General features: G+C 44.9%; 2 protein-coding genes across 2 annotated transcripts; one reads left to right on the plus strand and one right to left on the minus strand.

Annotated features, from left to right (window-relative positions):
- The first annotated feature begins 46,761 nt into the window (after positions 1-46,761).
- On the plus strand, positions 46,762-115,880 carry GREB1 (growth regulating estrogen receptor binding 1). Its single transcript, XM_049784551.1, has 32 exons — positions 46,762-47,102; positions 52,849-52,968; positions 54,608-54,784; positions 60,625-60,807; positions 61,102-61,245; positions 63,194-63,322; positions 65,216-65,329; positions 65,776-65,919; positions 68,010-68,195; positions 71,581-71,931; positions 75,382-75,510; positions 76,473-76,598; positions 77,390-77,587; positions 78,493-78,673; positions 79,928-80,123; positions 82,810-82,946; positions 86,378-86,717; positions 88,220-88,335; positions 90,528-90,727; positions 92,216-92,305; positions 94,941-95,551; positions 99,532-99,634; positions 100,337-100,495; positions 102,384-102,526; positions 103,913-104,074; positions 105,764-105,968; positions 106,876-107,050; positions 109,539-109,757; positions 111,650-111,785; positions 113,559-113,759; positions 114,151-114,289; positions 115,557-115,880. Exons 1-32 carry the CDS (start codon positions 46,946-46,948, stop codon positions 115,718-115,720), a joined length of 5,835 nt encoding a protein of 1,944 aa, XP_049640508.1. The 5' UTR covers positions 46,762-46,945; the 3' UTR covers positions 115,721-115,880.
- Positions 115,881-133,567: 17,687 nt separating this feature from the next.
- On the minus strand, positions 133,568-139,589 carry NTSR2 (neurotensin receptor 2). The gene is made up of 4 exons (XM_049784530.1): positions 138,966-139,589; positions 137,436-137,685; positions 134,949-135,039; positions 133,568-134,031 (listed from the first exon to the last, which is right to left on the minus strand). The coding sequence occupies exons 1-4, from the start codon at positions 139,587-139,589 to the stop codon at positions 133,788-133,790; spliced, it is 1,209 nt and encodes a 402-aa protein (XP_049640487.1). The 3' UTR covers positions 133,568-133,787.
- Positions 139,590-144,179: the final 4,590 nt, after the last annotated feature.

Raw genomic sequence — 144,179 nt, forward strand, 5'->3', positions numbered from 1 at the left:
CCAACCAGCCACACCTCACAGGCCCTGCAAGGGGTTAGGCTTGGAGTGAAGGCATTGCTGTTGCCTTTACCCTATTTGGGTAGGCGTACTCCACATCTTGTTATCTTAGGGCTGCCCTCCTTCTCTTACATGGGTAGCTGGTTGACCAAGGGCATATATGATCCTCTCCATGTCTAAACCATTATTTAGAATAAAAGAAAACAAAGGAAAAAACATCCTTTAAAGCCAACAAAAATTATAGAGATTTAGCCACATTGTAGATCTGGTTTGTTTGTTTGGAGGCCACACTTGGCTGTGTTTAGGGCTATTCCTTGCTCTGTGCTCAGGGATCCCTCCTTATGGTATATGGGGGTTCAAATGTGGTGCAGGGGTTAGCTACGTGCAAGGAAATAAACTAATCCTTAGACTAACTCTTTGGCCTGAAGATGTAAACCCCCCATTTGAAAGATATTTGAGTGAAATTTCCCACACTACTTCCACCCCATCCCCTGTATCAAGATCTATACCACCAAAATAATTATTTGCACTTTACTGACCATTGCTTATTGTAATGTCTCCTCACCTCCCTTTTTTTAATTTTTTTTTATTTTTAGGCCACACTCAGCAATTCTCAGGGGTCATTCTCAGCTCTGTGCTTTTGAATTACTCCATATGGGATCCCATATGGGATCCCAGGACTGAACCCAGGTCAGCTATATGCAAGGTAAATACCCTATCTCTCTAACTCCTCCACTACAATGTCCTTTTTTTCTGAATGCAGAGAATTTTTCTCTAGATCATTTAGTTGTCAAAAATTATTATTTCCTCCAGATGCTCCAGTCCTAAATCAACATTTTTTTGGCCTACTCTCTCTGGAATATTTTAAGTAAATACAAAATACAATGAGCCCCAACTGTTTGTTTCCCATCTTAAAGAAGTATCAACATGTGGACAATTTTGTTTGGTCTACACCCCCCTCAGTCACATTTTGTCTTTACTTGCTGGATTATTTTAAAGTAGATTACAGCTTGTTTATGCAAAAATAGTTATGTGTATATCTTTATGATGTCCTTTTCTTGAAGAACACAACCACTATGTCTTTCTTTAGGTACCATAAGATGCCTAAATAAAAAATTAACAGTATTTCCTTGTTATCCCTGATATCTAAATAGTGTTTAATTTCCCCTGTTTTTGTAATTGATGTATTTGTTGGTATCAGGTTCCAAACAAGGTACAGCACATTTTGTTTGCTTTTAAGCTGCATGCAGCAATGCTTAGGGCTTACTTCTGGCTCTGCACTCAGGAATTATTCCTAGTAGTGCTTGGAGGACCATATAAATTGCCAGGGTTTGAGCCAGGGTCAGCCATGTGTAAGGAAAAAACTTACTCATTTTACTATTTACTAGACCCCATAGAATTTTTTTAAACACAATTTTCAGGATTCTTTTGACCTATAACAGGTGTGCATATGTGTGTGTGTGTGTCTGTGTGTTTGTGGTATGTGTATGTGTGTGGTGTGTGGTGTGTGGTGTGGTGTGTGTGTGTGTGTGTGATTTTTATCTCACACCCAGTGGTGCTCAGGGGTCACTCTTGGCTCTGCACTCAGAAATTGCTCCTGGCAGTCTTGGGGTACTATATGGGATGCTGGGAATCGAACCATTGTCTGTCCTGGGTTGGCCTCCTGCAAGGCAAATGCCCTATTGCTGTACTATCTCTCGGCCCCAAGGTTTTTTCTTTTTTCTTTTCTTAAGGTCATATTTTTAGTTGTTGAAAACACTAGGTCATTGATCTTTTGCAATTTTTTATTTCCTGAGTTTTGCTGATTGCATCACTGGCTCTGTGTGGTTTATTATAAACCTTTGTTCCTGTTCAGTATATTGGTGATTTGGTGAGGCATAATCAGATTCAGGGTCAGTGTTTGACCAGAGATGTCCAAACGATGATGTGCCTTGCTGATTGCCTCACACCCTGAGGTTTAACTGTCTGATTATCCCCCTTCAGTCTCTTCGGGCCTGCCAGTGGACTCAGGGATCAATATACTTAGAATTTCTTTCCCATTGGAGTAACCACAATTGATAGCCACTGCCAAGATCCTGACTTTGGGAGGGGCTGTGGAATAATGATGATTGAATTTATCATTGTCTTTTCATTTATTTGCTGGAATTGCTTTGTATAAGGACTTTGATTTGCAGAAAAGGCCAGAACAGTTCTTGACTCTTTCTCCACTAGTTTTTTTTTTAAATTAATATCTTTATTTAAACACCTTGATTATGATTGGGTTTCAGTCATGTAAAGAACACCCCCCTTCACTAGTGCAACATTCCCACCACCAATGTCCCAAATCTTCCTCCTCCCCACCCTACCCCACCCTGCCTGTGCTCTAGACAGGCTTTCTACTTCCTTCATTCATTCACATTGTTATGATAGTTCTCAATGTAGTTATTTCTCTAACTGCACTCATCACTCTTTGAGGTGAGCTGGAACTTCCAGACCTCCACTCTTTTGTCTCTGAAAATTATTGCAAAAATGTCTTTCATTTTTCTTAAAACTCATAGATGAGTGAGACAATTCTGTATCTATCTCTCTCCCTCTGACTTATTTCACTCAGCATAATAGATTCTATGTACATCCATGTATAGGAAAATTTCATGACTTCATCTCTCCTGATGGCCACATAATATTCCATTATGTATATGTACCACAGTTTCTTTAGTCATTCATCTGTTGAAGGGCATCTTGGTTGTTTCCAGAGTCTGACTATTGTAAATAGTGCTGCAATAAATATAGGTGTGAGGAAGGGATTTTTGTATTTTATTTTGTGTTCCTAGGGTATATCCCTAGGAGTGGTATAGCTGAATTGTATGGGAGCTCAATTTCCAGTTTTTGGAGGAATCTCTATATCACTTTCCATAAAGGTTGGACTAGACAGCATTCCCACCAGCAGTTCTCCACTAGTTTTGAGAATGATGACAATTGGTTCATCAGAATCAAGCTGCCACTAAATACTTTTTTTTTTGGGGGGGGGGGTCACACCCGGCAGCACTCAGGGGCTACTCTTGGCTCTACACTCAGAAATCATCCCTGGCAGGCTCAGGGGACCATATGGGATGCTGGGATTCGAACCACAGTCCTTCTGCATGCAAGGCAAATGCCCTATCTCTGTGCTATCTCTCTGGTCCCTAAATCCTTTTTTACAAAAGGATTTTTTATGAAAGCATAGATTTTTAAAATACTGTGCTCAACCTAGTGACATCATTATTCTATTCTGGCATTCAATTTGTCTGCCTTTGGTCAATGGGAACTCCTCAAGTCAATTCACACAGCTGGCTAATGTTTGGGGCTCCTTCCTCTCCAGTTTCAGGGCTACTTGGAGAACAAGTTTTTCCCTGGGGATAACCATGGGGAGTCAGACTAGTGAAAGAACAACAGAAACCAAGACTCCAATCTAGCATGGTTATTTTTATTTATGAGATATTTTTCTTTGTCTCTCATTCTCCAACACCTCTACATACACACATATGTACACCCACCTGATATGGACTGTGAGCTCCTGGCTATAGGGAGCCTTTGATACCAGCATTCGGACACATGGGTAGTAGGGTTTCTCTAAGTGTGAATTTAAGCAAATCTAAAAATATGTAACTAAGAATTTTGAAGGTTATTTTTAATTGAGAGAACAATGATTTATAAGAGTGTAAATGTTTTGTTTTTGTTTTTTTTTTTTTGGTTTTTGGGCCACACCCGGCGGTGCTCAGGGGTTACTCCTGGCTGTCTGCTCAGAAATAGCTCCTGGCAGGCATGAGGGACCATATGGGACACCGGGATTCGAACCAACCACCTTTGGTCCTGGATCGGCTGCTTGCAAGGCAAACACAGCTGTGCTATCTCTCCGGGCCCAAGAGTGTAAATGTTTTTAAGTTTTAGAGATAAAGGTCATTACACCATGCCCCCATCAAAATGCCACTGTTTTTTCCATAGGGCCTTTCCTCCCTATGGCCATCACCTAGTCCCCTTGGCATTTTAGTTCTGTGGCTATAGTCTAAGGCTGTTCCATTTATTTGTATTTTTATGTATGAGTGAGTCCATTTAGTACTTGGTTTTCTCCCTGACTTTACTTACCAGGACACCCTAAGTTCTATCTAGATTGTAACAAAAGGGCAAAGCTTACCATTTATTAAAGTTGAGTAGTATTCCATTGTGTATATGTCCCAAAAACTTTTTTTATCTACTCCTCTATTTGGGGGCAGTTGGGTAGTTTCTAGAGCTTGATTATTGTCAATATAGTTGCAGCAAACATCAGTGAAGAGGTCCCTTTTTGACTCGTTCATTATTTCATTGAGTAACCTTGAAGGAAGACAGAATCCTTCCTAAGGGGCTGCAGTAGAAAATAAAAAATAATAAAGCAGCAACTCTTTATTTTTTCTGTAAAGACAAATGAGTTTATTTAACAAATATTTAAGGAGTGCTTACTATGTACATGCCCTGGAATTTAGTAATGTTCTAAATAGATGTGATTCCTGTGCCAGGATTTTTTAGGCCATTATTGGGCTCAGAATTGTGCATTTTCCCTACAACTTGAGAACAAAATAATTCCTGAGCTTTTAGCATTGAGGACTGATGAGGAACACCCTGGTTTTCTGGTAGGTGTTATGAGCCTGGATTGAATCAGATGAGCAAGGGATTCACTCCAACTGTGAGTGAAAGATAAAAAACAGAGCTGGCACTGGGGAGCTGCACACTGGCTCAGCACCAGGCCTGAAGGGGTCTCAAGGAATGAAATGCCCCTTGCCAACACCTCCGGAGACATTTTATGCAGTGTTGGTGGTTTTACATTTTTACTTAAGTGAATATGATTAAAGATTTATAGACTCAGAGAATCAGGTCAAAATGACCCTCCCTCTGCTGTTGGAGCAGCTTGAGCAAAAGGAATCAGAGTCTGTGGGAAGATGGTTCTGGAATCTTTCTTAACTGCCATCTGCCTGGGAATGGAGGCTTTGATAAAGACAGCATGTCTGTTCTTGAGCTGAAATGAAATGTTTCAGAACAAAAAGCTCAATTGGCTCTGATTGTTTTCCTGTTTGTTATTCATGAATGAGACTATGTAAGTGGTAAGGCATGGCTCCAGCCAGCTCTACAGCATAGTCAAATCTATTCTCTTCATTTTCCTGAGAAAGGAAAACCATCCTTCCATATTGGGCACATGTTAGGGACCCTCCAGTTCACTTCTCCATGAGAAAGGACTTTCAATCTTTAAGGACACTGAAGAATGAAGATCTCAAAGAAGGAAACCTTAAGCAGTTCGGGACCATTGTAATGAATTTGTCCAGGAGCAGCACTCAAGATCTTTGCCACAGATTGGTCTTGCTGAAGTCCTGCTATAGGATACAGTCTTTAGGGATTCTCTTAGTCATGCACTTCCTTTAGAAAGCCTTAGCTGATAAAATATTCTCTCTGTCTCTCTTTCTATATATGTATATATGTGTCTGTCTCTCTGTCTATCATCTATCTATCTATCTATCTATCTATCTATCTATCTATCTATCTATCTATCTATCTATCTATCTATCTATCTATCTATCTGTCTGTCTGTCTGTCTGTCTGTCTGTCTGTCTGTCTGTCTGTCTGTCTGTCTGTCTGTCTATCTATCTATCTATCTATCTATCTATCTATCTATCTATCTATCTATCTATCTCTCCCCTCAATCCCTGGGTGGTAAGCTTCATTCTAATCCACCAGAAACTTAAATTCATAGGAACATTCCAGGTTGGACGTTGTGGTTACTTGAGTGTTCTCAATGCCTCTCGAGAGTTTTCTGTCATACACCATGTGAGTACCCAGTGTTTCTAAAGTGTTTTTGTCTTGCTGAGAATCACATATGGATGGGTCCACCTGTTCCCAGGACTCTGGTAGAACTGGTGTCAGCAACAGTGTTTGGACTTCCATTCAGTCCTGAATAACAGCCAGGTATCAAATTGGATATAGAGACAGTTGAGCTGGACAGTTCAGGCTGCTGCTCTATGGATACCTCTAGATAGAAGATGATGAGGCTCTCACTCATTCTGACAGATTCAGAGCTGAGTCTTTGTGGAAAGGGTGGGAATGGGTGGAGGAAGAGATATTTTTGATTGGAAATCTGACCAGAAGTTCTAGCATTGGATACTTATGACAAAAACAATAGAAAATGCATTAATGTCTCTAAATTCCAGGGACTAGGACATAAGCAATTACCCTCAAGGGCCATATTTTTGCAAAGCATGTTTCCAGATAATTTTCATTCAACTCTTTAAACAATCCTGCTGGGTAGGTATTACCATGTTACTCAGATCGCAAACTCTGAGGTTTTCCCAAATCACTTATTGCATTATTGAACTTGAGATTCACCAGCTAGAAGCTTTGGCTTCAAATCCTACACTATATCCCTTTGTTAAAATCTGCCACCTCCTGGCTTCCATGTTTCTATGATTAGAATTGTTTTGTGTCTTTGGATTAATGTGCCATTTAACTGCTTTGGGAGGCAAAGGGCAGATACACAACAGTGCTGATCAGGAGAGTTTGGTTATTTGCCTCTTTCCCGGTTCAGTTTTCTAAATTGGGACTATTTCTCCCTCCTTTTTGTTAGAATACTTATGATCTATTAATTTAGTAATTTGGCATTTCACCCTACTTGTGAATTTCTCTGAAACAGAGCAGGAGTCCTTCATCTCTATATCCTCAGTGGCACTATACACAGTAGAAACTTCAGAGCTTTCTGTTGAATGTCTCCATTCAACCATCAACCCATCCATCGATTGAACCATCCATCCATCTATCTACCCATCCATTCAAACATTCATCCAACTATTCACCCATCCCACACTTATTTTCCATCTGCTCACCCACTTTTGTCCCCATCTATTCACCACTCCTTCCCAGGCCATCCATTTGCCCATCTGGTCACTCCTGTTTTATCTCTGATGCTTTCTATACATTATGTTGGTCTGTGGCATATATGGGCACAGCAGAGATGGAATTGGATAGAGGCCATAGTCTCAGTCTAGGGACAATGACAAGTAAATATCAGTAGATAAAAAGACCGAATGAAGACTTTATTATCCCCAAGCCTGGGACTCTCCTTGATTTTAAGTGATGCTATTATGAAGGAGGCTGCCTTTCTCTCTCTATCCCTTTTTCCTTGTATCTCAGCCCCGCTGGTTTTCACTGGCACCATCTGGTTCCTCCCTTTGCTGGCAGCCCTTTGAGACTCTCCATGGGAGCCTGTGTCAGGGGGCGCTGACCTGGTGGCTCTTGGTGGCCACATCACCGTCCCCTACTGTGCCTTCTTTCCCTGAGAGAAACTGCTTAAAAGGGCAGAACAGCTGCTCTGTGAGCTGAGTGATCATTCATTAGCCTCTCCTGGGGATCAGGAGGTGAGGGCTCGTTTATCAGAGAGCAGAGGCTAAATCCTCAGGCTCTCTCCAAGATCCAGCCTCGCAGGGGTTTGGGAAGCACTTCAGACTCCTGCAGGGCAGAGTTCACTGGTACTCTGTCCTCTGCCATTGTGATGGAGAGGCCCTTGTGGAGATGCTTAGATACTGGTGCAGTCCTTCAGGAGAGCCTGCTGGGCACACTTCGAAACACAGTCCTGAAGAAAACTCCTGAGAAAGCAGCGTCTGATTCTCAAAATGTCTCAGCACCTTGGTAGCTTGGGCCCTTCACATGGAAAAGTGGAGAAAGTCAACAGTTCTCTTGCAGGGCCTCATGGATGGCAGATGAGCAACTGGAACAAGTTGAGTTGCAGACTCAACTGAGTTGCCGACTTGAATGCTTGTCTCCAAAGACTTCCTCAGTTCACTGCACAAAGCTCTTCCTGGAAACTTCATTTCCATCCAGCCATATCTGGACAACAGTTCTGTCCCCAGGTGATTCCCAAGAGCTGAGCATTTCCCTGTATGCTCTGTGCAGGGCCAGGTAGCATTCTTTTTCCAGCACTGCTTGGCCCTAATATTCTCGTTCGTGGTAGTGCTCCATGTCAGGTCATACTCCTCCCAAAATTCAATTCGGAGGTGACACAAGGGTTTCCAGCCCTGCTGTGCTTTCCTACTGGGCCCAGTGGCTGAAAATCTTTTTTTTTTTTTTCCTTTTCTCACTCAGCTCCCAGCTGAGGAGTAGGCAGATGGTGCCCAGGTCACACCTTCCTATCTGCCAAGGCTGTGGCCCTGGCAGCTGAAGTGTCAGGGCCAAATGGCCAGCTTAACCTTGGGGACTGCCTAGGGGTCAGCTTCACTACTCTTCATGTTACCTAGGAAGTGGCCTTAGCCAGAGGGAAAGAGACAATGTGTGGGATCAACAGACTTGCTAGATCCCTGCTGCCTGTTGGAAGGAAGAACTGGAGTCCCAAGGCTGAAGGGAACCTTGGTCTCCCCTCCTGCAGAGGGAGGACTGTGACGAGACCTGAAGTGGGGAGGTGGTCCCCAGGATCTCCAGACATACTGCACAGAGCTCATTCCAATATCCTGCATCAATTTAAGTTTAGGGTCAACAGGGGATTTCAAAAGTTGGACCTGTTTATTTCCCCAGCTTCCTTTTCTGCTGATGTATCTAGAATGTCTCTGGACTAGGATTTGGATGGACAGAGTGTCCTGGAACCCTTTCTTTGCCTCATACCCATGGCCTGATTGGCATTTCTCCTGCCTTCAGCTGTTGTCCTTCTTTGGGAAGCTGCAGGGCTCATTGTCCCCATAGCTTTGTTCCTTGCAGTCTGTCATCTAGCTGTTCCCTCTAGTCTCACTGTTCTATATTGGCCTCCTTTCCTGCCATGTGGCTTTGCCTGAGGATCATCCCTGTAGCTGGATTTCTTCCAGGGCAGGGCCTAGAGTTCACTTAGGGCTAAGCACAGAACAAAGGTACCAGGTGAATTTGCTGAAGGTACTGAATGGAGAATGTGGTGAAAGAAGAAATGGGTTGCATTGGAAAGTGAGCTGGGGGAACAACATTTTTAGAATGGAAGGATGGCAGCCAGAAAGAGTGTGAGGAAGGTGGGCCAGGACAGGCACACTGAACAGAAGTGAGGACCCAGTCCAGGGCATGGATTTCTGAAGTGAATGTTTCCAGTTGCACCTAAGAATCCACTTCTCCTTCCCATTATGTGCTGAACTATTCGCTGTCCAGTCTCACCACCCAGATATGCTGTTCCTTTCTCTCTCCTCACTCTTGCTCAAGTATTTGGTGACTGTTTCCCCGCCTTGGCTATGGCCTCCCTTCCCTGCTGTGGAGCTTGACTCAGGGCTTTGTATCAGTCCTGTGTCAGTGACACTAATCTACCAACTGCAGAGCTGTTGGGAAACTTACTGCCTGGCCAATGCCCACTGCAGGCCTGTGCTGAGATAAGTTTGGTGGTATATGTGTGGCACCATTCAAGGCCACCATATCTGCCACGATGGGCAGGAGTGATGGGGGCAGATGTCTGGTGTAGGAGATCCTGGCCAAACATCTGAAGGCCCCTATAGAGGACCCCAATAGGTGCAGAGAAATCCAAGGCTTCATTCAGCCTCATTCATATACTCAGTGGATGTCTGCCATGAGGGCAACAACAACCTGTGCTGACTCTAATGCTCTGTGACTTGTCTATGGCTGCGGGGGTCCTAAATAACAACAGTTCGAACAGTTTCTTTTTCTGAGTCACTGCATTGAATTTTCATCCACACATGGGGAAGCATGGTCTCTGAGAATGGGGGGGGGTTCCTCCTAAAACAAAGGTTGGATATGGTGTAAGTCAGGGATGAAGTGTGTGTGTGTGTGTGTGTGTGTGTGTGTGTGTTTGTCTGTCTACGTGTGTATTTTATTTGGGAGTGGGCTCTTCTCTTGTTTTTTCTTTTTTGGTGGTGGGTGGTGGTGGTGGTAGTGGTGTGGTGGTTGTGGTGATGGGGGAGTGGGCTCTTAAATGGTATTTGAGAGGCCTGTCCCCACCCCACCCCACCTGACAATCTTGGCCAGACAAACCAGTGATTCATTCCAAGGACCTAGGATGCAGTGCCAAGGGTTACCTGGGCCACCTCGGGGTATTTGGAGGCCTCCAGGACTGCACTGGTGAGTAAGAGGGACCATGTAATGCTGAGGACTTAACCAGGCTTGGTTGCATGCGAGGCATGTGCCCTTAACCCTGTACTGCCTCTCCACCCTTTGGTCAGGGATCTAGACTGAAGTTCATACCAACCTCATACCCCTCATAACACCTCCCAGTATGGTGGGAGACGGAATTGAGATCTGAGAAAGGTGGGTAGGCCTTGGGATAGACCCTCACATAATGGGATTTATGCCTTTTGAAAAAGAGACCCCTAAAAGAGCCTCCTCCTGCTGCCTGGGAAATCACATGGGAAGAAACAGCCATAGTCTGGAAGGAGGAGAACACTGCTTGGCTGGCCCACTCTGCTCCTGGGTCTGGTTTTTAGGCAAGTGCTCTACCTGCCTATTGTCTATGTGACCTGTTTGTCGCATTGTTTTAGGAGCCTGCACAGAATGGGGCAGACATTGCCTCAGTCTCCTCAGTGACTTAACACAGCATACAGAGTGGTAGCTTTTATCCCAGAAATGGATTTCCTCCTACTCATGGGGTCCCCCAGTCAACCCAGATCAAAATAATAACAGGGCTGGATTCCCTGGAGGTACTGAGAACCTGCCAGTTCCTGCCACTCTGCCTAAGTAACTCCACACTTTACAGCCTGCTCTCCCTGAGGTCAAGGATTCATGGCTGTGTGAGTCCCCCCCCCCCATTTATAAGACACCACTTAGGATCCCCCCATCTCCAGAGTGACCACATTGTGACTGATGACAGCTTCTGTGGCCCTATTTTAAATAAGGCACAGTTGGAGCTTCTTAAGATGTGGGACTTTACTGCAGAAATTTCACCCTACACTGCAGTTGAAAGTCTCTTAGACTGGCCTAGAAGGAGGGGTGTAGGGACAGCCTGAGGAAAAGGGCATAGCACGATAATGGGGGAGCTTCTTTCCAGACATTTACTTGGCTTCCACTTCCCTCAGTTTTACAGGCTTTATGCTCCTCTGCTTCCTTGGCTTAGAAGCTGGGTCCTAGACCAATTGGGGATCTTTGCTGACCAATACTGTTTAGACTCCAGGACCTTTCTCATGTCACCAGCTAATGTCATCCTTAGCATTTTGTACTTGGCCATGGAAAGAGGGTGAGAAGGAAGTAAGCCGATGACCATCCTCAGACAAAAGATGCTTAGCTTTACTCTGCCTGTAGCATGGGCTTCCTTGGTCCTGAGTTAGTAAACTTATAAGCTGTGACCAAAGTCCATTTTATTGGGAGCAGTTTTTAGAGTAACATTGGCACAGTTGGGAGAATTTCCCAGAATGCCTTGCAAGATACACAGCATTCTTTACCATCATAAGTGTGGAGACCCCACAGCCTTGTGTCCCCCGAAGTGGCAGCACCAGCTTGGGGCAAGTCTCTTTCCCTTGGTGCCTACTCCTCGTCCTCCATCAGTCCCCATTCTCTTGCCAGCCCTCCCTATCTGTTCCCCTCACCCCAGCCACCCTGAGGCCTTAGTCTCAGGGCTCAGGTGGTATAGAGGATTTGAGGATCCCATTCCACCTTCAGCTCAGACCTGAAACCTCCTCATGACAGTTCCTCACAGGCATTGAGCTTGGTTTGGGTCCCAGATAATCCTGGGTTCCAGTATTCATTCACTTAGGGGGACCCTGGGTCAGTTTCTGAGCTTTATTCTCCACCTTTTCCCTTTTCTGGTCACTAATATTTTTCTTTTTTGGTTTTTGGGTCAAACTCAGCAGCGCTCAGGAGTTATTCCTGGTTCAACACTCAGAAATCTTGACAGACTCAGGGACCATATGGGATGCCGGGATTCAAACCAATGACCTGCATGAAAGGCAAATGCCTTACCTCCATGCTATCTCTCCGGCCCCTCTGGTCACTAATCTTGATGTGATATATTTCCTCAGCATAAAGGATGAGCAGAGAAAGTAGGAAGTTATGTCCTGAAATTGCTGTGTCAGGAATCTGGTGCCATTATTGCCTGGGCAGGGGTCACTGTGCCCCCCATAACCCCCCAGCATCACTGCCATCACTGGGGCTACATGTGCTTTGGAGCAGGAGGGACTATGAAGGATCATTCTGGGAATTACTGTCCTGCATTGTTGTCACGTCCGCTGGTATGCAAAATTCTGTTTGTTCCTTCTCCCACAAGTGATCCTAATAACAAAGCTCAACGAATAGCAAGTTTTCTCACTTAAGTCAGTGCTGACTTTGTGTTGTGGGTGACTTTTTCAACACGGCTTTATTATATTTGCAAATATCTTCCCACTTGCTTTTTATTTTGGAAATCTAAAGGTCATGGCTCCCCCAAACCCTTGTAAAATAGCTGTTGGAGCCTTTTATTGGGAACTAGAAGGCATTTGGAAAAAGTAAGCTGCTGTAGATGAGAATTCCTAGCCCTTCCTGTGAAGAATTGTTTTTATAACTTGATGAAGGAGTTGGTCCTGGTTTGCATCAATCAACTCTTTTTTTTTTTTTTTTGTGGTTTTTGGGTCACACCTGGCAGCGCTCAGGGGATACTCCTGGCTCTATGCTCAGAAATCGCTCCTAGGTTCGGGGGACCATATGGAATTCCGGGATTTGAACCACCGTCCTTCTGCAGTCAAGGCAAATGCACTACCTCCATGCTATCTCTCCAGCCCCTCAATCAACTCTTGGTTTCCAGTGTCATTTCCTTATGATGAGACTCATCATTTTAGTGGGAGCCCTACCTGGTGGTACTTGGGGTTATTTCCTTCTGGCTCTGTGCTCTGGCAGTGCTCCTGGTAGTGTTCTGAGGACCAACTTGATACGGGGATGGAAACTGGTTCTCTTTCCTGCACATCACTTACTCTAGCACTCACTCCAGCCTTTGAACTGCCTCCCCAGTTCTACATTCAGGATCTTGATTTGCAAGAAAGGAACAAATCGTTCTCACAAATAGCCTCCTCACTTGATCACTCAGTGAAATTGAAGTCAAGTACTTGGTCCTCATTTTTCTTATCCTCTCAAATCTTCAGTTAATACAAATAATAAATGAAGAAAGATTTCCCCCTACCTTCACTTGCCTAAAAGGATTTTCTCACACACTCAGCTTGCTTTATATCTTTGTCTGACCGAGCACCACTGAAAATCCTCTTGTTTGAATGTGCTAATGTAATTCTTATTTCTTCTGTAACATTTGACAACTGGTAGTGAAAGATTTCATACAGTTCAAAGATACTAGGGACTTCACGGGGCTCTGTGAGTTTTCCAGGGTGGCAAGGGGAGTAGTTGGAGTTTCCCCCTGGCCTCTGGGTATTTTTCTAGAGAAATGAGCCCTTCAGGAGCAAAAGAGAAAAGGGCCCAAGGATTCTGATGGAGTGGTCCCTGCATATTTAAGGACTTGCAGTGGTGCTCTTTGATCACCAGCCTTGGGGTGAATGGCAATCAGCAGTCAATGGTGGGTGACACAGCAGTGAAGAGGTGACTCTTTGTACTTGGTTGGCTAATGTCAAGGTCACCATGAGCCTAAAAATCCATCCAGGCAGGAATGAGCATCTCAGGTATTGAAAGCTGAGAACGAGCATTTAAAATCTGTAGTATGGAGCAAACCTGATGCTCTTTGTTGGGATAATGAGATTTTTGACAGCAAGAGTTGCTTTTCTTGCTTTCTGGACTGTTGGTCTGGGTCTTAGACACTGAACTTAGGGTTTCAGAAACAGGGGAGGCCCCACATAAAAAGAGAAGGCCCCATACAAGGAGATGTGGCTTCTGTGGTGGTGAGTTTGGGGCTGGGTAGGCTGTTAACTAACCATCACATCCATGCAGGTACCTTCAGATCCTTTCTGTTTAGCCAAGGCTTAAATCTAAGAAAATGTTTTACTTTAGGTTCTGTTGACATCAGACCCGATAACTCATCCAAAATCAGTGTTGACTGCAATCCATTGGAATGAAATGGATGGGGGCGAGGGAGAGTAGTCAGTGCATGAAATATAAAGATATAATTTATATGGAAATATAAAGATATGAAATATAAAGATATTATCTTTCTTAAGTTTATGTGTAGTCACAAAACAAATAATAAGCCATCATAACTGCGATGAACCCCTTTCTCTTCAAGTGCTGGAAGACTCTTTGAAGAAGTATCCATTCCTGGGCTAGTGCACCTTTATTCCTTTGTTCTGTTCTTGCCCAGCTTTTTATTTTTTATTTTTTTTCAGGCCACACCTGGCAGCACTCACGAGTTACTCCTGGCTCTGCTCTCAGAAATGGTTCCTGGCAGGCTTGGGGGTCCATATTGCCCAGCTTTTTGATTCTTGCTGCTTTACCAGCTGGCAATCAACAGAAAACTGTGTGATTATTATTATTATTATTTTATAAAAAAAAAAAGTCTTTTGTCTGGGAGAGGGAGGTTTTGGCCACACCTGGCAATGCTCAGGGGCTCTGTGCTCAGAGGTCACTCGTAGTGGTGCTTGTGTTGGCTACAAGTAAGGCAAAGGCCTTAACCCTTGTACTATCTCTCTAACCTTTAAAAAACAAGTCTTATCTTTCCCATTGAAACATCTCTTCCAGAAAATGTAGGTACTCTGAACATTGAAATGACCTTTGAAAGCCTTACTTGGAATCATTCCCCTTCCCCATGCCTTGAGTGTGCTGTGTTTTACTTTAATCGTGATTTCATGAGCTGTATTTCTTACTAATTTTTGATTTGGGGGCCATACCTGGCTGTGCTGACGATTTAATCCTGATTCCATGCTCAGTGATCACTCTTGCTGCTGAGGCTTGGGTGACCATAGGTGATGCTGGGGCGTGAAGTTTGATCGACCTTGTGCAAAGCGAACATCTTAAATCCTGCACTATCTCTCTGGCTTTGTGAACTGTACTTTATGTACTCACCATTTAAGAAATGGAGAGAGTAATCTTGCGCTTAACTGTAGGGCAAGACCTGCCTTAAGCTGTTGGCCGCACCCAGCAGTGTTCAGATTGTTCCTGTGCGAACTGGCAGTGCTGGGGATTGGATTCAGGACTCCCACACGCAAAGCTTACACTCCTGTCAACCCTTTGAGCTCTCTCCCTGTTCCACAATAAATTTATGCTGAAGAAACCAGATTTATTAACCCAGGTGTGGCAATTTAGCAACTTAGCTCGATTCTGGAGGTCCGCTGTTGGATATTGGCCTCAGATGGTCAAAATCCAGCCGAACTTTTTCCTTTTGTTTTTGTGGGAGTTTTATGTTTGTTTTGGGGTCACACAGGGGTTACTCCCCGCTCTGTACTCAGGAATTACTTGTGGTGGGCTCAGGGACCACATGGGATGCTGGGATCGAACCCCAGGTTGGCCTTGTGCAAGGCAAATATCCTACCCGATGAACTCCTTTTTGGCTACTCCAGGACTCTGCTTCCTTGTTCATTTGTTTTGTTGGCATAGTTCAGTTTTAGACCCTCATGTAAAACTTTTTCTAATTTTCAGAGATTGGCTCAATTCCTGCCTTTTCCTCTGGAACAGTTACACAGCCAGCATCTGTGTTCCAAGGCTTCTCCCACTTTAAAGTTTTTTTCCTTCCCCTTTACCTACTGGCTCCTTTTCTTCTTTTTTGTTTCTTTGATTTTGGATTACACCCTGCGACAGATACTCGAGTGAGCTAGCCCCACTGCCACGTTCTCATCTTCTTGTCTCTCTTTTCTTGACTATAGAGAGATTCTCTCCTAAAGACTCCTGATTAGATTGGACCTCGGGGATAATCCAGGATAATCACCTATTCTCAAAGTCTCTAACCTTAATCCCATCTGCAAAGTCTCCTTTGCTTTATAAGGTAACATTAATAAATTCCAGCAATCAGGGCAGAGACCTCTTTAGCAGGACATAATCCTTCTGCCTCAAGCAGGCACCATTATCATTATTTTACAGATCAAGTACAGAGAGATTAAATAACCTTTGCAAAATCTCACTGTTGACCTTGGGAGATTGAGGTTCACATGCTGGCAATCTGACACTACTGTATTTTTTTTTTTTAATTTGAGGCATTGGACTCACAGTATGATCCATAGCAGGATGCCAGGCATACAACCTCCACCACAATGTCTGTTTTGCTCCACCATGATGCCAGGGTCTATTCGGTACACCTCCTGATCCGTGCTGTTGGTAAACAGTTCTGTAGATCAGTTCTCAGGCTATATTGTCTTTGGCTGCTTGTTATTCCTTTAACTATGGTCCTTGATAGCCCATGGTATGAGACGGATCATTCTGTGTCTGTCTCTCTTCTTCTGCCTGACTTGCTGTACCTACAGATCTAGTGACTGAATCAGAACAGCATTTCTCTTCCCTTTTACCTCACCCAGAGTTGCTTACTGCCCCATACTCTGACTTGTTGCAGGGCCTCAAGACCAGGCCAGAACTGGAGGTAGGACATATATCAGCAGTGTATCCAGCATCAGCCAGAGCTCAGCTTGTTTATTTTTATTTTTTGTGCCACTCTGGGTGATGCTTAGGGCTTACTCCTGGCAGGGATTAGGGGACCATATGCAATATCAGGTATCCAACTACTTTTTTCTCTGGACCCAACATCTTACTCTTTTTATTTATTTATTTTTTCAGTTTCTTCTTTGGGTCACACCTGGAGGTGTTCAAGGGTTACTCCTATCTTTGTGCTCAGGTAGTTTCCTGGTGGTGCTCAGGGGACCATATGTGGAACCAGAAATAAAACCCAGTTTGACTGCATTCAAGAAAAGCATACTACTTGCTGTACTACTCTGGCCCCCAGTTTCATATTAATTGTGCGTCACAACCCTAGATGGAGTCATGTAACTGCATGTGGGGAGTTCATGAAAATTTGGTGGCAATAAAAGGGTTCTGACCATTCCATGATCACAAATTCATTAAAAAAACCAACTATGGGGCCCGGAGAGATAGCACAGAGGTGTTTGCCCTGCAAGCAGCTGATCCAGGACCAAAGGTGGTTGGTTCGAATCCCGGTGTCCCATATGGTCCCCCGTGCCTGCCAGGAGCTATTTCTGAGCAGACAGCCAGGAGTAACCCCTGAGCACCGCTGGGTGTGGCCCAAAAAACAAACAAACAAACAAAAAAACAACAACAACAACAACAAAACCCAACTATGATGTTTCTGACTACGCTCATTTGTGTTGCATTCCTTAAGTGGAAAAGTGTCATGAGTGGGAAAAATGTAAGAAGCCCTGAACTCGTAATGTCACCCAGGGGAAGAATAGATCTCATCCTTGAAGACAAAGCCAAAGTCAGAGTATGGGGCAGTGAGCAGACTCTGGGTGAGGTACAAGGGAGAAAAATGCTGGTGTGACTCAGTCACTGGAGTCTTGGGTGGAGCAAACAGAGACCAAATCTCTCTCATTGTTTCAGGCTGGTGTCCAGAATCCCGAAGATTCTACCAGGTAGAAGGAAAGGTGGAGAAGCCACAGCTTTGGCATTGTAAGACCTAAGCTCAGATCTCTCCCATCTCTGCTTCTTCCTGGATGTGTGTTGTTGAGGGGAGATCCTCTGTGAGCTGAACTCTCTTCTGTCCTCTCCCATTTATACCTCTGAGGACTGGGGGAGATAGAGAAGAAAGGGTGTGTAAGAGCTACCTATTCCCCCCTCTGTGCCATCCTGATTGGGTAGAAGCTAAATACTTAAAATAGCTTCCTCTGCAGGATTCTAAACGAATGCTTTGATAATTTTACATTTGCCTTGCAATACCATATCCTGTCTGAACATCCTCTTCTCCCAGAAGGTCAGCGTGACCTCAGCGTCTGGGACACATTTGGCCATGGTCTGTTTGGTCTTATCATTACTTTTCATACTGGGCTTTCCAAAAACATATCACTCAACTCCTTTTCACTGGCTGAATAAACTCTGGATTCACAGCCTGGGGCTCACTGTTCTGTGGAGCCCCTTCTCTGTTCTTGACACACTGAACCCTGGCTTCCATCAGGACAGCACAGAGCCCGTTTAAGAGCTCAGTCTCCCAGACTTCTTTGGAATGCCCCGAGTGCTGTGGCCATCAGCAGGCCTGCCAGTGTTTCACAGATAGATGTTCATTGTGGAGCTTCTGGGAACACAGCTGTCTTCCTGGGAAGAAAGCAAGCTCAGGCTTTACTTCCACCCTTCATCCAATCTGAAATGATCTGAGTGCAGTAGCTGCCTGAAGCAGAAGGAGCCTTGGTCGTGGATGCCATTGTTCAGATATCACCGGCTGTGCAGCCCCTCACCTGCAAACTGCAGCTTTCAGGAAGGAATAAGATCAGTGGGGATTGCACATTTGTGGTTGTGTGGGTGACCCTCTGTGACATTTGCTTTGTGAGTTACTTTTCCAAGATTATATCAATCTGGTTCTGCTAACTTGCTTTTTATTTTCTAATATTTATTTTTGTGTATTTGATTTAAGGGAAGAGGGGTCACACCTGGCTGTATTCGGAGCTTCCTCCTGGCTCTGTGCTCAGGGCACACCTGGCAGTGCTCCAGGTGGCAGTGCTCCAGGATCGAGTCAGAACATACTGACTGCAAGGCAAACACCAACCCTGCATGGTTGCTTTGCTCCCCAGGGTGTTTCTATTGAGCAAACTTTGCCCACTCACATAATAGAACTATCTCATGGGCAACATTGATAAGCAGCATGTGCATTGATGACAGTGAAGTTCATTACTCAAAGTCTATATCTATCCTTTGCTAGACATTTGTCCTTTTTGTCCTGATTTACCCCCCAACCTCAGTGAATTTACTAATTTGGGACACATTCTCATTTTTTAATTGTATATTTTTATATATTTTATTTAAACATCTTGATTACATACATAATTGTGTTTGGGTTTCAGTCATGTAAAGGACACCACCTATCACCAGTGCAACATTCCCATCACCAATGTCCCAAATCTCCCAATAGTATTTTCCTTCTCTTCCTGTTTAGTTGTGGTGACTGGTGGTCATGTACACTTGGTTGTAGGGTGCACTGTAGAAAGATGGCACATTTGTACTGCCAAATGGGTGAGGGCAATACAACTCAGATTGTGCCTGGAGTGTTGCCCGCCAACTCAGAGCTTCTTGCTTACTCTTGAAAATAGTTGCTTAATGAGTCTTTTCTTAAGACTTTAATGTGGCAGTGTAAAGGGTATTTTTTGGGGGGGATGGAGTCATACCTGGCAGTGTTCAGGGTTTATTCCTGAATCTGTATTCTGTATTAGTCCTGGCAGTGCTCAGCAACCATAGAAAATATAAGGCAACATTTTAACCCCTGTACTATCTCTCTGGCCCTAATGGGTGCCTTGTCTTCTTTCTTGTGCCTATTTTTTTGGGTGGGGGAAATGCCAGAGTCTATAGACTTACTTGGCCATTTTATCATAGGCATTTGTCCAAGACACAGAAATTCTGTCTCTAATGGTCAGGGAAGAAGCTCCTGCTGGGGCTGAAGCCTCCCTAATCACAGGCCTAGACATATCTGCCCCGGAGACTCAGACTTATTTCACAGGCTTGGTCTGAAGCCATTGCTCTCGGCTTTCTCATGGCTGGCTCTCTCTTCCTTCTGTCCTAACTCTTGGTACCATTTCCACATACTCTAAGCTCTTCCTAACTGGTTCTTGGCTTAGAGCTTTACTTCAAAATGGGGTTGCGGGGCTGGAGTGACAGTACAATGAAGAGGGTACTTTCCTTGCATATAGCTGACCCAGGTTCAGTCTTTGGCATCTCATGGTTCCCCAAACTCTGCTAGGAGTGATTGATTATTAAGTGCAGAGCCAAAAGTAAATCATGAGCACCACCCTGTGAGCCAAAAATTAAAAAACAAACAAAAAGCCAAACAACAACAACAAATGGGCCCAGTGAGTGTCCTCTTGTGGGAGGAGCTTCCACATATTAATAGAGGAATTGGACTCATGACTGGGCCATATATAACTCATAAATGCCAGCTTTGCTTCTTCTAGTGAAAACAAGACCCATTGAGGGTTTAGGCTGATGTGGGTCAACTACTAATATAATCCTACTTTTAGGAAGGGTTGAAAACATTGGTCTCCACTCTTCTTTCATCCTTGCCTCTTTTCCTTTTTTTCTCTGTATCATATGACACTTTATGAGACTAGTCGCCCCTCTATTTCCTTCCTGGAAGGTCACTAGCTTTCTTTGTAGTTGACCAAGAGAGGGTCATAAAGTAATGGAAGGATCCTTAGTGCTGCCTCTCTGTAACCCTGCATTAAAATCTCAGCTTGCAGTTTATTAGCATTGTAATCGTGAGTCTTAGTTTTCTCATTTGTAAAACTGGGATTTTAGTGACAATTACATAGATGATAAATGTAAAATCCCAACTGCATTTTTATTCTCTGTAGCTATATACATCTTCCTCCCTTTCTTAGCTCTCAGAGACTATAACTTTCAAACCTGTTAGCTTATTCTTTGTTTTGTTTTGGAGCAACACCTGTCTGTGGTCAGGGATTGTTTCCAGCTCTGTGCCGGGGAGGGAAGGGTGGATCTGGTGGTGCTTAGGGGACCACGCAGTGCCAAGGATTGAACCTGGGCTTCCTGCATGCAAAGCATGCCCTCTAGCCCACTCTCTTTGTCCCCCTCAATTCTTTTGGTAATGATCTTGACCTGTCTAAATAACACCTTTTGCAACTTCTTGATTTGAAAATTGTAGATACTTCAATTTATTATTAATTTAGTTCTTTTACATTATTTCATTCTCAGGCAAAGCAGACAATTTACCCCCTATCCTCCCTACATAATTACTTATAGTCTTAGATACCTCAAGTCGATGTATATATCATTATGGCCATGTTTGTGCTGCTATTGTCTTCCCTTCAATCTCTGCATAGCTTTCTGTAATCACCTATGTTTGTATGCATTTGTCACTATTTATCTGATGGGCAGCACAAAATGAGCCAGTAATAGGAATTGCATGGCAACGTGCAAGTTTTTCAGAGAAAAGGACTCACCCCACACTTGCTTGATATTGTGCCATAATAACTTCTTATTAAATGTCAAAGGCTCTTTGGTATGTCTGTTTTCCATGATAATGTCATTTAAAAAAAAAGTAAAGGTTATAATGTTAGTTACTATCAAGCTTTAAGAGTTGACTTTAAGGGGCTAAAGAGATAGCATGGAGTTAAGGTGTTTGCCTTTCATGTAGAAGGACGGTGGTTTGAATCCCGGCATCCCATATGGTCCCATATGCCTGCCAGGGGCGATTTCTGAGCATAGAGCCAGAAGTAACCCCTGAGCACTGCTGGGTGTGAGCCAAAACAAGCAAACAAACAAACAAAAAAGAGTTGACTTTAAGAGGGATCATCCTAGGGAGGTTGACATGAAACTTGATCCAAGAATAAATTGGGCATCTGGCAGATTCTATGGACAGCATGTCTCTGGGACTACCTCTCTGCCCACCAGCCTCTCTAAATAGCAAGACCATGTTCAGTTACTCCAGCAGGAAGTGCTGATGGCAGGAACCAGGAATGGGCTAGGCTTTGTGAGTATGGCATCAAAAAGCAGATGTGGTCTTTGCCTCTTGGAGTTCATGGTCTTTTGGGAAAATAGAAATAGAAACAGGAAATGTTGGTCTGACAGATCTTTTGAAAGAAACAGGGAGGGTGGCCTGGGAGGGAGACTTTATCACCCAATTCCATCCATGAAATGTATAATAAGCCTTTGAGTTCTAGATAGTTCTAAGGCCTTTGAGAAGCTCTTTCTTTCCTTTTCCTTTTAACCTTTTGGAAAGCTTATCTCTTTTCTGTGGGATCCCCAAACAACTGTAGACTAGAGGGGAACCCCCCCCCCACATCTCAGAAATGCTCTTCCTTAGGTTGTAAAAGGAGATTCCATTTGAAAGGACTCTGGGCCAGGGACACAGGGCAACAGACATTCACAGGGCATGGGCCCTTTGCCTGGCTGTCCACATTGGGAATAGCCTTCAATTCACACTTTGGCTGCCTTGTCCGAGAAGAGGATGATAATGCCCAGGGGTCCCTGCTCTGGTGGACCAGAACAATGGTTGCTTGTACAAGGATAAAACTTTTGATGTCATTCTGCAGTACTGCTGAGTGATATTTACCCCAGAGCACTGATTGAGGCAAGGCTTAAAAAAAAAATGCTTGCCTGCAAAAGTCAGTGACTCAGAGCAGTAACAGAGCTGAAGCTTGCACAATTATTTCCTTAGTCTATTCTGTGTCTTTAAAAATGACAGAATAATTTTCTATTGTCAGGCAGAAAATTGAGCCAGATGAGAGTTTCAACTCCAGTTTCAGCTGTGAGACCTTTTATTTTCAGAATATTTTACGTGGTCCTTGGCCAAGCTGTCCTTTGCTTTTAAGCCCTAAGTGGGGTCAAGTCTCAGGTTTCTTGGGAGAATTTTTATACCAGAACTCTCATGAATGATGTATGTTTCTCAAATTTACTTTTTTTGTGTGTGTGTGTTACTGACAGATTTTTTTTTTCTCTTAAAATAATTGACCAGGGGCCGGAGAGATGGCATGGGGGTAAGGTGTTTGCCTTTTATGCAGAAGGATGGTGGTTCGAATCCCGGCATCCCAAATGGTCCCCTGTGCCTGCTAGGGGCGACTTCTGAGCATAGAGCCAGGAGTAACCCCTGAGCGCTGCCAGGTATGACCCAAAAACCAAAAACCAAAAAAAAAAAAAAAAGAAAATTGACCAAACAGCTTTTTGAGATTGGAAGACATATGCAAATTGAGATTGGCTGAAGAATTATCCCTTGGCAGTTTTTAGCCATTTTGGACAATTCTCAACACTATTAAAATGTGACTTTGGCTTCTAGAAGCACTGAGTTGCATTGCAATAATTACACTCTTCAAATCCAAAGATTCTTTTTGTTTGTTCCCAGTTTCTATGTTTACTTCCCATCATGACTTTAAAAACTTGCCAGGATTCACAGGATCTTTCAAATAATGGGAAGGAGTTCTGAAAATACTGAGAGTAATAAACTTGCCAAATTCCCTATAAAACAGAAACCTAAGTATGTTGTAGAACAGGGACTAGAACCATAAGTAGAAGTCATATCCACAGAAGGTTCTTTTTGGTTTCACAGGATACACAGAAGGGATAATTTAGGAATTTAGAAAGGGATAAGGGATACATGGATAACAACGATCACGCAAACATGCTCAACTTCACAGGAGAGATGAAAATGTAAATTGAAATAAGAGCTTCTAAGAGATAATACAGTAGGTAAAGCATTTGCCTTGCATGCAGCTGACCAGGATACAATTCCTAGCACGCCCTATGGTCCCTTGAGTTTGCCAGGAGTGAGTGCATAACTAAAAGCAAGCCCTGAGCACCAAAGGTGTGACCCTAAAGCAACCTACATCAATAAAACTCATGTGAAATAACCTTTCACAATGCAATCAGTAACCAAAGTCCAAGATGTGAAACTAGCTGACTCTTACTTATGTTGGCATGTCCTTCCTGTTTTACAGGGCACTGGTGAGAGTTTATCATATGAATGATGTCCCTGTAGTGTGCGGTAGCTCTGAGGGCTGTGTACATCACAGGAGATTGTAGATGATGTATTTATCTGAGTGTACTAATGGGCACTTAGATGTCATTCAGAGAGCCATGACTTAGGAGTGAGGAAATGAAGTGGAATGTAGTTCTACAATGAAATGCTGGTGAATCCTGATTCAGAATAGACACCACGAGGGCGGGATCTCATGAAAGTTGTATGGAGTGAAAAAAAGCAAGTCTAGAGGAGTCCACTAGATGCTTGAGAGATAGTACAGCAGGAGAGGCACTTGCTTTGTAAGGGCTTACCTGGGTTCTATCCCTGTCATCTCATATGGGTTCCTGTGCAATGCCAGGAATAACTTCTGAGTATTTCCAGATGTGGCCCAGAAACAAAGCAAATAAGCAAAAGTCTTAGAGAGTTTGAGAACTAAATTGAGGCTAGAGAACTAGCACAGGGGTTAAGACACTGGCCTTGTGTGTGTTCAACCCTGCTTTGATCACTGGCAACACATAGTACCCTGAGCAATGGTGAATACAACGTAGGAGATCTTCAAGCACTCCTGAGTGGGACACCCTGGTGGTCCCAGCATCACAGGGCTTGGGCAACAGTGGATCCCAGGACCCCTGTATTGAATCTCTAGCCCCATTGTTGGGAATCCTGGGTGAGGTCCTGAACCTTCTGAGCATCATTTGGGAAACTCCTCTCTTCCATATCTCCTCCTCCAAAGGAAACAGTTTGATACAGTGCAGGATATCGATTCTTCAAAAGTGCAAATAAAGGAGGAGCTTGTCATGGGCTCAGTGAGTCTTCATACAGCATCAATAGGTGCTCAAAAGCCAGGAGTCAATGTAACCATGGAGAAAAGTGGGTCCTGGAATAAGGGGACTAACTTAATGGCATCTCCTCACTCTAGAGACTGATATGACTTATTACCTAGCTATTTAACAACTGTTCTTTTGTAGCTGCACAATACTGATAAATGTAACTCAAAAATAAAAGGGTTAGATAGGCCGATGAAGGCAATTTGCTTGAGAAAGTGAGAACTAAGGTTGGCCACAGACAGAGTCTGGGGGTGGTTGGATTTCATGGGGTGGCCAGAGAATATGTATGAAAGTCCATACAGATCCCAGTCCCCAATTCTGTTGGCTTTCAAAACTTATTTCTGGGAAGAGCCAGTGGGCTGGGATTTAGGGACTTTTCAAGTACCCCTGGCCAGTGAATCAGACTCTGACCTAGTGGGGACAGCTGCTTTCCATTGAACCTGGAAGGTTCCCATTTTACTCAGATGTTGTCACCTTGAGCACTGGACCAAGGCATATGATTCCTCCAGCACCATCAAGAGTGATGCTTGAGCTCAAAGAGCACCACTGGATGTGATCCCAAAACAAAAAAGTTGTGTAAGTTAATTTGTTCACCATTGTCAAAAACAGAAAAATCCAGAGGCTATAGAGATAGTACAGCAGGTAAAAGGTACTTGCTTTGCATGCAGCTAACCTGGGTTTGATCCTCAGTATCATATATGGTTCTCTGAGTCACTGACAAAAGACATTCCCGAGTGCAGAGCCAGAAGTAACCTCTGAGCATCACTGGGTATGTTCTCAGCTCCCTCCACCCAAAACAAACAGACAGAAAATCCAGAAACTTTGGCAGAAGAATCAGTGGGGTATCCATATTCTATCTCTTTTTTTTTGGTGTGTGTGTGTGTGTGTGTGTGTGTGTGTGGTTTTTTTTGGGTCACACCTGGCAGTGCTCAGGGGTTATTTCTGGCTCCATGCTCAGAAATTGCTCCTGGCAGGCACAGGGGACCATATGGGACGCTGAGATTCGAACCGATGACCTTCTGCATGAAAGGCATACGCCTTACCTCCATGCTATCTCTCCGGCCCCCATACTCTATCTCTTAATATCTATTAATATTTTAGTACATTCCTTCTCAGCCTTTCCCCTCCACATGCATTTAAAGTGTTACGATTTTTATCATTGGCGGGGAAATAAATAGGACAGAACTAAATATCCAAGCCAAAGTCAATGATAATGTAATCAAGGGACCTAAACTTAGTCTAAATTTAAAGGGATCTGTTTTACTGGCAGGCCAGATTGCAGAGGGTGGTGGGCTAGGATACACTCTGGGTCCATTGGTGGAGGGAGGTTGACACTGATGGTGGGAAGGTTCCTGACTCGTTGTATACCTCAAATTTAACTATCAAGGCTTCTGTTAATCACAATTGTTTCAATAAAATAAAATTTTAAAAAATGTTACAATTTTAGGGAGCCAGAGTGATACACAGTAAGGAGGGCCTGCAAGCCTCTGACACAGGTTCCATTCTGGCATTCTATATGGTTCCCTGATCACTGCCAGGAATGACCCCTGAGTGCAGAGCCAGGAGTAACCCTGAGAGCCACCAGGTGTGGCCCTACAACAAACAAAAAACACAATAGAGAAATTAAATTTTCAAAAATGTTACGATTTTATTTTTAAAAAGACTATGTCATTTGTTGGGGCCGGAGCAGTGGCACTAGAGGTAAAGGTGTTTGCCTTGCAAGCCTAGGACAGACAGTGGTTAGATCCCCTGGTGTCCCATATGGTCCCCCAAACTAGGAGCAATTTCTGAGCGCATAGGAGGAGTAACCCCTGAGCATCAAAGGGTGTGTCCCCCAAACAACAAACAAACAAACAAAAAAAGATTATGCCATTTGGGCTCTGGAGTGATAGCATAGTGATAGGGCATTTGCCTTGAATGCAGCCGACCCAGGATGGATCCGAGATTGATCCCCAGTGTCCCATATGGTCCCCCAAGCCTGCCAGGAGTGATTTCTGAGCACAGAGCCAGGAGTAACCCCTGAGTGCCTCTGAGTGTGGCCCCAAAACCAAAAACCAACTAAACAAACAAACATATAAATAAAAAGACTATGCCATGTGAATGATGTATGATAGAACTCTTTCCTTAAGTATACTTTCTCTGCCATTAGCACTTAAATATGACATAGGCAGAAGCTATCCTTGTTAATGAGTCAGTGTTATCAAGAATAAATTGGGCTATGCTCATTTATTACCAGGAAGTTTGACAGAGATCAGGCATTCTGTCTCATTAATTTCTTTTTTGATAATCAATCTACTCATAGGAGGATGCTACTGATAAACATGGTCAAGGAGCCAAGTTTGTGTTATGTATGGGCAGACTGAGGCTTACTAGCTAGGTTTCTAGGCACTCTCACAAGGGAAAAGGCATGAAAATTGTATTTGCGTTTGGTTAAAAAAAAAAAAAGCATTCCTGGCTTCTCTGATCTGAGCTAGCTTGTAAAGAGCAAAGCTGATAACATTCTAACTTGAGCAAAAGTCACAAAGGAGTTATCTCCTGCTAAGCCTTTGGTTTTGTTTTAAGATTCACCACAAACTTTAACAGTGGAAAAAGAAAAAAGTGCAGTAACTGGGTCATTCTGACCTAGAACCAACCAAATACTTGTAATTATTGCAGCAGACAATGATGAATCATACCTCAGCATGTGTGCTGCCTTTTCCATCGTTCTTGTTTATAATCAGGCTCATTGTTTTCTTCCTACTCAGTGAAACATTTGTTCAAGCATGTTTGGGGCTATAGAAGAAGCTTGTGGATCTTCCTAGGTGAATCCAGTGGACTGAGCAAGAGAAGAAGTTTGTGTGTCCATGAGGGCAGAGGTTTAAAGAAAGCATTTAAGTTCCAATGAGGTGGGACTTTAGCTACTCATATTCATCATGACTGTAATGATCAGACTCTCCCTTTGTTGAGTTCCAGTCTCAGGAACATATTGTGAGAGGTGATTTATGCTCCTGGAGCCATGCCAGTAACTTGACGATAATATTAACATCCTCATTTGTGGATAAAGCCGAAGTTTGGAAGTTATCTTGCTTGAATACCCCCAGGCATACCAGCCAATGTTGAGTGAAGAAATGAATGAATGGCATTGCCAAGCTCCCTGGCAGGGTAAGACAGCAGAAAAAATATATGGCTTATAAGAAGCAAAGAGTTTGGCCTCCAAAGTTAAAAGCTTTTCTATCTTCCAGTTACTTATTTTGGCAATGTTTAAACTCCAAGTTCTAGGGGAGATGGGGGGAGGCGAACAGATTTCAATGTAAACAAATAGCATATTTATGGATTTGTGAGCAACAAAGAGAACTGCTTGACTCGTCCTTAAAAAAAAAAAAGAAAAATACTGAAGAAGTGCCAGCCTCTGGGCTAAATACTTTGCTGTACATTAAATCCTATTGAATCCTTCTCAAACCCCTATAAAGTGAGCCTTGGTATCTGAAAGATGATGGAGGAAACTGGGTCTCACAGAAACTGGGGAGCCAACCCAAGGCGGCCACATTGCTAGCAGGTAGGTCAGCGACTGGCATGTTCTCTTCCCTAGACATGGCTGTTTTCCATTTACAACTGTTAGGGATGGAGATTTCATTAGTTATGCTTCCATTTATTTTATATTTGATGAAAGGGGGCAAAGGGTTGATAGATTACTTTTAGACTAACAAAATTCAACAGCTGGTTCTGTCCCAGAAAGATGGGAAGAAGGCCAAGCAGCAGATGAAAGTCTTAGGGTTGCCAGAAATAATACATTAGGAACAATTAGTGTGCAAATCAGGAATGGTAACTAAGTTCTCCAAAATCAAAATTGGCGTGGATGCTGTTTGATTTTTTTTTTTTAAGGATCAGAGGATCCCCTAAAATTGTAGTTGATGTGTAGGACTTCAGCTATCCAGTCTGTTCTGCTATCATGAGGTCAGTGTGTTCTTAAAATCCATGGCATTTTAGAAAATTGCACAACAAAAACCAACGGATATAGGGAAAAACAGGATTAGGGGCAGAGCACTTGGTGTCATTGCATCAGGCTCACTACAAAGAGAAGGGAAGCCAGTTTTATACATGTAAATGGTTAAAACACAATTGTATTAAAGATACAGAAACATTGCAATAACATGGGACTTTATCTTGAAGTGTAAGGTTCAGGAAAGCAACTGGTGAGTGTGGGAATAATTATAGCTGGTGAGTTCCTTGTGATTTAGTACACGGGGAAATTGTACAGAAAGTTCTAAAACCTGGGGCTAGAGCTAGGTCATTTGGCTTGCAGGTAGCCAATCTGGGTTTGATCTCCAGTATCCTATATGATCCCCGAGCCTGCCGGGAGTGATATCCAAGTGGAGAGCCAGGAGTAACCCCTGAGCATTGCTGGGTGTGGCCCAGAAATAAAAAAAAAAGTTCTAAAACCAGTTGTGGGTGGGTTGACTCATATTTCTCTCTCTCTCTCTCTCTCTCTCTCTCTCTCTCTCTCTCTCTCTCTCTCACTCTCTCTCTCTCACTCTCTCTCTGTCTCTCTCTGTCTCTCTCTGTTTCTCTCTCTGTTTCTCTCTCTCACACTCACACACACACACACACACACACACACACACACACACACACACACTGACTGGCAGTAGCTGGTAGCTTTCTCTTGCACACTGTATTCCTTAGCAACTCAGTTCTGTGGGGCACTTCGTTCTACATTCAGAGTAAAGCTTCTGGGAAGAAATAGCCCCTAAACACACACAAATTGTTCCGTAATTGTTCCGTAACGTAGCAATCTGTGGGCACAAGTGGTTTTGAAACAATTTACAGCAGAAACGATGGAACAGAGGAACAACAGAACAGCCAAGCTTTTCCCTCATTGTGGCACTCGCATTCATAACCTTTCCACCCAGCTCCCTAGTTTCATCCAGGAACTCTGCAGTAGAAATGTTTGGGTCCCCACCCCATATTCATTGATGATACCTAACTTCTTGTAGTAGTAATGGAGTCTTCAGGATGTGATTAAGACAAGAAAGTGGAGCCCATAGGCATGGGATTTTAAAAATTACTCCAGAGAGCATCTTCCCAAACCCGCAACCCTCACCTCTCTGCTAGGTAAGGACAGAGCCCCGACTATAGCCTCAAAACCACAAAGTTTTCACAGCAGCAAATCTGCTGGCACCCTGGTCTTGTAATTTCCAAACTCCAACTGAGAAAGAAATATCAGTTATCTTAGCCACTGAATGCTTACTTAGAGCTCAGATGGGCCTTTAGTTCCCTCTAAAATCAGAAAAAGCACTGGGTCTTCTATTATGTTTGAGTCATTCAGTGAATGAGTGTGGCACTCCACCCCAATCTCTCTAGGGATAATCATGAAGTTATGTAGAACTACATTCTTTCATGCCCCCGGCTTTGCATGCCTCTGATTGCATTAGTGTCTTGTTTTCTCCTAGATCTTCTGTGCTTCTGATCATCATATGCTGAGTGATCCTTGCCTTTCTTTTTTTTTTTTTTTTTGGTTTTTGAGCCACACCCAGCGGTGCTCAGGGGTTCTTCCTGGCTGTCTGCTCAGAAATAGCTCCTGGCAGGCACGGGGGACCATATGGGACACCGGGATTTGAACCAACCACCTTTGGTCCTGGATTGGCTGCTTGCAAGGCAAACGCTGTGCTAACTCCGGGCCTGATCCTTGCCTTTCTATGGCTTTTGGAAAATGACCAGAAGTTGACTGGTGCTGTGTCCCAGGAAGAGTATATGGGCCAGCAAGACAGAATCAGTTGCTATTCTGGAGGCCTCTAGAGGCCAGCTTACGTCTCTGTTGGTGGCTCTAGTTCTCTTTGGTTGGCTCAGGGTTGAAGAGCACTCCTGGGTAAGAGCCATAGAAAGCTGTGGCTGACCCAGGTTTGATCTCCAGTACCCCATATGGTCTTCTGAGCACTGCCAAGAGTGATTCCTGAGTGCAGAATCAGGAGTCACCCCTAAGCATTGATCACTAAGTGTGGTGGGGAAACCAAACCAAAAGAAATGAACAAAAACAGAATAGTACTTCTGCTTTTGCTCAGGGGTGAAAAACCTTGAGTACATGTAGAGTGTACGTGTGGGAGGTAGACAGAGTTTCAACATTGTCCCTTGTTTCTACCATTTACCTGCCACTCCCCAGAGACCTGAGATTATGGGTTTCTATAGAGCCACTTGGCTTCCTCTAAGGCACACACATAACCATAGTGTCCATGTTTTTCTTATCTGGTTTCTGAGATCTAAATGAAGACAGTTGTGCCCAGTTATGATTAGGAAAGACAAGGGCCATCTGTGATGTGTGGGTTGGATGTGGAAGCTGGAGAAGTTCATGTTGTAAATCAGGGGAAGGACTTTCCAGGAAAATAAGAGCCCTACGTGCAGTACTTATGGCTGGAGGCTGAGGGAGGCAGAACAGGTAGAATTGTGTAGCTTCAGCTACTCCACAGTGCCAGGCCCTTGTTTTTGCACAAGTAAAACAAATCTAAAGTGATCTGAGAAACTCTGTGCCTGTGCGATTGGTGATTATTATAGATTGCAGTGTGTCTGCTTTTGAAGATCATCACTTCTAGCTGGAAGTAAAACAAAGGCCACACATCACAGTCTCAGATGCGAGTGTCGCTGCTGGTCGGGGGACTATTTGTGCTTGTCACTCATGTGGATGGGACCAGGCATGTGGGGGAAGTACTGGGAGGGAATAGCCACTAGATAGATGTACTGGCCCTGGGCACTGAATCACACCTCTAAATTCAGATGTAGGACCCATACTAGAAATTTCCACCAAAGCTGGACTTGGGGTCTCATCTCTCTGGCTGTCCACCATTATTTTCACATCAAATACCTAATTTCTCACTCGTGAGCATGTAGACAGTTCAAAGCTGTTGCCTTTCAGAGCTGCTGAAGGCAAACTCCTCTTTGCTAATTTTCTCCTCAGCATGATGATAATTTATGCTAATTTGAAGCGGCAAAGTACAGAAATGATTAAAAAAGCATAAAAATAAAGTTGGCTCTTTCCCTCAGAGGTAACCACCGTTGGACAGCTCAAAAATATTTGTGCATTTTATTTATTTCATTTTAGGGGCCAGAAACTTAGTGACATTATTATTAAAATGATAACAATCATTATTGTTATCTTGGCCTACAAGGTAAATTTGATGCATGTACCTTTCACTGCATAGTAAACCACTGAATCCTTATACCAACTCTAAGAAGCAAGTTTTCTTCCCTCTTTTTTTTTTCAGAATGGGGCAACCTATGTTATAAATCAGGGTTCAAATGCAAACTTGGGCCAGTTTAATCTTGCAGTGGCTTTGTGCCAAGAGTTCCTAGAACCTGAACACCAGGGGGCACTCTCCTGCCCACAGTATGCCATCCATGTAATACATGGTGCTAGGCCCCCCACCAGCTTTCTAGGGATATTTGTTCTGATGGGGGAGATATAAACTTCTGACATGGCTCTTTTCCTTCCACCCTCTGGCTTCTGGTAAGAAACAGTGGAAAACTCTTTGCACACTGAAGAACCAACCAGAACCAGCCAGCTCTTTGGGTTTTGTCACAAAAGGCAGGTGAGGGCCGGAGAGATAGCATGGAGGTAGGGTGTTTGCCTTGCATGCAGAAGGACAGTGGTTGGAATCCTGGCATCCCATACAGTTCTCCAAGCCTGCCAGGAGTGATTTCTGAGCGTAGAGCCAGGAGTAACCCCTGAGCGCTGCTGGGTGTGGACCCCCCCCCCAAAAAAAAGACAAGACAAAACAAAACAAACAAACAAAAACAGGAACAAAAAAGGCAGGTGACCTAGAGAGTTTTAAGTCATCTCCCAGTTACTTTTGCAGGCATATAAAAGTTGCTGGCAAGAAGATATTAAAAAAAATAATACAACAATGCTAAAGGCATTGAACACCACTGAGGAGAGCTGCCATGATTTCTTTCCTTTCCCTTTCCCAGTATCATTTGAATAAGTTTCCTGACTGTTGCAAAGCTGTCAGGAATAAATAGACAATGCTTTGGATGAGAGCCACTGTTTTCATTTTGCAAAGCAATCAAAGTGATCTTAATTTAAAAAAGGAAAATAAAAACATGCCTCTGGGACTCAGCAGAACGTTTCCTCAACTCTGCTGCTTGGTATTTGTGGAGGGGGTACTGTTAAGGGACTCCTCATTCCAGGGTCACTGCCTCACTTGTGGTCCTCTAGCAGCCCAGTCTGAGTCTTCCCCAATGCTGTACAGGGTCCCTGTCTGCGTTTCTACTCCCAAGTTCTAGCCTAGCATGCCTCCCTCACCGTGAGTGCTAGGCTGCCAGATGGGTATGTACCTGCTTGAGAGCACGCTGACCCAGCAACACCCTGCAGCGCTGAGACCAGAGCTCTGGCATGTGCCATCTGAGCCAGCAAGCGCCCGAGGCAGATGGAGCTCAACTTGGAAAGCCTGCTGCCGAAAAGATTTTTTTTTCTCTGCTTGTCGTCGCCCTGGCTGGCTCGGAAACGGTTCCCTGGCTGCTTGGCTGCCTCAGCTGTTCAGGGCAGGTTGGAGGAGCCCTGATGTCAGGCTGACCGAGCACAGGACACCGTTCTGGGGACACCGTGAATCAATGGCACAGTCCCTGGGAAGTGAGAGCTGCTGTGTGTGGCACTGGCTCCTACTTGGCTGGACTTACTCTCCCTTGAGCTGCTCTAAGAAAGGTGGGGTGCATCTGACTTTGGGGTTGGAGAAATTCATGTGCTGGTTTTTTTTTTCTTATCAAGGCAGCATTGGCCTGTGCCAAGCAGAATATTTGCAACGTATTAGCTTTCCTGGGCCGAGGTAAGGAAGCCGTCCTCTGAAGACCGCCTTCATGTTTCCTTATTATTATTTTGGGGTTTTGACCACACCTGGCTGTGCTTAGGGCTTAGTCCTAGCTCTGTGTTCAGGGGTCACAGCATGGGGAACCATAGGGCTGCCAGAAATCAAACCTAGGTTGGCTGTGTACAAGGAAATCGACTTACCTGCTGTACTATTGCTCTGTCCCCATCATGTTTCCTTATTTCTTATTGTTTAGGGTTTGGCGACTACTCCTGAGTGAACTCAGAGTTAACTTCTGGCTCTGTGCTCAGGCATCACTCCTGGCCATGCTTATAGGACCCCATGTGGTGCCAAGTATCAAAGCTGGGTTGTCACGTCAAGGCAAGCACCTTAATCCTGGTTTGATCTCTTTGATCTTTTATTTTTTTTAATGACATCAAAAGGGGTTATCAGTAATTCCTTTTGCACAAGGCAGATTCCACTCTAAAGTATCAAGGCAGTCGAACAATTATAGCTAATAGTTGAAGAAGTGGCAAAAAAATGTTTTAAACCCCACCTGGCTGGTTCTAGAAAAGTTTTTCATTCATTTTGTCTGCCCTGGAAATCTTTCTGAGGGGCTTTCTCTCTTTTCCCATTCTCCCTGCTGCTGTTGGCTTCTTTATGTCACAGGAGAGAACATCAGGATATTATATGGGGCAGCAATCTGGGGACCGATGTCTGAGGGGCTCAGAGAGACAGTGGTTTAGACAGATGCCAACCCCTTAGCCTAATTTTTCTTTCTGACGGCAGCACCTGTGGGGTTTATGAGTTCCTCAAGAACATCAGAGAAATCTACATTTGAATGCCCCATTTCCTGCCTGCAGGATTGTCAGAGTTTATAGGAGATCATTCTGCAGTGAATGTGTTTATGGCCACATCCTCAATTCGGCCTGCCTGTCCCACCACCCCCCCATTTCCTTCTGGGGGGCCAGGGATAGACCAGCATGCTGATGGGAATGGCAGAGTGATACAGTCTGCAGCCTGGAGAGGGCTTTGCTCTGTCTCCGCTTCTCTCCAATTTAGATTCGCCTTGCATGCTCATGTATTGGCTGAAGGAGCCTTACAATTGGCCACGCGAAAGTCAGAAGAGGTACCAGTGGTCAACGCTTGAGCTGGAGTTGTGAGGTTTTGTGCTAAGGTTTTGGATTGTGGAATTGTGGTTATGACTATGGGGCTAGGGGCTGGCCTAAGGACCAGTGGTGTGTGGATATCACTTGGAAACGGAAACGGAAGCAGAGAACCCCAGGTGGCCATTGCAGGATCTCTTTGGGGATTGATCCAGCCAGCTTTTGGCCAGAAGGTGACTTCGTCTCCTCTGCTGCACTCCAGGCAGAGGAGAGTAAGAAGAGATGGAAGACAGGTGGGAACAGCCCAAAGGGTTTTGCAGGTGCTGAGAGGATTCATAAGCACACAGGGAGTAGTGCAGTGGGTAGTGTAGGTGCTCCCCTGGCTCCCTCCCTCTGTGCCTGGCTGCCAACTCTCTCGACTTCACAAGCCTGCCTTGGGCAGCTGAGTAATCAAGCCTAATCTAACCAGGCTGCTGTGAAGCCCTCCCTAGCTCCACAGGGTTAATCCCAGCCATGAGAACAGGATTTAGTCTGACACATACTGCCAGGCACCTCATGTTCTAGCCACCTGGAACCATATGTGCGCCCCCTCCTTCAGTGGGGTTCTCTCTGTGTCTTCCCCATCCAGCCTGGGCACAGAGTGCACTTTTAACCCAGAAGACTCTTCTCCACTTTATCTGGCAAACTTGGATTCACTCTTCCAGACCCCACTCTCCTGGAGGCCCTTGTTGATGGACCTGCCTTAGAACTTTCCACCACTTCTTCTCACTCCTTCCCTGCTAAGGATATGTTGCATTTGCATTTGCCCCACAGCAGTTGCTGCCTCCATCTCAGGCAGCCTATTTCCCCTTCCTCTCTATCCAGGAGATTTCTGCCACTGAGATGTAGTGAGCATTCTGGGTGAGTATTTCACATTGTTTCAGGCAAGCTCCTGAGCGAACATCTAGAACAGATCAGATTTGCCGTCTGGACTGTCCCAGCTGTCAGGCATCCTTAGACAGGCCTCCTGCTTTGGCATCTCTTTGAGCTGTAGGGAGATGTAGCAGTTTAAGCTTGCTCAAGACAGGCTTCACGACCATTCCATGCAGATTTGCTCCCCAGGAGAGGGCTGCACTGGCTCACTCAGTGGGGAATGGAGTGATGGCTGCAGCCAGTTGTTGAACCCCAGGAGGTGGGAGACATACCCTCAATCTCTCTTGGTGGCCTTGGGGGGTGGAGGGAACAACAGAGCCCAGTGGCGAGGCGGGGCGGGGCAGAACTGGGAGCGATTAAGAATCTGCTGGAAGAAGGGCAGGCACTTGGGGCGAGAGCAGCAGTGTGTTCAAGAGAAAAGAATCAAAGTCACATCTTGTACTTGGATACTCATTGGACGGGCTCTCCTTTGACTTTGCTTGGAGCAGAAAGCAGTCAGGTGAGTTAGGTAACTCCTAGGGTAGAGGGGAAGCATTAGCAATAGACTTGATGCCATCTGCACAGCTGTGGCATTCTGGGGGCATGCCATGGAAACCTTCTGACTATACTTGCTGGAGCTGGATTTGAAATGCCTGAGTCTCTCTATGCAGGAAGGCTCATTCTTTCCTGTCCCGAACTCTGTGACTTGCACCAGAGGGGCTCCTCTCCTTAACCCTCTCCAGACTTTTAGGAATTACTTCCTGGGGACCTGAAATCTGGAAAATAAAGAGGGAAGAGTGAATGGGAGAATAGTTCCTTTTGTCAGGTTTTAAGGAAAAACATTGAAAATATATCTATTTGCATTTTCATTAGTGTATTTCTAAAGGAAGCCTGCTTGATTCTTTTCACTGAAGTCCTGTGACTCAAATGTAACGGAAAACTCTGGTTAACCTCTAGAAATTAGAATTATGTACAGTTAATTTTTATTTTAAGGAAGAAATTAGAATGTATTCACATCTTCTAAGTATGTCATTGACTTTACATAGGTTGATTCATTGATCCTGATTGGGGCTACAGCAGGTAATTTTCATGGATGCTTATTTTAAAAATGAGGAAACAGATGAAAAAGTTAAGTCTCTAGCTCAAAGCCACACAGTTTACAAAGGAGCATAGCTGGGCCCGGAGAGATAGCACAGCGGCTTTGCCTTGCAAGCAGCCAATCCAGGCCCAAAGGTGGTTGGTTTGAATCCCGGTGTCCCATATGGTCCCCCGTGACTGCCAGGAGCTATTTCTGAGCAGATAGCCAGGAGTAACCCCTGAGCACTGTCGGGTGTGGCCAAAAACCAAAACCAAGACAAAGGAGCATAGCTAGTGATTTGGTCTCTGGTGGTTTTATTCCAAAGGGCACGTTTTTGTCTTTGAAGTGCTAAGTAGAAAGTTTGTGCATGTTTGGTGAAGTCTATGTGTTGGTTGACTGAAGTTGGTTGACTGAACTTGACTGTGCTCTGTTATGGCATAACTTGAAGGAACCTGTAAGGCCCTCCTGGGTATCCTGCTGGGTTTGAGAGAACTAGGCACTGACTGAGCCCCAGGTAGCTTGTTCTGCACATTGTGGGTAGCCCTGGACACTTCCAGGAAATAGTGTCAGTCGGATGGTTCAGGAACGAACAACTGAGACTTGGTCAAAGGAGAAGGGAGTGCGCCATCGGCGGAGGTGACATCTTAACTTTTCATAATCTACATCATGAGTTTGAAGCCCCTTAGAGTACACAGAGCTGGCTGTTATCTTAGGAAGTGATTTCCAGCTCAGTTCTGGGCTGCTGAAGCTGCTGTTGACAGGTCCAGGCTGCGGGTTTTGGTGGAAGCGCCTCATCCCTTGACGGATAAAAGGCAGTGTAAGATGTTCAGATTTGAGCATCAGTCTTGGTGGGCTCAGAGTTTAGCTACACATTAAGGTTGGCAGTTCCCCAGGAGATATCAGAAAGCCTTTCAAGATAAACTTCTTTTTGTGCTTCTTGGGCAAAAGATTTGATCTCTTATCTGAAAGGAAGCAAAGAAGGGAAGTGAGGAAAAGAAGGGGACTTAAAGGAAAGGGTCAGCCAGAAGGGTTTCGCTCTTTTCTCTGAACAGGCTGTAGTGATTTTGGAGGGGGGGTTTCCCTGCTGTAATCTCCAGAAGAGCTGCTGGGGCTGGCAGAGAGACAGACACTGTGCAGGCTTCCAGCCGGGGTGGTTTGTTTGTTTTGCCTCGCAGAGCCCTTTCCTTTCTCTGCCCAGCAGACTGGACTTCAGGCAACATTCTTAGAAAGCAGATGGTTTTCTTTGTCTGAAATGTGTCTTTTTAAATGGCCTTTTGGATTTACAGAGGTTTTATTTTCCTTTCATTTAGCTCTCCTCTCTGTCAAGCACCGCTAAGCATGTAAGTCTGTTGCTAATCCCAAGTTTTTATAGGTCTAGCGAAGTGAATGTGATTTCAAAGAAAAATAACCAACGACTTCCCAAGTTACTCTTGTTTCTAAAGTCACCGGCTTCATTGCAAGCAAAAATTCTCATGCAGGTTTTCTGTGATATGTGGGTCTTATCAGGCCACTTCCTCTCTCTGCCTCAGTTTCCTAAAGTGGAAAATGTGAACCCTGTTATGTGCATGCTGTTTCAGGGCTTTGATGAAGATGGAATAGAATTTCAAATGTAAATCAAGAATAGTGTCTGGGGAAAAAAAAAAAAAAAGAATAGTGTCTGCACCAAGCATCCCAAATTTCTGTTTGCGAGCTGGTTTTGGTGATTGCCACAATTGTTCTTGGCATTTTATGCTGCTAAAGGAAGTAATAAAAACGTCAAAGGCTTTGAAATCCCAGGTTCAATCTCTTCTACTGAAAATGAAGGTGATGTAATACCTTTGTTACAGGCCTTTTGCAATTTTATAATTACTACTCAGTTACTGGTTTTCTGATTCCTTCATCCAAACTTAAGTGTCTAACTTTTTGGGTTAGACACATGGTTTACATGTTTTCGATGAACGAGGCTTGATTTTCATCCCTGGCACTGCATGGTACCCTGAGCATCACCAGGAACAACTCCCCAGTACAGAGCTAAGAGTGTCCCTGACCACCTCTGGATGTGCCCCCACCTCAAAAACAACAAAAACTAGCATAAACAAACACCCAAGCCCAAAAAGGATTGCCTTAGATTCTTTTTTTCGTTTTTTTGTTTTGTTTTGTTTTTGAGTCACACCCGGCAGCGCTCAGGATTACTCCTGGCTCTACGCTCAGAAATTGCTCCTGGCAGGCTCGGGGGATCATATGGGATGCCTGGATTCGAACCACCAAACTATATGCAAGGCAAATGCTCTACCACCATGTTATCATTCCACCACCACCACCCCCAAAAAAAAACTGCCTTAGATTCTTGCAAAAGAGGAGCTGCCTGACAAGAAAAATGAAACCTCCATAGATGAAATGCACAATTTTATTTCTAATAAAAGAAAATCAACCCCACCCTCCTTAAATATAAAAACATATCATTTGGGGTGAGAGTGGGTAGGGTACTTGCCTTACACGGGGTCAACCCATGTTTGATACCTAGCATCCTTGTTGTCTACAAGCACTGCCAGAGGTAATTCCTGAGTATAGAGGCAGGAATATCTACAGGTCTGGTTCTCAAACAAATTAACAAAAAATCCAGATAAACAAAATAAATCCACATCATCAGATAGGTCCTCTGTGAATCTGGGCTGTCTTTTCTTCTTTAAGGTGGGGATGAAAGGAAGAGCAGAAATACAGAAAGACACACAGACTCCAGCTGGGATCAAGGTCATGGTGTGGAAATGCTTGTGGGTGAGGCTGCTTTTGTTGTCTGAACCCCAATTTTTCTCTCTGCATGCCTGTTCTCAATCCATGTCCTCGTGTGTATCAAGTGACTTCTCCAAGGAGTTTTTTGAGAAAGGATACTTGGGAGATAATTTTGAATCTCTTGAATTTGAGATCTTGAATTTCTGAAAATGGTTTTCTTTTTCTTTTTTTGGATTGTTCCTTCAGTTGGATATAGAAGTTTTGCTAGGAAATCATTTTTCCTTCCTTCCTTCCTTCCTTCCTTCCTTCCTTCCTTCCTTCCTTCCTTCCTTCCTTCCTTCCTTCCTTCCTTCCTTCCTTCCTTCCTTCCTTCCTTCCTTCCTTCCTTCCTTCCTTCCTTCCTTCCTTCCTTCCTTCCTTCCTTCCTTCCTTCCTTCCTTCCTTTCTTCCTTCCCCTAGTGCGTGGACCTAAAAGTTTGGTGCACAGGGGCCACTGGAACTTCACCTACTGATGCTTGGGGCCCCATGAGGTACCAGGGATCAAACTTAGAACTTGTGCAAGGCGGTGCTTGATCACTCAAACTATATCCCTGATTTGAGTATCTCTTAAATCTGATATTCTAAAAATCACAGTCATGACTTGGATGTGAATCCTTGTACATTTATGGTGCAGGATACTTAATGGGAGCTTCCATTCTATAAGTTTATGTCCTTTAGTTCTGGAAATTTTTCTAGATAATTTCTTTGGAAATATTCTTCCTTGCTTCTTTGTGATCATTCCTCACATGGATTGCTAATTATTTTTTTATCTACCCTTTGTGTCTGGTTCTTCCACTACCATTTAAGTTTCTGTTAATATTTAAATAGTTAATAAATTTTTGTTGTTGTTGTAATTTGTTTGTTTGTTTTTGGGCCATACATGGTGACGCTCAGGGGTTACTCCTGGCTATGCAATCAGAAATCGCTTCTGGCTTGGGGGACCATATGGGATGCCAGATCAAACTGCAGTTTGTCCTAGGTTAGTGTGAGCAAGGCAGATACCCTACTGCTTGCACCATCGCTCTGGCTCCTAGTGAATTCTTTTTTGCATGTTACTGTTCATATTTTATTTTTCCCAAAGTGTTTCTTAAAATATTTTTGTGGGGCTACACCTTATGGTGATCAGGGGTTGCTCTCAACTCAGTGCTCAGGGGACCATGAAGTGCCATGGATCAAATCTAGGTCTTCTATATGCAAAACATGAGCTTCCGTTCATTGAGCTCTCTCCAGATTATGAAGATTTATTTAATTTTATTAAGATTTACTTTTTTAGGGCCCGGAGAGATAGCACAGCGGCGTTTACCTTGTAAGCAGCCAATCCAAGGACCAAAGGTGGTTGGTTCGAATCCCGGTGTCCCATATGGTCCCCTGTGACTGCCAGGAGCTATTTCTGAGCAGACAGCCAGGAGTAACCCCTGAGCACCACCGGGTATGGCCCAAAAACCAAAAAAAAAAAAAAAAAAAAAAAAAAAAAGATTTACTTTTTTAAAAAAAATTGTGACATAGCTTTATTGCTTTATTTACCATTCATATAAGGTGGAGAGAGAGAGAGAGAGAGAGAGAGAGAGAGAGAGAGAGAGAGAGAGAGAGAGAGAGAGAGAGCCTGTAGAATTCCACAGGCTATGATTTGTACAGCAGAGAATGCAGCAAAACTTATTTTTGGTTTTGTTTTTGGGTCCACACCCAGCAAAGCTCAGGGTTACTCCTAGCTCTGTACTCAGGAATCACTAATTCTGGTGGACTTGGAGGATCAGCTGGGATGCTGGGAATTGAACCTGTTTGGCCCCTTGTGCAAGACAAGAAGAGCCTTGCCCACTGTACAGTTGCTTCAGTTCAAGACTTAATTTTTCAGAGCAGTTTTAGGTGCACAGCAAAACTGAGAGGATACTAAGGAGTGTTCCCACATATTCAGCCTGACTTATTACTTATAGCTGCATACATTTCTCCTATAAAGATATGAATTGTGAATTTTTCTGTTGTCATTTTTGTTTGTTCTTTTTGACTTGCTTTCTTTTGAGCTCAAAATTTCCAATTAAAGAAGTTTCTAAAAGTCTTCTTGACCTCTTGGTGTTTTTGTTTTGATTGAATTTTCTGGGTACCATTCCCAGTTGAGCTCAGCTGGTGAACTTTGAGGCTTGGGAACCCCTAACGGTACGTCCAGCCATCCCCAGCTCTTGAGCCATTTCTCTGGCTCAGGTCCCTTGTTGCAGAAAGAGAATGAAAGAATTTTACTGTATGAAACAGCTGTTGGTAGGTGGGTCTCCCCAGGTGAGATTAGATGTGGATTTGTGGCATTGAGGTTTTCCCAGTTTTCTGCCCATACTTGAGCCCAAATGTCTTTATTTTGGAGGAACCAAATGGGAAAGGGAATTGCTTTTCCATCTTGGGCTTTGGTTGAGACAGAGAAGTACATGCTAAGGGAGGAACAAGGGGAAGAAGGAAAGCCCCTACACCATGTCACCTTAGTTCCCAACCTTTTCTGTATTCTTCTGTTGATTGGACATGTTTACTTCTTGTGTTTCTTTGCTTGAAGTAAGACTAGGCTTTAGTTCTTATTCCTTCCCAGTCTTGCAACTTCTTTTATTTGCCATTTTCTTGGTTTTGTTGACACAGGTGTGTGTGTGTGTGTGTGTGTGTGTAAACATGTGTGTGTTGCCAGGTCCAATGTGGGGTCAGTACTGTCCCACTGAGTTACCTCATTGCCCACTGGCCTTCACTCCATATCTGTCTGTCTCTCTCTGCATTCTTTGCTATCAGTGCAGTACAGTTTGGGATGTAGCAGGGTTTGTGTGAGGCTTCCATATGTCCATTTCACCAGAAGATTCTCTCCTGTCACCTCTTATGATAATCCATTGTCTTCTGTGTTTCTAATTGAACTTCATCTTCACCCACAAATTGCAGTTCATTCTGAGATCTCTATAGCAACCATGGATTGGCTTGATTTACTGTCAGTCCAGAAGAAGAAGCTGGCTTGGGCTGGATGTCTCAGCCCTCACAAGCCTTTGGAGATTCCAAATTCATCAGAGACTGTGCCTTTCTTACCAGTTCGGTTCCCAGGGCCTCCTGGGGCCATGCAAACCATTTATATACTGATCTGGAATGGAGCTTCCCTCTAGCCACAGAGATTGACTTAGAACTTCCAATGCACATCTGAAGACCTCCTTGGAGTGCTGAGTTCAATTGTGTTCCCAGGAACAGTGTGTCAGGCAGCTTTTTTGCTTCATTCTGCAAAGTAGACAGATGCCTGAGTGTCCAGTAGAGACTGCATGACAGTCTGCCTGCCTCCAGGCTTCCTCCCACTTTACTCCAAGTGCCCCTGACTGCCTGACTCACCTGAAACGGCACTTTTCTCATACTATTATCCTAGCACTGAAACTGCAGAAACTGTGCTATCTACCTTGACTCCTTTCATCCAGTTTTAGTCTGCTTCTATCCCTTCTATCCCATGAATAGCAATTTGTACTCATGCAAGGACTGCTCATGCTTCTGTCTTCTCCTGGGTTTTCTCACATGTTGTTTTCAAAAATATTTTGTTGATAGAGACTAAATTTATGGGTGTATGGGTATACCAACACAATAACTAGTGGTGTTTGATATCGTGCTGTGCTAAGAATTTAACTCAGGGCCTTGAGCACCATCACTTGAGCTACTCCCTGGCTCTCTTTCCAAAAAAAAATGCTTTTGTGTCAACAATATCTTCCTCCTCTTAGAGCATTTCTGCCTGTTCACTACACAATGTCCTGATTCCCCTAAGTGACAGCTCAATGGATAATAATCATCTTGTCACTCAGGACTCAAAACTTTTGTCTTGGGGCTATACCCAGGGATGCTCAGGAGACCATCTATATCTTATAGGATTCAAACTAGGGTTTTGGCCAGAACTGCATGCTAAGCCAGCAACTTAACTTTGTGGCATCTCTCCACCATGAAATTTGACTCCCTGCAAATGTCCAAGTTCAGCTTGAAATCAGTGACTCCGGTGAGATCAGTGACTCCAGTGAAATCAGTGAGAGTAGCACTTGACCCATTGCCTCTCACTTTTCCAAAGGACTCCTACCTCATTCAAAGCGACCCTTCTGTAGAGGCGAGTGCATCTGTGGGTCAGCTGTGTTCCTTCAAGCTCCTTCCACCATGTGTGTGTGAAGGTGAAGGCTATATCCTGCTTATCACTCTACTGTGGGTCCTGTGCCAAGGTCCCAGGTTGAAGAACAGCCAGCAGGGGGCTGGGAGGAACTGCCCAACCCCAGCATGTGGGCAGTGGGGTACGACTGTGACTTGTAGCTGAGATCCAGTGTGAGCTGACTTGAATGTCAGCTGCAGGAGTCTAACAGAGTGGAGCACTGGATGTGAGTGATTTGGGACCAGGACACCTTCCCAGGGGCTGCTTAGTTCAGCAAGGCCTTTGGGAGAATTTGGGCTTTTGTACCTGGCTCTCCAATTCTTCCTGGGACAAGTGTGGAATTCTAATTCACCAGAAAACCCTGTTCAGCCTGCTCCTACCTTGAGTCCTGATGCTGTCACCTGTACCATACCAGGATATATAGGAAGTTTCTGTTCCACTCTGGTTTGGAATAGAATTCTTTAGGGGCTGAAGGAAGACCACAATATTTTCTTATGTCTCAGTACTCCTTCCTGCCCTTATTTATACAGCAGGGATTTCCTGTGCTTTCCAGGGCCGCCTCAGCCAGGGAGGGCTGTGCACTGATTGCTCTCTCACTGGTTTGCTTATTGACATTAAAGCTTTGATGTTTGCTTTTGGTTGTAAACTTAACATCTCCCATTTCTGAGTGGGAACACTTTTTTTTCTGCCCCGGTGCCTTCTGGTGTTTCTTCTCTCCTGAGGCCACCTCCCCACCTCTTCACACTCTTTCACTCCAGGTTAAAAATTTTTTTTTTCCTTCAGCCAGAGTTTCTGCATGTTCCTTCTCTCCAGGCCTTAAATCTGTCATCTTAATGGGTTTTCTGTTATTAAGCCTGGGAGCCTGCCCAGGGTCTTGACAACAGCAGGCAGTGAATGTTTGTTTTTTCCCTTTTTTTACTGCTCTGTGCACATCGGGCTTTGATCTGCCTTAATTGGTGGAGTTCTGAGCTCCAGGGGCCAAGCTGCCATCAGGTGAGCTGACCAGGATGCTGGACAAGAGGACTTGGGGGTCTGGGTTTTTTGAGTCTTTGTGCTTCTGCAGCTGCTCCCTGGAGAGTGGGCCTGACTTAAAGCTTCCTTCTGTGCCCTTCAAGCTCTCCAGATGAAGATTCTATGGAAATAAGAGGCATTTTTGATGTCCTTAATTGGCGCAGCTTTCACTAGATCATTCTGAATAGAAAATAATGCAAGTGAACCCAAATGTGGCAGGTCACCCTTCATTCATGTAGTAAACTGGACAGCAGGTCAAGAAAAAAAAAAGAATAAATGAGAGGATCTGGAGTCCCCTTGGACACAGCTATTAGGGGAGGCAGCCACTGACCTCTGTCTTTCAGGAGCCCTTTCTTTTTGTTAGGGCTAATTCTTGAAGCATCCTCCCAGCAGCTCATTTCCCCAGGCTCTATCAGAGGCTGACCAAAGGGCCTGGTGGTCAGGAGTTATTGCTGCAGGCAGGAAGTGCTTAATAGTTTCCATTTACTGTTAGCTAGAAGAGGAAAGGCTGGTTCTTTCAATAGAGGCAGAAAATCCACAGGATCACAGCCTCATTTTCCCTTCAGGAGGGAAGCCAGAGCGCTGCAGGACCCCTGTGGCCCCTGTAGAAATTGCTCTGCCACTACTGTTCTAGGAAAGGGGGCACAACTAAGGATGTCCAGCAATTGTAAGAGAGGCAGGCTGGGAGACCAGTGTTCCAACCCATGTGTGAGCATGTGTCCCATTGAGCTCATGTCGTGCTGGCAACTTGGGCTGTGATGGTTTTGTGATGGTTTCATGCTGCTTTATGAAGTCAAATGTGACACTGAAAACCAATGGTATTGTTGGGTGGGAAATAATACAAGGTGTAGATGAAGGAATGACCTCTTTTTTTTTTAAAATTTTGGTCCGTTAACTGTTGCTTTATTTCTTTTCTCATGCCTCTGGGATATTTGTGAAAATCCTGCAGGTATCTGTCAAAAAAGAAACCTATCATAAGTTTTCAAGGAGTGCCTAAACCCTTAGTTATGATGACAGTCAATAAAAAGCGGAAATAAATAAGGCTACCTCTCCTTCCCTGGCATCTTGACTCTTTCAAAATTAACATGTACCTCTGGATAATTATTGGATGAAAAGTGGAATCAATAAAGATAATAAATCATCTAAAACCAAGTGAAAAGAACACTTTGTAATACATAAACTTATGTGTGCTGTACCACAAGATCTTCCCAAAGGGATAGAATGGAAAACTCTAATTATTAAGGAATATGAAAAATGAAGATGATGGTCAAGTTATTCATTTTAAGAAGTTTAGCAAAAGAACAATACTTTTTTTAAAAGGTAGAAACATTGAAATATAAACCAGAACCCCAATTAAATTAAATTTAAATGGAAAGCATTAGGAAAGAATATCAGTTTAGATGTCTGTTCTTGTGGCCATATATAGACATTTAACCAGAAGTTTGATCCAAGAGAGATATCTCCCCCTTTATCAAAGTAGGATGCAGTTATATTTGTAAGAAACTGTACAAAGTGCCTACGTTAAGTGAAAAAAGAGTGTTTAAAAATTATATCACAGAGTCGGGCCCGGAGAGATAGCACAGCGGCGTTTGCCTTGCAAGCAGCCGATCCAGGACCAAAGGTGGTTGGTTCGAATCCCTGTGTCCCATAGGGTCCCCCGTGCCTGCCAGGAGCTATTTCTGAGCAGACAGCCAGGAGTAACCCCAGAGCACCATGAGGTGTGGCCCAAAAACAAACAAACAAACAAAAATATATCACAGAGTCATTATAGCTCTAAAAAGAGCCTCCCCATTGCCCAAAGTTCTAAGGGATTCAGTCTGACAGACCCCTTATGAATTTCCCACTTGGATGCTACAAGGTGAGCCTTGGAAATGCTGTGCACAATGCTGGAAGCCACCAAAGGACAAAATACTGATTGATTCCATTACTGGGAAAAGTCCAGAGCAGGCGACGCTACAGAGACAGAGAATTTATTCTTTACTTGGGGCAGGAGGATTGTGGAATTAGGGAATAGCAGCTAAGGAAAGGTACCTCTTTGGGATGAGGATAATGTTGTCAAATGATTTGTGTGATGGTTGCACCACAGTGAATATACTTAAACTCACTGGCTTGTACCACTCCGTGGATGAATAACATGCTGTTTGCTTATTCAAGCTGCTACAATAAACAAACAAATAGAAAGCAACTCACAGTGGCTTTCTTGGGGGCCAGTGGAAAAGGAGGTGCATAAAAATATCAGCCACTTTCCTCTTAGCCCATTCTGTCATTTTTCAATTTTCCACATGCCATTCTGTATTATTTGCCTAATGGAAACATGCAAAAAGGCTTTAAAGAAAGAATAATCCTAATTGGCCTTTCAGTAGAAAAATCCATGATAAGAAAACTGCCTTCTCCTTCCTACCTTTGAGGCAGTGAGGGGGAGGCCGAGTCCTGAAACTCTGAACTCTGGGACTGATGGTCATGGATCACTGCAATCTCAGTGGCTGGCCCACACAGAGAGGTGCAGGGTTATTCTGTTCTAGGGAAATGAACCATCCTTTGGCTGAGGTTTCTAGGGTGTGAGAGAAAGAGAGTTTGTGAGTGTCTGAGAGAATCACATCTCAGGAAAAGCCCGGTGGGGGCTGGGGGGGGGGGGGAGATGGCCTGTGAAACCTGGGGATGACTAAGCTGATTTCTAGTAAAATATTCCAGGAGGTGTCAGACTCTGCTCTTTGTGAGCTAAATTAGAGAAAGCTGTGACTTATATAACTTCCTGCAACGCGGGGCTGTGTAGCTGTGGCTCAGAACTGCTCTCAATCCACTCTGCAGAGCTGAGGACCTGCCATTGATTGGAACCCACAATTGATTAGAACCCACAATCAATCTTTCTGCCCTCCTCCTAGCAGGTTTACCTTCCACCTTTGGGCCTTCTCTTTAACTGCCTCTGAAATGCTGTTTTAAACAGCAGACCCCGTTGCCTCTTTGGAAGATGGGGAACTCCTATGCTGGACAGCTGAAGACGACACGCTTTGAAGAGGTTCTGCACAACTCCATCGAGGCTTCCCTTCGCTCCAACAGCCTAGTGCCAAGGCCCGTCTTCTCCCAGCTGTACCTGGAAGCCGAGCAGCAGCTGTCGGCCCTGGAAGGTAGGTTCCTCCTACACCCCCACCCCTACCCTGGCTGCTGGTATTGGCTGCATCTTGTGGGGAGCAGCTCAGTGCCAAACTCTCTTTCCCCTTTGCTCTGCTCTCCAAATGTGGAATCAAGCAGATGAGAATTATTATTTGAAGAAAGTTGCATTTAACTTCTTCCCTGGGCTCAAATGAAAATAAATTTCAGCCAGAAAGTGCACAAGGATGAAAATGATTTGTTGGAATAATAGAAGAAAGGAAGAAAAAGAGAATTGCCCTTACATGGGATTGAATTGGTTGTTGTGCTCTTAGTCAAAGTCATGTTTTTCTTAAACAGGTCTTTAAAATTTCTTAAAACATTTCATTTGAAAATTTGTCAACATTTCTTTTAAGATTACAAATGCCTTTAATTCTTTTTTTTTTTGGGGGGGGGGGGGCACACCCAGTGGTGCTCAGGGGTTACTCCTGGCTCTATGTTCAGAAATTGCTCCTGGCAGGCACGAGAACCATATGGGATGCTGGAAACCAAACCCGGGTCTGTCCTAGGTCAGCCGCGTGCAAGGCAAATATCCTGCCACTGTGCTATTGCTCTGGCCCCAAATATATGTTTTTGTATATATGTAAATATATATTTCCCCTTTGTCCTGTAACTCATATGTTTATCAAGTTGAGGTAGTTTCTTTTTGCACATCAGCCTTCAGATGTTTTGAAAAACAAAAAAACAAATCTCATGAATTTCATGGGTGCCAAAAATAAATAAACAGTTTTCCTTTCATGATGGGAGAGCCTTAAGTGGGCTTCATTCTCCAAAGGTGAAAGTGGGCGGGTGTCCCCAGCTTCAACCAATAATTATAGTTGTGTCTTTTTATGTTAAAAATATATTCACAGTTTATGACAGTCACAGTATATTGGCAGTTACTGCTGGAAGTTCTTGGCAGTTTTTCTTTTCTTTTCTTTTTGTTTTATACTCAGTAGTGCTCAGTTCTGCCTCCACTGGCACTGGGTAGACAGATTGGGTGCTGGGTTTGATAGAACCCTGGTTGTTCCATGCAAGGCAAGCACCCTACATACTGTGCTATCTCTTCAGCTCTCAGGTTGTTTTCCACTTGTTACCTTTTTGAGATTCCACTTAGCTGTTGAAGGAGGGTGATGAATTACAATGAATTTAAAGAGAACAGGGGCCAGAGAGCCAGCTAAGGGACTTTAGTACAGGCTTTGTATGTTCATGGCTCAGAGCTTGAACCCCAGCATTGTTAGGGTTATCCCTGGAGTCCCTTATCACCTCCAGGTGTGGCTTTGTTGACCTCCAGCTCTACAGGACTTGAGCAGCACCCAATCTGAATACCCTGCCTGTGCCCCCTATCCACTCCCCCAGCACTGCTTGGGAGCTTCCTAAATAAGAATATCTGATGTGTTAGGGCTGTTCTGGAAAGGCTGTGGTGTGTATGTCAGTGGTTATGAGTGTAGATAATGGAGCGGTGATGGTGTGTGTGTGTGTGTGTGTGTCTAGTGACTATGGGGTGGGTGGGCTGGGGGTGGCACAGAGGGAATAAGGTGTTGGTGTGAAGCTGGTGGTAACTATTTCTGGCTGGGGGCATTGTTGTCACTGTAAAAAAAAATTCTCAATAAATTAGCCTGTAAGTGGTGACAGCCAAGAAGCAAAACTACTGGATGTGACAGGAATGGACCAGAAATTGGGACATTCTAGAAAATTTCATGGCGCTCCTATTTACATGACAATCAGTCTGCTGGCAGGTGGGCAAGCAAGTGGCAGCCACTGAAAATAGATGGAGAATGTTTTAGAGACTGGGCTTTTGGCTAAGATGCTTGAGGAATAGAATGGCCATTCTCTCTTCATTTTTTGTTTTTGTTTTGGAGCCAGAGCTGGCAGTGCTCAGGTCTTACATCTGGCTCTGTGCTCAGGGAGCAGTCACTCCAGGTAGAGCTCCGGATTATGTGGGGTTCTGGGAATGGAATCCAGGTAGGCTGTATGTAAGGCAAGGGTACTTCTTACAATAACAAACAGCTCTGTTCTTCCTGACAAACTAATAATTGTCAGGATGATTAATGACTTAGCACATTTGAATGGAATCTTAGAATCTGCAATGGCCTCCACCCCCACTGTTTGCTTCACATTTGGGAGATGACTTGAGAGCAGAACCTGAGCCTCTGTTTTAACAGTTCTGTCCTAAATAAGGAGAAATGAGGGGTGCCTTAGCTGTGGGGTATATAAGTTTCTTTTCCACCTCCCCACAGGTTAGCTGTTCCTCATGTTTCAGATTTCTATGGTCAACTTTTCCAGCTGCATCTGAAGGCGGCATCTCCAAAATTTTGACTTCCGGGAGGCCTTTAGCTGCCTGTGGAACTTGAGCTTGCTCTCAGGAGCAGCTTTGAGGCTTCTGTCTCCTTTCTTGGGGCACAAGGAAGGTTCTCTGCTGATTGTTCAGTCATTATGTTGGGCATTATATAATCAGAGGAGGCTCTGTAGAATTTCCTCATTTGCCCAACACAGAATACAGCAAATACTCTGAAAATCTGTTTTTCTAGCATGAGAAAAAGAGAGGCAGCAGTTGGTGGGAAATGTATAGGGGGAGCTGGGCTGGGGAGGGGTTCAGCGTGGCCCTTCGCTTCAGCTCTCAATTTCTACCTCCTACACCAGGGCAGGCAGGTTGAGTGTTGTATCTGCTTCCTTGCTCCCAGGGTTCCTTATCTTATTGCCTTCCATCCTCAGACAATAACATTAAAGATTTTCATGACCCAGGTGCCTGTGGCCTGTGTACTGAGCTACACAAGGGTCTGTTAACATTCTCTAAATTTGTGAAGGTAATTCTGCTGGGTCTTTATCACGTTGTTCTCTAACTGGAGGGTCTTACCACCTCCTTCTTGAGAAGAATCTTTTTTGTTTGTTTGTTTGTTTTGGGCCACACCCATTTGATACTCAGGAGTTACTCCTGGCAAAGCGCTCAGAAATTGCCCCTGACTTGGGGGGACCATATGGGACACCAGGGGATCTACCCACGATCCATCCTTGGCTAGCGCTTGCAAGGCAGACACCTTACCTCTAGCGCCACCTCGCCTGTCCTGAGAAGAATCTTTTATGTGTCATTTTTTTTTAATGACCAACAAAACAAATGGAAAAGGTGTTTAAGTCTTTACTAATTAAACAAGATTGTGGGTCAATTTCTATAATTCAAGCCAATTCAAATGTCGCATAGTTACAAGAAAATAAAACAAACTGAGGGGTCAGAGAAATATTACAGCAATAGTACTTGCCTTGCATGCAGCTGATAGGGGTTCGATCCCCGGCATTCCATATGGTCCCTGAGCTCATTAGGAGTAACCCTGAGCACATAACTGGAAGTAAGGCCTGAGTATTTCTCAGTATAGCAGACAGGGAAGGAGGGATACAGGGAGGGAGGGAGGGAGGAAGGGAGGGAAAGAAGAGGTGGGGGAAGGGGGGAAGAGAAAAGAGAAAGAAAAAAGAAAGGAAAGTAAAGCATAGAAAAGAAAAAAGATCCCAGAAAGAAAAAAAAAATGAGTAGAAACATGAGAATGAAAAGCCCAGACCAGATTTGTCTGCAGCCATTGAAAGCCCTGCTGGAGGCCTGAGGAACACTGCACTTTGCTGCCCCAGCTCAGGAAGTTTCTTCCTGCTTTGTGTTGGCAGATCCCATCAAAGAGCCTGGAATGTCTCAGGCAGACCTTTGACCTTTAATCCTGCTTTCTTAGTGACTCCATTTTTGAGCTTTCTTTGCCTTTCTGCGGCTTCAGGTTTTCATTTTTTCCGGGAAGCTGAATTCCTGTTCTTGTCAGCAGAATCACCGCACAGACATTCCTGAGCACCCCCAGAGCTCCAAGGGCACCCACTTTCTCTCCTGTTTACCTGCACATTGGGGTCTTCAGCTTCCCCTCAGACTGTCTAGCTAGCCTGTCTAGCCTCCTGGTGTGGAGATAGTCTTGATCTCACAAGCCGTCACTCCCTGGGTGGTCTAGGGACCACTGGGGCCCCCTGGCTATCTGCACAGCCTTGCTGGCGCCAGGTTCAAAGGTGACTACCTTTTGCTCAGACCCCTCCTGGCCAGTGTTTAATGGCAGGAAGGCGGCAGTTTAAGGAATCTTGACTTTATCTCTTTGTGTTTCTGCCCTGTAATCTCCCAGTGCCTCTGGGTCCTCTAGGCCCAGGTGAGGAAACAGGAATTCTTGCATCCCTAATAGCTAGCTTTCCCACTGCAGCCAGCTTGAAAATTTCTATTTTTCTGTGCTTCTGGGCCCATAGGCTCCTTCAAAATGGTGACTTCTCTGAGGGTAAAGTGCAGTGTCCCCGCACTGATTGTTCCTCACAGTTTAGTGGGCCCTGCTCTCCCATAGACAGCCATAGCTCAGTGACTTTGAGTGGTACCATTTTAGTAGTACAAGGCCACAGGGAAAAAAGGGTGCCAGGGAAAGCTGACATTACTTTCTAGTGACCATGCAGTGGCAGACTCTAGTATGAAAACCTGAGTTTCTGACTTCCTGTTCCATCACTTCCTGGGAAACACTCTGTCATCATGAACCTAAACTCCCACCCCAATTCAGAAGCTTATTTGACCACAGTGTCAGGAAGTAAAGGCATGTCTGTGCTGAGTCCTGCCTCTCTGGCCAGTTCCACATTTGCCATTACTCCTAAAATACAATTTCACTTTAAAAAGAGCTTCCTGGGGGGCTGGACCAATAGCAAAGTGGGTAGGGTATCTCTCTTGCACGTGGCCATCCTGGGTTCGATCCCTGGTATCCCATATGGTCCCCCGAGTACCAGCAGGAGTAACTCTTGAGTGAGAGCCAGGAGTAGTCCCTGAGCATCACTGGATGTGGCCCCCAAAATAAAAATAAATAAATAAAAAGAACTTCCTAAAGTTCTTGTATGCCTGACTCTGTTCTAGAAGAGAAGGTGTGTGTGTGTGTGTGTGTGTGTATGTGTGTGTGTGTGTGTGAGAGAGAGAGAGAGAGAGAGAGAGAGAGAGAGAGAGAGAGAGAGAGAGAGAGAGAGAGAGAGAGAAAGAGAGAGAAAAAGAGAAAGAGAGAGAAAGAGAGAGAGAAATCTGGGTGGATTTGTATGTCTAAAAATGCATATTTTTGTTATGCCCATGTGGATGGATAATTGCATAGTGGACTGTCAGGCTCTGCCATTTAGCAGCTTATCCAAGAGAGGGGCACTTGGTTTTTTTAGATGGACAATGGTCTGTATCCGGGGCCTTCAACCTGGAGTGTGTAGTCCTGTGCTGGCCTGAGGGTGTAGAAAAGGTAAAAATCTCTCATCTCCCACCTTGGTTCTAACTGCTGGGCTGTGGACCATTCACAGGATAGGTGCTGGCCTGCAGGTCTTATGACTCTGGTTTCTCTGTTAGTTGCTGCCCCTCTGACATGAATGTTTCTCAAGTACCTGTTATGCACCAGCTTAGTACTTGTCCACGGATGATCCAGGCAGTGAGTCACAGCTATGCACATGCAGGTGCAATTCTGGAGGGCAGCTGGGACAGGCACCTGATTGGGAAACATCAGGCTGGGGCACAGACATCATGACCTTGGGAAAAAGCACTCTGGCTTGCTACTTAGCGAAGACAGCTGCCAGTGGCTGGCTCGGGTGTGTTGGTGAGGATCCACCAGGAATACTTGCTGCCTGCAGAGGATGACATCAAGGAGGGACTCCAGGTTAGGTAGAGCATGCTCCTGGGGAGCCAGATGAGCTTCCATTTTACTCATCCCAATCCTACCTCACGTCTAGGTGGCAGTCGAGTGGACAATGATGAAGAGGGAGAAGAGGGAGAAGGGGGCCTGGGAGCAAACTGCGCTGCCAACTCCTACCAGATGCACCCAGCTCCAGAGGGGTGCTGCACCACAGATGGTAAGTCGGCTAACCTGGCTGGGCACCCCCACCTCTACTCATGTCCCAGGGGCACAAGGTGTGTATGTGAAGGTTCTCTCATGCACCAGAACTATGGGTAGCAGACTGGCAACTGGATTTCCTGGTAACAGTGAAGTGGCAACTTCCAGCCTTGCTAAGAGGAGGAAGTTCATCCCTGCCAGGCCAGAAGTGTCTCTAGTGAGTCCCAGAGTCGTGAAGTTAACTTGGGCCATCATTGGGCCCTGCTCTGGGAATATGGAGATCAAGGCCCAAATCCAGTTTCATGGGAGCTGGAGCACAGCCAGTACAGGGCTTAGGAGCAACTCTTGCTAGAATGAGGAAGTTGGGAAGGACTCCTGGAAGTGAGGTTCCTTTCTCTGAGTTTTGGAAGATTGGTAGAAAGTAGCCAGGAGTCGCTCCCGGGTTTCGGCACCAAAAAAAAAAGAAAGTAGCTAGGAGAAGCTGAGGCATAGCAGATTGAGGAACGGCATGTACTGTGGCAAAGAGGAGTGAGAGCATAGCTCATTTGAGAGTTTAAGTCAGGGTCTGCTTTGTGGATAGGCCTGGCTTAGGAAAATAATGCAAGTAATAGGGAAGGTCCTTTGTGTCTGGTCTGTGCGTCTGGACCTGACCCTAAAGGTGGTCTGCAGCAGGGAGGGAATGAGCCTCCCAGACCTGCTTCTCCAGGAAAAGGGAAGCCCATGAAGTGGTTCTTTCGGGGGTGGGATTTCTGGTATCCAAAAGGTAAGAATCCCAACTAAATAGCAAGAATGGAAAATCACTCATGGTATTACAGTCATTTCAAAGAACTTCCAAATGCAGACAATGATTGCTCTGATAGCTCCTAGCTATTTCCTGCAAGAGGATCCAGAGCACAGAGCTAGGAGACTTGGATTTTTATCTTGACCTCAAGGAATGTTCTAAAATTCCCCACAACCAAAGGGGACTGCTTTCCCCCAACCTGGGAATCAATTCCACCTCTTTGTCTCCACCTCTCTGCAGTGTAGAGAACATTTCTTTATTTTTTTTCTCCTCCCCACCCAAGAACATTTCTTAAGCTCTCTGAAGTTCCCTTCCTAAAGCTGTATCAGATTTTTCAGAGAAGGCTTCATGATCTTTAGGGTTCTTTGAAATCATTATCTGAGTTTGTAACTGAGTTGGAATAAGCACAGAGACCCACATGTAGGGGTCCTTGGCCAAAGAAACAGTTGTTCTCCTCCTGTTCTTTTAACACCTCCCCTCATCATTTCTTCATGAGAGAGAGTGAAGGTCTCCTGATATAAAGGTCTTTTCCTGTCCTGGTTGTCCAGAACCCCTAGTCCCCTGGCAGTAGCCAATGTCCTCACATTCTCATTCTATTTGCTGGTCACCTGTTCCTCACACACATGAAACACAGGATAGGAAAATTACCAAGTAACTCAGAGCTCCCATAGATATATCTTATAGATGGTTTTTTGTGTCTTATCTGGGGACACTGAAGGTCTAGAATCATCGTATAGTACCTAAACTCTTCAATTCCAGCCTTCTTGCTGGAATACCAGTCTTCCCCCTAAGCAGCACATCTTAAGAGGAGGCTGACACTTGTTTGAAGCAGGATGCACCCCACAGCTAGACTGTCAATCCTGTCCTTCTTTCCTAGGATTCTGCCAGGCAGGCAAGGACCTGCGTCTTGTCTCCATTTCCAATGAGCCCATCGACGTCCCCGCAGGCTTTCTCCTGGTGGGGGCCAAGGCCCCCAGCCTGCCCGACCATCTGCTAGTATGCGCCGTTGACAAGAGGTTCTTGCCGGATGACAGTGGCCACAATGCTCTGCTTGGTGAGTGCCTCCTCTCCATCCTCCATCCATGTGTGCATGGGACAGGGCCTTTTTCTCTCAGCCTGTCACAGCCCCTTCATGTCTTTCATGTGGACTCTCCCCTGAGGCAGGGAATGCAGATCTGTTCCATTCTTATTTGGCCTGCCCTCTCATTTGAGTTTTAGGTACATGTATGTGTCACCCCTTACCTCAAGGACTACCTGTGCCAGGAATTGAGGTACAGGCCTGTCTGAGATATGAAGCATAAGCACGTTGAATGTGTGTTCTTCTTCTGGAAGATTCCTATCCCAAATAATGGCAGGCATCCTCCTTCCATTCCTTCCTTTGACTTACCATCCACCCTTTTAGAGATAGTCATTACTTTATTTTAATGTGTGTGTGGGGTTTAGAGGGGGTAGAAACAGCTGGACCCCAATTGCTACTCAAGAGGCCCAGTTCTCAGCCATCTGAGCAGAGGTTCAATGTAAGGATTTACCATGAGTGTGGGGTATTTGGGCCCTACAGTGCTGTGGATTACTAGGGTCACCTCTGTCAGGCCCAAGGGTGCTTGGAATGCCATGTTCTAGGGATTAGAGTAACCTCTGAGTCCAAGAGTTGGTCATTATTATCTCTCTAGCTTCTTGATGTTAATATTATTGTTTGGGGCTGGAGCAATAGCAGAGCAGCAGGGTGTTTGCCTTAGGGATCTGGTTCAGTTTCCGGCATCTATATGGTTCCCAGAGCCTGCCAGAAGCAATTTCTGAGCATTGAGCCAAGAGTCACCTCTGAGTCCCACTGCGTGTGGCCCCAAAAGCAACAACAACAACAACAACAAAATATTATTGTTGTTGTTTTGTTTTGAAGCCTCAGCAGTGATCAGGACAGTGCTCAGGGATTACTCATGGCAATGCCCAAGAAATCTTATATAGTACTGGGAATAGAACCTAGGTTGGCCACCTGCCAGGCAAGTATCTTACCTGTTGTAGTATTTCTGGTCCCTATTTGGGCAAATCCATGGGCTTATTTTCTATTTTTTTGTTTTTGAGAACAAGCAGCAGCCTAGAGCATTCAGTCCAGCAAAGAACCTGTTTCCTCTCAGATTTGCTGCGCTTTGCTGAAGCCTTTCTGGAAAGAGCAGGAAGGGGGACTGGGCAAGTGTTTGATCTGGGAGGGTTGGGGCTCTGCCTGAATTCCACTACTTAGTGACTGTAAAGGAATTGCCAGGGCAGTAAATCAAGGCGGCTCCGTGTCCTGAGATGTGGAGCCGGGAATCTTTCAGCTCAATCACTACCAGTGCAGTAATAGCTCCGTCTCCTCAGGCGGCGGGCACAGAGGAAGTTGTAGCTTTGTTAATTGCTTGCCAAAAAGCCATTGGAGGTGGGTAACTGGGGCCAGTGGGAATCACCGATGCTTTCTTCTTTTAAAATAACTTTATGCTCTCAGCTTGTACACTTCACGGGTTCAGTTTCCTGCAATTAACCCCGAGGGCCACACAGGACAAGGTGGGCCCCTGCCCTGCATTAGGGGCTTTTTAGTGACCTATAAAATGGAAGCTGTGGAGTATCTTGAGGGAAGTGATGGCTTTAACTTCCCGCTCTGTGACAGCCTCCAGAATTTATGAAGAAGGGAGTCCTTACTCTATCTACTTTGAATTCACTGAGGGGTTTTGTCTGGGTAAGAATGAAGATTTGTTTCTAAGTGTGTGTTTCCATGGGTGGGGAGGGGGGCAGTCATGTTTCTCCACTGGCTGAGAGCAAAGACATGAGAGAAAACTTCTAGCTGGACTCTTCCTGTCTCAAATGGGACGAAAGGGACTTCTGTTCATTCAGTGGGGTCAGTAGAGAAGCCTTTCTTGGTCATTGCGACCTGCTCAAGGGTGTCCCAAAATCCCCCCAGAGTCCACAGCTGCCCCAGGGAGAATTTAGATGCTGAGGTAGCAGTTCAGAGACACCAGACCTCAATAGCATTTTCCCTAATGTGTGTAGGGCCTACCAGAAGTGAGTTCATAGCAATAAGGGTGTCCAACGTACACGGTTCTCAGGAGAGATGGGGCTTCAGTGGACAGGACGCTTCTACACAGCCTTGAAAAGTGAAGGAAGAGCTGCCACTGCCTAGACAGATGCCTCCATAGCTGTTGCATAAAGACAGGAGGCTTGTCCTGTGGAAACTTTGCTGTGGGGCCTCTCACATGGGGCCTGTCGCCATGAACATGCCCAAAGTGCTGCCACAGACAAGCCTCAGGGACCCCTGGATCCCCCTCAGCTCTGATGGCATCACTTCCTCCTATGATTGGGTATTTCACCCTAATATTCAGCCTAAGCTGTACATTTTCCCCGCACTGTTGTTTGACCACAGTTACCTCCATAGTCAGATGTGTGAGAGGAGTGACCAGATTCCATGGGGGAAGGGGAGACAAGAGAATCAGCCAGCCCACCCCAGTCCCAGAACATTCTAGTTTATCTTTACCACTTTTCTTTCCAGCCACAATCCATTTGGGTGTTTTCAAATAAGTTTAACAGCTGATGGTTACTGTATAGACAGCTAGCTAGATTTAATTAAAAATATTTTCTAGGTAATGTGCTTTAATGTAGGGTTTCATGCATAGCACATTCCCTCACCACACCCTCTATCAATGTCTGCTTCCCTCCATAGTGTCCCAGTGTCCCCTACCCTCCTGTGAGGTAAGTTTCTACTAAAGACCAGTTCTGGTTTCTGTTGCCTTTGGGCATTAGTTATTCTCCTGCTTTGTTTCTTTATATCCCATTTATGAGAGGGTCTATGTTTGCTCCTCTTCCTCTAACTTCACTCAGCCTACTCAGATACTCTCTAGATCTGTCCGACAGCAGCAAATTGCTTTACTCTATCTTTTCATACAGCTGAATAGTATTCACTTGCATATTTGTACCATCATTTCTTTTTTCTTTTTTGGTTTTTGGGTCACACCCGGCAGCACTCAGGTGTTACTCCTGGCTCTTCACTCAGAAATCGCTCCTGGCAGGCTCGGGTTGACAATATGGGATGCTGGGGTTCGAACCACCATCCTTCTGGATGCAAGGCAAACACCCTACCTCCATGCTATCTCTCTGGCCCCTGTACCATCATTTCTTTAGCTACTCATCTGTTCTTAGACACTTGGGTTGTTTCCAGATGTTGACTATTGTGAATAGTATTGCAATGAACAGGAAAGTGCAGAGGCCTTTTCTGAATAGAATTTTTGGACCCTTGTGGTAGAAGCCAAGAAGAGGAATTGCTAGGTCATATGGAAACTAATTTCTTAAGAATTGCCCAGATTGTTTTTAAAAGGATTGGACCAGTTGACATTCCCACTAGTGGTGAATGTGGGTTAGATTCAATTTCTTTCACCTCACAGGCTCTGGCCTGCTTTTATTCAGAGTCATCATTAATACTGAGGCTTTTGGGGACTGGGCCGGTGGTCTATTAGCTGCACCAACACCGTTCCCTGAACATAAACACACTCTGAGGTCCAGCTCATGGCTGTGTCACCTCCTGAGTCTTTCCTGCAGACAGTATTTTGTCTGTCTTCCTCATAGCCCTCGACTTATTCCTACCAAGTATTCTTTGGGTGCGTAAACACAAACACATGTACTAAAAACATATGAGTCAGATTTTAAATGTTTTTAGGAACTTTGTCTGCTGACCCAGGAGCAGTGGCTTGACCCCAGACCAGCCTTATGTGGGGGGTAGGAGGGAAACAGTTGCCAACATCCCTAGAAAGATGCAGGGTGAGTCTGGCCATCCTGAAAGATGGGTTAGCACTTCCTGGAATTTGTGGGAAGTTGGCACCAGTCGGGTCTTTTTGGACTACAATGGAGGAAGGAGAGATGGGGCACCAGTAGTCCTTCAAAGTCATCCTACATGGGATGAGGGGTGGGGTCCTCATTCTTTGAGAGATGAACTCCAGTTCTAAACTCCCATCAGCTCAAGGTGCCACAGGCATTGTGCTCAGAGGCTGCTCACCTCTTCCCAGCTTCCTTTCACTCCACCTTTGTTCCTGCACCTGCCTGGGGGATCCCACCAGCTGTTGTCAACTCAGGAATGCTGATGATGTTGAGTGCATGGCTCAGGCATGGAGAGGGGCCAGGCTATGGAATGAATGCATCACACCCTTATCCACTTGGGATCATTACATGGCCTCTTGGGTCCTCAGGCTTCTTCAAAGAAGGTCATGTTGCCCTGACTAACTGGCTGTTATGCTGCTGTGTTTTGGGGGTGTGGACACACCCAGTAGTGCTCAGGACTTAATCTTGGCTCTCTGTTCAGGAATCACTCCTGATGGGCCCAGGAGACCATCTGGGGATTGATTCCAGGTCAGTTGTTTGCAAGGCAAGCACCCAACCTGCTGTAATGTCACTATGCTTCTTCCCCTGAGTGGCCTGTCTAGTTGGTGGTGAGTGATTTCTGTTAACTGGGCATGTGTCATCTCCTATCTGTCCCTCTAAAATCTGTTATTCCGTGTCTGACATTTCTTTGCTGCCGAGGTCTGTGCAGTGAATCAGAGTTCTGAAAGATTTAACCAAACCATACCTGTCCTGTGTCTAGAAAGGGAGATTTGTGCTTATTTTTTAGGACGTAGAAGGAATGTTAACTTCGTTCAAGGAGACCCGAGAATCAGTAGCTATCTCTAGCATGACATCTGTTTTCACCCAGAGAGGGCTTGAGTCTTCACTGATGTTTTTCTTGAGTGCTAGCCAGATGCCTTCAGAAGATTCTGTGTAGTGGCAGGGTTTACACACAGAGCTGCATGGCCTTGCAGCCTAAGTCAGAATGACCTTTTGAAACTTGGCAGCCCGATAAAGTAGTCTCAGCCTCAGGTCTCCCCCTCCCGGGGGCCTTGTACCCTGGAAACAAGACACACTTGGAGAAAAACAAGTTCTTAAGGAAGGGCCGAGGCAGCAAGTTGCAACAAGTATCCTCATCAGATAAAAGAGCCAAAACCATCTGACCTTTAATCAGCACTCCTAAGGCACAGAGCTGGAATTGCTTGGAAAGGTCTTTTCAAACAAATCCTGTGGAATTTAATAGTTTGTAGGTCAGAGGCAGTGGTTGTGATGCTGGGGCTTAAGCTGCCTGCCCAGAGCCTCACAGCTGCGGGAGCCTGTGTCCACTTCCAGAATGGTCCTTCTGGTCTGGTCTCTGATGGCAGGACCATACTCTGAGATGGCCAGATCTGTGGGACTTGCGTGCCATATTGATGTCTGTCCTGGCCATGCATGATAGGGTTGCCTTGACTTCTAGTCAACAACGTATGGGATCCACTTACTTCGATTCAGGCTAAAAATGTGAATTCTTAGATCACCTCCAAGGTCCATGGTCTCAGTGATCTAATGGCCTTGCTCTTCTATAACTGGACAGGAAATGGAAATAGTGGCAGATGCTATAAGTATCTGATCAGTGGAGACAAAGGAACTTCTTGCTCTCTGAAGTCTGTTCTTGTATTTGTTTTGTCACACTTAGTTATGCTCAGGGGTATGCCCAGCTCTATGCTTGGGGATCATGTCCTGTAGTGCTGGGAACTGTGTGGGATTAAACCCAAACCTCCTACTTGCAAAACATGTACTTCTAACCCTTGATCTATCTCCCAGGCCCCTCAATGTGTAGCTTTTGAAATCTGCCCCTAAACCATACTAATCTCTTTATGACTAGATCTTCATGTCCCTTCTCCCCATTTAATTGGCTTGATCCTTTTACCAGGACAAGGTACTGGGACCTTTTGCCCTATGGGAATTTCAAGTTGGGGTCCAGGATGCGACTACTGGCCTGTTACTGAGAGCAGGAATATATGAAGACTGTGGCGATTACCATACTTTTCTTTTTGTGTCCCCCATCCCACCCCACCCCAGGCTTCTCTGGGAATTGTGTTGGCTGTGGGAAGAAAGGCTTCTGCTACTTCACCGAGTTCTCCAACCACATTAATCTGAAGCTCACCACTCAGCCCAAGAAGCAAAAACATCTAAAGTATTACCTCGTCCGCAATGCACAGGGAGTGCTCACGCAAGGGCCTCTCATTTGTTGGAAAGGCTCAGGTGAGGGATGTGTGATGTGAGTATGTGTGAATGTGTAGTGTAGGAAAGGCTCAGGTGATGGTTCAGCCCTGCTAGATTGAGTATAAGCGTGTGTATTGCTTGTATTTGCACATGTTGCATGTAACATACATGTACAGTGTCAGTTTCACGTCAATGTTTGGTCCAGCTTTTCCCTCTGCAGTGGACACATCTCTGTATCATGAGTATATGTCACGTTTACCCACAGACCCCAGGCTCACAGACTGTGTGTGACCTTGGGACACTGAGCCTTTTTCCCCCTTGTGCCTTCCCCAGAGTTCAGAAGCCGGCAGGCCTCCAGCAGTGCATGCCCCAGCAACCTCTTCCCACCCCTGGAAAGCCCAGGGCCTCTGACTGCCTTCTCCAGCGAACCCACCGCTGGACTGAACCCCAGCATCTCAATGGGAGCCCAGGCAGCAGGTAAAGAAACTGCAGAGTCCCCAAGGGGTTGCGTCACTTCTCTCCAGACTTAGTGGCATGGTGGCTCTGTCTGAGTGTCCTTCCTGATGACGTGTGTCCTGCACCATCTGGCAGGAGCAGTTTTCAACAGAGCATTATGCTTTCTGAGGTTATTGTGGAGTGCTCCCACACAGGGGACATTTCCAGCAGCTCAGCCAACTTGCCCTGACAGTTCAGTGCTTGCACCTGGGGGATAAGGTGGTGTTTCCCCCTTCTTGCTGGGGGTCTCCAGGGCCACATCCAGTGATATTTTGGGGGTGGAGAGCATGGGACACTAAAACTTAGAATCTGCAGGTGCCAAGATTTACATTTGAATTGAGCTAACTTTTCACCTCCAAAGTGTCCTATATTTTTTGGGGGGGTCCACACCCAGCAATGCTGAGGATTACTCCTGACTCTATGCTCAGAAATCACTCCTGGAAGGCTCGGGGGACCATATGGGATGCCAGGATTCGAACCACTGTCCTTCTGTATGCAAGGCAAAACAACCTGCCTCCATGCTATCTTGCTATCTTTCCGGCCCCCAAAGTGCCCTATTTTTTATGCAGATAGTTGGTTTGCCATGTTAGCTTTGTCCTACTTGGGGTGGGATGATGTGTTGGGAGCCCTCTGCAGCCCTTGGCCCCCAGTTGTAGTGCAGAGTTGGAGCGAGGACAGGCTGGAGCATAGAGTGACAATTATGCCCCACTGAGTCTCCCCGCTACGTGAGCAGCCTGTTCTCGGCCCCTCTTGTGCCCAGTCTTATCTTTACTGCCGGGTGCCTGGGAATCCTGCTTGCAAAGCCTGCATGGCTTTCTGGCTCACATGTTTGGCACTTTGCCCTGGATGCAGGCCTTGTTCACAGGATAGAGCAACTTTCTTCCTGGGCTATCAGGATTCTTGGCTGTCAGCTCTGAGCTGAGCCCTCTGGGGCAATGTGCTTAAACTCTTTCCTGTTTCCTCATCTGTGAAGCTGGAACAAGTCCTCCTGTCTGCTTTGCAGGGTTTGGTATGATCACAATGCTAATCACTAGTAAGTGCTCGCGACCCGCCAGGCCCTGGGCCACACACACTTGACTTCTTTCTAGTAGCTCAGGTCGTCCCGACCTGCCTGAATTGAGGAGAACATGATACAGAGGGCATCGGAGGGCACCAAGTGAGGTCTGCAGCTAGCACTGGGCTCAGTCACTGGCTTCACACCACATTTTTGCCCCCACAAAGTGTCTGTTCTGTTCTCCTCTCTGGAGTGACTTGCAGGCACAGGTCTCCCAGGTAGCCTGCCTGAAGCCACAAAAGACCAGACCCACAGTTACCCAGAAATGTCCTCAGATCCAGAGGTCCCAGTCAGTTCTGTTAGCAGATTGGACCTGGGTGATTGCTCCCTGAAAAAACTTTTCTGACTATATCTGAAACAAACCTGAGGCCTAGAACTTGTCCAAGAAGACAAAATGGTGTGTGTGTGTATGGGGGGCGGGGGCAGTGCTGGAGAGTGCATAAGAAAGTGTGTGTTTATCTGGGCAGAATCACTACACTGTGCGTTGTACTTTCTGGCTCCTCAGAGTCAAGCTTACCTGTAGCTTATAAACATGGAGAAGGTGGCGCTTGCTCAGTGTCCTGAGATCTCATACTCATTCCTTCCTCGTGCATCCTATGTTTATACATGCGTACTACATGTGTTTGTGAGTGCCTGTATGAGTGTATGTATGATTGATTACATGTGTATAAATATGAGCATTGGAAATGCATGTGTGTATATGAGTGCAGTGTGTGACTGTGGGTATGTGTATTTGTGTTGAGTGTGTGGTGCATTATATACACATGTGCATGTATGTAAATGTATACATGTAAATGTGTGTACATGCGAGTGTGTGTAAGCACAGAGGTGCATCTGTTCTCACCTGGGACCTGACTGCCCTTCCTCACTTTCCAGGCCCAGCCTCTGATCACCCCTCACTGATAGCAGCCATGGGCTCAACTGTCTTCAATGGCCGCGATTCCCCAAAGCATCAGCAGCTGCTGAAGAACCATCTGTCGGCCCTGCCACGGCCCTCGGCCTTAGGTAATGTGACCTAGCCTCTGCCCCTTAGGTAGTGTGATCCCATCCTTTGTGCTTTCCGTGCACCGATTCTGCCTTCCCTCAGCTCAGAACTCAGAACCTGCTCCTGGCTTGAAGTGCTAGTATAGCTTGGCATGCGCATGACCCACCCAGGTTCAATTCGCAGCATCCTCTATGGTCTCCTGAGGAGCACTAGCAGGAGTGATTCCTGAACACAAAGCAAGGAGTCACCCCTGAGCATTTCCCTGTGTGATCCAAAACTTGAAAGAAGCTGAAACTGCTGCTTTCTGGACCAGGATGGTTCCAGGCAGTTCCAGTGCTCTTGGGGTCTCAGTGGGGAGTTGCTGCCCCCTGCTGGGGAGGCTGAGAAGTGTGTGGGATCCTGTTTGGGCTGTTTCAAGCTATAAGAGGGATTGGGGGAGTGGTCTTTTGAATAACTATCTCACCCCCAGAGCCAAACCTCCCAGTACACATAGGGTCATATAGGGGTATCTTTCAAAGACCTCATCGGAGGAGCTTAGGGCCAATTAGGACAGGATTAGTTTCCCACAGTGCCCTTGGCTTTGAGACGTGGATTTTTGAGGTGATGGCCTGGCACTGAAGATGGCCCTGTGGGGCCCATGAAGTGTTTGGATGGAGCCTAAAGCTCTACCCTGCAGTGCTCAGGGGCCACTCCTGGCTCTATGTTCAGGAATCGCCCCTGGCAGGCTCGGGGGACCATATGGGATGCTGGGATTCGAACCACCATCCTACTGCATGCAAGGCAAAATGCCCTACCTCCATGCTATCTCTTCGGCCTCTGGAAGAAAGTTTTTTAATGTAAATTTTGTCTTTTGTTTGTTTTGATTTTATCTGGCAGTGCTCAGGGGGTTACTTAATGCTCTGCATTAAGGAATCATTCCTGGTAGTGCTCAGGGTACCATAGGGGATGCTGAGGATAGAACATGATTCAGCTGCTTGCAAGCATTATTACTTGCTGTATTTTCTCTCTAGGCCCAGAACCCGAGAGTTTTGACAAGCCCTGTTAGTTCACTTCAGTGGATCCCAGCCTTGGCTGTGCTTTAGACTCCCTTGATGGTCCTTAGAATTCCTTGACCCCATTCATATGCTGAGGTTCGGGCTTTCCTAAGGAGAGAGAGGAGGGTACACTCAGATTTAGAGACCTTTTGCTGCTTCAAAGATGAGTTTACTGGGCTGCCAGGGTTGAATGTGTTGTTCTGAATGCAGGGGGCACTCTGAGTCACATTGATCCATAAAATACAGTAGCCAGTCTTCTGAGTAATCGATTAAGTTAGTCACAGTTTTACCTCGAGTGGGCAGGATGACTCAGGAGCAGCAGTGGGCACAACGTCTCTTTCCCTGGACCTGTTATTCTGACATCAGCATTTGCGGACTGAGCTGGGATGGACACACGGGTGGGTCCATACTGCCGCCAAGTGGTGAGATACAGCAGTGGTCCAAATACCACTGCATCTCGTGGACAGACTGGTACAATGAGTGTTGGGGTGCAGGCTCTCCTCACAACATGTACTGGAGTGGGTACATGATAAGGAAGTGGGTGATGTGGGTCCTGGTGGCTTCTCAGCATTGTCCTGGTGCTCCATCTAGTGGTTTCTATGTAAGTAGACTTTTTGGTATTTTTAATCTCCTTTCAGTTAAGGTGTTAGGATGCCATTGTAAAGAAGGAGCTAAGGCAGATGCCTTCATGTTTTGGAATAAAACCTTTACTATCATGGCAAGATGCTTCTTTATGTCTTATTCTTCACTTGATGCCCAATTCCAGTGCACATCTGTGATTTTCCTGCTATATCCAATTCAATGTTCTGCAAACTGGAGCAAATGCTCTAGACTCCCATGTCCTAATGGCAGCCTAATTCACATCTGCATGTCATCTAGGTATTTCACCCACCTCTGGACCCCCCAAAAAACGCCACAAAGGGTGGTCTCCAGAATCTCCATCAGCTACAGACGGTGGCTACCGCCAAGGGAGCGGGAACCGAGCTGAGTATGGTAAGTGACAATAGCAATGGGTTAGTGGTGGTGGTGAGTGAGAGAGTATGTTTCTATGTGTGTGTGTCTGTTGTGTACATGGTAATTTGTAGAACACGTCAATAAAGAAGTTCTAGGAGGACCGACATGGTCAGAATAAAATAATCTCTTTCTTATATGTGAGAACTATTTAACTACCCAACCTTGCATTCCCTGATCCCAGAAGAATGGACCAGGGGACATGCCTGCCCATTGCTAAGCTATTGAAGAGAAGGTGGTGGGATTGCTGGGGAATGGTGGACTAAGTATCTATAAAATGCTGTGACCTCAGGGACCTGTGATTCCAAGGATGTGGGTATTCCTTAAAGGAACTGGTAGCTCACGAGTTGGCAGTCCGGGCAAGCCTGAACTTGGTCTAATGAGACAGAGGCCTGGCTTGATGATCTAACACTCTTGCATGTTCCTAGAGAGCACAGGCATGCCCTGCATGCCCCAGGTTGGCCTGGCAGGACCAGCCTCTGTCACTTTCCCAGTGGTGGCCTCCGGAGAACCAGTGTCTGTCCCTGAAAATTTGCTGAAAATCTGCAAGGCGAAACCAGTAATCTTCAAAGGCAAGTAGCACAGCATCACATCTTGGAAGGTTGGAGAGCTGAAGGGAAAGTTCCAAATGGGCTCCTTGGAGACAGCGTCTGGGGCTGAGCACAGTGGAGCACTAAGCAGCAGGTGTGGGAGCCAAAGATCAGCCCCTTCAGCTGCCTAGAGTTGTAGGACCTGCCTCAGTTTCCCACAACTTATCCAAATGGAAACACTTCCCTCCAGGACCTTGTTGCTTCTGTTCTTTCATCCATTGCTACACTTTTCCTCACTGAGCTCCTGCAGTCATGACAATTCAGAACTTGACTCCACAGGTCACAAGATGCCTCAGTCGGCCTCAACTTCCAGGAGCACTTCATTGGGATGCTCTGTTGTCTCCTTGCTGTGCAGCTGCTTATGTATATTTAATATTGAGGCCATGACTCGTGATGCTCTGGAGACTATGTGTGTTGTGCCAGAATTAAGCTTGTGCCTCCTATATCAAAGTGCACGTTTTAGTTCTGTAAGCATCTCTTTGACCTTTCTCAGCTTTTTTCAGTGGGTTGTGGACACACCCAGTGGTGCTCAGGGCTTATTCCAGGGACTATACTCGGGATTCATTCTTGCTGGTGTTCAGGGAACCTGATGTGGTGACAGGGATGCCCAAGATATGGAAGCAAGTGCCTTATCCACTGTACTACCTCACTGGCCCTCCCTATTGGTATTTTTTTTTTTTGGTTTTTTTTGGGCCACACCCGGTGACGCTCAGGGGTTACTCCTGGCTATGCGCTCAGAAGTCGCTCCTGGCTTGGGGGACCATATGGGACGCCGGGGGATCGAACCACGGTCCGTCTCCTAGGCTAGTGCAGGTAAGGCAGGCACCTTACCTCCAGCGCCACCGCCCGGCCCCCCTATTGGTATTTTTAATTGTGAATTTTTTTATCTTGGTTAGGCCAAGAGAACTGAGCTGTACTCACCATGTAGAAACATGTTAAACAAAAGAAAACGTGGTCTCTGTTTTGTGTCAGCCACTAATTATAGGCTCTGTGAAGGTAGCTGTTTGATTCAACCAAAGAAATCTCTTTCCAGGGCCAGGAAGATAGTCCAAATGGCAGAGCATGTGCAAGACCCAATGTGTGGTGGTCCCTGTTTAAAAGAGAGTTGTGGGGGAGATAATACAGTGGGGAAGACACTTAGCTTGAGAGTAGACAACCCCGATTCGATCCCCAGCACCACATCTGGATTCCCAAGCATGCTAGGAGTGATCCCTGAGTGCAGAATGAGGAGTAAGCCTTTGAGCACTGAGAATTGTGGCCCAAATTAGGGAGTGGAGGGGAGAATGGAAGTAAGATGAGGAGGGAGAGTAAGAAAAAGGGAAAAAGTAAAAATAAATTCCTTTTTATTGAGCTGGGGATTCTAAAATGAGAGAATCCAGCCACCATGTTTGCTGACAGACTTCATCAGTTCTGTGTGGAGCATGTGATATCATAGGGATGTGCACAAACATACTGATGCGCTTCTTCTGAAATACTGGCAGACCCTGTGTGCACATACCTAAGTGGTATTGTACTTAAATGGGACAGTAGCTCACTGTTGTAAAGACTAAAAGGGGCACTTTGTAGGGCTGGAGAAGTGGTTCAGCGGTAGCGCTCTTGCCTTGCACACAGTTTAACTCACTCAGGTTGGATCCCTGGCACCACATATGGTCCGTGGCCCCCCCCCCCCAAAAAAAAAAAACAAGTAAAAAAGGGCTCTTCTGGGCATGAGAGATAGTACAGGGATTCCAGCCTTTCCAGGTAGCCAACTTTAATTCTGTCCCTGGCATCACATGGTCCTCCAAGCACTGCAGAGATGTCAGTTTAGGTTTGGCTTCTAAAACAAAACTGGAACAAAAGGAGATTCTGTTGGAGCAGGCAGACTGAATCAGTAGTTTTTAACCCTTTTGTCCCACTGGGCTGAGTTGGCTCTTTATAAACCTGCCGGGTTCGCTTAGCATGGGTAGGCATGCCAGCTTTTCTCAGTTGGGGTCTTTGGACACTCAGCTTTTACTGCCTTGTATTTAGGGGACCTCATGGTGGAGTGCCACACCTGGCCAGTGACAAAGTAACTGCCCTTTCCTCCTCCCCAGGCCATGGAAACTTCCCTTACCTCTGTGGGAACCTCAATGATGTGGTGGTGAGTCCCTTGCTGTACACATGTTACCAGAACTCACAATCCATCTCCCGTGCATATGAGCAGTGTGGCGCCTCTTCTATCCAGCCCATCTCGGAGGAGATGCAGCTCCTTCTCACTGTCTACTACTTGGTGCAGCTGGGTGAGTGTCCACTCCCGGGGTCATAGGATTGTGCCTGGGAATGGAAGTGGAGGAGACAGGGTTACTTTTCCCTGACCCTGACTCCAAATTGAGTCCCACCCAGGAGGTGGGGCTTTAACATTCTAGTTTGGGGACAATATTCCAGTTGTCCAACATACCTTTGGAGTATTGTTGAGTAGGACTATATTTTCAGAAGATGCATTAGCTACCCTAATCAGGGGTAGGTGCACTGAGGTCCCAGTGATGGTGGGCTATGGCTTGAGCTCTGAACAAAAGAGATAAAAGGTAGATTCAAAAGCAAGGTGAGGGCATATTCCCAGGGATTTGGTTTGGGGGCTCAGCAATAGATGAGAGTTGCTAAAAACTTCAAGCTGAGTTGTTCTCAGTCCCTTATGACAACTTGATTTCTAAGTGTGGGGTTGTTTGCATGTAGTGACATACATTTGGGAAACATTAGCTCAGTGATGCTATGTCCTAAAGACGTGAGACTGAAGAAGGAATTGTGGATGGGACATGCGGACAATCAGGGATGCAGTGGGGCTGAAGAGATAGGACGGGATGAAAGCATGTGCCTTGCATGTAGGGACCCTAATTTCAGCACCACATGATCCCTTGAGCATAGCTGTGCAGCCTAGAGACCTCTGAGAACCACTGGCGTCACCTGGGTAGACCATGATACCAGAGGGCTCAAGCAGGACCACATCTGAACAAAAGAGCCTGAGATGTGGAAGAGGAGCCAATTGGAGCAGTTGAGGATGTGGGTCAGAGCTGGTAGAGCTGCTCTTGGTATGGGAAGTCCTGAACATGTGCCTCCAGCTTCCCTGGAATCCATATCTGCTCATGACCAAGTCTAGCTTTATCACAGACCCCTTCTCCTCTCACTATCCTACCCTTCTTTCCCAGGCCACCACACAAGCCCCGATTTTTGGGGTGTTTATACACTTGGTGATACAAGAGATTACTCCTGGCTCTGCACTCAGGAATTATTCTCAGAAGTGCTCAGGGGACCATGTGGGATTCTGGGGATCAAACCCAGGTCAGCCACATGCAAGGCAAACACCCTCCAGTTGTACTATTGCTTCAGTCACAGGCCCCTATTTTCTTTGTTAAAATTGTGAATCCAGCCATTTCACTTCTACTCAGGCTTCCAAGATTCCTCTGATCCCCACCATGCTCCTGGGCCCCAGGGATCTTCTGCTCCCTTCTGCACATCCGTGAACCCTGAAATCACTGTTCCTTCCTAATTGATTGCTCCAGTATACTTACAAGACATAGTCCCTTATGTCCACTGAGCTTCTGTGTCCATGTCATCTCTTCAGAGAAGCTAGACCATGACTGCACTGTCCTGACCAGGCTCCTGTGCTCTTTGACTCTGGAACAGAAAGTTTTTTTTTTTTTTTTAATTTTTGGGCCACACCCTGCGGTACTCAGGGGTTACTCCTGACTATCTGCTCAGAAATAGCTCCTGGGAGGCACTGGGGACCATATGGGATACTGGGATTTGAACCAGCCACCTTTGGTCCTGGATCGGCTGCTTGCAAGGCAAATGCCACTGTGCTATCTCTCCGGGCCCATGGAACAGAAAAAGTTAATAGTTTTCTTTGGAGTCTTCTGCTCCCCCAAGTGACATCGTGCACCAAGTCCTTCAAGTGCATCCCTCAGTCTGGACATCAGCCAGATCAAGCAGACTGGCTATCTTTGCTCCCATCTGGCAACATGTATTCAGGGATTGGGTGCACAGTGGACATTGGTGGAGCAGAGAAAACTGTGCTGCAGAGGCCAGTGAGACAGTGTTTCGGGAGAGGAACATGGTTAGGCCCCAGAGGCTGAAGCTTAGATAAAAATGGACCAAGTAACTTTGGGTGTCAAAAAGCCATTGGTTGAAGTTGGAGAGATAGCACAGTGGTAGGGGCATTTGCCTTGCATGCAGCCAACCCAGGACAAACAGTGTTTAGAATCTTAGCATCCCATATGATCCCCCAAGCTTCCAGGAGCGATTTCTGAGTGCAGAGCCAGGAGTAATCCCTGAGTACCACTAGATGTGACCCAAAAACTAAAAAAAAAAAAGTCATTGGTGACTTTGATAAGGGTGAATGTGGATCTGAAGACAAACCCACATTGGAATGGTCAGGAGATTGAAGGACAGAGAGGCTGAGGCTGAGCACTGGGCTGCAGAGAAAGTCTGTGAAGTTGAGAGATAGAAGTGGTCCTCTCCATCAAATTTGAGGACTGGAAATGCCAGTGTCTCTCTGGGACAGCACCTACTTTCAGGGAAGGCAGTTTAGGACTGCAGCTGGAGCTGGAAGAACAGGATGGGACACAGCTAGGGGCCGATGCCTGGTGCTGTTTCCTCTGCTCACCCAAATATGACGTGGGGGACTGGGGGGTGTGGGAGCCTGGAACTTCCCAGAAAGAGACCCTCATGATCACCAGTTGTCAGACAAGCATGAACAGCACACAGTGCCCACTGGTCCCTGAACAAAAGGCAACAGCCACACAGAGGAAACCCGAGGGTAGAGGTTGATGAGCTGGGACTGCTGTGGAAGGGCGACCAGTTCACTCAGGTGGAGACTGATCTGGAACTGTCTAGGAGCTGCCTCTGTTAGCCCCTTTGGGGAATTTAGACTCAGAAAATTATATTGAAAAAATATTTTGAAAGGGGCTCATCTGAAAGCAAAAAAAAAGGGCTCTGCTAAGCAAATGAGTGTCTTCAGCTGATGGCGCTTGTTTCCATTGGCAGTGCTACTTCTGAAGCTCATAAATGGCATGAAACAGCTGGTGCTTTGGCAGGGAAAGGAGACAGGTTCCACCATGGCTGCAGCTGCTTAAAACCTGCCCATAGGGCTGGAGATATAGGACAGTGGGGAAGGCACTTGCCTTGGAAGTGGTTGACTTGAGTTTGATCCCCCACACCCCATAGGATGGTGCCTCAAGCCCTGCCCAGGTGAGCCCCGAGCACAGTTAGGTTTGGTCCCCAAACAAAACCAAAACCTGCACATGAAACAAAGGCTGGTAAAGACACAGAAACTGCTTCTGCGAGGACAGAACTGTAAAACTGGCTGCTCGTGAACCTTCCTGTTCCGAGCTGTCTGGACACAGTTTAACCCGAAACATTTCAGTGTGGCTCTGTTCAGTGGCCTTTATGTGATGCAGATCGGCAGGCCCTAGTGATAGCACAACGGGCAGGGGGTTTGCTTTGCACATGGCTGTCCCTGAGTTTGATCCCCAGCATCCCATGTGGTCCTCTGAGCCTGCCAGGAAACTGGACTCTATCCCTGAGCATAGAATCAGGAGTAACCCCTGAGCACTGGCAGGTGTGCCCTCACCCCAAAAAGCGACATCAGTCCTCACCTCTCCATCCCAATTCGGACCCTGTCATTGCCAGCGGCTGACCAGGTGCCGCTGATGGAGGACCTGGAGCAGATCTTCCTGCGCTCGTGGCGCGAGTCGCACCTGACCGAGATCCGGCAGTACCAGCAGGCGCCCCCGCAGCCCTTCCCGCCCACTCCCAGCGCTGTGACACCTGTCACCTCCGCGCAGCTGCCCTGGCTGGCCGGCCTGGCTGCCAGCTCCTGCAATGACAGCGTGTACATCATCGAGTGCACCTACTCCCTGTCTGAGGGCCTCTCGGAGATGTTCCGGCTGCTGGTCGAGGGCAAGCTGGCCAAGACCAACTACGTGGTGATCATCTGCGCCTGCCGCAACGCTGCCATCGACTCCTGCATCGCCGTCACCGGTGAGGCCAGGTGCCCTGCAGACTCCTGCAGCCCAGTTTGGCAGTTCGGGGGTGGGGTTGGGGTTCTCTGCTCAGGACAGGACACCCTTCCCTTACAGGCTCACACACAACACACACACACACACACACACACACACACACACACACACACACACACACACACACACACGCGCGCGCGCATGCGCAGATACAGGCAACACACCTTATGTCCACACACAACACATTCCAGCTGTGGAGGAAGCTGACCTGGGGTAATCTCCCAGCTCAAGTGTCATTCATTGACATAACATTGACATAACAGCCTGTTGGGAGAGAGGATTGTGAGGCCCCAAGGTTGGACTCCAGAGAGACTGACCATAGAAAGAAGGAAGAGAATCACTCTGGAGAAGTCAGAGTGCTTCAAAATAGAGGCATGTAGGGGTCGGAGTAGTAACACAATAGGTAGGGCGCTTACCTGAACGGAGCCAATCGGGTTTGGTCCCCAGAGCTTGCCAGGAGTGATTCCTGAGTGCATGGCCTGGAGTAATACCTGAATACTGACGGGGGGGTGGGTGGGTGGTGGGTGGTGGTGGTGGTCCCAAAACAAAAAGAAACAAAAAATATAGGCATTAAAAAGAATCATCAGAGAAGATGTGGAATTAGGTTTTATTTTGTCAGGAGTTGGGAAAAGGACAGTTTTGGGTGCTGGGATGGTCCAGCAGAGTTGAATTGAGGGGCTGGACTTCAGTTCCCATATGGGATTCTGAATTGATGGGAAGGGGAAGAGGTGGGTAAAGTCATTTTCTCCATCTGTGTCCAGCAGCTTGGGGACAAAGATAGAGATAAAGTGTGTATGTGTGTGTGTGTGTGCGGGTGGGTGGCCAGTGAATGTAGGGCAAGGCTTCTGATGAACTCATTGTCTCATCTGGAGTGGGGAGAGGAGGAGTGTGGGAACAGGAAAAGGGGGGAATGACCAGGGTGACCCTGGGGATTCTTCAGAGGTGGCTAGTGAATGGGTGTCTGAAGTGGGGTTCTTACAAGGGTGTAGTTATTAGAACAACAGAATCAGGGCATAATTATTAGTGGAGGACTGAATGTAGCTGACAGCTCCCTGAAGGGGCCAGGGACATTAGGTGACTCAAGCTCTTTGCATATATTCTCTTGTTGCTCTGCACAATGAGTCCATCCTGTCCTAAAAGACAATGCCTCTTTCTGAGTTTTTTTTTTTTGTTTTGTTTTTGGTTTTTGGTTTTTGGGCCCACCCGGCGGTGCCCAGGGGTTACTCCTGGCTGTCTGCTCAGAAATAGCTCCTGGCAGGCACGGGGGACCATATGGGACACCGGGATTCGAACCAACCACCTTAGGTCTTGGATCGGCTGTCTGCAAGGCAAACACCGCTGTGCTATCTCTCCGGGCCCCTCTTTCTGAGTTTTATCTTGTCATAAAGAACATCAGGGGCACTGGGGAGACACACAGGAGAAAGGCACTCAACCTTGCACTTGTCTGGCCCAGTTTTATCCCTGACACCACGTAGGATACTCAAATCTGCTAAGAGTGGGCCCTGAGCACAGTCAGAAACCAGCCTGAGAACTGCTGGATGTGGCCTCAAATTTCACTTTCCACCTTAGTAGAAAATAATACAAGAGAACATTTCAACCTAGCAATTTCTTGATTAAAGAGCTATGATTATAAAGTATGTTTGCAAGCAAGGAAACAATTAGTCCAACACCTCCACACAGTGAGGGCTGCAGGTAAACCCCTGAGTCTACACTCCAGCCAATGGCAGAATTTGTAATCAACCCCACACACAGATGATCAAGTTGAGTGGGGAAGTCTGGCAGTGAGTATGGCATGGCTTTGTTTCGCAGATAATGAAGAGGTGTGAAGACAGACTTCTCTACCTTGAGCTATTATATTAGTCTAGAGTTTTAAGTGTTAAAAGAAAGTTATAAATGTCATTCTTCATATTTTCTCCTTCACTCAGGACTGTTGGTAGGATGAATTGTATATTCAGATCATCTTTGTTCAGTCATCATAATCAGATTTGGGGCGTGGTTAAAAATATTTGACACCTAGGAAAGGTGTGAAGTCCTGGATTTAATTCTCATTACCAGGCACACACACAAAAGCAGCATGGATTTCATATATTTTACATATGAGATGTTATTGTTTACTTATCTAAAAATAAGTAAATTAGCTTACACTGTTGTAAACTAATGCTATGTCAATAAAATGAAGAGAAATTAATAGCAAAATACACATTATTTTTCTGTAATGTTTGATTATTCCCATTGAACTATTGCTCTGGCACAATGTCTGATTATCTCTTAGCCTTCTGATCTTAAATTCATTTTCTTCATTTTTAGTGTTTTGTATGGAGGTAACATTGGCTTATAAGACTGAAAATATTTATATCTTAGGGTTGCAGATTTCCCATGCCACACTCACTGCTAGAAGGTCAGACTTCCCCACTCATCTTGCTTGGTCCATTGGTCTTTCTGTCTGTGGGGTTGGTTACAAATTCTGCCATTGGCTGGACTGTGGATTCAGTGGTTCACCTGCAGCCCTCTCTGTGGGGAGGCATTGGGCTAATTGTTTCCTTGCTTGCAAACATCTTTTGCTCAGTCCTTATCCTGAGCAGTTGTGAATTGCCCATTGTCAGAGTGGATTCTAGCTGAGGAGTTCTGGGCAGGAATGAATAGATTACTCATCCTGTAGTCTCAGCCACTATCCAGGACTTGGCCTAAATCTCTCCTTCGGATTTCTTCCTGGAGTGGGCTATCTACCACCAGGGGGCGCCAGAGCACCCAGTGTTGGGGCTGGGTGTGTTTGGCGCTCTAGCTGACTCAGGTAGGCGGTGGGTCCAATAGAAAGATACTGTTTAGGATTCTGGAGAGATAGCATGGAGGTAGGGCATTTGCCTTGCATGCATAAGGACAGTGGTTTGAATCCCAGCATCCCGTATGGTCCCCCAAGCCTGCCAGGAGCGATTTCTGAGCAGAGAGCCAGGAGTAACCCCTGAGCGCTGCTGGGTGTGACCCCAAGACGAAACAGAACAATAATAATAACAACACCAAAAAGATGCTGTTTTTTCTGGTAAAGAAGATAGATTTCCTGGGTGACACTGAGTTGAATAATTTGGGAGACTACTCTAAAGGATTGTGGCCTTCCCCTCTTCATATTTTTGTTTGTTTGTTTTTTTCTCTCCCCAGGTCTGTGTTTAGTTACTTATTGTTTGCTCTATTCAGGAGACCATATGCTGTGTTAGAGATTAAACTGGACCAACAGCAGAGAAAGCACCTTACCCTTTGTGATCTTTCTCCTTCCTCTCTTTGGTCCTAACTAGTCATCTGGCACTGGAAAGGACACTCGTCTTTGTCCAGGCCAATTGCAGTGCTCTGGGGAGAGGTGGGGACATAGCCTTCTAATTTTGAATCAGAGGTCTAGCAGCAGGGTTTGCTTGTTTTCCAGGAAAATACCAAGCCCGGATTCTTTCTGAAAGCCTTCTCAGCCCCGCGGAGTACCAGAAAGAAGTCAGTTACGAGCTGGTCACCGGCAAAGTAGACTCCCTGGGTGCCTTTTTCAGCACACTCTGTCCAGGTAGGCATGGCATGGGGCAGGTGCACATTCACAATGTGTTCTTTGGATGGAAAGAGACCCAAAGTAGAGGCTCTCTTCTCCTGTAGCAGTGCTTCTGAATTATTTTCTGTCATGCCCCCCTAGGAAGAAGAAAACAGTTTTTGCCCCACACAACTGTAAATAGTATCTTTATTACAGAAAACTTTAACCTGCAAAACAAAAATATATAAAATAATTTGAGCTGATTTTTTAATCAGAGGTGATGTCTGGATTAATGGCTACAATGAGCACGTTTTGCAATGCATAGCTTTTCGAAGCGGGGTGTGAAGCAGGACACAGCTACTCTCAGCTCCAGAGACACACAGAGGCATAAACACGGAGCTTAGCTTGTTATGACAGTGTTTGCCGAGGTCAAGCGTGCCCCCCCTTTATGGAGCCTCATGCCCCTCCTGAGGGGCACACCTCCTGATTTGAGAAGCACTGCCCTATAGCTTTCTTGATTTAGGCATACAGGGATCCCTTGACACTGTGCAGCAGAATTTCTATTTGCAAAACTCTAGATGACTAATCTTGCTCAGACTTAGATTTCCCCAGTGAGGGCTCTGTGGTTTCTGCCTTGGGGTACTTGCTCCTCTCCTCTTTGACACCATTCATGGCTGACTGGCAGAATGTTTTCCACCAGAGCTGTGTGGTGCCTGAAGACTTCGATACTCCAGTACCTTAAGTCTGCAGGATGAGCTGGATCCTTTCTTCCCTGTCCCCTCTTTCTGTTTGACCTTCTCTTCAGCACCTACTGCATTGCTCTCCAGTTTTCTCTGATGATTCACCTTCCTTACTCAGCAGTGGAATATAGAGAGAGGCTCCTTACACCTCCTGTATTCTGCACCATCACCCAGTGCCCAATTCTGATTCCTAGGAGAGGAGAGGAGATTGTACCTAAGGTCAGTCCCATACAAAACTCATCTGTTTTCTCTCTTGGACAGAGGGTGACATTGACAACTTACTGGACAAATTTCAGCAGGAAAATCAAGGCCATATTTCTTCCTCACTTACCTCTTGTGTCACCAAGCCAGCAACTGTGGATGCCAGTGGGGCCCCAACCTGCACAAGTGAGTGAGGATGGGGTGGGGTAGGCTCTTGTGAGAGTTACCAATTGGGTTGGGGTCTGGGGTTAAGTATGTCCAGGGGCCTCCAGAAGCCATGGGCAGGCCTTTCCCTGTCAGCTGGTAGCTAAGAAATATCTCTCCTTCTCTGTCTAGTTTTTTTTTTTTTTTTTTTAAGTTTTGGAGTCATACTTGGTGGTGCTGAGGGGTCCTTCTGGCTCTGCACTCAGGAATCAATCGCTCCTGGCACTGCTCAGGGGACCATATGGGATCCATATGGTTGGTACCTCAGTACCACTGTACTTTTGTTCCAACTCCAGGAAGTTCTTATTTTAATGTTAGTCTGTCTAGTAATCACCTGTCTTTATTTTGGAATGTGCATTTTCCTACTTTCCCTGTGAGGTTCTATACTCTGGATGCATGGCCAGCTTGTCAGTGCACTATTGAAATGCTTCAATCCTGTTAAGGTCCTGATGGCCTATATGACTTTCTCTTCTAGAGAACTTGCAGCCTCTCCCCACTCTAGTCTCAGAATCCCCAGAGGCTGCCCTTGTCCCCTCCAGTACAATGGGTTGTTCCTCTCTAGTGTCCAGGGTGTGGGAGACACAGATCAGTTAAGAGAATTGTGTGCAGTGACCAGCCTGACCCAGTGCCCGGAGCAGGCACTGGAGAAACTGGCGCCTGGTCCCCTGGTCCTGAGAGCCCTCCTCGGGAGGCCCGGGTTGGGTCCCCTGGCAGAGGCCCAGGGCAGAGGCACTGCTTTGGTGCCCTTCATCTTCCCGGGGCTCTGGTTCCAGGTTACGGTCTGGAGCCGCACTGCCTGCGGCCCTTCCAGCTGGCCGTGGCTCAGAAGCTCCTCTCCCACGTGTGTTCCATTGCGGATTCTAGTACCCAGAATCTGGACTTAGGATCCTTCGAGAAGGTGGACTTCCTGATTTGTATTCCACCCTCAGAAGTAACCTACCAGCAGACCCTGTTTCACGTCTGGCATTCAGGTACGAGGCCTGCCTGGGGCAGGGCCCCATGTCGGCTCTGATTACTTTAGAAGCAAAGAGGACCCCCAAACCAGAGAGGGCTGTAGATCATGAAACTAGAGCTGGGAATGGGTGTGAGTGGATGGATGGCAAGTGACTTGGCCCAGGATTTAGAATCAGATAAAGAGAGGTAGCACAGTGGATAGGATGCTTGCCTTGCACATGGCTGATCCAGGTTTGATTCCTGGCTCTCATATGTCACTTGAACACTACCAGGAGTGATTCAAACAGAACCAAAGCAAAAAGATACAACTGGGACATGAATATTTGCTTTGTGGTAGGTGAAGAGCTGGGCTATACCCAGCAGCCCTCAAGGGCTCTTCCTGGCTTAGTGCTCAGGGCATATGTGAATGATGCTGAGGAATTAAATTGGTGTTGATAGAATACAGGGCAAGCTCCTTAACCCCTGTGCTATCTCTCCTATCCTTGAATTTTCACTTTGTTTTATGCAAGTCACTAACTGTACTTTGTGCATTATTTTTGCTGTGCTGGGGTTTGAATCTAGGTTTCATGCAATCCTACCTTGAGATTCACTATTGAGTCACATCCTTAACCCTCTTTCTGCTTCCCAAGTGGATTCTGTGGGAAATATAGAGTCAGTATCTTAACTCGAAAGACCCACTCCAGGGCCTATGGCATTGTGGGAGATGGTTTTACAGGTGGTGGGAACATTGTGGAACCAGCTGCTCTGTGAAGCCCCCACAGGGCCCATTGAATGGTGTGTATTATGTGCAGGAATGTGCATTCCCAACACCTTCTGTATCATGAGTCCCATTGTCTAAGCACAGCACCAACTGTTGGGAAGAAAGAAAGAAGTTGCATCCATGGTTAGGGAGACTGATGTGCTTGTTTGTCCTGTGTTGCAGGGGTTTTGCTGGAGCTTGGCCTGGAAAAGGAGCACATGACCAAGCAGAGGGTCGAACAGTATGTTTTGAAATTAGACGCAGAGGCGCAGACAAAATTCAAGTCCTTTCTGCAAAACTCCTTTCAAAATCCGCACACGCTCTTTGTCCTAATCCACGACCATGCCCACTGGGATCTTGTGAGGTTAGAGGGGCTCAAGTGCAGGGCTGGGACTTATCTTTCTTTGAATTTATGAATGTGGCTGAGAATAGAATAATGGGTCCAAGTCTTGAAAGGATGAATGTTGGGGTGAGAGGTGGTGGGCTTGGCTGCTGCAGGTAGAGACCATGGATCACCTTGGGGAACTTAGACCTGGGCACAGTCAGTGGGATCTTTGGGGACAACTGTGGAAGTTTGCCTTTGTGGACAGACACTCAGGGCACAGAAGGAAAGCTCTGGTCTCACATGTGTAGGACCATGAGGTGTTAGGAATCAAGGTGGCCTAGAACAGTGGTGGTCAATCTTTTTTTCAACTGAGCCAAATCTCACCAAAACCATGATTGAAATTTATTTTGAGAGCCACACAAGGCGAGCACTGACAGGCTAGGAGCAGAGTCCTGACTCCTGGAGCGGCCACCTGGCACACAGAAGAGCCACATTAAAAAGTGTAAAGAGCCACATGTGGCTCGCGAGCCATGGCTTGCTGACCACTGGCCTAGAACAAAGTACCTGAGAAGCAATTCTATAGCATATATTATCTTATCTGAAACCAGGATACTGGCCTGGGCCTTATGTATTTGGTCATAGACTGATCTGGGTGAGGAAGGAAGACCAGGGGTCTAATCTGGGAAGAAGAAAGAGCTTTGCTTGAACATAGTTCATGGGAGCTTGGGGCTGGCCAGAGCCGTAAACTCACCTTGATGGATGAAGGGGAATTTTAACATCCTAAATTATGTTAACAACTGTCCCGTGAATATTTATTATTGGGGCTTTGGGTACTCAGAACAGCCAAATGCAGGGTTTGTTTGCTAGACCAGAAGCCATGTCCTTAGTATCTCCCACTTCCACTGGAATGCTTTCAGACTTAGTGTAGAAGTTATCAATTTATCTCTTCTTTGGATCATTTCAAAGTCAGTAGGACTTTGGAGAAAAGCCAAGTAAGGAGGCAAATAGCACATAGGGCTAAAAGGCAAAAAGGCCAGTCTTTGAATCCCCTGGAGAATCAGGGTTCTAGAGGTACATACTGGATGAGGAGTCTTAAAAGCAATTTTCTAGAATTCCTGTCCCCCAGTTCATAATGACATGTGGATACTGAGGGGAGACCCCCTTATGGGTCAGTTGGGTGTGAGGCCATAAGCTTCTGTTGTTGACCAAGGTACAGCTTTAGCCTTAAGAGTATCCCACTGCCAGGGCAGTTTGGACTTACAGAAACTCACTACTTCTTCTTTCCCCCCTCAGCAGCACAGTCCATAACCTCTACTCCCAAAGTGACCCATCGGTGGGATTGGTGGACAGGCTGCTCAACTGCAGGGAGGTGAAGGAAGCCCCCAACATCGTCACCCTTCACGTCACCTCTTTTCCCTATGCGCTGCAGACACAGCACACCCTCATCAGTCCCTACAACGAGATCCACTGGCCTGCCCCCTACAGTAATGTGAGTGCAGAGGGTCTGATTTGGCTCTGTGAAAAATTTGACTCACTAGAGCAATTGAGGGCTAACAGGGTTCCAGAAGATTCCACTCATTGACGCCACCCAGGGTGATATTTTTGTTTGTTTTTTTTTGTTTGGGGGCCACACCTGGAGGTGCTTACGGGTTACATCTGACTCTGCACCCAGGACTTATTCCAGACCATGCCCAAGGGAACCATCTGGGATACTGGGGATTGAGCCCAAGTTGGACAAGTTGCAGGACAAGCATCCAACTCATTATATTGTTGCTTTGACTCCTAGGGTTGTATTTGAACTCTTTTTTATCTTTTACCACTTGTAGCAGTGCTCAGGAGTCACTTCCAGCAGTACTTTGGGGACCAGGCAGTGCTGGGAAATCAAACTCATATGTCCTTCCTGCAAAGAACATACTCCATCCCATTTTGTTCTCCAGTCCTCCTCTTTGACCTTAAAAGCCCTCATTGCTTCTCTTCTCCATCTTGGAACAGTGTTTCATCTAGAACTTCTGTGTTGCCCAAGTCTTCATCCTTTTTTTCGGCGGGGGGGGGGGGCGGGGTGGTGGGCACACACAGTGATGCTCAGGGGTTACTCTCAGCTATGAGCTCAGAAATCGCTCCTGGCCAGGGTTTGATTCCATGATGGTATGCTTCAAGGATGGAGAAACCCTGAATCTCTTAGGCCACAGGAATTCCCTTTCTTCCCCAATGCTTACTGTGCCTATGCAAAAAAAAAAAAAAAAAAAAAAGTGGGGGGGGGGGGAACGCCAAACCCTACCACTCCAGCATCCATACTTTTTCTTGTTTTGTTTTGATTTGTTAGTTTTTGACTTTATTTCCCTTCTCTTTTTTTTTCCACTTTTCTCTTTCTTTTTCATGCTTGTGGTTATTATTTAGAGATTTATTTTTATTTTTATTTGCTGGGTCCATTTTTTTCTTTTTTCTTCCAATTTTTTTCTCTCTTCTTTCTTTTTTTTGGTAGTTGTTACTAATTTTTTTTCTCTCTTTTTTCTTATCCTTTTTTCTCCAATGACGGTGGAATGGATGCTCAATCTACAACAAGCTGTAAAGTGGAGACCAGTTGCACTAGCCTTCTGGGGGGTAAAGGAGGGAGATATGGGATGCATACTGGGAACAGGGGCGGAGGGAGGACAGCACTGGTGGTGGGAATGCCCCTCATTCATTGTCACTATGTACCATAAATGATGCAGTGAAAGATTTGTAATGCACTTTGGTCACAATAAAATTTAAAAAAAAAAAAAAGAAATTGCTCCTGGCTTTGGGAAACCATATGGGATGCCAGGGGATTGAATGGCAGTCCATCCTGGGTCAGCTGTTCGCAAGGTAAACACCCTACCGCTGCACTATCTCTTCATCTTTAAACAACTCGTTATAGAATTTTCTGCTACTAACCGAACTCATAGTACCTAGTCTGGTGGCTTTAATTTTAGGATGTCACCTGCCATTATTTTATCAAAATAGAAGATCAGATTGGCAAATTCTGAATCATTAGATTCTAGCCTTCACAGTAATGATTGCACTTCAAATTATGGGCTGCTTTGGAGAGTCTCAGATTTATCTGAGGGAATTTTATTTTGGTTTTGCTTTTGGGGCCATACCCAGTACTGCTCACAGCTTACTCCTAGTGAGTCCCTACTCAAGGAACTATATGTTGGTGCCAGTTTTGGAACCAAAGTCAACTGTGTGCCTGGCAAACTCCTCACCTGCTATCTCATTATCTCCTCTGGGAGAACTTTTAAAGACAAATATGCCTGGTTCCTATTTATTCAGAGTCAGTAATTGCCATGGCAATCACACACCAGAGCCTGCCCAATAACTCATCCAGGAGGTAGTTGATAGGACAATTTGACTTACAAATGGGGAAAATGGGTAGAGTCTGGGAGGCAGCTGATTAAGGCCATGTAGCTAGAAAGTAGAAGAACTGAAACAGGACTCAGCCTGGCTGGCTCTAAGATATTCTTGCTATTTGAGATAAAGTGTGGGTTTCTGTATTTTAGTAGCTGCCCTAATTTTGGCTTTTCTCTGAAATTTAAGAAACTGACATGGGGCTGGAGACAGTACAGCTGGTACAGTGCTTGCATTGCATACCACCTACTCAGGTTTGATCCCTGGCATCCTATATCAGGATTAATTCCTGAGTATCCCCTGAGCACTACTGAGTGTGGCAAAAACAAACAAAAAAATCAATTAAAAAAATAAAACAAAATAGCAACAACAACATAAAAACAAACTTATCTGGTTCTAAAAGATTATAAAATTCCATAAAGGTAATGTGGGTAAAATTGATAAGATAAATGCTTTCTCTGCTGTTGACATACATAGCAATTAAATACAAGATGAATATTCTTGTTCCTAAAGCCAGTTTACGTTGTTGGAAAGATGAAGAAAGTTGTGGGTTGGGTTGAAAGAGGCCAAGGCTACATGGGAGGCAGACAGTGGGGTAAAATGAATGGACCAAACATGGATGATGGACGTGCACCTTTCATGGAGGGCTTTGTCCTGGGCCCACTGAGACAGGAAATTCTTCCATTGACCTATAGAAACTGCAGAGGCAGCACAATCTAGATAGTGCTGCCCATCCAGGTCCTCAGTGCACCCATCTGTGTGCCTATAGGATCAGTGTTGGGGTTGACAGATGCTCTTCTCTGTTTTAGGGAGTGGACTTATATCCTGAGAACAAGAAGTACTTCGGGCTGTCTGAGTTCATCGACTCCACCCTCTCAGGGCACAGCCTCCCCCTGCTGCGATATGACAGCTCTTTTGAGGCCATGGTCACAGCGCTGGGAAAGAGGTGCGCATGTCCTTTCAGAGCACTCGAAATGTCTGTCCCCAGTGCCAGCTGGGGAGTATACAGACAGACAATTCCAAAAGGAAGTCACTATTCCTGAGTGACTTTATTCAAGGGACCCTGATGGGGCTGAATAGTCTGGGAATTAAAGTGCTGGCCTTGCATGTAGCTCACCCCAGTTTTATCTCTAATACTCCATTATCCCCCAAGCAGTGCCAAGAGTGATCCCTGAACACAGAACCAGGAGTAACTCCTATGCACTGCTAGGAATGGCCCAAATCCTACTCACCTTCCTAAAAAGGGACTCTGATGTGTATACATCTTGCAATGTGGGCAGTGATTTCTCAGTTGTGCTTTTGGCCAAGAAAACTTACATGAGTATGGGCAGGAATCAACTAGAATATGGGGTTGTATATTTGAGACTCAAGAGGGCAGGAAAATGGGAAGAAAGACACCAAATGATCAAGGATCCCCATGATCCTGTCTTCATTTTCATATTTGTTTCCTCTGCATCTGTGTGTTGTGCAGTTGCCCAAACCAGACTCTATTGTCTTCATTTCTCCTACTGCCACTCCAAACCAGTTGCAATTATTATTTCCAGTTTGGAAATACTCTTGGCCATTGAGCAATGCAGTGGCTAGGAATGCTGACCTCCCCCAACCCCTGAATGGTCAGCAATGCATATATAACTTCTGATATCCCAAATGGCTACTGACCAACAGCCTTGCTGGTAATATAAACAGTTAACTAGCATAAATTTAGTATGTTTATATACATATATAGTATAGATTGTATTTTTATAGAAAGGCAAATGAGAGAAAAGAAAATGCTTAGAAAATCATACAGAAGGAATAGCACATTTATATTACATGTGTTCTATCAATTCCATAAGTTTACATTTGCTGTTTGAAAGTTCATGTGCATCACATACAATTTATACCCATGTAAATATATGTTTATTTCATTAGGTTGTATAACCACACATAGTGGGGTCATCTGCGTGCAAGGCAAGTACCATAGCACTCTCTGCCACTTGCCCTCTGCTTTCAGGAGTGTGAAGGAATACCCACTAGTGCTCAGGGATCACTCTTATACTAGCTCCCTGTCCTTTGCCCAAATTTTGTGAGTCCAGAGCTGGATATATCACCACATTAATTTCTCTTAGAGCAATGCAACAGTAATGAAACTAAATATAATTGAGGCCAAGAGACTGAATTCAAACTCAGAGAATATCCAGATCAGGAATCTCAGGCTTTGTTCATGAGACTGAGTTATCAGGTTGTCTCCATGACAAAATGGGGACCTCTTCCACAATCACCCATAGCCCAGAGTAATCCTGGAAAACCCATTTCACTGTGGATCACTGTGTGTGTTTTTCTTGACAGGAATGAACAGATGTCTAGGTCAGAGGTATACTCCTGAGTTTAGGTGTACTGAAACCACAGAGGCTTTGGGGAGTCAAGGTACATATGAGGACAAGAACTTCCCATGCTACCCACTCCTAGACTGCCACCTCACCTGCCAAGATGACTTCTCCATTGTTACCTATGCTTCACTCTCATTGTCAACTACACCACTACTTCACAGACACTTTATTTTTTTGCTTTTTGGGACACACCCAGTGATGCTTACTCCTGGCTATGTGCTCAGAAATTGCTCCTGACTCGGGAGACCATATGGGATGCTGGGGGATTCAATGGCGGTTTGTCTTAGGTCAACTGCATGCAAGGCAAATGCCCTACTGCTTGTGCCACTGCTCTAGCCCCTCACAGACACTCTTAACTAGAGCTGTGACTTGGCAAACTCACCATCACCCCAGCTGTCTCAGGAAAACACACTGTGTCCACTTTGAGAAACAATGACTTGGATGGTTCTTTCTTGGCCTCTGGAAGCTTCTTCACATGCACAGCCAGATCCTAGTTTAGCTGAGGGTTGGGGGACCATTTTGAACTCTCCTGAGTTCCTCTATGTACAGTTCTCTCCTCTGAAGCATCCCTCTAACGCATTCTAGTTCTCAGGATTTCAATGGGTATTACTGCCATTTTTCAACTCAGGGTGACTACTGGTTTTTTGCCTGGTTCCCTCATTATTGGGCTCATTCCAGAAATTTCCAGGTAAAAGTTTGTGAGTTTTTTTTCTTTCTAAGTCTTACTGCCATCTATTTCTATAGGTGGTCATGCAGACTTTTGGTGGTTTAGGGTGGATAGTAAATCTGTCCTGTTATTTGGGCTCTGCCTGGACTTACCTTTTGGAGATGGGGGAAGACGTTGCTTTTGAGTAGCAACTTACTGGGGTGAGAGTGATAGTACAGTGAATAGGGCATTTACCTTGCATGCCAATTTGAGTTCGATCCCCAGCATTCATATGATACCTCAATCCCATCAGGAGTGATTCTTGAGTACAAGGAATAAGCCATGAGCATTGCCAGGTATGACCCAAAAACAAAATAAGTGGCACCTTTCTCATAGGACATGGTCACCCTGGTGAGAGCTGTCATGTCAGGCAGGAAGGCAAAGTATTGTCATCACTCTCAGCCCTCTGTTGTCATTTTACAGAGGCAGAGCAAGGTAGCTTAAGGGTTACCAAGTACCCTTTTTGTTAATTTGGTATATTAGTTTGGGGGCCATACCTTGCAGTGGAGGGCACAAAAGCATTGTAGGGGGTAATAGTGTCTTTAGCTGCAATTGAGGAGGTGAATTCTTTTGTTTTCTTAAAGATAGATTTCCAGGGGGGCACTAAGTGATTTTTTTTTCCTGAAAAATGGATATTAAGTCAAATAAGTCTGGGAACCTCTGATCTCAAGGAATAGAGGCAAAAATGCTTCCAGCTTCTATGGGGCTTGGAATAGTCTCTGTTCTTATCTTCTGTTTTCAGTGGGAACCTGGGGTCAGGAACCCAACTCAAGGAATTATCCAGAGAGCTGATAAAAGCCAAGGTCAATAAACAGGCATTGATTTTCACAGTTGGCACACAAATATTTATCGAGCATCCACTTATGTGCAGGTGCTGGAAAATAAAGAAACCAGAGACATGGAATGGATATGTTTGCATCCTAAGTGGAAATGACAAAGCAGCTTATCATCTGATTCTAAGGAAGACTTCCCATTTCAGAGTGCAAAGGATCTATTTCTAAAGAAGCAGCTCAAAGTTGCCTGTGCTCAGAGTGCTTGAAGTTGGGGCTGGTTTGCTGTAGAAAGTCTGCCTCTTCCCAGAGCATGCTGGGTTCCTTGGCCCAGCCCTGTGGGCTCTCTACTATATTATCCTCCAGAACCTGGGCTCATACGTGGTCTTCCTGGTGGCTGTAGGTTTCTACACAAGCTCCAGATCATGCAGTCTTAGCCATGTTCTTGTCATATTTTTGTCATGTTCTTATCATGTCCAGGGTCAAAGATAGTCCTGGTGGCCCCATCACCCATGATCTCTGTTTCTTCCAGATTCCCCCGCCTGCACAGTGCAGTGATCAGGACCTTTGTCCTTGTACAACACTATGCGGCTGCCATGATGGCTGTGAGCGGCCTCTCGCAGATGAAGAATTATACATCAGTGGAGACGCTGGAGATCACCCAGAACCTCATCAACTCCCCAAAGCAGTGTCCCTGTGGCCATGGGCTCATGGTGCTGCTGCGGGTCCCTTGCTCGCCACTGGCGGCTGTGGCCTATGAGCGGCTGGCCCATGTGCGTGCTCGACTGGCGCTGGAGGAACACTTTGAGATCATCCTGGGCAACCCCAGCTCGGGCATCACTGTGGGGAAGCACTTTGTGAAGCAGCTCAAGGTGGGGCCCTGGGTCAGGGACAAAGGATTGAGCTTCTCCAGGGGGGCAGGTGGGTTTGGTGGTCTAAGGGGTGTGGAAGCTGAAGTGGAGAAAACACTCTGATTCGTGGAGCCTCTGTACCCAGTTGCGTTTGCTGCTTCTATTCACTCCCCTCTCATCCCTCCTATGTCTGTCAGTGCAGTGGTGACAAGTTGCTTATAAATGTGCTCCCTCAGTGTTTCTCCAAGTTCTTTCAAACATCGGGGTAGAAGTGTTCCAGCATATCTCACTTTCCTGTGGAAAACTCTTAAGTTCTGTGGACAATGACTAAGAGATTCACACTGACCACTAGATGTCTTCACATTACAACTCTATTTACAGCTCCCACTCATACTAGGAGTTCAGCAGAAATCTCCATTGTCTAAGATAACTAACAACTCCACTCATACAACAGAAATCTGAACATATATATATATATATATATATATATATGTATATATGTATATATATATATATATGTATATATGTATATATATTCCATCTACCCCTCACAGATATTTCTTCTATCTGACTGGTTATATTCTATGAGGGCTTGTAGAAATGACCAATTGAGTATGATCATGTGTGTTCCTATGCAAATAAGGGTTTGTAAAATGATTAAGCATAGGTCTTGAGTATTTGACCCCTTTCCCCCATTTCTTCCATAACAGAAGCATGTTTTTGGAGTGCGTTATTTGTTTTTGTTTGCTTTTGGGCCTACACTTGACTTTCCTCTAGGCCTACTCCTGTCTCTGCAATCAAGATTTAATCCTGGCAGGACATAGTGGGGACCATATAGGATGTCAGGGACTGAACCCAGGTCAGCCAGATGCCAGGCAAGCACCTTTTCTACTGCTGTACTATTGTTCTGGCTCTAACATGCTTTTATTCTATAGGTGCACTTTTTTCCTTTTAACTAACTAATGCTTATCTGTCAGTAACTCTCAACTCCATCTTTCCTTCTTTTGCCTCTTTCCCTACATCTGGACTTGCCCACAGCTGGGCAGATTCAGTACCCTCATCTGTCATCTGATTCTTCTTCAAAATGCAGAGCACCCCCACAGATCTCAGCTGCCCAAATGAGCACATCACCTAGACAATAATAGCGTCTCACAAAACTTACAGGTGATGAAACAATACAGAAAGAGTGAGGGCCAGCAGTTGGGGAGAATTAGTGAAGAGGAATTGTTAATGAAAGGCAGAGCCCCCTGGTTGAGATTATAGGAGAAGAGAAGTGAAAAAACACTTTGAGGCCATGTTCTTTCTCTGGAAGAAACAATTTAGGAGCTATTTCTTGTGTGGCTAATATGTGTCAGGTGGTATTACACACAGCTGGAGAAGCTGGTAAAGCAAGTGATGGGTTTATTTGCAGTATGGGAAACTTGCTTTCTCAAGCAGAGGACATATTGCAGGTGTTAAAACAGTAGGAATCAAAGTCTCCCAGCAGGAGTCTCAGGACTGTCTGTCTCTTTAATTACCTGCAGATGTGGCAGAAAATTGAGGATGCAGAGTGGAGACCTCAGACTTACTTGGAGTTGGAAGGCCTGCCTTGCATCCTAATCTTCAGTGGGATGGACCCACAAGGAGAATCCTTACCAAGGTGAGTAGAGGGATGTGTGAAACCTTTCCATGGTTCTACCGCTCAATTCTAGGTGGCATCAGTCACAATAAAATTGATCTATTTCTTATGATCAGCAGATGACTGTGATGTGAATCCAAGACCAGGGCAACCTTTGAGTTCAGATGAAGGTCCTGCTTCTAGAGTTTAGATTTAATGTTTTGCTCAGCTTCTTACCATGACTACGAGAATCGCTGTGACTCTGTGTGTTATGAATGTTTTTCTTATTTTGGAAATGTTGAATAGTCTTTGAGACTTGGTAAAAGAATTTCTGGGCCACCTTTGCCTCTAGTGTCCAGGTTGGCTGGAAAGCCAGTCATTCTTTTTTTTTTTAATTATATTTATTTAAACACCATGATTACAAATATGATTGTAGTTGTATGATTACAGCCATGTAAAGAACACCCCCCCTTCACCAGTGCAAGATTCCCACCACCAATCTCCCAGATCTCCCTCCTCCCCACCCCACCCACACCTGTACTCGAGACAGGCTTTCTATTTCCCTCATTCATTCACATTGTTATGATAGTTTTCAGTGTAGTTATTTCTCTAACTGCACTCATCACTCTATGTGGTGAGCTTCATGTCATGAGCTGCGCCTACATGGGAAGATGGGGGTAAATAAGGGTTGGGACTGAGGCAGTAAAAGATTAGAAATGAGCTTTGTAGGGCAGTATCAAGGTCACAATACAAGATGGATATTATGCATATATAAACTATATGCATACAATACTATCAATAGGAGACCAAGGAGAAAAAATTTCCAGTGACTATCCCAACATAAACCAGTACTAGAACGGCCCGCCCTCCTCCCAAAGCACATTCCCATTAGTGTAGGGAGAGTTAGGGAGAAAGCCTAATGACCCCTATAGAGTCCACTTGGACCGGCACCCGGGGAAGGCCTGGAGTCCAGGGGAGAAAGAGGGGGATGGCTGGGGGCCTGCCAAGCATCCCAGCACTCCCCAGGCTAAAAAGAAGGTCTCCGGCATGGGGACTCCCAGAGTCAGTCATTCTTGATGTGTTAAAGAGTGATGGGATGGAAGAACATGCCTGATGATGCTTGGGAGGAATCAAGCATGGAATTCATTCAACCCCATGATGCCATTATGGTCACACAGGCATTCACACAGAAGGTCATGGGATCGGAGAAATAGTACAGTGGGTCAGGCTATTTGCCTTGCTTACTCAGGTTCCATCTCTGGCACCCCGTATGTCCCCTAAGTACTACCAGGAGTGTTTTCTGACTTGCAGAGCCTGGAATAACCTCTAAACATCACAAGGTGTGGCCCACAAGCCAAAATAGAAATAAATAAAAATTTTAAAGCAGATCATTGGACTTCCAGGAAGGCAGCCACTTAAATCAGTGACTGGCTACTATAGAGTAACTGAGCACTCAAGAGAAGAGCCAGGGTCTTGCTGGAGACCTCTGCTTCAAAGTGCTTTCCCTTTGTGGGTGCTATGTCCCATGAATTCATTTTTTCACACCTCAACAGCTCAGAGACTGAGCTAGCATTGGACTATTTCAAATGTTAGCAAGTATTTACTGAACACCTTCTCTATGACAGGCCCATGCAAGCCTTTTACAGAGCCTTGACTGCTTGCAACAGACATCACTATTGTTATTGTAGGTACCAGAGGAGCAAATGAAAAGCCATTTGAGATCACATGAGGTTCTGTGAGCTGCACGGGCACCCATATTGGCCTTGCTCCTGGCTCTTAGCTGACACCTTCATCGATCCTGGGCCTTTCCTGGCACTTGTTCTTGTACATTCTTACTTATGGGTCTGTCTTCCAGGCTGACCTCACTTCCCACATGGTGATGACTTGCTCCCCCTCATTTTCCAGTCCCAGATGCATTTTAGATGTTAATTGAGTAAATGTCCACTTATTACATAGGATCCTCACAATAGTGCACTTAGAGGTAATGAATACTCTTTCCCAGCTTTCCAAGGAGGAAAAAGACATTGCATAACTCCCAGAAAATTCTGTCTTCTGAAAGGGTGTGTGCATGGCAGTCAGATACTTTTGTATACAACTGAGAATTAAAAGGAAGCAGGTGCTCTCCCAACTTCCTTGCAAGGCTTCACAGGTGGACCATCTGCCTTCCCGTCTGCTGGTTAGACCCTGTGAGACAGTGCCTGTCTGTGCTCAGGCACGGCTTCCGTATCCCTCAGGTCTCTGCGGTACTGTGACCTGCGTCTGATTAATTCCTCCTGCTTGGTGCGGACTGCTCTGGAGCAGGAGCTTGGCCTGGCTGCCTACTTTGTGAGCAATGAGGTGCCTGTGGAGAAGGGCACACGGGGTGAAGCTTTGGAGAGCGACGCGGAGAAGCTGAGCAGCACTGACAATGAGGATGAGGAGCTGGTGACAGAAGGTGAGGGCAGGTGCCAACTCCCCACAGTACCACTCTGGAGGTCTTCAACTCCTAATGTGGGGCCCCCCTACACTTATCTGAGTGCCTGTCTCCAATGCAGAATGGCCCACAGAGCCTGTGTGCTGCTCAGCAGTCTTGAGAGAACAATTTAGATAGTCTGAAGAAAACAGCAAATCCTTTGTTGAATTCAGTTTGCTTCCCAGCCCTTTTTCTCTTTCTTTTTTCTTTTTTGGTGGCATTGGAAAATGGAAATAGATTTTGTCTATACAATTCGTTACAGTGCAGAAGAAAAGATTTTCTTGGGATTCAAGCTCAGGCTTTACTAAAATCATTGGTGGAAATTGCACCAGGTGTAAGATTCACTCGATTATTTCTTCTCTGTGAGTGGACTTAATGGATTCAACTTAATGGAATCGACTGTCCATTATTGAGATGGATGAAAACAAACCAGCTTCATTTGCAGGCCCTGAGACTCCAATACTGTGTCTTTAATAGTACATGCGAGGCAGAGCAGAGCAGAACAGGGCATGGCCATAGTTAACTGTAGAGTGAAAAACAAAACAAGAAAGTGCTTGTGGGTATTGGTAGAGGAGAGGATGGAGGTGGGGTGTACCTGGCTGCCCTCTCACATCTCCAGCTCCCTAGCCGCTATGTCAGTGCTTTTCCATGATACTGGGCAGAGCATTAGACTATCCCAGTATCCCTGTTGCTAGGTGAAGACATCACACTCCTGGCTTTGACTTCCCACACTTCTGTAGCTTTCACACCTGTGCTCTTGGTTGCACTCAGCATGTTTGGGCTCTTCAGGTGAGCTCTGTCCTTGTTACCTCTGAGACATAAAGATGTTCTTGCTGCTACTTTGAGCTCCCCCTTCAATTTTGTTGTTGTTGTTTGCTGTTTTGGGGGGAAATGCCACATCTAATGGTGCTCAGAGATGAGTTCTAGCTCTAAGCACAGGACTTAATCCTGGCAGTGCTTCAGGGATCGTATAGTGTCTTCTATTCCTCCAACTCTCTCTGCTTCACCTGGAGACCCCAAATGGCCTTTCGGGATTCACACCAAGTGTCTCCTCTACCAGGAAGTTTTGGCCTCCTGCCTTCCTAGCCATATGAGTCTCTAAATCAGTAGGGTATGTGTGTATTGTTGGCTTATCCCTTTTCCTTCATTCTCCTCATTGTCCCACAAGAGGTGGCCCTCTGAATGATGACAGCTAGATGGCTTGAGTGGGTAGATGAAGAAATAGGTTGATGGGAAGATGGTTCAATGAGTGGATGAATAGGCTGATGGATGAATGAATAAATCGATAAATAGGCAGAAGGATGAGTGGGTAGGTGGATGCAGAGATGGACAGATGGATGGAAAAATGGATGGGCAGATGCATGGATGAGTGGGTGGGTAGATGAAAAAAGATGTTAGATGTAAAGTGCCAGTTGGACATTGGGAACATGATTTCTAAACATTGATTGTGGGTATGTGTGTTCAAAGCAGGCTCCACCTCAGAGAAGAAGAGTCCCGTGAAGAGGGAAAGGTCCTGCTCCCATGACTCAGCTTCTTCATCCCACTCCTCCAAAGCATCCAGTAAGTCTCCTAGTGGAAACAAGCTCCCAGGTGACCGAGTTTAGTTTGGAGATTTCAGAGGACGAAAGGATCCTTTATTTTTACCTAGGACTGGGAAAAAACAGAGGCTCTAAAGACCTGAACTTTCCAGCAGGCCAGTGTTTCCCAAGTCAGGCACCTGGGAATGAGAAGACTTTGGATTAAACCAGTGAGGTTCAGTGGCTCCTATTCCTGGATATGCCCGCTGCCATGTATCTGATGACATTGTCAGAGTAGCCTTCAGATAAGTCCTTGTGGCTCTGGGGAGAAGAAAATCTTCAGAAACATAAGGAAGGAAACATGAGCCTTCAGAGAGAAGAAATGAGAATTTAACATTAGCTGACTTCCCAAACTAGGGTGATCTTGGGTGGAGGGAGTGGGGACATGACAGATGTCTTTCTGTCTCCTTGTGCCACCCTCTGGGATGCCTGGGCTCTGGAACAATTAGGACCTTCTCTTGTGAGATGAATTTTTGGGGGAATTTTTCTATTGGAATCAGGCTGTGAAAGATTCCATTTGAACATGCTCAGGAAGTTCACAGCACATTAGAGATCGTGTCATGTTGTTCTTCTTCAAGGCCACATGTTCTAATCTAAACAGCAACAGTGATACATGAGAAGGGACAGTAATCTCTGGTTGGGGCTAGCCTGGGGACAGGGTATGTTTACAGCAAGTTTCAGAGAGCAGCTGTCCTCCGGTCATGGAGGAGAAGGTATTTGTTGGAGGAGATATCCCTGTAGGAAGGCAGACATGAAAGCTCCATGTTGCTTGAAACCCCTTAGTGAGTAGGGGAATGTAGTAGGAGCCTGGCTGAAAGCAAATGAGGCTGTGAGGTCAGGACATTTGGGCATGTGGGATGCCTTTATTGTTCTCTCTCCTTTCTTCATCTCACACAGTGAGAAAGGTAGGGACACACAGGTAGAGTCAGATGAGGCAAATGTGACTCTGTGAGCTGGTAGAGTCCAACAGCCAAAGGATGGGGCTGTTTTCCTGTTGCTGCAATTATGCAGAAAGTCTGGGTACCAGGTAGCTGCTAAGGAGCCCAGACTAGAGAGGGGGCACTTGTTCTTTTTCCACTGTAGCCTAACAGCTTTCTAGAAAGTTTTTGGGCCACTGTGCTCTGAGTTTTCTTGGGCCTGGCTCACAGCTAGCCCTCTCCACCTGAAATTCTCTGTCAAGCCAAGGTAGTTTTCTTTTTTTTTTTTTTTTTTTTTTTTTTTTGTGGTTTTTGGGTCACACCCGGCAGTGCTCAGGGGTTACTCCTGGCTCCATGCTCAGAAATTGCTCCTGGCAGACACGGGGGACCATATGGGACGCCGGGATTCGAACCGATGACCTTCTGCATGAAAGGCAAACGCCTTACCTCCATGCTATCTCTCCGGCCCCCAAGGTAGTTTTCTTACTGAGGATTTTTCAGAAAGTCCTCAGAGGTCTCTGAGGAGGATGCTAACTGGGGCCTTGAGAGTAACATCTACATTTCAGAGAGGAAAAACAGGCCCAGAGAAGCTAGACTTGGCTACTGTCTCAAGAGTCAAACTGGGGCCTAGAGGAGACTGGGCCCTTTTTTTAGAGACTAGCAGACACCTGGATTGACTGAGGTCAGACTCACTGAAGTCTAGGAGTAGAGGGGAAAGAAAGTCCCTCATGTTGGGGGTCCTTCCTAGGGCTCTGAGAGGCTGCTTTCTCTGACTTCTGGAAATAAATGAAGATTCTGGGGGTTCTCTGCACCTCTCCTTTTCGAAGCTCATATCTCTTTCTTGACCTCTGAGCTTCTCTGCCCCAATCCCTCCAAACCAGAAGCTCAGCTTCCTCACAGCCTTTTCTGTCCACCATTAACATGACCCATCACTTCAGGCACCTAGCTAGAGAAAAGTTCAAGCAGCTTCTGACCAGGAGAGTGTTTTCTCCATTTCTCCCAGCCCTGCCAGGGGTGTTAGGCATAGGCTGCAGAATTGCAGGGGATCCCAGTCTGCTGAGAGGGTGACAATATCTGGAAAAGATGCACTTTCTGTATTTCTGGAGAACCTTAGGTTGGAGTAATGGTAAGCCAGCACCGGAGTTCTCCCATGACTGGAGTGATGGAGAAGGCAGAGTTGGGGTACTCTGCTGTGAGTCCACTGGCCCTCTTCTCTTTGACCATTGATGGGGCCCCCATGGAGGGCAGATAGTTACTGCGAGGCTGAGGTTCCCCTCTTGGATTCTCCCATGACAGGCAGGTGATTTCAGGCAGGACCCGGTTTGCTGAGTGTCCCGAGAACAGTTTTACCTAGATATAAACTGTGAGTGCAGAGGTGAGCTTTGAGCCCAGTGATGTAGGAGGGAGAAGGCATGCTTGGAAATCTGAGTGTTGAACAGCTGGGGAAGATTCTGGAACAATTAAAAACAGAGAAGGATGGGGATTCCATCTTGGAGGCTGTGTGCAAGGATAGGGGTGGGAGTCAGGACCAGACTGTGTGTGTTAGCATGTCTGGGCTTTGTCAGAACAAGGTGCTCTTGGCTGTGGGATTGTGTTAAGGAATACAGTCTCTGGCCTGGGGAGTTTCTCTTGTAGAAAGAGGGGAAGACAGCAGGTTGGAAGAGGGGTTGTGAGGTGGCTGACAGGTCTGTCTCTCTGCAGGCTCAGCACTCTGCAGTCAGTCCTCTGCTCAGCCTCAGGGGGAGCAGGCCAAGTCCCCGACATCCTGCGGCCCTTCAGAGGAATCCAGAGCCACTGGTGAGAGGCAGAGGCTTCGAGTGAGCCAGGGGACGCCAGCCATCAGTAGGCACAACCCTGGAATGGGCCCCCAGCCTGACTCCAGTCTCAAGCTCAGCCAGAAGAGTGTTCAGCTGTCCGTCCCACCACCAGTCCAGCTCTCTTCCTCAGGCTCATCATCTTCACCCATGGGACCCACTGCTGGTTCGCTCATGCTACAGGCCCCACAGTGCTCCTTGACCAAGGCCTGCCAGCAGCCACCCATTGTCTTCCTGCCCAAGCTAGTGTATGACATGGTCACAGCCACTGACAGCAGCGGCCTGCCCAAGGCAGCCTCGCTCCTGCCCTCCCACTCAGTCATGTGGGCCAGCTCCTTCCGCCCTCTACTCAGTAAGACCATGACATCCACGGAGCAGTCTCTCTACTATCGACAGTGGACGGTGCCCCGGCCCAGCCACATGGACTACAGCAACCGAGCGGAGGGCCGTGTGGACAGTTTCCACCCACGCAGGCTGCTGCTCAGCGGGCCCCCTCAGGTGGGCCAGCCCCACTGTGGCCTCAGCTCTGGATGGGGGCCACATGTTCATGCTCAATGGGAAGGTTTGGGACTAAAAATACCCTCTAATCTGGATTTGCTCATTGCATGGCCTTGTGGCAGATTCTTGCCACCAGAGGATGGTAGACCAGTGGATGGTGACTTCAAGACCCTGACCTCAGTTTCCTCTTTTGCATAATGGGGGTGGCCGGGCCGAGGGGCTTCTCTGTGCATACTCCTCATCCTCTGTAACTTTGATCCTGCATTTTCTATGTGGGTGCACTTGTTCCCTAATGCCAGTGAGGGAACTTTCTCCTACAGTCACTGTGAGAAGCCAGAGCCTTTGATTCTGTGCTAGAACAGAAGATTGGCAGTGGTTGGAGGGCAGCACTCTGCTGGCAAGAAGACTGTTGCTCCATTGCTGCTCCTGGGCTTATTATTTTTCAGGTTCTTTTCAGGCTCCCTGAGAGTGTTTGAGGAGACCTAAAGGTGATTAGTGCCAGGAAGAGATCTGCAGGCAGGAGCATCTTAGAGTGATGTTCTTGGGGTCAAATTATGGCTCAAACATGGCCTGATCTGGGCCAGAGCACTAGATAGTAGATAGAATGCTTGCCTTGCACACTCAGAGCCAGGTTTGATCTCTGGCATCCCATATATTGGTACCTTGATCCCTGAACCTAGAGCCAGTAGTAAGCCTTCAGTATCCTCATTGGAGAATGAGGAGCTGATTCACTATAACCTAGAGTGGGAGCCTTCTATGAAAGGTCAGCAGGGCCCTCTAGAGAATCAGTGGCCATAGGAAGTATGTGCTAATGTCAGCACTGCCATTGGCACTGCCACAATCAGGGTGTTTGAGTGATGACTCAGTATGTTAACTGCCAGTTGTCTCTCCTACTATAGACAGATGCATACACATATACACATATATGTACGTAGGTATGTATAGAGACTTGAATGGATGTTCATTTCCGTGTTATTTACAACAGTAGAATAACAAATTGGTGGGGCAGGAGTGATAAGCACAGAGGGTAGTGTGTTTGCCTTGTATGTGGCCAACCTGGATTCAATCCCCAGTATTTCATATTGTCTCCAGAGCCTACCAGTAATTATCTGTAAGTGCAGAGATAGAGTAAGCACTAAGCAAAACCAAAACAAACAAAACAAAAATGTCAAAGCAAATACACACACACAACTTAAAAAAAAGGCAACTTAATTTTTTTTGTTTATTAATATCTTTATTTAAACAACATGGTTTCAGACATGTTTGTAGCTGGGTTTCAGTCATAAAAAAGTACACCCCCTTTCACCAGTGCAACCTTCCCACCACCAAAGCCCACCCCCATTACCATCCCTCCCAGCTCCTCCCTGCCTTTGAGACAGGCATTCTATTTCTTTTTTTTTTTTTTTTTTTTTTTTTTTTTAGGCATTCTATTTCTATCAATCACTACCATTGTCATGATAGTTGTTGATGTAGTTATTTCTCTAATTGCAACTTCAATTTCATTGATCAAGGTGGTTGGATGAATTTTGGCACATCTGTATTGTATAATTCAGCCACAGAAAGTTTGAGAAAAGGTCTCACTATATCAACATTGAAATTTATCAAACATGTTTAAAGAACTTTCAATAAAAACTTTAAAACAAAACAAAACAAAAAACCCCAGCTCCCATAAAAAGTGGGGAAAAAAAAAAAAAACCATCAATGGCTGGGGACATAGCTTAGTAATAAAGCATCTGTGTTATGTGTCTAGGTTTGAGATGGGGGTTCAATGCCTGGCACCACTACATTCACAACAAAACAACCTGGAGGATAACATTTCCGTGATATGAGGCTAGAAACACAGTAAATTAGGTAGGGTGCTTGCCTTGCACAAAGCTCTCCCAGGTTTGAAGCCCTGCATTTCTTACAGGTCCCCAACCACTTCCTAGAGTGATTTCTGAGTGCAGAGCCAGGATTAAGCCTTGAGCACCACAAGGTATCTCCCAAAAAACAAACCAAAATATTTCCATAGGGTAGTATACAGTGAGAAATAAAAATTAGTATGTATGGGCCCGGAGAGATAGCACAGCGGCGTTTGCCTTGCAAGCAGCTGATCCAGGACCAAAGGTGGTTGGTTCGAATCCCGGTGTCCCATATGTTCCCCCGTGCCTGCCAGGAGCTATTTCTGAGCAGACAGCCAGGAGTAACCTCTGAGCACTGCCAGGTGTGGCCCAAAAACCAAAAAAAAAAATAAAAATCAGTATGTATGTATTATACACTACTGCTTGGAGACTTCCAGGGCCATATGTGGCCATTCTTAAGGGTGGGGCCCTGTGTTGCAGGAATTAAATCTAGGTCAGGCAAGTACCTTGCAAAGCTTGTGCCCTAATACCTGTGCTAGTCTTGACTCCTTATTGGCACCTTTACAATGGTTTGTACCTCTAGACCAGAGCTGCTTACACTTTTCACCCAAGAATTGTAACATGGGTGGATGAATGCTACCAGGAACACCTTGCATTTATTATGTGGTTGATTTATTTATTTATTTTTGGGTTTGGGGCCACACCTGGTAACGCTCAGGGGTTACTCCTGGCTATGTGCTGAGAAATCGCTCCTGGCATGGGGGACCATACAAGACACCGGGGATTGAACCCAGGTCCATCCTGGGTCAGCCATGTGCAAGACAAATGCCCTACCACTGTACTATCACTCTGGCCCCTTATCTGGTTGATTTTTAATTAGATGTTGGTCATTATTCATTCTGTTGCCTTGCTTTTTCATGAAACCATATAGGGTTGCCCCATGGTTTAAGAAAACAGACCCTCGATCATCTGATTTTTCTATTTAAATATCGACAGTTTCAATCCTTTATGTATGATATGTATTGCACATTTTTTTAAAAAATTTTTAAATTTATTTTATTTATTTATTTATTTTTTTTGGTTTTTCGGCCACACCTGTTTGATGCTCAGGGGTTACTCCTGGCTAAGGGCTCAGAAATTGCCCCTGGCTTGGGGGGACCATATGGGACACTGGGGGATCGAACCGAGGTCCTTCCTTGGCTAGCGCTTGCAAGGCAGACAGACACCATACCTCTAGTGCCACCTCACCGGCCCCTAATTTTTTATTTTTAATTATGAGGTGTATTGCACATATTTTCACTGATATTCCCTAGCTTGTTTTTATTCCTTGGTGCTTGTGGAGTATGTAGTTGTCAGGAATGTGGAAATCCATTGCTAAACTTATTGCATAGAGATGGAGGGCAATAGGGTGTTTCATATGTTCAAATTTAACTTATTGTGACCAACAATATTACTGGCCTGGATTCTGTGATAAAAGAGAAGGAATAGAAAAATATTCTTTTGCTGGGCTATGATGAGAAAGATACCAGTTTTTTGTCTTCCATAGTGGATTTTATTTTACTCATTTTACTCTAGTACAAGATGAGAAGTTTGCAGTTAAGCTAGACTTTAAGAATGTGTCATTGGTGGTATATATATTTTGTTTTTCTTTTGGGTCACATCCAGCAGTGCTCAGGGGTTACTCCTGGCTATGTGCTCAGAAATCACTCCTGGCAGGCTTGGGGGACCAAATGGAATGCTGGGATTCAAACTACTGTCCTGTATGCAAAGCAAACAGCCTACCTCCATGCTGTCTCTCCAGCCCCTTGGCGGTACTTTTTTGAAGATTTTCTTCAGCTTGAGATATGTCCTATTTCTGAAATTTGAAAATGGTACAGTTAAAAGTGGAGGTTTGCTATGATTAATAAGCAGTACATCTACAACTCCTAAGTGCCCATCTGCCCTCCTACCATTGCCTCTCTCAGCCTTTTTTCCCACCAGTATCTGTATCTTTTGGAGACTCACATAGGTCATTCCTTTTATGAAAGGGAGGGGATTGATACATGTTGGAATTTCTAGCCAGTGCTCTGTAGACTGGGCCTAATAAGTGGCTTGAGTTCCTAGTGCTAATAATTGACTCTAACTGCAATGTCTCGACAGATCGGGAAGACAGGTGCCTATCTGCAGTTCCTCAGCATTTTGTCCCGAATGCTCATTCGGCTGACAGAAGTGGATGTTTACGATGAAGAAGAGATCAATATCAGTGAGTGGGCCTCTGGGACACTTGGTCTGGAAATCACATTTAAGCAGTTTCTCAAGTGACTTTTGTCTTGAATTTTCTAGATGGAAAGCTCAGCTGAACAGTCAAAGTCTTCCCAATGGCTTTGTCAGAATACTTTATTTATTTATTCTTCTCTGTAAATAGCAGGATGGGGAGAGGAGAGTGAGAGAGAGGAGGGGAGGGAGAGAGAAAGAACCATGATTCTTGGATTCAGAAGGGGTAAAGTAATGGAACAGAGCTCCAAGTAGAGACTTTCTAGAGGTCTTGTGGTTGGGTCCCTATTGGTTGGTGTACAGTTATATATAGAAGCAAAGAAAGAAAGAAGAAAGCTCTGTTAGATAGTTGTTGAAATACAATGGCATTGGGCCCAGAGAGATAGCACAGCAGCATTTGCCTTGCAAGCAGCCGATCCAGGACCAAAGGTAGTTGGTTCCAATCCCAGTGTCCCATATGGTCCCCCGTACCTGCCAGGAACTATTTCTGAGCAGACAGCCAGGAGTAACCCCTGAACACCACCAGGTTTGACCCAAAAACCAAAAAAACAAAAAACAAAACCCAAACAAACAAAAAAAGAAATACAATGGCATTTCCCCTCAACCCACACATGCAATACCAATCTACTCTGACCTCCTTCCTTAAATCCTCACATCCTCTGTTCCTTCTCTATTTCTGTCCACCTTGCAGATCTCCGAGAAGAGGCAGAGTGGCATTCTTCCCCACTCAATGACCCCTGGCCAGACCTGGAACTATTCAAGAAGATGCCTTTTGACTACATTATTCATGACCCCAAGTATGAGGATGCCAGTCTGATTTGTTCTCACCATCAGAGCATCAAGAGTGAAGGTCAGGCAGAACCTTGCTGCTCTGTTTTCTTTTAAAATGTGTGGGAAATGCACACAGCCAGATTTCATTGGTGATTAACTTACTGGAGGTAGTGAAGTAACTAGGCCATGCCACCTCACTGCACAAGGAGTGGCTCTTAATGAGACCTATGAAAGAAGATGGGACCTCAGTGGGGGACTAAGGACTAAGGAAGAGGGCTTGCTGTGGGTAGAATTTCCTGAAGATATAAATTAATAGAGGACAAAGATTAATATAGATATCAGAACAAATAGGAACCACTGACCCCTATGTACAGCTCTTAGTACTTACTGCCACTTTAAGTACTGATATTTGAGAAATACAATGTGAAGAAAGATTTAGTCTCCCATCTCAAATCAGTCATTTCATTCTCATTATTCTCAGAATAGATCACTTTCACTGCTAGATCCCTTTGTTTCTTATGAAGATTTTGCTTTTAAAATTTAATACTGGTGGGGCCGGAGCAACAGCTCAGTGGAAGGGCATTTGCCTTGTACTCAGCCAACCCCGACAGACTCCGGTTCAATTCCTGGCATCCCATATGGTCCCCCGAGCCTGCAAGGACCAACTTCTGGGCACAGAACCAGGAGTAACCCCTGAATGCCACTGGGTGTGACCCAAAAACCCAAACAAAAAAAATTAATATTGGACCTGAGAAATAGTACAGTGAATAAGGTGCTTGCTTTGTATGCAGCTGACATGGGTTCAGTCTCCAGCATCCCATATAGTCCCCCAACCTCACCAGGAGTGATTCCTGAATTCAGAGCCAGGAGTAACTCCTGAAGACTGTGGAATGTGGCTCCAAAATAAACAAACAGTGAAATCTTAATCCTGCTGGGCTACAGTGATGACTCAGCAGGTTGAACACATGCTTTGCAGGCAGGAAGCCCAGAGGTTTAATCCCCAACCTATATAGTCCCCTAGCAGTACTTAGAGCAGTCCTTGATTGCAAAGCTGGGAGTAGCCCCTAACATTGCAGGATGTCACCTAAATAGAAAGAAAGAAAAAAAAAAAAACCCTCTAAATTCTGGCAAGCCATTTGAAAAAGCAGGGCAGATCATCTCCATAATGGTACTTGTGTATTAAATTGGCCATTGTTTCATGTTGTTTAGTTGCAAATCCTCAAATATAAAATAGGCTAATGGTTTATTTTGATGCTGCCTTGATTTAGTACAAGAAAAAAGATGACCCCATCTATCCATCTCAATCCCCCTTATATTAGTCACAAGATTCATCCACCCACAAGTGAGAGTATATGCTGGTAAAAGTTAGCTAGGAGAGGACTATCATAGTAAAAGTCCATTAAAATGGGATTCTGTGATTGGGGACATAACTATGTGGGTTAAGCACATGCCTCCCTTATGCCAGGCTTTAAGTTCAGTAACTGGCACATCTTCCCTGGTCTTAAAGTTCTGCCAGGGTTCTAGCTAAATAAACACAGTCAATATACAAGGTATGTAAATAACAGTGTTAACCATGAAGTTTAATTTTAGTGTTCACTACAATAAGCATAGTGTTTTGAAGGCTGCCATTTCATTTTGGTTTTGGTTGGGAAGGATGGTTATTTGGGCCACATTTGACTGGTCTTATTCCTGGTTCTCTGCTTAAAGATCCCTCCTGGAGTTGCTAAGGGAACCATATACGGGACTGAACCTGGGCTGACTGCACACAAGGCAAGCTCCCTACTCTGTACTGTCTTGCTGGTCCTCTGAGGCTGCTATCAAAACCAGCTGAGTCACTCCTGGAGTTCTGATCTCAGGCACCATTTATAATCTTATCACAGGGTTCCTTCTAGTTCATTTTGGTTTGAGAGTGAGGGGAGAGAATATTCCTGTGCCTCCCACTATTTAATGCTGGCAATTTCATGCAGACAGAGGGCCATCTCGGAAACCAGAGGAGCTATATGTACGGCGCCAGACAGCCCGGATGCGGCTGTCCAAGTATGCAGCCTATAATACGTACCATCACTGTGAGCAGTGCCACCAGTACATGGGGTTTCACCCCCGTTACCAGGTAGGTTTGGGGTGTGGGACCCTTGCTTCCTCTGTACCTCTTCTACCTTGACTCAAGACTTTTGTTTCCCTATCCTCATTATGTCTCATTCTGAAACAAGAGAAGGAAAGTTTTAGAAGCTCTTGCATTCCAATCTACTTCGTACTTCCCATCAATGATCTGAAGTTATTACCAACACAGGGGGCAGTGATTCTCCTAAGGTTGTGCCTTTCCAGCTGGCAGCATTCACTGACAGTAGATGTCTTGCTGTCCTTAGCAATACCAAAAGTTAGATCAATGCCATAGACAGTAGCTGAGAGTTGGCTATGAACCAGACACAAATAAAGAAACTTCCCAGACTAAAAATTCAGGAAGAGTCTCGGGGCAAAGGGAAGCCATCTCGAGAACTGTTGGACCATCTCTGCTTTGTGCTCAAGGGGCCTTGACTCCAGCCCTTTGAGAAGCTGAGGGAATACGTCTCAGCTCCTTACTGGCATTTCTGGGCCTTTGACTCTTGCTCTTTTCTCTCATTTCTCATCTCCCAAGATTCCCTCAACTCTCTTCATGAACTTGCTCCAGACATCTCTTTTTGTTCCCTCCTTAGGTCAAAATCTGTTTCTTTCCTCTCTACTTTTTTCAGATCTGAATGGTTTGGGGAGCATATGGCATAGATTAGCTTAGTTGGGGTAGAGGTAGGGTACTGTGAGAGTCCAGGGAGGCCCCTGTGCAGATGCCTGGACTCAGGTCTGGAGGAAGTGGAAGTGTGGTTTGGGTAGAGTGGGTTGGTGGTCACCCAGAGTACAGGGCAGGCACAGGCATATTTTGAGGGGGTGACTGTTAAGAGGAAGTGAGGCTAGACTTGGGGATAGAAGAGACTCAAGACCTCATAATATCCATTTCTAGGTTTGTCAAAAAGGGGGTGACAACAGCAGTACTGGGGTCCTTAGTGATAGAGAGGGGGTGGCAGGGGCCTGGATGAGGTGGTACATGTATATGCACCTGTTGTTATTGTTTATTACTGTGCCCTTTCACATGATGCCTATGTGGGAAGATATGCATGTTAGAATAAAAGGGGAGAACAACACTGTGAGTACCTTTATTGGTAACCTCACATGCCTCTGGGTCAATCCAGAATCAGAAAAGGGCTGGCACCCAGGTGCTGTCATTGGGCATAGCCTGATGAGAATCAGGTTGGAGCAGGATAAGGAGTGAATGTGGCCATGGATATGTTTGTATAGTAGCAACCCTTGTACATCCACAATGGGTTGAGGTCCTGGCCTGGCAGTTCTGGGGTTAGGGCAGAGGGCAATGACTTCTGTGAGATCAGCCATAATGGGTCTGGATTCTTCTGGGGGAGTAAAGCTGGACACTTATGACAAGTTCTGTCCTTTCCCCCTTGCACCTCAGCTCTATGAGTCCACCCTGCACGCCTTTGCCTTCTCTTACTCCATGCTAGGAGAGGAAATCCAACTCCACTTCATCATCCCCAAGTCCAAGGAGCATCACTTTGTCTTCAGTCAACCTGGAGGACAGTTGGAGAGCATGCGTCTTCCCCTTGTCACAGACAAGGTACTGATGTGGGTTTCAAAGGGTCAAACCAGTGGGTACACAGGTGAGGGTTGGCACTGAATGAGGACCTGGAGACTAAAGTTTCCTGAAGATTTCAGGGCAGGTAGTGCAGGGTGAAGAGATTCTTTGAACTTGGTAATTGAACTTGGAGAATCTTTACTAGTATCCTTTAAACTTGTTACCAGACAACCCTGAGTCTCAGTTTCCCCCATTATGAACCTCATTAATATTAAGCTTGCAAAAGCTTGTTGTGAGAACTGTTGATTGCAGGGGGCATACCCAGTGGTATACAAGGCTTATTTCTGGCTCTTAGCTCAAAGATCATACATACTAAAATTTGGGAGATCATCTGGGGAGCTGGGGATCAAACTCAGATGGTTCACATACAAGGCAAGTGTCCTACCCAATGTATTCTGACTCTAGATGTTGTATAACTAGAGTTCTCAGCATGGGCATGGGACCCCACACAAAACCTGAAAGATAACAGGTTTGTTCTTTTGTCTCATTGTTTATGATTTTTCAAAGAGTGCTTAAACAGGCTGAGGTTATAGGATGCCATAATGGCGCTCATAAGAGGCACTAACATTCTACAGTTATTAACTCACGGCCAATCTTGGTGTTTTTTTTTTTTTTCCTGTCCTCTTTTCTACTGCCATTCTGCATCATTCATCATCAAATCTCATTGTATTGTTTCATCCATAAGCATGTCATCATTGGTCTCTCAAGGACACATTGCCTCATTTTTAAGATATTGTCCTGATGCATCATCCAAGGTCTCATTGACCATAATGTTTACAGTAAAACATTCAGGGCCATGTTGGGTTGACAATTCCATCTTGAGGCAAATATCTACCCTTTAATTCTCTCCAGTAAACACAGACTTTGAGGAGAATGTAGATTTTTATTTTGCCTTTGCTCACACCTGACTGTGCCTAGGGCTTACTTCTAGCTCTGTGCTCTTGGATTACTCTTGGCATTGCTCCAGGGACAGTATGTGATGGTAGGGATCAAATCTGTATTGACCATGTGCAAAGCAAATGTACTACTCACTATGTGATCTCTGAACCAAGAGCATAGCTTTTCTTTCTCTGAAGGCCCAGACACTCATAACATTGTATCTAGCCTTTCAAACACAGCAGCCTGTTATTTAGCAGTAGAAATAGGGTTGAAGAACCACTGAGATCTTCCTTTAGGTCTCGGCTTACAACAACTTTGAATGACATGAAACTGAGGCATGAGCCGATCTTCAACCACTGGTGAATTGCATGAGAATTGTCTCTGAGCAGTACCATCTTTGTCCTTTGAGGGCCTTAGTCAAAGGCAAGACCTAGTTCAGCCAGAACTTTGGGATGAAGAAAAAGTAGAAGACACAGTTCTGTATCTAAGTCCCAACCTGTAAGTTTTCAGTGAGGTTATCTGGGGTTGAGTCACATAGAGGGACAACCACTTCTACTCTAGGTGCTTGTTCCTCCTTCCACTGACTGGCTCAGGTCAGTATCTGGAATGGTTCTATACTCTTGGAGCCAGGCTCAGAATTGAGCATTATCATGTCTGCTGTCTTTCATCAATAAGGACCAAGTGACCCTCATTCTGGGTGGAGGACTCTACCAAGTTACCATTTGAAGATCAGAAGGTAGGGGACCCTGATGATCATGTTTACAAATATTCTTCCTTATTCTGCCCTTTCAGAACCATGAGTATATAAAAAGCCCAACATTCACACCCACCACGGGTCGCCATGAACATGGGCTCTTCAATCTCTATCATGCTATGGACGGGGCCAGCCATCTGCACGTGTTGGTTGTCAAGGAGTATGAGATGGCCATCTACAAGAAGTATTGGCCAAACCACATCATGCTGGTGCTTCCCAGCATCTTCAACAGTGCAGGCGTTGGTAAGCTATTAGCAGATCCACCCCAGCCACTGTCCTGGGATAGGAGACTTGAGAAAATGTTTGAGAGTCAATGGAGCAACACATCTCACACACACTGGGCACTTTGTCATTTGACTTTTCAGGCCATTGTAACTTAATGTATGATCACATCAAACATTTTGTATTTTGATATTGTAACTTGATATTTTTAAAAGCATCAATGTTTGCTGGGTTTTTTTGGGTTTTTTTGTTTTGGTTTTTGGGTCACTCCCAGTGACACTTAGGGATTACTCCTGGCTCTGTGCTCAGAAATTGCTCCTGGCAAGCTCAGGGGACCATATGGGATGCTGGGATTCGAACCACTGTCCATCCTGGGTTGGCTGCATGCAAGGCAAACGCCCTACCACTGTGTTATCTCTCCGGCCCCTGTTTTTATTTTATTTTGCTATTCAAGTAGTACTTTGGGAGCCCAGGGGCAATTCCTGCTGACTATGGGACTTCTGGTTGATGTGAGGGTCTGGGAATGTGATACTGCTCAGGTGTGCAAATGCCAGGGACCAGTAGGGTCACCTTGGAAATGCTCAGAAGTTTCCAGGACTATTCCCAGTAAGGCTCAGGTTGCCATGAGGTACCAGGATGAAATCCTGGTTGGGTGTATGCAAAGCATATGCTCTAAACCCTATATTATCTCCCCATCTTAAGATTTAGTGGCTTAATTTACATCCCTTATTGTTAAAAGTGAAGGAGAAGAAAGACCCATGTGCAGACTTAATCTTCCCCAGTCTCCTGTCCCTATTGATGAGCTGAAGAGTAGAGATAAGGGCTGTGGAACAACATGACCGGAAGTAACTCTCATCATGCTGAGTACTTCCGGCCAGGTGTATGTGGGCTAGGATGGAGCTGAGGCAGCTGGTCCAATCTTTTGCAGGAGCCGCCCACTTCCTGATCAAGGAGCTGTCCTACCACAACCTGGAGCTTGAGCGCAATCGGCAGGAAGAACTGGGCATCAAGCCTCAAGATATCTGGCCTTTCATTGTGATTTCCGATGACTCCTGTGTGATGTGGAATGTGGTGGATGTGGACTGTGGTAGGGAGAGAGGCAGGTGAGATGCTCCAGTCTAGAAAACAGCAGAGTGTGCTCTTTCCAGTGCCTTCCAGTGTGTTCTTTGAGGCCCAGAAAAGGCATATTTCCCCAGGAGCTGAGCTTGCTTCATATTTTTTCAATGTTTTGTTGTTGGTGGTGGCAGGGTAGAGGGATATCCAAAACACTCTTCAGCAGTTGTGGGTTTCTATGTAAGGTGGTACTTGGCTAACTGGACCAGCAGTTCCACCAGGGTCTTCCTGACCATGCTTGAGGGGCCATACCAAGTAGTGATCTTGAAGAGTCAAGTTCAGATTCTATTTTAAATTTTATTTTGACAGATTGACTTGGGGGCCATACCAAGTAGTGATCAGCTAGCTACTCCCAGCTCTGTACTGGGGATTGCTCCAGGTGGAGCTTGGAGGATTATGTGGTATTAGTGATTGATTTGGGATTAGCTCCATGCAATGTGTCAGACTCTGTCCTAGCTCTCTGGCCCCCAGATTAAAGATTTTGTACCTCAGAGCTTGTACCCTGTAAACTCTGTGATGCCTCCCCTGAGTTTTCAGTATTTTATAAAGTATTATTGATGTATTTATAATCACATAAAGAACCATAACATAAATTCAACATAAAATTGATATAGAGAGGAAAGTGTAACCCACTCTGAAGAGATACATAGACTAAACACACCCTTTCACTTGGACCCTATAAAGAAGCAGCATCACCAGGTCTCCTCTTATACCTCTGGCCCCTCTGCCCTCCTGCCAGCTTTGTACCATCACACCACACCATGTTTTCTGTTGACATCAACAAAGAAACTAGCTGTTGGGGGTTCTAGTTCTTCCATCTTTCAGTGAGGGTCTAATCTGTGCTATTGTAAAAGTTGCTCTGAGTGATATAAATTAACTCTCCAATGCACAGTGCCTCATAATCTTTCTATGGAAAATGCAGATGGATAAATGTCTGAGGGGTGTGTGTTGGGCAAGCCATGAAGATTCCTGATGGAGAAAAGTCTCAGAATACAGTTACCTCTGAACATCATTGGTAGTTTATTTCCTTTGATTTTGCCCTTTGAGTATTTGAGCTTTGGGCTGCTCAATGAACTTCAGGTTCTTGGAAGTTTCTTTTTGAGAAACTTTAAACAAGTTCTTGCTTCGGGGTTAATGTTGTCCTAAGGTAAAAATTAACCCCTTTGGGGCCGGGTAGGTGGCGCTGGAGGTAAGGTGTCTGCCTTGCAAGCGCTAGCCAAGGAAGGACCGCGGTTCGATCCCCCGGCGTCCCATATGGTCCCCCCAAGCCAGGGGCGATTTCTGAGTGCATAGCCAGGAGTAACCCCTGAGCGTCAAACGGGTGTGGCCCAAAAAAAAAAAAAAAAAAAAAAATTAACCCCTTTGTTCTGTGTGACAGTGCTTCATATAGCTCTTATGGTCATGATCTGTTCTTTGCTTTTCATAGTCTTACAGTCTTCCAAGGGCCAGAGCTTGCTACGGGTTTTACTGAAAAAAGTGAGAGCCTTTCAAAATTTCATTCTATGGTTTCTTCATTCCTTTCCTGTTGAAAAATGGAAAAGTGGTTAAATGGTAGCCAATCAAGTTTCATTCTGAAGCAGCTGTTCTGGAGCATTAGAGCTGGGAACCTTAGAGAACTTCCTTCAAGTTCCTCACTTATACACAGGAAAACTGTGGTCCAGAAAAGTAGGCCAATTTGTCTAGGTCCTCTCGTTCCAAATTTGAGAGCCCTGGAACCACTCCCTCAGTTCTCTTGGCCATCAAGTGTCCCTCATACCTTTTCAGATCTCAGAGCCCATGGGGGACAGCCTTCTCTGCTGTCTCACTGGCATTCTCTCAAGAAAGGCTTGTCTTTGTAGCTCTGCAAACAGGGGATGCTAGGTGTTTCATTGTTGCTGCTCCCCTCAAACTCTTCAGCAGAGGTGCTGCATAATACAAAATTTAGACAGATTCAAAGGGAGAAGAGCATAGAACCAGGAGGCTTCCAGCTTCTTGGATCAAGTTGAGCCAGAGCCCTACTTTCCAAGACAACTTTTAGTGACCAGAGCAAAGGTAATTTACCTAGTAGGTGTAGTTAACAAAAAACAAAAAGTACTTTGCTAATTAAACCTAAGTGGATCTCTAATAAAGCTTAGGTGGGTTTTTTACAACTCAAAACAGTGGATGAAGGAAAGGGAAAGCAGGGATTGATTTAAGAATTAGCTACAGGTGTTTACAGTTCACCATGGTGATGATGGGAAGGATGTGGATTTTGGGAAAAGAAAAGTTCAAATCCCAACTCTCTTGAGTGGCATTGTGTGAGTTCACACCTCCTTTTCCTTATTTATAAACTGAGCAAGTTGGTACCGATGCCTGAAGACTGAGCATTGAGGGACAAGGAGTACTTACACAGTGTTCTGGCCCATGGCTTTGGGGGGCATGGATTCCCTCCCCACAGACCCATCTGGCCATGTGTGGTTTGTGTGTTGTCATGTTGTCATTTGCTCTTCTTCCTGGCAGGGAGTTCTCCTGGTCAGAAAGGAATGTGTCCTTGAAGCATATCATGCAACACATTGAGGCGTCCCCCAACATCACCCACTATGCTCTGATTGGCCTGCGGAAATGGTCCAGCAAGACCGGGAACCACGCAGTGCGTGAGCCCTTCTCCCGCTGCCATGTTCATGACTTTGTTGTCCTGAATGTGGACCTGACCCAGAATGTGCAGTACAATCAGAATCGGTAAGCCATAACCCCTGCCAATTCCTCCAGCTTTGAGTAGCCGCTGGACTCATTGAGCATTTCCTCCTTTGCCCTACATACCCAACACACCACAGCATTTGCCTGGCCCTTGTGCTCACCTTTCCCTTTGATTTTTGATTTCGTATTTGGGGGAGTATGATTTTGTAAAAGTGATATTTGGTTTTGTTTGTTTATGTTTTGCTTGTTTTGAGACCACACCCAGTAATGCACAGGGATTATATCTGGGTTTATGCTCAAGAATTACTCCTGGCAGTCCTGGAGGACCCTGTTGGGTGCTGGGGATTGAGCTCAGGTTGGCTAAGTGCAAGGCAAGTGCTCTATCTGCAAATATTTAGGTGGGATATTTGTATAAAATTGTTCAACTTCCGGGGCTAGTGAGATAGCATGGAGATAAGGCGTTTGCTTTCCATGCAGAAGGACGGTGATTCGAATCCAGGCATCCCATACGGTCCCCCGTGTCTGCCAGGGGTGATTGAGCGTAGAGCCAGGAGTAACCCCTGAATGCTGCTGGGTGTGATCCAAAAAACAAAAACCAAAAACTGTTCAACTTCCTCTTCTCACACATACTTGACTTACTGATTTTATGATGCATTATGTGTCTTAGAATCAGTAAGAATCACTGTTGTGTTTTGGCCCTCTCTGTGAACATTGCTTCCCGGAAGTTTTGGCATTGAAAATAATGTAAGTCATTGCCACTTACAACTTTGCCTACATCTCCATGTTAACCCAGTTGGGACTGAGGTGGTGGCTGGAATGACAGAACACACACCTTGCATATGTGGGACTGGGGAATTTGAGGGGGTCTCATCCCAGGCACTTCTGATGTCCCATGTGTGATGGCAATGTACCCTTCCCATCCCCATCATTGCTGAGGGTGGTTTCCAAGCACTCTTGGGCATGGTCCCTGGCAGTGCAGCAGTCACAAGAGTACATAAGTTTATTTTGAGGACTGTTGAGATGGAGACTGACTGACCTCCTATGCTTGTGGACCCTGCAAGCAAGAAAAGTTACTCAGCATCTTGAAGCCTTATTTTATACATCAGTTAAAAATAAAACCTAAGAGGCCAGAATGATAGCACAGTGGTAGGGCATTTACCTTGCACACAGCTGACCTGAGACTGAGCTGGGTTCAATCTCTGGCATCCCGTATGGTTCCCTGAGCCTGCCAAAAGTGATTTCTGAGTACAGATCTAAGAGTAACCTCTAAATGCTGCCAGGTGTGACTCAAAAAACAAAAACAAAAATAAATAAATAAATACTAATTATTTTTACCTGGAGAGGTTTATTGTTGGTATATTTATTAGAGGAGATTGCTGTTTGGAACCAAGAGGTCCCCAGGGACTATTCCTGGCTCTGTGCTCAAGAGTGACTTCTAACTGACCATATGCAGTGGCAGGAATCCAACTGGGGTCAACTGCATGCAAGGCAAGCACTTTAGCCCTGTGCTATCTCCTGCCTGTTGGCTTCCTTTTTTTTTTTTTTCAGCTTTCATTTAATTATTTATTTTTGAGGCACTGCAGATGGAATTAGCATTTACACAGGTGCATATTTGACCACTGAGCTCCATTCTGAGCCCTTTGTGTTTTTAACTAATGCTCCTTCAGTAATAAAGGAGCATTTATGAAGTCCCTCCTGCAGTGGCTGTCAGGCAGTGTCTGATTGTCCTTACCTAGTGTCACCCTCTCCTATTGACCCTCACAACCCATCCTGTTCCCCTAGTGTGTTCACTCTTTGGGTCTCATGCCAGGGACAGCTGTAAGGCAGGAAGGAGCCACACCCAACTCCAGGGGCAGGTGGGGGGATGGTGGGGGTGTTGGCGCTTGAGCTGACTGGATATCTTGGGTGTCATCTTCCCACTCTGGCCGGAGCAGATTTCTATGTGACGACGTGGATTTCAACTTGCGGGTGCACAGCGCTGGCCTGCTCCTCTGCCGTTTCAACCGCTTCAGCGTGATGAAGAAGCAGATTGCGGTGGGAGGCCACCGGTCTTTCCATATCACCTCCAAGGTGAGGGTGACCTGCAGGTAGGGCAGAGGGTTTTCTTTATTTGGCTTTTTAGAGCACCCAGAGAAGCTTAGGAGCTCCTTCTAGTTTGGTCTTTGGAGTTACTCCTGGCAATGCTCAAGGAACTGTGTGGTACTGGGGATGGAACCCAGGCCTTCTGCCTGATAACCTGTGCTCTGGCTCCTTGAGCCATCTCTCTGGCCCATCAGTGCAGTGGAAAGGAAAGATGCTGCCAGGTTTCTTTGTAGTTGAGGTGTCTTTGAATCTAACTAGCCCCCCAGGTAGTTCTACCCATACTAGCTCACCACCAACCTGTCTACCTCTTACCAAGATGCATGTTTCCATGGTACACTGGGGTACTACTCACCGTTAGCACCAGTGAGCCTCTCTGCTGGATAAAGCCAGGCCATACCTTCTTGAGGTCCTTGAAACTGCATTCGGTAATGAATTAACATTGGTGGTTGACTGAGGGCAGTCCTGTGGCCTGAGAACCAGCTATAGTGGGGAACTTATTTCAAGTGATGGGTCAAGTTGCTGCTGGCTAGGTGGGCCTGAGAATTTAAAATATAAAGTCTTTTTTTTTTGGGGGGGGCGGTGGACTATACCCAGCAGCACTTAGGGGTTACTCCTGGTTCTGCACTCAGAAATCACTCGTGGCACATTCAGGGGACCATATGGTATGCCAGGGATTGAACCCAAGTCAGTTCCAGGTCAGCTGCAAGGCAAACACCCTACTGCTGTGCTATCACCCTGGCCCCATAAAGTCATTTTTGCATTTTATTTTTAAAAATATTTTTATTGAAAGCATTTAAAGAAGATATTTATAAAATAAATAAAATAAAATTTTAAGAATAAAAAGATTTAAAAAGAGAGACATGAATAGGAGAGAACATAGGCTTGAAAAAGCAAGCAAGGGGCTAAAAAATTGGAAAGTTGGTAAGGCACTTTCTTTGCATGTGACCAACCCAGGTTTGATCCCCAACATCCCAGGCACATCAGGAATAATTTCTGAGCACCATGTCAGGAGTAACCAACCCCTGAGCACTGCTGGGTATGGCCCAAAACAAAATTAATAAATGAAAAAAGCAAAAAAAAAAAAAAAAAAAAAAGAGCAAAAAAAAAGGGGGGGGCAAACGTAAGATATAAAGTCTTAAAGCGAGTGTAATGAGAATGCAGTGCTGGGTGTCTGACCCATGGATCCAATATATTTGAGGATGTCAGCAGTCTCTCTGGCTATAGCACAAAAAGTTTGTTGGCCTAGAGGGAGACAAAGGAAGCACAAAGCAGGCAGGTGGGCATGGAGGGCCCTTGGACCAGTCTCACAGGTTTTCCTCCCTGGATTTGGGGGGATACTCCAAGGGTTCATTGATTCTCTGGTATTTCCTAGACTAAGCACTCAGAATCTACCATTCTCACATGTCCCACCTGGGGATCAGAAAATTATATCGTCTTCATGTTCATCTTCTGTGTCCCTACTTGCCTTTTTTTGGTGGAGGGGGCCACACCTGGTAATGCTCAGTGGTTACTCCTGGTGATGCACTCAGAAATCGCTCCTGGTTTGGGGAACCTTATGGGATGAACCGAGGTCTGCGCATGCAAGGTAGATGTCTTACCACTTGTGTCACCACTCTGTCCTCCCAACTTGCTTATTACTGTGTGATGACTATGCATTACCCCTGACCCAGGTTACCCCCTGGAGGTCCCTTTTATCTTGAGAGAGAAACTCTGTCTGCTACAAGTGGTGGGATGTCTCCAATGCCCTACCTCCCCATTTAGGTGTCTGACAGCCCCGCAGTCACCATGCCATCCCAGTACATCTGCGCACCCGACAGCAAACACACCTTCCTGGCAGCCCCTGCACAGCTCCTGCTCGAGAAGTTTCTGCAGCACCACAGTCATCGCTTCTTCCCACTTTCCATCAAGAACCATGGCCACCCTGTGCTTTCCGTGGACTGCTACTTAAATCTGGGCTCCCAGGTAACTCTGAGGGGCCCCTTTGAATTCATAAGTCAAGACATTCCTGAAACCCATAGGCTAGAATTCAGGATGCAGGTTACCCACCGTTTTTAGGTGTTTGCCCTGTCTTCTATGTGCTAGAAAAAAGACTTCTAATTTGCTTTAATCCATTAAATAAGGAAACCCAAGTCTGAAACCAGAATACTATAGAGTTCTCTAATGCAATGATATAAGTCAGTCTATTTGGACTGATTTGTAGGTTGTCAGTTTTGAATCTAATGTGAAAGTTATTATATTTGCCCATCTCCCCAGAACTTGAGCTTAACGATCTTTACTAATGCCCAGCTTCATATCATGCTATGGAGTACTTCACGAAAAAACAATGTCTTGTCTTGTCTTCCTTCTTTTGCAGATTTCTGTGTGTTATGTGAGCTCCAGGCCTCACTCTTTAAACATCAGCTGTTCTGACTTCATGTTCAGTGGCCTCCTGTTGTACCTCTGTGACTCTTTTGTGGGAGCTAGTTTTTTGAAAAAGTTTCACTTTCTGAAAGGTAACTTCCCTTTTCCTTACCTGTACCTTGACTTGAATTCCAGATGTCACTTAAGCAGGTGACTTCTGGTCTTTGTCTGCTGATGGGTAAGCTGAGGCTCTGAAAGGGACCAGGACTTGCCTGTCTAAGAGGATCCCAAGAACAGTGTGTGTGTGAGAGAGAATTCTGGGAGTTTCTCTCTTTGCTTTCCACTATATGGATCAAGACAAGACCCATCCTTCCTTTTTTAGGTGACATTTTCCATTTGTTTTTGTTCCTTTTCCATTCAAATTCTTTACATCAGAATTTACTTCCATCTCCTCACAGTCCTTCTGTATGGAAGATGAAGTCTCCCTTCTTGGTTCAGGGTCCTGCATGCTCCTTAACTTTTATCTGAATTGTCTTCTACTGTGGCTATTAGTTGCTAGAGCAATTCAGTGTTCTAATCATTCAATCCCTGAGCATCATGTTAGTCCCAGTCTGACTCAATTCCAACCTGTCTTTACATTCCTTGGTTGTTCTGTTCCTTATATTCTTCCTTGGCAAGTGTTTACAGAGGACCAACACACTACAGGAACTTGAGAATGAGGCAGGAGCTTCTAGAGCTATTTTCAGGAAACATTTCTTCTGATGGGAGGATAAGACATATGGATAGGAAAGTGGATAGAGACAGGGAGGAGATTGGTAGGTAGATAGGTAGGTCGGAAATAGGTAGAAAAACTTGGCCAGGTAGGTAACAGGTAAGTTTGAGGATAGAATGATGATAGATTTGTAGGTAGAAGATCAGTTGACTGAAAGATGAATAGGTGAGTACAAAGATAGGTAGAAAGCTGGAATGAACAAACATGATGACTTTTGCTAAGAATCAAGGAAGGAAACTTCATATACAGGGCAGACGGGAGAAACAGGAACTGCTTGGGGCCTGTGACCAGGAAGTTGGATGGAGTCAAGCAGAGGGTGTCAAGTTGTGGGGTTCAAGTTGAGGGAGTCAAGTTATGGGGTGGCATAGGTACTCTCCCTGGGCTGCAGCTGAGAATGCTAGCCTTATAGTGACACCCATCTTTATGATGACACCATCTCTCTCCTTCCCATTCTCCTTTGTTCATATCTCTATCAGCCTTTCTTCTGCTTTTAGAAGGTCATCCGCTGACTAGTCAGCAGCAGTCTCACAAGTTCTCTCTTCACCCATCTCCTCCTCCATCAGTGTCACTACTTGGAGACTCCAGGCAGGAGTTTCCAGTGGGATGAACTCCCCGTTCTCTTACATGCCTCTGCACTGCCCACACAGGTGCCACCTTGTGCGTCATCTGCCAGGACCGAAACTCACTCCGCCAGACGGTTGTCCGCCTGGAGCTGGAAGATGAATGGCAGTTCCGACTGCGAGATGAGTTCCAGACAGCCAACGCTAAGGAAGACCGGCCACTCTTCTTTCTGACTGGACGACACATCTGAGGGAGAAGCCAACACTTTTCTGGATTAGTGTATCCTCCTAAACCTCATGCTGCTGAGGCTCAAGGAAGAAAAAAATCACAGAACCAAGGAGAGTCTGAACTGAAAGCGCCTAAGACTGTTGCTCAGCCTCCTCAAGTGCCCGGAGAGATGGTAGAAATGGCCCTGGAGCAGGAAAGAAGTGTGATGGAGAGAAATTTGGGGCAAGGAGCGCACATATCGATGCTGCCTGAGTCTCTCGAAAACCCACATGTGGGAAAGTTCTGCCCATTCCATCTGCTGCCATCCTGATGTCATCCTGATGCTTCCATGGACAAAACTTGACTCCTCTCTTCGCAAAGATCACTCTTGTATTAGTGTATAGAGGTGTCAGAATTGAAAAGGCCAGGGTTTCAGCTATCACAGACAATGAAGCAATATTCCAAAAGACTATTTTAACTCAAGGTTGAAGACAAAACCAGAAACTAAAAACAAACCTGTCATTTTATAAGAGTTATGCAATTTCCTATAAAGTTGCTCTCTCAGAAACTAGCCCAATGGCATCCGTTTTAAAGATATAATGAAACACATTGTTTTACCTCAGAGCAATGCATTCTATTAAAATAGTTTAGGGTGAATACCCTACCTCTTAGAAAGGATGAATGAGAAAAGAAACTTTCTTTAAAACAAAAAGGGTTTTTCAGGAAGGAAACAGCAGATTAGGAGCCAGTTAAGGCTCATCTTGAGAAATAGAATCTGCCTTTCAAAGGAAAGAGGACTGGAAACTAAAGAAAGTAAACAACCCATATGATATGTAAATGAGTTGATAATAACTAGATTTCTGAGGGTGACTTATTGACACTCAGCTTTCACTTCTTTGAATGGCCCATCTTCTCTGAGAGATGCTTGGTCCCTACCCAGCAAGTGGGCAGAAGAGAGAAGACTGCAGTGATGGTCCTGGACTCTCATGGGGTCACCTCTGCAGCACTTACGAGTGCCACCCACAGACCAGGCATGGGCCCAGGTGCTGTCTCTGTAGACTTTGATATGATCCTTACAACAGCCTGTTGGGGTACAATTCTTCCCTTTTGAAAGATGAGACAGTTGCAATGTAGAGAACATAACTCAAATGATCACATGCTGGAAAGAAGCAGAAATATATGTCAGCCTCTTGACTTTGGATTCCTGAGTTCATCCCATCCGTACAGCTTTTGGAGTGACCCAAAACCAAAGGAAATATTTAAAGATACAAAATTAATTATCAGGGGCTGGAGAGTTAGTACAGTGGGTAGGACACTTGCCTTGAATGTGGCCGACCCGTGTTCAATCCCCGGCATCCCATATAATCCCTCAGTCTGTATCAGGAGTGATTCCTGAGTGCAGAGCCAGGAGTAACTCCTGAGCATCGCCAAATGTGGCCCCCAAACCAAAAAAAAAAATCATCAGAATTTTTTATACATTGATCTTAGACATCTCAAAGCACTCTAATGGATAGCAATCCAAAAAGAAATTCTTTTAAAAGATTATGCCAAAGAGTTCATGTCCATCTTTTTTTTTTCTCTAAGGGAAAAAAAAAAGACTCATGTGTTTGAAAGATTTAGATCCAGGTTTATAAAATGATCACTTAGTACATGTCATTATTCCTGTTTTGGAATACATTTTTGTTTTCGTTATATTTGTCTTTTGTAAACCATTCCTTCTGTGTTGTTGCTCTTCCCATTTTTTAGTTAATTTAAACTTGAAAAGAAAATACCAAACTAATATCTTTGTCCCAGACTTAAATAAAAGTTACGATGAATTGTTTCTTGGTGGGTACTAATTGCATTATTTTGAGAACAAGCCTGTGATCTTTTGGAATTACCTGCTTAAAAATTCTCATCGTGGACTGGAGCGATAGCATGGAGGTAAGGTGTTTGCCTTGCATACTGAAGGACGGTGGTTCAAATCCCGACATCCCATATGGTTCCCCAAGCCTGCCAGGGGCGATTTCTGAGCATAGAGCCTGGAGTAGCCCCTGAGTGCTGCCAGGTGTGACCCAAAACAAACAAACAAACAAAAAAATCCTCATCATAGGACTGAAGAGACAGTTTGGGAAAGCAATTATAATAACAAACCCTTAAAATAATAGGCTAGCATGGCATGTGGAAGCAACCACACTTTACGTGCTCAGTAAGTTTGCCTCATAGGAAGTGTGGTTTTGGGGGTGCTTTGAGCTTCAGAGCAGCAAAGAAGCTAGAAGGGCCCTGGGATGTTTGCGTAGATGGGTTTCAGGGGAAGTACTTGTGACGGTAGGACTCCCCCCCCCCCCCCAGCTCTTGCTATAGCCTTAAAACTCCACATCCTGGGATAAGCAGCTGACCAGACTAAAGCAGTATATAGGGAAAGTCTAAAATGAGGACCGTTTGGGATATGGGGAAGGGGCCAACCTATCAAAAAGAGAAGCTACTGGTGCCTCTCCGTGGGTGGGGTTGTTCCTCTTAGTCATGTGAGCAGTGTACAGTAGTAGAGAGGCAACCTAACAGGAGCTCTGGTCCAGAAATAAACACACAACTATGGCAGAAACTTAGGAGACACTAGTGATAGGGGAATGAATTCTCCAAAGGTCAGTAAAGCAAACAATTCTTTACAAGGGGTGTAAGTAGAATCCAAGAGAAGTGATGTGATGGTGTATTCAGAATTAAGAAAATCGACTACAGATCTTGGGGATTGACCCTAAACAAAACACATTAAGAGGGGCCGAATGCAGAAGATCCGGAACAGACCAGGGTTCTATCCCTGGCATCCTGTACGGTTCCCCACTTGCCAGGAGCAATTTCTGAGTACAGAGCCTGGAGTAACCCCTGAGTGTCACTGGGTGTGGCCCAAAAGCCAAAAAATAAAAACCCAATAAGATAGTAAAGTAGCCGGAGAGACAAACACCAGTGGAGACCAGATTGTGGGGCAGTGCAGAGAAGGTTCCCAGTGCACAGTAAAGGAAAAGTGGCACCATCACCCTAGGTTCATTATGTGGTAGCATGGGCCACCTGTCACCACCAGACAGGTCCCCACTTTCAGCCTGATTTTCTGTGCCCAGAATTATGTCCACCTCATATTGATTCATATATACTCCCTTTATTCCCCTGGGTTCCATTTTGCAAAGGTCACCCCCAGCCTGGCCATCTTACTAACACAGAATTTTATTTAGGATGGTTTTCTCTCTGTTTCTGAATGTAGAGGCTTTGTTGTCATCACCACTGTTATCTTCTCAGCTGTGAATAAACTTGAGAAGTTAGGTACCAGTGAAATGCACATTCTTAAGATGAAAGAATCTTCTATTGTGGGTGGTTCCAACATGGGATCTAGGGATGGGAATGGTCCAGAAAAATAAAGGGATGACGCTGATATTATTAATAGACAGTGGTAATCAATGTGTTAAGGGAAAAACCAGATATCTAAAAATACATGCTAAAAAGACATGTAATAGAAACAGAGGGGTTAAAGAGGTAGTAAAGGGTTCAAGGCACTTGCCATGCATATGGTCTGTCAACCCTGACCAACCTGCTCTGATTCCTGAAACTGTGTACCCTGAGCACCACCAGGGGTAGCTCCTGAGTAATGCTGGGTGTCTCACCCACCTTTTCCTACAAATTACCACTAGAAATAAAGAAACAGAAGGCCTCATATCTTAACACTGAAGGAAAAGGCAGTGTGTTTGCTATGAGTACAGATGAGGACAGGAGAAAAGATACAGCAGTTGTACATTATCAATAATCAAAGTGAACAACATGGATTAAATTCACCTAATAACAGATTAAGGTTCTCAGATTGTGTTGGGGAAGCCAATCAAGTTAGGATTTAATCATAAAAAACTAAATTGTCAAAGAAAGGTTTAGATATGCCGAAGACTACAACAAAACATGTAAAGAACTATGAGAAAAATAAGAATATTTGGGGCCAGAGTGGTAGCACAGTGAGGATGCTTGCCTTGCATGTGGCTGACCCTGGACAGATCGTGGTTCGATTCCAGCATCCCATATGGTCCCCCAAGTCAGAAACGATTTCTGAGTGCATAGCCAGGAGTAACCCCTGAGTATCACTGGGTGTGCCCCCCCAAATGATAATAATCTAGAACTTGAATAATCATAGAGATTAGTTTGTCTCCAACCAAAATAAAAAAAATAGCTGACTGACATGGTAATATGTTCCATCTAAAACCTGCAAAAACATAAAAATTCTTGTGAAATAAAATCAAGAGAACATTATGAATCTAGAGTATGGTGTTAATGGCACTGTAATGTACCTGATGTCACTAATGGCAAATTTTATGTGTAGTTTGCCACAGTAAAGTATTTCAATGTATGGGACAATAGGCCTTACAAGATCAGAAATAAATCCTCTCAAGCCAGGTAAGAAAAATTACTGGGACTGAGGGGATAACTCAAGTAATAAGAGCCTGAGTTCAAGGCTGGAGTGATGGAACAAAGGTCAAGGTGCTTACCTGGCATTCAGTTGCAGTGTGACCCTGATTCGAATCCCAGCACCATATCCAGTTCTCTAAATACCATTAGATATGGCCTGTGAGCACCTCTATGTATGACCTAGAAATCAATTAAAAAATGGTGTGAACTACACCAGTCTCTAGTACCACATGCTTGTCCCCCATACATCACTCATTAGGTGTAGCCATGATGGCCTTGAGCATCACTGACTGACTATTTCTACTTTGAGTGTCCCCTAAAAACAAAACAAAACAAAAAAAACAACCTCCATCATGCTAAATGAAGTCAGGCAGAAGGAGGACATACAGGGAATCTTCTATGTGATATAAAGGGTAGAACAAGTAGCCAAACATAACAGAGAACTTATCTACAGAACTGAGCTTACATGGGGGTAAGGGTGAAAGGGTGGATGAGTGGTATGTCTGAGTTAGAAGGAGGTGGGCACTCCTGTGGTGGGTGTGGTTTTGGAACAATACATGCATCTGTCTTTAATAATTTTGTAAATCATGGTGCCCCCCAAAATGAGAGTAGATGGAAAAGTTCTGCCCCTCACCCACATGAATGGGATTCTTTTTCTCTGATTACTCACCAGTTTCAGAACTCCTGCATTAAAGGAGTAGACAGTGCTAGCAAGAACAACATTTACAAAAAGTAAAAGCTCTTGTGCGGGGAGATGGAATTTGAAATACTCTCCCTGGAGACATTTAGATATGAAATGAGCAACAGTGTGGCCGGAGAGATAGCATGGAGATAAGGCGTTTGCCTTTCATGCAGGAGGTCATCGGTTCGAATCCCGACACCCCATATGGTCCCCTGTGCCTGCCAGGAGCAATTTCTGAGCCTGGAGCCAGAAATAACCCCTGAGCACTGCCGGGTGTGACCCAAAAACCACCAAAAAAAAAAAAAAAAAGAAATGAGCAACAGTGATTGGCAAACGTTTTGAGTATCTACTGTGTGTCAGATTTTGCACTAGATGGCAAATTGTGTGTTATTTCATTTATTCACATCATGTCTTCTGAGGTAGAGAGCATTGGCACCACCTTACAAGTGACACAAGGGCTGGGAGATGTTAAATAACTTGTATAGCTCAATTTCCAGTTGTTTTTTTTTTTTTTAAGGAATATCCACACACAACTATCATAGGTTACAACAAATCTAGCTTATGCCTACAGGCATTAGGCTCTGCTCACTGCCTCTCTATCTTAAATAATTTATGTCCATAAAATGCCATAATGTTAGAAGGCTTCTCCTATGATTCTGTCTACAGTAAAATTCTGATCTAAAATTTTCTGCATGGAGGGATGTTGGAGATGGCACTAGAAGGAAGCATCTTCCAATATCTGATAGACTCATAATGTACTATCCCAAGTCTGGATCATTTTTTAATTTTAATTTTAAACAATATGATTTCAAAGTTGTTCATACTGCAGGTTTTTTATTTAACAGATAAACTTGTTCATGATCGAGTCACATACAATGTATAAAAACTTTCACCAGTGTGCATGTCCTGCCAAAGTCAACAGTTTCTCTCTTGTCCTCCCTGATGCCCTCTTCCCTCTCATCGACCTTCCCCTGCTTGTCTCTAGGGCAGGCATTTTACTTCACTATCTCTCTCACTTTATCTCACTCTTTTCTTTTTTGACATGGTTTGCATTACTGCTAATGACGGGGAGCAATGAATGTTCCTTTATATTAGACTCTACTCTTCCTGTACTCTCTGCTCTTTGTGGCTTCCTACATGGTCTGATCCTCCTAATTCTCATCTCTAGAGACTCTGGAATCATCCTTTTATTTTCCTTATATCCCATAGATGATTAAAGTTTTTCTATGTTTATCCCTCGCCCTCTGGCTTATTTCACTCAGCATAATACTCACAATGCCCATCCATGTATAAGTAAATTTCATGACTTCATTTTTTCCTAAAGTCTGCATAGTATTCCATTGTGTAGATATACCACAGTTTCTTTAACCACTCAGATGTTGTCAAGCACCTGGCTTGCTTCCAGAGTCTGGCTATTGTAAATAGTGCTACAATGAACATAAGAGCACAGAGGACACTTTTGTATTGTGTTTTGTTTTATGTATGGTGTTCCTAGGGTATATCCCTGAGAGTAGTATTATTGGATCATAAGGAAGCTCAATTTTTTTTAAGGAATATTGTTTTATAGCAAGATTGAACTAGATGGTATTCTTACCAGTAGTGAAAGAGAGTCAGCTCCTTTCTCCCCCACATTCATACCAGCACTGGTTGTTCTTCTTCTTTGTGATGTGTGCCATTCTCTGTAGTGTGAGATATATCACACTGTTGTTTTGATCTGTATCTCCCTGATGATGTGGAGCATTTTTTTCATACGTCTTTGGCCATCTGTATTTCTTCTTTGAGGAAATGTCTGTTCATTTCTTTTCTTATTTTTGATGGGGTTAGGTTATTTTTCTTGTTAAGTTCTGCCAGTACCTTAGATATTAGCCCTTTATTTGATGGGTACTGAGTGAATAGTTTCTCCCATTTCTTTTTTATCTGGATGCCCTTGATATCTTTTTCTTGCCTGATTACTATGGCAAGCACTTATGTTTAATCGAAGGGGAGAGAGGGAGCAAACTCGTCTTGTGCCAGATCTTAGAAGAAAGACTTTTTTTATTTTTTTGGTTTTTGGGTCACAACCCAGCAGCGGTCAGGGGTTATTCCTGGCTCCACGCTCAGAAATCACTCCTGGCAGGCTCCGGGGACCATATGGAATGCCTGGATTCAAACCAATGACCTTCTGCATGAAAGGCAAACACCTTACCTCCATGCTATTTCTCCAGCCCAGGGTTTTAGTTTTTACTGATTGAATATAAAATTTACCATGGACTTGTGGTAAATAGCCTTGATTATATTGAGAAAATATGTTTCCATTCCTATCTTATTGAGAGTTTTTCCCCAAATGGGTGTTGAATCTTGTCAAATGCTTTCTCTGCATTTATTGATATGATCATATGATTTTTATTTTTTCTTTTATTGACATGGTGTATTACGTTGATTGACTTGTATGAGTTAAACCATCCTTGCATCTCTGGAATGAATCCTACTTGGTCATGGTGTATGACCTTCTTGATGAGCTGTTAGATCATATTTGCTAAAATTCTTTTGAGGATCCTTGTATTTGTGTTAATCAAGGATATTGGCTTGTATTTCCTTTTTTTTTTTTTTTTGGCATGCTTTTGGTATCAGGGTGATACCATGTAAATTATTTGGGAGTGTTTCTATTTCTTCAATTTCTTGGAAAAGCATGAAAGGATTGAAAGAATTCACTAGTGAATCCATCTGGGCCGGGACTTTTGTTTTTGGGAAGCCTTTTGATTATCATTTTAATTTCCCCAATAGTGATAGGTTTGTTCAGATATTCCAGATCATCCTGATTCAATCTTGGGAGGTCATAAGAGTGCAAGAATATATCTATTTCTTTTAGGTTCTTTTGTTTTGTGGCATAAAGTTTCTCAAAATAATCTGATTAACTTTTGAATTTCTACAGTATAAATAATCTGATTAACATTTTGAATTTCTGTAGTAACTTCCCATTTTTCATATCTAATTTGATTTATTAAGTTTCTTTTTTCTGGGTCTTGCTAGTGATTTATTGATCTTGTTTAATTTTTAGAGAACCAACTTTTACTTGAATTCATTTTTCAGATTTTATTTTTGGATTTCCTGATAATTAATTTCTGCTCTGAGCTTTGTTATTTCCTTATGTCTGCCTATTTTTTTTTATTAATTTTGTCGATATTTTACAATTTTTTTTGTTTGTTTTTTGTTTTTGGGCCACACCCATTTGACGCTCAAGGGTTACTCCTGGCTATGTGCTCAGAAATCGCCCCTGGCTTGGGGGGACCATATGGGACGCCGGGGGATCGAACCGCGGTCCTTCCTTGGCTAGCGCTTGCAAGGCAGACACCTTACCTCCAGCGCCACCTACCCGGCCCCTATTTTACAATTTTTTAAGCTGTGCATTAAATTCTTTATGTAGGCTATTTCTTCCTTTTCTGATGAATGCTTGCAAAGTATTCATTTTTTTTCTTAATACTGCTTTGCCCTGTCCCACAAATTCTGATCATTTGTATCTTCATTTTCATTTGTTTTCAGAAATCTTTTTTTAAATATATTTTTATTTAAGTAACATGATCATAGTTGGGTTACAGTCATAACCAGAACACCCCCCCCTTCACCAGTGTAACATTACCCCCTCCTCCCTTCCCATCCCCTGCCTGTATTTGAGACAGGCATTCTACTACAGTTATTTGTTTTTAAGTTCAGTAAGTTGTATTTTTTTTTCTTAAAGGATAAGAGTAAAAAAATTATAGTAAAGGTGTGATAGTAGCAATCGCTGTTGTTTGCATAGGTCCAAAAAAATGGGGAAAATGGAAAAAAATCCTTGACCTGATTACAAAAAGGCCTCACCACAGAAGTTTATTGGCATAAGACCGACTCTGGGTTCCAGGCAGTTTTCAGAAATCTTTTTATCTCCTCTTTAAGTTTGTCCCTCACCCACTGACTATTCAATAGTGAGATGTTTAATTTCCAGATGTTAAAGTTCTTTCTTTGTGTCTGTTCGTTATTCACTTTAAATTTCAGTGCATAATAATCTGAGAAGTTGATACAATAGTTGATACAATATTTATCCTTTTGATTTTATGGAGGTATGATTGTGTCCCAGCATGAAGTCTATTTTGGAGAATGCTCTATGTGAATTGGAGAATTCAACTTTTGATATATGAAGAGCCCTATATATATATTTAACTAAGCTACTCTCTTCCATTTCTTCCTTCAGATCCAGAATATCCTTGTTGAATTTTAGCCTGGTTGACTTTTCAAAAGTTGCAAGGGCAATGTTGAAATCTCCCACTATTATTGTGTTGTTATTGATGACTTTTTTCAAATCTATCAGCAATTGTTTTAAATATTTTTCTGGCCCCTCATTGGGTACATATATATTTAGGAGTGTGTTTTCTTCCTGTTGTACATATTAATTTATTATTGAGACCTGTCCATCTCTATCTCTTATACTATTTTCAAGCTTAAAGTTTGTGTTTTCTGATATTCTGATATGGCCACCTCAGCCTTTTTAAAGAAGTTGTTTCCTTCAATGATTATCCTCCAATCTTTGACTTTGAGTCTATGTTTTCTCTGACTATTCAGATGCGTTTCTTCCTTGCAGGCAGCAAAATGTTAGATTCAACATTTTTTTTTATCCATTTTGCCACTCTGTGTCTCTTAACTGATGCATTTAGTCCATTGATGTTGAGAGAAATGATCGTCATGGGATTGTCATCTTTTTGTAAGAGTTTGATGTGTTTGTTGGGTCTGCCGTGCCTTAAAGTAGATCTTATCTTAACATTTCTTTCTTTTTTTTAAATTTTTATTGTGACCAAAGTGCATTACAAATCTTTCACTTATCATTTATGGTACATAGTGACAGTGAATGAGGGTCATTCCCACCACCAGTGCTGTCCTCCCTCCACCCCTGTTCCCAGTATGCATCCCATATCTCCCTCCTCTACCCCCCCAGATTGCTAGTGCAACTCGTCTCCACTTTACAGCTTGTTGTAGATTGAGCATCCATTCCATCGTCATTGGAGATAGAAAGGATAAGAAAAAGGGGAGGAAAAAATTTGGCGACAACTACCAAAAAAAGAAAGAAGAGGAAAAAAAAAGAAAGAAAAAATGGAAGAAAAAAGAAAAAATGGACCTGGCAAATAAAAATAAATCTCTAAATAATAACCACAAGCGTGAAAAAGAAAGAGAAAAATGGAAGAAAAAAAGAGAAGAAAAATAAAGTCAAAAACTAACAAATCAAAACAAAACAAGAAAAAGTATGGGTGCTGGAGTGGTAGGGTTTGACGTTTCCCCCACTTATTTTTTTTTTTTTTTGCATAGGCACAGTAAGCATTGGGGAAGAAAGGAAATTCCCGTGGCCTAAGAGATTCAGGGTTTCTCCATCCTTGAAGCATACCATCATGGGATCAACCCCTGGCTCCATATATACTCATTACCCCCATCCCAAAGGCTTTTTTTTGATTCCAGGAAAATTTCCTCTTGGTTGTGTGTGAGAAAATCAAGCCACTGTAGCTAGCGATCTTGGTATTTGCACAGGTTATAGCTCAGGGCCTAGGATAGAGTCTCTAGGTTCTAGAGGTTCCTATCTATCATTGTTGTGATGTTCAGTCTTCTGTAACACTTGCTCCCTGTTTTCGTTCAGTCCCTAAGCTGAAGCCTAAGATATTATGGATCCAAAATTTCTGCTCAGTCTCTGTTGTCCAAGTTGGACCTCTGCAATAAGACGTCTTGTTGTTGTTTTTTATGTGTCCTAGACTACAGCCTAGGGTAGGGTTTTCCTTATTAGTTCCAAGGTAGGCTCTGTTCAGTCACAGATGTAAAAGTCAGTTTTCTGTTGTTGGTGCTCTTATTTTTCACAGTTCAAAGGATGATAGCTCTTCTGATTTCCATTTAGTGTTAGGTGATGTGATAGGACAGCCTGGTCTTAGGTCAAGTTTTCCTTTCCTCATTGTCATATCAAAACTGGCACAAGTTAGTGCCAGAGTAGTGTTATAAATCTCTCAATGGAGCTTAGTTCCTGGTGGTGTTGCCCAGAGCTGTATCATTTCTACATCTGGGATCTGGGGTTTTGGATTGGACTAACACTGTTCAATCTCCTGGGGACTGGTTATATCCACATGACACATGTTCAGGATGGGAGGCACCCTTCTGATATAAAAAGTGAGTTCTTATCCCTAGAAGATAAGATCTTGTTTCTGTGTCTATGGTTTCCCCTTTTTTTTTACTGTGCCCATACAAAAATGTATGGTGTCATACTGTGTTGCAGGTGCTATTCTGGGTAAGGATGACAGGCTGCACACACAGTCTCTGTTGACTGGTTTTGTTCTGAGCTTTTATTGCAGTCAAGGCTTTTTGTACCAAGCAGCACCAAAAATGGTAAGTATAGAGAAAAAATGTATATATTAAAATAGAACAAATAAATAAAACTGAGTTAAAAAGAAAAGGTATTCGAATAAAACAAGTGGTGGAGGAGGCTACTTGTATATTTAGGAATACACATCTTAAGATGTATTGTTATACAGGTATTGAGCTTCCATAGGCAATATAAGACTCCCAATTAAGTCTTTTGATATATTCTTGTGGGGAGTAAAAGCCAAGGTACTTTTCAATTCACAGGCCTTGGAATTGAGTTTGAGAGATGCTTTGCTGCATTACGAGACTATATAGTGTCTTTGAGCTGGGAGTGTTGCTGAGGCCGATTCCTGTATCGTGCAACAGTCCACGATTTGGTGGGTATGAGAGGGGCCATCAAGCATGAGTCAGGAGACGTGCTGGTTGTAATTCTTTGCCGATGCAGGAGAACGGAGACCCAGAGCGTGTCTTTCACTGAGGAGCTGGAAGGTGGTCTGTTGGGGCAGGAGGTCAATCTTGGTGCCTACCGAGTTAGGAACTGAGGGTAAAGAGGGTTAAATTAGGGGAAGATAACGGATCAGGATTGAAAAATGAGGGGATAGAAGAGACACAGGGGTAGGGGAGAGGCAATACATGACAGGGGCTATATACAAAACATATATATGAATTGTTTGTGATTTTGGCTTGGAGTCAGTATGGAAAGTCACGTCCATAAAGACTGACTTTAAAGATCTATTTGAGTGTTATCATCCAAATCTTTGGTATTCCGTTTCCTTTCCTAGGAACCATCTAGAATGAAGAGCATTTTTAGATAATGCTTAAAAAGTATATTTGTCGCGGGGGCACATTTGCGCCCAGGCGGTTATAAAAATGAGTATTAGTAAGAAAAGACACCGCTGCAGGGGGTCCAGTATGAATACGGGAGGAGTTTCCCACCTCCCCCCTCCCCCCAGAGCCCAGTTGCCAAACCTGGTCCTGAAGACCAGTTTGGCATGGGGGGAATCTCGGTCTCCTGGACTAGGTGGTCAGCCCAGGAGGCCATTGGCCAGCTGTCTGCCCAGATTCCCAGCCATACCCGTAGGAGAGGAGCAGGAATCCTGGCATGTGGGATCGTCTGGGTCCAGCTGCAGCCTCCCTCTCCAGTATGAAAAAGCATGGGGGGGGGAGGAGTTTGCCTCCTCCCCATCCTCCCAGAGCTCAGATGCCAGACCTGGCCTTGAAAGTCAGCTTGGCATGGGGGGCTCTCAGTCTCCAGGACTAACTGGTCAGTCCTGGGGGCCTTTGGCCAGCTGTCTGTTCAGATTCCTAACCATGCCAGTAGAAGAGGAGCAGTAATCCTGGCATGTGGGATTTTCTGGGTCCAGCTGCAGCCTTCCTCTCCAGTTTGAAAAAACATGGGATTGGAGTTTCCCTTCTCCCCCTTCCAGAGCCCAGTTGCCAAACCTGGCCCTAAAGACCAGTTTGGCATGGGGGGATCTCAGTATCCTAGACTAGGTGGTCAGCCCAGGAGGCCATTGGCCAGTTTAGCTCTTCTTTTAAGGTTGGTTTTGAGTCTGCAGACGTTCTGAGCTTTATTTATTCATGAAGTTGTGTATCCTTCCTTCAAACGTGAATGAAAGTCTAGCTGAGTGAAGTATCCATAATGAAGCATTCATTTCATTGAGTTCTCTCACTATATCCCACCACTACCTCTGGACCTTGCAAGCTGCTTGTGATAAATCTGCTGTAAGTCTTTTTTTTTTTTTTTTTTTTTTTTTTGGTTTTTGGGCCACACCCTGTGCCGCTCAGGGGTTACTCCTGGCTATGCGCTCAGAAGTTGCTCCTGGCTTCTTGGGGGACCATATGGGACACCGGGGGATCGAACCGCGGTCCGTCCTAGGCTAGCGCAGGCAAGGCAGGCACCTTACCTCCAGCGCCACCGCCTGGCCCCTAGTCTTAAGGGTTCCTCTTTGATTTCCCTTTTTGATAGTGCTGCTTTCAGTATTCTAACCCTATCTGTGATTTTTATCATCCAAGTCTGGGTCTTAAGGGCTCCAGCATTTAGGTTTAAAACCACTTCTAATTAAGAAATTTGCAATAAGCCAAAATCCAATTTCAGATTCTGCCAATAGCTCCTCTTCCAGGAAGTCCATGAACCAATGCCCTCAACTTTCATTTTCTTTTCAGTTTTCTTGCCTAGGCAGACTCTCCACTCAGGAGGAATTAGCATTTTAATGAGCAGAAAGGGCAGTGCAGAATGTTAAAGGCCTTTATGTCTAGAGAAGAAACAGGAATTTTGTGAGTGCATTTGTCATTCGCCAAATATACTGTCCCAGTTTCCTTTTGCCTTTCTTTCTAGAACTCTGGCAGGCACTCTTTTCTCTTTTAAAATCCCTGACCAATTTAATTCTAGTTCTTGCCCTGTGAATTCTCTTTCCAGAACAAAGGAGGGTGGAAGTGGGTCTTACACAATTTATGGGTTAAATAGTATGCCCCTTCCCCTCAAAATATGTTGACATGTTTAGTCTCAGGAATTCAGACATGTTTTATTTGGAAAGAGTATTGTTCAAATATAGTTCATGGAGATGAAGTAAGTGGGCCCCAAGTCAAATCTGGCTGGTTTCCATAGAGGGGATGGGAGAGGTGTGGAAGGGGATGCCACTTGACACAGAGACAAACAGGGGTGGTGAATCAACAGCTAAAGAGTGCCAAGGAGAGTCAAGAATTCACTAGACTCTGAAAACTAATTCTTGGGGCCCAGAGAGATAGCACAGCGGCGTTTGCCTTGCAAACAGCCGATCCAGGACCAAAGGTGGTTGGTTTGAATTCCTGTGTCCCATATGGTCTCCCGTGCCTGCCAGGAGCTATTTCTGAGCAGACAGCCAGGAGTAACCCCTTAGCACCGCCGGGTGTGGCCCAAATACCAAAACAAAAAACAAACAAACAAAAAAAACACAACTAATTCTTTCTTTGAATTTTGGAGAGCATGGTCCTGATAGTACTTTGATTTTCAGCCTATTTTTTTAGAGCAGTGAGAAAATAATTTTATTTCTCTTGTTTCAAATCACCCATTTTGTAGTGCTTTATTAAAACAGTCCTAGGATAAGTATATGGGAGGGAAATTCCTATTTCATTGTCTGCACTGAGGAAATATATCTGAGGCTAAAACTAGTGAAGGGACCATTTGGGGAATTTGATGGTGGCCAGGTAATCAAATAAATAGACCAATAAACAAGTCTCATAGGTACAAGATGAAGTGTAAGATTTTAGCCACAGAATCAGAAATGTAACTTGCATTCAAGAGCCAAGCAAGCACTTCCCTTTATATTAATGAAATCCATTGATTACTCAGTACTTAGGAGTGTTGAAAGATTTCATCTTTTCTTCTAGCTGCATAGTATTTCATTGTGCATGTATACCACAGTCATCCGGTATTGGGCATTTGGGTATTTTTATATCCTGGATATTATACTAAGCATGGCAATGAGCATGGGTATACATTTGCCTTTTTAATTAATGTTTTTGTGTTTGGGAGTAGATGCCAATGAGTGGAATCTTTGGAGTTAAATTCTAACTTTTTCTGTGTCTTTTGTTATAACCAGTGTCATAACCAGTGTCATAACCAGTGGTGCTCAGTAGTTATTATTCCTGGCTCTGCATTCAGGAATCACTCCTGGCAATGCTTGGGGAATTATATGGGATGCTGGGGATTGAACCTAGGTTAGACGCATCCAAGGCAAGTGCCTTACTCACTGTATCATTTCTCTGGCTCAGTTCTTATTATTTTTGCTTTTGTTTTTTGGGTCATACTCAGTGGTCAGGGGTTACTCCTGGTTCTGCGATCAGGGGTCATTCCTGGAGGTTTTTGAGGAACTATATGGGATACTGGGGATCGAATTTTGGTTAGCCATGCACAAAGCAAAGGCCTTACACTCTGTGCTATCACTCCAGCTCCACTTCTTACATTTTTTGAGAAATTTCCATACTGCTTCCCATAGAGGCTGAATCAGATGACATTCCCACAAACAGTGAATGAGGGTTCCTTTTTCATCAGATCCCTGTCACCCTTGGTATTTCTAATATTTTTGATATTGCCATTTTCACTATTGTAACGTGACTTCTCATAGTTGTTTTGATACAAAGTTCCTTTTCTACATGCCTGAAATCCATACATATAACTTCTTTCAGAAAGTATCTATTTATCTCCTTTCCCCATTTTTGGATCAGGTTGTAGTTTTGTTGTTATTATTGAGCCTTCTGAGAGAGTTATATATCTTGGGATTAGTCCTTTATCTGAATTTCATATACAATTATTTTCTCCCATTCAAAAAGGTACTTAAATTTTTTGTTTGTGTATTTTGGTATGTAAACCATTTTAAATCTGATATAGTCCCACTTGTTTATGTTTGTTATATTTTCTTCTAGAGTCAAATCATTGAACATATTTCTATATTCTGAAGCATTTTTCCTGTTTTCCTCAATGAATTTTGTAGATTCTGGTCTAATCTCAAGGTCTTTATTTTTTGTTTTGGAGCCACACCTGGCTATTCTCAGGCTTACCTCCTGACTCTAACTCAGGTATCACACTTGGTGGGTATTAAGGGACCATATGTAGTCCTGAGGATCAAACTTATGCCAGTTATGTGCAAGGTGAAATACAACATATATCTCCCTGGCTGTTGGCCTTGAAGGTCATGGTACCTTTTGTTTTGTAATTTTCATGAGATATTTGTATATAAAGTAACCTCTTGTGTTTCATGTTTTCTTCTTCCCACACTTGTCTTTCTTAGAGCTGTGGTATAATTATTTTATACTGTGCTTTGTTTATGTAACTGATGGGGTGTGCCCTTTTGTCAGGGGAACCAACCTTAGAGAAGATGATGACATTAGTAACAACTGGTATTTATTGAGCATTAAACTATGCCAGACACCATGATAGGGATATTTTAGCCTTTGTTTCATTTAATCCTTCTAAATATATTGTGAGGTACCACAGAACCACAATCCCTCTACCACTGAGCAAACCCCAACCCTGGAGTTAAGAGCTTTATACTCCACCAATCTATGACTGAAGAGATTGACTTAAGGAGTGGTCCAAGATGACCTCATCTAAGAGACAAAACGAGATACCCATGCACATGACAGGTTCTCCCACAACCACTCACTTCAGGTGTTATTTCCTGGAGCTCTCCCACCAAATTTGTGATCCACAGGCTTCACATGTTTTCCTACCTAACATGCTCTGTGAGCTTTGCTAGAATAAAAAAAGACACACAACAAAGTTCCCCTGATCAGGAACTTCAGGAAGTGGAACTACAAAATAAGACCACACTACTCCTCAGTCATCAGAGTGGAGGCTCTAGGTCGAAGGGGAATAAACTTTGCTGCCCCCTGCTCTTCTGGAGCCATCATCTGTCCCCAAGTTTGTCTCATAGTCTGAGCTGCTACAGCCCATTTCTGGCTAGAACTCTTCTCTAACAGGGCAGGGCACCAGAGGATGCTTCAGGCTATGTGGTCGCTGTGAAATGCATACACCTCTGTGATGTTATGCATGTGTTGGATGTACATGTATGTATATCTGAATTTTACACATGTAAATGTAATGTACACAGTGTTTTATGTGCATATGATGTGTGTGCAGGTAGTCTGCTTTTATACGTGACATGCGATATGTGTGGTCTCTCTGTGGGTGTATGTAACCATATGGTGTGTGACACATGAATGTGTGTGCATTTGATATGACAAGTATATGCTATAGTGATGTAGGCACATGTAATGCATGCCACCCATGTATGCAACATATGTTTATGAGGTGTGTGACACATGTATACATAATGTATATGCATGTTATGTGTATGCAGGTTCCAGTTCTGGGACAGGAAGGGTGGATCTAGTGGTAAACAGATTGGGGAAACACCAACAACTAATCAGAAAGACTCATTTCTTGAGCCTTTTTTCTGCACTTGACCTCTCACCTGAGGCTTTGGCTGCTTCCAGACTCAATTCTTAACATTCAAACACAATCACTTCTCCTGGCCCAGCTGTTCTGGATATCCAGGAGCAAAGCTGGCAGAGGAAGGAAAAACTGGGCCCTGGGAGGCACTAGTGGGAGGAGCTGCATTCTGGCCAGTCATATGCTTGGCATAGCCAAGGCCTGAGGTAAGGGTCGGAAGGAAGCTCTTGATCTTCACTCTGCAGATCCTGCAGGTGGTCACTGCTATGAGCAGCTGACTCCTGATTAGGAGAGATGGGGTGAGGAGGCTCACAAATATCTATGTAATAATATCCTCAAATTTGAGGCATTGTTGATTTGGCCCTTGTGGAAATCCATAGCCATGTGATCCCACAGCTTCTGAGTAGGAAACTACTAAAGAATAAGGTGAACATTCAAGATAGCTCAAAAACAGTTCATTGACAATGAATCACATAATGACAGTGACAACCAAAGTAATGCCAGAGAGAATTCCATATTTATTAAGCACAGCTGCTGTGCTAAGCACTTTAGTCTGCTGCTAACACTGAGAAATGAGTGCTTCTCATGTCCTCACACAGGTGAAGAGGCTGTGGTTGGCTGTAGTTAGGCTTTGAAAATAGCTGAGTGGGCTCCTGGCTAAATCCTCTAATCACAAAGCAGATTTCAGTGATTACTGGCTCATCTAGCATTAGTGACTGACCTGTCAGTCACTTCTACTCACTCTTCTATTTCCTCCAGCTCGGTGTTTCTGGGGGCTGCCCAGAGCTTGACACTATCTGGAACCCTCAGAGGTAATGGCTGCCTAGGGCTGTGTCTGCCACACAGTTTTCCCAGAGCTTCCAGGTAGAGTTTTCTGAAGGAAGAGGACACAGCGTTGTAGAGCACGGGGGTCACAGCTGAGCTGACGTAGTAAAGCGTGTTGGTCACCAGGTAAAAGTAATGATAGAAATCGTAGAGTGTTCTAAGGAGAAACCCATAGAGTATAGTCAGAGCACCTGCCATCCCTTTCTGCTGGAGACAGCTTCCCTTTGTGCAGCTGTTTGAGGTGAGGCCTGACTGAGCACAAATGTCCATCCAATAAGTGCTTCAATACCTGCTACCATGGGTTGATTCATGTTAGTCAGCCTCTTTGAGTCCCCATTTTTTTCGTGGTTTCTGGTCACTTGAAAGTGAAAGACACACAAGTTGATTGACAAGAGCCCTCACCAATCTACTGAAACAGTGGTAACCTCGTCTGCTGATTGGCAGGGGCCTTCAACCAATCCACTGAGACATTTACAGCCTGGTACTATTGAAAGTCTGGTACCAAGAAAACATGGCTTCCCTGGGAGTTGAATCTTTCTGAGAAGCAAGTTCTCTGTCACCAAAATTTTATGTTATGAGAAGAGCCTGTATGTGCAGATGTCCCTCCATGAAGAAGTCACACTAATGATATCACTTGTCTTTTGAAGGCTGCATGGTATATCTTTGACCCCAGAGGTGTGACATCAGTTATCAATAGAGGTGTAATGGTTCTCAAAAGGAAGTTGATAACTTCTCTCCCACTATAAAGGACTCACATGATCTGGCCTGTCTGTGCAGAGAATCCAGTTCTCTTTTCACTTTTTTTTTTGCCAGAACATGACCTTTGCTACTCCAGCAAATTATTAGGATGTTCTTGTTCTGACAACTCCACCACTTTGCTGATTTATGCCCTACATACTATTTACAGCTCAGAGACTTGGTCCAGACACAATGAGTAGGGCCAGCTAGAATGAATGATGAAAGTTGGCAAAAACACAGCACGGTGTGGGGGCACTCTTGAGAGTAAAAGAGACTCAAGACCCACCCCAGTGAACCTTGAGTCTGTGAATGCTAAGGATCTGCCCCCACACTTACTCAGTCCACCCGTCCTCAGAGATGTAGCAGTACATAAGCCTTCGGGCATGGTAGGGCAGCCAGCAGATGATATACACTGCCACGATGGCCCCTGCAAATGGATAAAGAGAGAGAAGTGACAGACAGTACAAACATGTACTCAGTTAATGCCACTGTCAGGAAGATGTCACCATAAGAGCACTTCTCCTGAATTTGTTCCTGAAGACTAACCCTGAGGTAATCTAATCTCTCTCTGACTCCCCAAACCTGGCACTATCCAGTCTTCTAAGTGGATGGCCACTTGAACACTAAACTGCTGACTGGCATGCTTCTGGAAGCTTCTAGAACATCCTGACCACTAGAATATAGTCCTGACTCAGGACTCTTGTATATTTTGATTTATATATATATATATCGTATATTTTGATTTATTCGTATATTTTGATATAAATCACTCCCTGATACTGCCCCGTATATTTTGATTTATAACCCCACCTCTTTCCTGTGTTCTATTTACTGACTGGTGACACCAACCTGGCACTATATCATAAGTTGAGTATCTTCTTATTTTTCCATAAAGTGCAGATTGAAGCAATTAAAAGACTCCTCTTTAGCATTTATACACCTTCCCCCATACCTCCGTGATCCTAAATGACTCAGATCTCTCCACTGGGCAGTGACAGCAGCCTTGGGTCCTCTGTCCTTAATCTTCTACCGCTTCTTACCATCCTCCAGCTCCTCACTGACCCACAGGCTTTCCCTAGTCCAGAGTGGACTCAGGAGTCACAGCACTGACATCATTTGGAAGCACACGAGAAATGTCATCTTTGATTCTCTGCTCAGAACTGCTAAGTCAGAGTCTCCAGGAGGAACCAGGAATCTATGCTCTACAACAACTCTCCAGCCCATTATTAGAATACTGAAAGCTTGGGAAGCACTGGGTGGCCCCTCATTCCAAGACTTCAGAGCACAGTGTCTTGCAGAAGCTAATGGCCTTGTCTTCCCAGAACATAGATTCTCTGCATGACCATGTGTGGTGTGTGAAAGAAGTCCAGGCCCCTTCTTTTTCTCTGCCAACTTTGATATCTGACACACCACATTGCATCTAGCACAGCCTTGTGAAGTATTATGAATGGAGATCCTGTTTCTTTTTTTTGTTTTGTTTTTTGTTTTGTTTTGTTTTGTTTTTGTTTTTTTAGGTCACACCCAGCAGCTCAGGGGTTACTTCTGGCTCTATGCTCAGAAATCACTCCTGGCAGGCTCGGGGGACCATATGGGATGCTGGAATTCGAACCACCATCCTTCTGCATACAAGGCAAACGCTTTGCCTTTATGCTATCTTTCCGGCCCCGAGATCCTGTTTCTTATGTTAACCTCCCAAGTGCCTGGATTGCAGAAGGGGGCTTGGAGGAATCTGTTTCCCTGTATCATTTTGTTTTTGATTTTTTTTTGTTACAACCAGTAATGCTTAGAGCTAATCCTAAAAATTGCTCTGGTAGTGCTCAGGGGACCATATAGTGCCAGAGATCAAATACAAACTTCCTGCATGCAAAGCTCCTTATTATTTGGAGGGTTTATTTGGAGGGGCACACCCAGTGATGCTCAGGGGTTATTACTGGCTCTGTACTCAAGGAATTACTCCTGGCAGAGCTCAGGGTACCATATAGGATACCATGGAGCAAACTCGGGTGTATCACATGCAAGGCAAGTGCCTTACCTGCTGTAACATTGCTCCAGCCCTCTCATACTTTTTGAAGTTTTCCTTACAAGGTCAATATTTTCCAAATAGAGTACTGTTCCCTTATCTATGGAGGCCTATGTTTCAAGACCCTACCCATTCTCACCAGTGGATGCCTAAAACATCATATTAGCACCTAAGAGATTAATAACAATAACTTATAATAAAAATGGAAGTAAATCAATGGAGGTAAACTGTAATAAATATATGAATGTGGCCTTTTTCAAAATATATGTAAGATTTTCAGGCTGCTATTGATAATTGAAGCCATAGAAAGAATAACTTTGGTAAATCTATTCTAATTACCAGTAAAACCACAGGTAATTGAAACCATGGAAAAAAATAACCTTGAAAAGAAAACTGGATAAGGGGTGGGTAGTAGACTTTAGAGAAATAAAAATATAGATCACTGCTGCATTAGAAGAAGTGGAGAGCTACAGGAAACTTCATTGAAAGACCCCAGCAGAATTCCTGGGTTGCAAGTCCTGAACTATATAAATGGTGTCTCCTCCCAATCTACATGGCCAGCATTCCTGAGAAGTGGTCAGATCTCTACTTGAAGAACATTTTTCATGAGCAGAGATTCTGTTCTCTTCTCTCATGAGAGGAGAGACCACCGACTCTTCTGGAAAAGTTATTGCTGGTTTCACAGGGTCCTTGAACACAGGGAAAAACTAGGTCCTGAAAGAGGATACTGGCTGCCAGTTAGTTGGCAGACCTGGATATGAAACCCTGGCCTTTGGGGCAGTATCAGGGAGCGAGCACTTAACTGAGCACCTGGATGCTGTGCTGCAAGCCACGGATCTGGCCTGAGACCTTGCGTCTCATCAGGACAGCCTGATCTCTCAGGAATGATGTCTCCCTTTTCTCACTTGCCAGCACCAGATGGCTGGAGACAGAGCTGTCAGTGGCAGAGGTGGACGGCACCTGGGAACAAAGGGCCACCAAGTGACTCACGGTGATACCATTCAAGACAGCAGTCAATGCCAGTGGGAGCACGAAAGACACCAGTACATTCACCTGTGAAGACAATTTCAAGAGTTATGTCAGAAGCACCAAAGATGGGACTCTTTGGTCATCAGACTGTACCCAAGAGCCCATGAATCTGCAAACATAGCAAGGGCCAGTGACAGAGCATAACATGACATTGATAAAAAGCTCAGAAAGTAGGGAAATTAACATAGAAAAGCTAACAATATTTAAAATGACTCTACGCTGCCCACCATCCAAATGAGAACAATTCTACAAAGATAAAGGAATAAATCTGAGGGAAGAACATTTTAATTTTAAAAGCCTCTCAATTAAAAGTTGTGCTGTAAAGCTATGGCTATGAAAATATAGTAGGATTGGAGTGATAAGACAGCAGGTAGGACTTTTACTTTGCACATGACTAGAGTTCAATCCCTGGTATCCCATTTGGTCCCCAGAGCCTGCCAGGAATAATCAATGAGTGTAGGGCCAGGAATAACCCCTGAGCACCACTGGGTGTGGCCCCAAAACAAAATAGCATGGTACTGGGATAAGATTAGACGCAGACCAATGGAATAAAGAGTTGAGAGACCAGTTCTCAGGTGTGTGGACAGATAGACTTTAATAAAGGAGAGGAAAGTAAGTGGAGCAAAGAAAGCTGATTGCAAAAAATAACCCTTTTTAACATCATGTAAAAAAGTCTAATCAAAATGGATTAAAGACCTGGATATCTGACCCAATTTAATAAATGATACTGAGGAAAACATAGAAAGAACATTTCATGATATTGAATCTAAAAATCTTCAATGATTCATCCATTGGTCAAACAAATTGAAGTAATGAAAAACAAATGGGGACTACAACAAACCAAGAAACTTCTGCACTGCGAAAGAAACAATGACCAAGGACTGGAGGGTGTTCTTTGTAGAATGTTTGCCTTGTACACTGTTGACCTAGGGTCCATTCCCTGTACTCCTTATGGTCTCCGGAATCTCACGAGGAGTGATCCCTGAGCAGAGAGCCAGGGATAAGCCCTGAGAATAGTTGGCTATGCCCCCGCACAACAACAATAACAATAACAACAACAACAAAAACAATGACCAGAAGAAAAAGACTGGGAGAACATTTTTGCCATCGGTTACGTTTCTAAGACAAGAAGTTACTAAGTCTTTTGAAATGCAAATCTGGGCACATTAAATGCTTTACTTGGGGGGCAAATCTCTCCCTAAGACCTCAAAATGTGAACAAAGAGATGCAACTTTCTGGGTGGCCAAAGTCCCTAGAGATGAACTTTCAGGCTGTCCACACTCACCACTTCTACACTCCTTTACCTGGATGAAGATCTGGAGGGTGAGGCGGCTCACCAGCACGGTGCACACTCTGGAAGCTGGCTCGGGCTGCCCATCGGCCGTCTCCAACTCATATTTCTGCCCCATGAGGACAATCATGGGCAGGGCGAGGCCGAACGAGGTGGCCCAGATCAGCGACAGCAGGCGGCGGGTCCTGCGAGGCGTCAGCAGGCTGCGGGCCCGCAGGGGCTGGCACACAGCCAGGCAACGTTCTGCGCTCAGACTGGCCACGCTGAGCACCGTGGCATAGGCGCACAGCTCGCGCACGAAGTAGTAGGCCCGGCAGCCCAGGTCGCCCAGGACCCAGGGGTAGTGGAACCACACGATGTTGTAGAGCTCCACGGGCATGCAGACCAACAGCAGCAGCAGGGCGGACAGGGCCAAGCTGAGCACATGGTAGCGCAGGCGCCCCCCGGGCCCGCCCCGTGTCTTCAGCACCACGTGCACGGACAGCGCATTGCCAGCCCAGCCCAGGGCGAAGATGAGCGAGTAGAGCGCGGTGACCAGCACCTTGGCCCCCAGGCGGGTGTCCTGGCCCAGGCGGGCATCCAGGCTCAGCGCCGAGCCAGGGCTGGGTCGCGGGGGCCGAAGGCTGCTGGTCTCCATTCCTCTCTGTCTCTCTCTTCTCTCTCACTGCTGGAAACTGGGCACTGGGCAGGCTGCCGGATTGGGGGGGTGAGCTCCGCCTCCTCCTCTCTGGGAACCTCCAGAATGGGAGGACGCGCCCCCCTACTGAGAATGCCTTGGAGTTTAAGTGGGGACTTTCTTGGTAAATAAAGCCCTTGGTTCCCCTTCTGATACTTTCTCTGTTCAGCCGCATCTAGAGAAACACGTGCTAGACAGAAAGCAAGTTCCTTTAGGGAACCCCAAAGATGTGAGTTGGGCTGGAGGTCATATTTATTAGCTATGGGACTTTGGAACAGGTTTGGCATTGAACCAGGGGTATTCCTACCACCAGTGTTGTCCTCCCTCCATCCCAGTTCCCAGCTTCCCCCCCACCTCATTTGCCCCCTGGACTGCTTAAGGTCCTCTCTGGTATAACTTGTTGAAGATTGGCTATTGAGTCTGTTGTCATTGTGTTTGGTTTGATCCTTTTTTATTTCTACTCACTCAATGTTCATAACACTATTTGGTTCTGATACCATCCATTTGTTCCCCTTCAATTTTTTTTTTTTTTTTGATTTTGGGTCACACCCGGCAACGTTCAGGGGTTACTCCTGACTCTGGGCTCAGAAATCGCTCCTGGCAGACATGGGGGACCATATGGGATGCCGGAATTTGAACTACTATCCTTCTGGCTGTAAGGCAAACGCCCTACCTTCAAGCTATCTCTTCGGCCCCTCAATTTTTAAAAGTTTCTTTCATTCGATTTCTCATTGGTGTTTGTTTGGGCCCTCGCCAGCTGTGTGTGTGCATTATTACCACGCTGTTGTGGGGATCCAGCCCCAATCCTATACACTCAGTTATGCATTTCAGCATAATTTTGGGTTCTCTCTCCTGCCCACTATTTCTGCATTTAAAAGAAAAACAGAAAAATATTCCAGGGGTCAGAGAGATAATACAGTGGGTAGGGCATTTGCCTTGCCTGCAGCTGATCTGGCTTGTTTGATCCCTGAGCCCAAGCCTGTCAGGAATGATCCCACAGCAAAGAGCAAGGAGTAAGCCTTAGCACTGTTAAATGTGGTGGGGAAAAAAAGCACATTGCAGATTTTTCCCCCCATAGATTAGATCAAATGGGTAATCTGTAGAAAGTCCTGTCCCTGTGCTCAAGACCTTCTAACATGTTTTCATAAGCCTAGGCACTGACCCTACTCTCTGCTGCTTCTCTGTGGGTGCTGTCCCAGGACAATGTGGCCAAGAACCTGATGCACTTCCACTGTGAGCAGTTGCTTTAACAATTCTTGAAGGGTTGTTTCAGGGTCAGAGTGATGGCACAATGGATAGGGCATTTACCTTGCGTGTGGCCGGATTTGATCCTCAGCATTCCATATGGTCCCCTCGAGTCCTCCAGGAGTGATTTCTGAATGCAGAACCAGGGCACTCAGAGCATCCTGAGCACCACTGAGTGTGGCCCCCCAAATAAATAAAAGACTGTTTTAGCATTGTGCTCAGATCCCAGGAACTGCCATTGGCAGATGCCTTTTTATAGCTCCAACATTCCCAGTCCTCTGAGAATGTCTTTTTTATGTGGGAGGATGAATAAAGAAGTTTGTTTAAACTTCTTACCCATCACTTTCTTTCTAGGTTTTGTTTCTTTAATTTTGGGTCCACATTCAGTGATGCTCAGGGCTACTCCTGGCTCTGTCCTCAGGAATTACCTATATTGGAACTCAGGGAACCATGTGCAATGTTGGAGATCAAACTGAGGTCAGCTGCATGCCAGGCAAATTCCTTACCCTCTATATTATCTCTTCAGTCCTACTCATCATAAGATGACACTCAGCAATCAACCCCCCAAAAAGTGTTCCCCATCTTACTCTTTCCCATAAATCTCTCCTTTGGAATGTAAAAGCCCACCTGGATTACTCGACCTTCCTTTCTGGTATTGGGAATTGGTTAATAAAGAAAGGAGAGTTCTGTCTTGTTGGTGAAGGCAGAGAGAATGAGGCAAAAGGCGATGGGTACTATGATTATCCTTTTCTGACTGGCTTGCCTGATTATTTCTTCACTGCTACCCTACTTCTTCAGACCTGGCTGCATGCTTACTAAGTCCAGATGTGACTGGGTTTAATAATCTGGTGCCTGGGGTGATCTCACACTGGTGAATTTTTATTTGACACTCATCACAATTATTAAATTCCCATCTGCATATATAAATGTATAGACACATTGGATTTTTGGGAAATGGCAAACTTAAGTCATGAAAAAGATAATTCACATTATTTTTCATCAGGGATGTGAGGATTAAAACAACAGTGAAGGCACTATTTCCTTTCAGGTGCAGAAGCTTCTCAGCTTAATATAGTCCCATCTGTTTATCTCTGTTTTTGAGGAATCTCCATATTGTACAATGAGGTACCATCTCACATCACAGAGAACAAGAACACATCACAAAGAACAAGAACAATCAGTGCTAGCTGGGATGTGGAGAGAAGGAAACTTATTCCCTGCTGGTGGGAATGCCGGCTAGTCCAGCCTTCATGGAAAGTGATATGGAGATTCTTCCAAAAGCTGGAAATTGAACTCCCATATGATCCAGCTATTCCACTCCTAGAGATATACATTAGGAACACAAAAATATGATTCAAAAATCCCTTCCTCACACCTATATTTATTGCAGCACTATTCACAATAGCCAGACTCTGGAAACAACCAAGATGTCCTTCAACAGATGAATGGCTAAAGAAACTGTGGTACATATACACAATGGAATATTATGCAGTTGTCAGGAGAGATGAAATTATGAAATTTTCCTATACATGGATGTACATGGAATCTATTATGCTGAGTGAAATAAGTCAGAGGGAGAGAGATAGATGCAGAATAGTCTCACTCATCTATGGGTTTAAAGAAAAATTAAAAACATCACTATAAGGCCCAGAAACAATAGAGTTAATGGCTGGAAGGACAATTTAAAGCTCACCACAAAGAGTGGTGAATTCTTGATAAAAAAGAAATACAAATGACCAAAAGGCACATGAAAAAATGCTCCAAATCACTAATCATTAGGGAGATGCAAATCAAAACAACTATGTGATACCATCTCACACCACAAAGATTGGCACACATCACAAAGAATGAGAACAATCAGTGCTAGCAGAGATGTGAAGAGAAAGGAACTCTTATGCACTTCTGGTGAGAATGCCGTCTAGTTCAACCATTATGGAAAGCGATATGGCAATTCCTCCAAAAACTGGAAATTGAGCTCCCATTTGATCCAGCTATACCACTCCTAGGGATATACCCTAGGAACACAAAAATACAATTCAAAAATCTCTTCCTCACACCTATATTTATTGCAGCATTTTTCACAATAGCCAGACTCTGGAAACAACCAAGATACCCTTCCACAGATGAATGGCTAAAGAAACTGTGGTACATATACACAATGGAATATTATGCAGCTGTCAGGAGAGATGAAGTCATGAAATTTTCCTATACATGGATGTACATGGAATCTATCATGCTGAGTGAAATAAGTCAGAGGGAGAGAGATAGACGCAGAATTGTCTCACTCATCTATGGACTTAAAAAAAAAAAGACATTTTTGCAACAATCCTCAGAGACAAAAAGAGGAGGGCTGAAAGTTCCAGCTCACTTCATGAAGCTCACCACAAAGAGTGGTGAGTGCAGTTAGAGAAGTAACTACACTGAGAACTATCATAACCATGTCAATGAATGAGGGAACTGGAAAGCCTGTTAGAGTACAGGTGGAGGTGGGGTGGGGTGGAGGGAGATTTGGGACATTGGTGGTGGGAATGTTACACTGGTGAAGAGGGGTGCTCTTTACATGACTGAAACCTAACACAATCATGTTTTTAATCAAGGTATTTAAATAAAGATATTATTATTAAAAAAAGAGTGTGAACTCTGTTAGGGAAATAACTAAACTAACAGCTAACATTACAATGTTAAAGAATGAGAGAAGTAGAATGCCTGTTGCAAATAGAGGTAGGGGTGGGGGAGGAAGCAGGACATTGGTGCTGAGAATATTGCACTGATGATGGGGGGTGTTCTGTTTATAACTGAAACCCAACTACAAACATGTTTATGTTTGTAATCATAATGCTTAAATAAAGATTTATATTTTAAAAAAACCAACAACAGTGAAATAGGACCACACTCCTATTAAAATAGCCCAGATCAGAAAACTGATACACCAAATGTTGAAAAGGTGCAGGATAATAAGAAGTTTTGTTGTTGTTGTTGTTGCTGCTGGTGATGACACAAAATGGCACAGAAACTTTGGAAGACAACTTGGTGATTTCAGGCAACACAACAATATATTCTTGCCATAGGCTCCAGCAATTACATACTTTAGTATTTCCCCCAAAGGACTGAAAAGTGATGCCTGAGCAAAAACCTGCACACATCTTTATAGAAGCTTTAGCCATAATTGCCCTAATTTGTAAATATCTGAGATGCTCTCTGGAGATAACTAGATAAATGAACTGTGGTACATCCAGACAACAAAATATCATTCATCACTATAAGTAATGTGTTATCAAGGCACAAAAACCCACAAAGGGAAATAGA

Source organism: Suncus etruscus, chromosome 12, assembly GCF_024139225.1.
Source record: "Suncus etruscus isolate mSunEtr1 chromosome 12, mSunEtr1.pri.cur, whole genome shotgun sequence".
In the NCBI taxonomy this organism is placed as follows: domain Eukaryota; kingdom Metazoa; phylum Chordata; class Mammalia; order Eulipotyphla; family Soricidae; genus Suncus; species Suncus etruscus.

What these genes read in the sequence shown, in the direction of transcription:
- NTSR2 (XM_049784530.1), bottom strand. Translation starts at nt 139,589, where the DNA reads ATGGAGACCAGCAGCCTTCGGCCCCCGCGACCCAGCCCTGGCTCGGCG. An exon ending in CCCTCCAGATCTTCATCCAG is followed by an intron (nt 137,686 to 138,965) that starts GTAAAGGAGTGT and finishes TTGTCTTCACAG; the next exon opens with GTGAATGTACTGGTGTCTTT. An exon ending in TCTGAGGACGGGTGGACTGA is followed by an intron (nt 134,032 to 134,948) that starts GTAAGTGTGGGG and finishes GTTTCTCCTTAG; the next exon opens with AACACTCTACGATTTCTATC.
- GREB1 (XM_049784551.1), top strand. Translation starts at nt 46,946, where the DNA reads ATGGGGAACTCCTATGCTGGACAGCTGAAGACGACACGCTTTGAAGAG. An exon ending in GGGGTGCTGCACCACAGATG is followed by an intron (nt 52,969 to 54,607) that starts GTAAGTCGGCTA and finishes CTTCTTTCCTAG; the next exon opens with GATTCTGCCAGGCAGGCAAG. An exon ending in GGCCTGCCCCCTACAGTAAT is followed by an intron (nt 80,124 to 82,809) that starts GTGAGTGCAGAG and finishes TCTCTGTTTTAG; the next exon opens with GGAGTGGACTTATATCCTGA.